The sequence below is a fragment of the Xenopus laevis genome, chromosome 2S, assembly GCF_017654675.1.
Source record: "Xenopus laevis strain J_2021 chromosome 2S, Xenopus_laevis_v10.1, whole genome shotgun sequence".
Taxonomy (NCBI): Eukaryota; Metazoa; Chordata; class Amphibia; order Anura; family Pipidae; genus Xenopus; species Xenopus laevis.
Window position 1 is genome coordinate 104,470,461 of NC_054374.1, and position 144,179 is coordinate 104,614,639.

The window sequence follows — 144,179 nt, forward strand, 5'->3', positions numbered from 1 at the left end:
TGTTTATTAACATAAATCTATGATGGCAAAACAAGTGTGTCCATATTGTTATATTTTTAGGTTTCAGGCCTGGTGCACCAGACTTTTCAAAGATGGTTTATTTGGAAAAATCCCAGGTCCCCAATATTCTAGACCAGGGATCCCCAACCTTTTTTGTACCTGTACATTTAAATGTAAAAAGAAGTTGCAGAACAACACAAAATGTATTTGTACAGAAAATTTTAATCTAATTCATATATTTAACTATATAAAAATTCCCCTGGATATGTAAGTGGCAGTTTATAAAGAAGTCCAATACCAATTGCAAGGTTTGCTTTCTTGTAGGGGTCCCAGTGGGATATTGCTGCTTCTCCTGTTTTGAATAAAATGCAATGGTTTTCATTAACCTGTATGAATTTTAGCAAATTGAGAGAAAGGCAAGCACAATAATAATTGGAACAATCATTATAAAAGTGCTTTATTAACATATGCACTGAATTTTTTTTAATTAATATTTTTACTTATTTAATCAACATTTTTCCCAGTATATTATTTATTTGTTTTATTAGGTCTATGTTGCAGTTTATGTTTATAAAAAAAATCCAGATATTATTTAGTAAAAGATAACTACCATCTAATGAAAAATTTATTTGCAGTTGGAGCACACCTTTTAAGACATAACTTTACTGAATTCAGCCTAATCTAGTAATTCAACATAAATTTATTTTTCACTTTTACAACAGAGAACATCATTTGTACTGGAAGGAAGTCATATAAAGGTGACATACCAAAAATATATTATCTATTTCTCTTAAGAAATTGCTAGTTTAGATAAAAAGTAAATAATATTAATGGTTCAGAAATTGATGCAGCTTCATTTGTAATCACCAGTTTTTAGTTTGATAAATGTGGAATTTAATGAGGGAATAAAGTATGTTTCGATTTAAACAATAATTATTTAAAGTTAGAAATCTTTGCATATTAAACATTTTCATGTTTAAAGTAGATATATTGTGCTCTAGGGTATGACAAAGTCGTGCTAAATATTTGGGGATTTGCTAGTATATATGCATAAAGCAGTACATTAGTGAATATATGTCTAAATATTGTATCAGTAAAGTCTGTGACACATTAATAAACAGTGTTAATGTTACAGAAATAAAATTATAACAAGGCATGCTGTCACAATATCAAGCAAAAAAAAGAATCCCCTTAATTATACGTATATCTGCATACGTATATGCAAATATATCCACATAAACATGCAGTTTAAGAATCATAATAATAATAATGTGTAGAAGGATGAGTTAAAATGAGATGTGCTTGTGTAAGTAGCAAATATCCTGAGATGGGTGTTATTAAGGTTTTACTTTCACCTACAGGCTAAAAGTGCACCATTAAAGGTTAGACTACTTTGAGAGATTTAAATGAAGTTACCTTGTATTTGTGGGGAGATGTAAATTGTAAATATTCTTTCTGTTTAGAGAACTAATCCCATTCCCATCAATAAAAAAACTGAAGAAATGTAATCCTCCCTGTTTTTATCATCCCTACTAAATAGTGGCAATATTAATTGGTTGTGTGCCAAAAGCCACAGATTTTCTAAATGGTCAGAAGTACTTTATATTTTTAAATTGTCTCAGTTAGTGGTTTCTGTGTTCAAACAGTTAACATTCGAGTATGTGCTTTACATTTTGGATTTCAGCTTGAAGTAGAAGAAATAAAATCAAAGGTATTCCTGGAGTATTTGGAATGCCTCTTTAATATTCAAGTGCCAGATATGTATGTAATGACATGGCTAATCTGCATGCTGTATGACCTTGGGTTTACAATCTGAACCCCACAAGCAGTGACTAGATCTCATGTAGAGGTATATCAAATCACACCTCTGGTAAATGCTGTTAGCTCCATAGACACATGGACTTAACTTAACTAATAGGTGAAAGGTCCCATTTAGCATCATTTTTATAGTTTAGGCATTTATAGCCAGATTACACTGGCATGCTCAAATACTCAGTGCATTTAAAATGGGTAAAGGTGTTTTTTTTCACAAGTTATCTTAACTGGTGTAAAAATATACTGTACAATATTTGTAGGACATAAAAAGTGGAATCCATCAGTTTGTAAATATTCAGTGCATTTAGATGGACCCCTAAACACTGTTAAAATAATGCATTTTGTGCCATAACAGAACTATATAGTATGCAATTGCAATTGGTCAGCACTCACCAAACATTCATGGAAGAAAATCAATAGGCTGCACGTGTAGAGTTGTTCACTTCAACCCGTTGATACAGTATCAATAGATGTCACAGCACCTTCTGTAGAGTCAATTATAAAGCCTTTATTGCTTTACATGGCTGGGATCTCCAACAAGCAACAACATTTCAGGCCCAAACACAGCCCTTTCTCAAGACAACAGCCATGTAAACCAAGAAAGGCTTTTTAATTGACTCTACGGAAGGTGCTGTGACATCTATTGATACAGTACCAAACTTGTAAAATAACTTATTACAGGCTTTAAGGAATACACAGAATAAAAGAAGGAGCTAGAAAGAGTATACATACTCTAAACAAGAATATTATAGTTGCTATTGTGCGCTAGTAGATGATACTAGCTATCTTAGTGGTAGCTTCTAATGTTCAAAGTAAACAATGAAATGATGGCAGTAGTCCAGTTTTTGAAATCAGAACTTATTATATGTATATCACAAACAGTATTCAGAAAATTGAAAGGCATGTAGTTCTTTCTAAAAAGAGCTGCATTGTCCAAAGCTTAAAAATAGTTCTTGTGGTTTCTTGAAAAATTGTCCACAGTCACAGAATATACATGCTTACATGAATGAGTGAGCACAGATAGTGCACATACATTCATATCAGGACCACGTATGCATAAAAAAATGTTTCTTATTTGCATACAATCAAAAACTCCATTTGTTCTTTGACTAATGATTATCCATAGGCATAGTTTGTCAGTTAATATAGTATAACCAGTAGATTAAATTGAAGAGAGAAAATGTTATAGGGAAGACTAATCTTGACCACCTATCAATGGCATTCACGTCAGTTAAATCAGGTATTTTAATTTTTAGCTGGGAAGACCTCCTCCGCAAATAGGTTTTCCTTTGAGGATTATTTCTGTCTGCAGTACGCTGCCCAAGACTATCCCGAGCTGTACTCTGTTTTCTGTACTGGATTCCTGAGTTATCAAAAGATGTTGTTGAGTTTCTTGCATCGCTTACACTTGTGGTTATTTCATTGCCGGATACTTCATTGTGGATTTCAAGTGTTGTAAGTAATATATTTCCATGGGCATCCATCTGAAAAACAAATACAGTGTTTTATGAAGGCTTCATTGCATATTTGGAGGTAACTTGATATGGAATTTCTCTTATTTTAATTTCTCTGTCCATAAAAGAGGAAACAAAAACTCTAGCATATCCTGCAGAAAGAATAGAACATCTATAGTTACTTCAAAGTGTACAAAAAAAATGAGTTTCTCATGTTCTACTCAATATAAAGTATAGTAGTTCTTACATTATTTTCTATTTAGTAGTGTATAAAGGGTGACTGTCAATAAAGTTAGCAGCAACTCGATGATCTGTAATATGAACAATTAAAAACTATAGAAAATGGTATAAAATGAAATATATCTGACAGTAGTAATCATCAGACTTAGTAGCATCTGGAAACTAACCTAGACTCTAAATATGTCCATAGACTCTGCTAAGCTTCTAAATATGTAACAATTCAACTTAATAGGAAGATGGTCGAGTCTAGTTTGCTATTGCTCATTAACCTACCATCATGGATGCTTTAACAGCTCATAATAATTGTTATGAAACATTGTACAAATATTGCTGCATACCCTAAAATTGCAGGTTATCTCAGTGTATATACTGGTTTAAAAATGTACACTCATACCCTATTGCTTTCATATTTGGAGCGATCCTTGTTTGATTTTGCACTCTTTTCTGCAAGCCTCTTTTGCATTTGGGGGCCTCTTCCAAAGAAGATGTAGTTTACAAAGGCATATTCCAGTAAGGCCAAGAATACAAAAACAAAACATCCCATCAAATACATATCAATGGCTTTAACGTAGGGGATTTTCGGTAATGTTTCTCGGAGATGAGTGTTGATAGTTGTCATCGTCAGCACCGTTGTAATTCCTAAACAATAAATATATTTTATATTAGTCTTCAATTAAGAATGGCTTATGTTCATCCTATTAGGATGAAGGTGTTTTTACTAGAGCGGGGTTCTCCAACTTATTTTACCCATGAGCCACGTTCAAATGTACAATGAGTTTGGGAGAAGCACAAGCATCCAAAACATTCCTTGGGGTACTAAATAAGTGATTGGCAATTTGGTAGCCCCTATGTGGACTGGCAGCCTATAGGGGGCTCTATTTTACAGTACACCCGGTTTTTATGCCACCAAACCTTGCTTCCAAACATGTTGCTCACAAGCCACTGGTTGGGAATCACTGCACTAGAGGGTAATTAGAAGGAAGGTTTGGGAAGAGAATAAATTTGATTAGCACTTCACTTCATTGCAGCAGAAATCTGTTAATGCTGGCAACATATACTGTATATATTGTGAGGAACAGGTTGGTAATGCTGGGGAAATCTGGTTCCTGGCTGTAGAGAGAGGAGACCCCCACAGGAGTGAGAGATAGAGAATGTGCAACTAGCCTAATGTCTACTTTAACTATGGTAATCTATTGTTTACTAAATGAGGTTCTACATAAAGAAATATAATACTCATACTATTCTGGAATACTGTATTATAGTGTATATGACTGGAGAAGTACAATATGAGTCTTCATTAATTATGTGGTGTAACAGTAAATGCTAAGCATATTACTGAAGAAAGTTAGAGCTATATTTTGACCAATGTTCACTTCACTGTTGCGACTTACAGTATATGTGACTTACATGCTACTATTACTTTTGATTAGCCTTTTCAAACCAGAGTCGCCATGTGTCTTATGATATTGACTAAAACAGCCTTAACACTTTCGAGGAGTGATTAAATGCGTGTTACTTTCTTTTCTGGAGACAAAGCTGGTAGTGTGAGATTGGGAGGACATGCTAAAAGGTCTCTTAATGTTACTAGAATTTCATAAGGCCAGGTGTTCTCACTGCAGTAATAGGAAAAGAGCTAAGGAAACAAATGCAACATTCTTACCTCTTATCTTATCTCTTATTTACAGCAGCCCCTTTAATAGACTTTGTTGCCTGGGAGTAGCTGAAGGATGGCCTTCGCCAATGTAACAACTATAAAAATGGTTGATAATGTTTATAATGCATAGTCTATCATTTAGACTCACAGACCTTTGTTTTAAAGGGCCTCATCTGTGGAACCTCAATACCTGTCACTTATAAAGGAAGGTTCCCCCTTTGCTCACAAAAGCTACGTCATGCTAGATGTTTAGTCACAGATACATTGCATATTTGAAATATAAGAAAAAACTTCAGTTTCAGTACAGTGTGTAACTGGACAATAAATAAAACCCAGAATTAGTCATTTTAAATCTGCCAAGCAACATCACAACTATGAGTATATACTGTACAGTATGCATGTGTGCAACAGTTGCTCTACCATTTCTTGCTGTGTAATGAATCCTTTATTGAGCCAGATTTATTGCAAAGATGCAGAACAACATTTCGGGGGGTCTAAATCTCCCTGACGAGGTAGAGAAATGGAAGAGTGCTTTATCCGTTTGTGATTCTGCTATGTGAGGACATGGCTGTGTATATATATCTGTGCAATAGTTGCTGCAATTGCTATGGGTCAACAATAGTGTTTAGCCGCACACCACTTACTTGCTTGCTGGGTGCATCCGTATCCCTGGCAGCCTCCAAGCCAAATATTATACAGATATGTGAAGTGGGAAGGAGCACACCAAAAATGTCCAGGCAATGCCTTAATTCATATGCAGATTTATTGAGTGCACAAGCTTTCGGGGTCAGAACCCCTTCCTCAGGTGCAATACAGAAACAATGAACATAGTGCAATTTAAACATTCCACCCCCCAGTGCACACAGGAAATCAAACCCTGCATGTGACTTGTTAACCCTTCCAGACCTTACAATAACGCATGTATCCCAAGTGATTGTAGTCAATCTGTGTGTATATAACACGAATCAAATATCATAGTCCTCTTTATCTGAAAAATGTGACAATAAATATCTTGTTAAAAACAATGTAACAAAATAGTATATACAATGTAACAAAATAGTATATACAATATATAAAATCTATAGAAAACATCTCAATCCAAAACATTCATTAAGCCCCCTAGGGGAAAGCGAATCTATTTTGTTAATCCAAAAAGTCTCCCTCCTGAGTAACTGCTGATTAATATTACCCCCTCTGGGCATCTTGATCTGCTCCAATATGGTCCACCTCACCTGAGCAGCAGTGTGTTTTGCATGATAAAAATGTTTAGCCACTGATAGTTCAGTTATGAATTTGGCTGCATCTTCATTTTTTAATTTTTCTTTTTCAGGATTCTAATTCCTTATATTACTTTTATGTTCATTTAAACGAATTTTTATACACCTTGATGTTTGCCCAACATAGGGCAAACCACACGGGCACTTAATCAGATATATTACATTAGAGCTGTTACAAGTGAAGTGGCCTCTTATTTTAATTGGAGTTCCTTTGGTGGGGTGCGCTAAACTGTCACCCTTAATAATACCTGTGCAGTGTGCGCATTTAATACACTCAAAGGTGCCCATTCTCAGAGGTGCTAGCAGTCCTGTCGTTTTTGGTTTTTCCAGAATCTTTTTGGAGACTGTCTGGCCAATTGTTTTCCCTCGTCTGTAAGAAAATTGTGGGGTGTCCCTAAAGATTTTCCCTACTTCCTTATCATTTCTTAGAATTTTCCAATTTTTTAATATGCTTCTTTTTACAAATGGAGTTAGAATGCCAAAAGTTGTGACAAATGTTATTCTATTATTTCTAGGTTTTTTCATTGTTTGTTTCCCTTTTCTGGCGAGTAAATCTTCACGTTTGATTTTTTTGATTTCCTGATTAACCATTTGTAAATTTTCTTTATTATAGCCCCGTTCTGCAAATTTTTTAACCATTCCCTCGGATTCCAGGTCATATAATTTTTCATTAGAGGTAATTCTCCTAACCCTCTTTAGTTGGCCATGGGGTAGACTCTTAAATACTCCTGGGGGATGGCAACTGCTGGGCAATAGAGTTGTGTTACAGTCAGTTGGTTTGTAATGCATTGTAGTGGTTAGGCTATTGTCCACAATTGAAATATTGACATCCAAGAAGGCCAGTGGAGCAAACACTGGCCTTCTTGGATGTCAATATTTCAATTGTGGACAATAGCCTAACCACTACAATGCATTACAAACCAACTGACTGTAACACAACTCTATTGCCCAGCAGTTGCCATCCCCCAGGAGTATTTAAGAGTCTACCCCATGGCCAACTAAAGAGGGTTAGGAGAATTACCTCTAATGACAAATTATATGACCTGGAATCCGAGGGAATGGTTAAAAAATTTGCAGAACGGGGCTATAATAAAGAAAATTTACAAATGGTTAATCAGGAAATCAAAAAAATCAAACGTGAAGATTTACTCGCCAGAAAAGGGAAACAAACAATGAAAAAACCTAGAAATAATAGAATAACATTTGTCACAACTTTTGGCATTCTAACTCCATTTGTAAAAAGAAGCATATTAAAAAAATTGGAAAATTCTAAGAAATGATAAGGAAGTAGGGAAAATCTTTAGGGACACCCCACAATTTTCTTACAGACGAGGGAAAACAATTGGCCAGACAGTCTCCAAAAAGATTCTGGAAAAACCAAAAACGACAGGACTGCTAGCACCTCTGAGAATGGGCACCTTTGAGTGTATTAAATGCGCACACTGCACAGGTATTATTAAGGGTGACAGTTTAGCGCACCCCACCAAAGGAACTCCAATTAAAATAAGAGGCCACTTCACTTGTAACAGCTCTAATGTAATATATCTGATTAAGTGCCCGTGTGGTTTGCCCTATGTTGGGCAAACATCAAGGTGTATAAAAATTCGTTTAAATGAACATAAAAGTAATATAAGGAATTAGAATCCTGAAAAAGAAAAATTAAAAAATGAAGATGCAGCCAAATTCATAACTGAACTATCAGTGGCTAAACATTTTTATCATGCAAAACACACTGCTGCTCAGGTGAGGTGGACCATATTGGAGCAGATCAAGATGCCCAGAGGGGGTAATATTAATCAGCAGTTACTCAGGAGGGAGACTTTTTGGATTAACAAAATAGATTCGCTTTCCCCTAGGGGGCTTAATGAATGTTTTGGATTGAGATGTTTTCTATAGATTTTATATATTGTATATACTATTTTGTTACATTGTATATACTATTTTGTTACATTGTTTTTAACAAGATATTTATTGTCACATTTTTCAGATAAAGAGGACTATGATATTTGATTCGTGTTATATACACACAGATTGACTACAATCACTTGGGATACATGCGTTATTGTAAGGTCTGGAAGGGTTAACAAGTCACATGCAGGGTTTGATTTCCTGTGTGCACTGGGGGGTGGAATGTTTAAATTGCACTATGTTCATTGTTTCTGTATTGCACCTGAGGAAGGGGTTCTGACCCCGAAAGCTTGTGCACTCAATAAATCTGCATATGAATTAAGGCATTGCCTGGACATTTTTGGTGTGCTCCTTCCCACTTCACATATCTGCAATTGCTATGGGTACATAATGTATATAATATATAGTGCTTTTCTCTATGCTGAGACACAATGAGGTTAAGGTCGCAAGAAGTTGTCACAGTGAATCAAAATAGTCTTTAGCATGAGGTCCCACATCACGTAACCTCTAAGCCAACTCCTAGGAGTAAGGTAGTACCAATTGTTTGGGTTTCGCATTTGCCAGTGGCATTGCTGTTTTCTTCCAAACATCCTTGTAGAGCTACCTGGCAAGAATTTATGTAGCCCAGAAACCAGCATGGCATATAAAATATGGTACCTTGTGTTGAAGTATTCACACTAAGCGCTCTCTCTCTCTCTCTCTCTCTCTCTCTCTCTCTCTCTCTCTCTCTCTCTCTCTATGTATAAAAGTACCTACAGTATAAATAACCATTTAAATATAGGTAGTTCTAATAAAGTTGTAATTACACAGTGAAAAAAACAAAAAATCCATACCCAAGGCAACACGTGCCGCTGAGGCATCGTAATTAATCCAAAAAGATACCCAGGATAAGATTGTGATCAGTATGGATGGCATGTAAGTTTGAAGAATGAAGTATCCAATGTTCCGTTTCAACTTAAAGCTTAGTGAAAGTCTGGGATATGACCCTGTGAAAAGGAAATAAAAAAAATATACAAATGTAGAAAATACTACATTTTATATGAAAAACTCAAACATGTAACAAGTCTTATCATGCAAATACAGTATATGTTAATACATTGATAAACAAATTATAAAGCAGTGATGACAGCACAATCTGATGTACACCACATACAATATGGACTTAACAAAATAGTCACTGATAAACAGTGCTTAAAGTCAAACATTAGAGGATATGCCAACCATAAGAATAACATTTACAGAGTTAAGGAATTTGAATCATATTAAAGATATCTGTAATACAGAAAGCATAATCCCTTTGTCTTCTCTACACTGATTGTCCTGTTTATTTATATTGTTGTATAGATTTACCTCAACGCCAACTCGGGCTGGAACTCTGGGTAGGAAGGAGAAGCTTTAGGCTTGTGTGTTGGACCACTTGGGGTGAGGTCACATTTTATTGACTTCAAGAGCCAAAATTCACCAGCATGACATCATTTCGTTACTATGCCGATTTTACTAACGGGCGCAGGTGTAACTTTGCTAGCGAAGGAGATAGGGGCAAATTCACTAAGCAGCGAAAATTCGCTAGCGACTCCTTCGCCACACTTCGCCAGGCAAATTTTCGCCAGGGCGCCGCTAATTCACTAAAATCCAACTTGCACTCAGGGAGGCGAACGGTAGCGAATTTGCGCAAGCGTTAATTCGTCAAGCAAAGCGAAGTTACGATAGCGATGCCTAATTTGCATAGTGCGCCAAGTTAAAGTTGAATGGACATATATGTAGCAGCAAATACATTACACAAGCCTGGGAAACTATCATAAAATAAAATAGATTTGTTATTTTGCCCTACACATGTGCCACTGTATAGTTTAGGTGCCATATGTTACGAAATGTAGGAGGGAAGGAGGGTACCCCCAAAAAAAGATCTTTTTCAGCCTATCACCCTTAAAAAAGGAAAAAACGCCAGCGTTTTTGGGACTTAGAAAAAATTTCAACTATTTTTGAAGCAATCCCTATCTACTCTATTGTACTTCGCCTGGTCTGAGGTGGTGAAGGCAAGTCTGGCGCAAGAGGTAACGTTCAGTAAAATGCGCAAGTTAGTGAATTAGCGTAGTTACGTCCCATTCGCCATAGCGCAACTTTGCCTGGTGTAAGGGTGCGAAGTAGCTCTAGAGTAGGTCTACTTCGCTAGCGAATTTACGCCAGTGCCCGTTAGTGAATTCGCAAAGTTACGAAATGACGTCACACTGGCGAATTTGCGCCAACGTTAGTCACTTCGCCCTTTAGTGAATCTGCCCCATAGACTCTAGCGATACTTTGCACTCTTACACCAGGCGAAGTTTCGCTCTGGCGAAAGAACATTACTTTGCAAATTCACAAAGATGCGCATTTTACTGAACGTTACGTGTTCCGCCAGACTTGCCTTCGCCACCTCAGACCAGGCGAAGTGCAATAGAGTATATAGGACTTCCTCAAAAAATAGTTGAACACGCTGGCGACTTTTCATTTTTCAGGGTGATAGGCTGCAAAAGAGCGTAAATTTTTTCGGGGGTACCCGGATTCCCCCCTACATTTCCTAACTTATGGTACATAAACTATACACTGGGATCATGTTTAGGGCAATATAACAACTCTATTTTATGAAGGTTTCCAGGGCTTGTGTAATGTAATGTATTTGCTGCAACATATACGTCCATTCAACTTTGACTTCCCGCCGTATGCAAATTAGCCAACGCTAGCACAACTTCGCTACGCTTGCCGCATTAACACTAGCACTACTTTGCCAGCGTTCTGCGCCCTGGACACAACTTCGGATTTTAGTAAATTAGCGTTGTCCTGGCGAATCTACGCCTGGCGAAGTGTTGTGCTGTGAGTGAAGCCGTCGCTGGAAAATCTTGCTGTTAAGTATTTCCACAGTCAGAAATCTTTGCACGATCTCCTGCCCCGGTGCACTGTTCTGTGGCAAAGCAGGAGAACCTGTTTTGATAATTGCAGAGCAGTGTCCTTGCAGACAATATGTGAAATAACCACAATAGTGTTGGGCCAGGAGATCAATGTTAAGGTTTCTGGCTGTGGTCATACAGTACTTAGTGGTGCTCTTTGGGCTTTGTAGTTAAATGGGACCTGTCACCCTAAGAAATAATTGCTAATCCTATTTCATCATGTTAGTCAAGCAAAACAAATGTTACTTACACTATATAAATTGTTTAAATCTTGTTGCCTTCATTCTGGGAATTTGTAATTAAAACAAGCAGGCAGGTGCCATTTTGTGGACACTATCATAAGGCAAACCTTGCATCATCTCAAAACTTGTTTGTGTTCCAGAATTGATGCCCATCCATATGCACTGGATACACTTAAATAGTGAACAAGATGGAGGGGGAAAGGAAATGCCTGCCCCAGAGGGAAGGGAGTGAGGCAATATATGATTGTCAGATGAGATTTACAACAGATATTTACAGTAATCACACCAAGACTATGATGTTTCTACATGCAAACCTTGTTTCTGGCCCTTTGAGATCTGTAGCAAAATGATTTCATGTAGAGAAGAAATACATGCTTGAAAAAGTAACAACAGCAACAAAATGAAAAATGATATGGCTACAAAGGAAATATACTGATACAAAGAAAGTTGTACCTTAATGAATGGCCCTTTTTTCACTCATAAATCAGAACAAAGCAAGAGTTTTGACACAACAATCGGGCTGTTACATACTTCTGTACTTACTGTTTAAGTAACACCAAGCTATTTATTTGTGATTTCCCTTTAAATAATAATTGTGAGTGAATATTTCAGAATTAGTTATCTGTACAGAGTATCTGTCATCTCAAAAACTTGTTTGTGCTCCAGAATGGGGGACCAGATGCCCATCCACATGCACTGAATACACAATTAAATAGTCAAGGGCAATGTGAGGAGTGCAGTGATATCTAGGAAGTGCTGAATAGAAAGTGAAAGTAATTGCCTGCCATGCCTCTAAGCCTAAGGCATGGGGGGGGGGAGAGGCAATATATTATTGGCAGCTGAGAATTTTACATGAGTTTACAACAGGTATAAACAGAATGTTTTAATAAAAAAAAATTGGGATTTCATGTTTAATTTGAAAAGGACTTTTATTATACAGCTTTTTATATCTGAGTGACAGGTCCCCTTTAATGGGGTGCACTACAGCTGTTGTATAAAAGATTTAAAGGGACTGGAGAAGAGGATACATCTGGTAAAGTGGCACTAGACAGAATGGAAAAAGTTCAAGTAAACATGTTGAGTGAAACTACAAATGGCTCATGAGAAGGGGGGTAGGGTGGAAAAAGAGTCTATAATACGCAAGGTAAGAAAAGGAGGCAAAAATTAAAGGACACCTGTTGGGTAAAAATGTTATACCAAGCAAAGGTGCGGGCTAACAGAGCCCACATTCCATTTTTGTAATAAAAGTAGTTTCTTTTTAAAAAAAAAAAAAAGCCGCCCGCCAGCGCTAGGCTACCTGCATCGTGAGGGAGCTCCCGGTGCGAGCAGCCATGTCTGGTCACTTGCATGCACATAATGAAAATGTGCCACGAATTGCTCATTATGCACATGCGTATGACTGGACATGGCTGCTCATACTGGGAGCTCCCAGGGGGGCATTTTTGTTAATAAAAAACTACTGTTATGTCCATTCTGAATGTGGGATCTATTAGCCCGCACCTTTGGTTGGGGATAACATTTTTACCCAACAGGTGCCCTTTAAGCATTTTGAGTTACATGGAGAGAAAGAGGTTGAAAAATTAGGAAAGGAACATAAAGACAGAAAGGCAGAGAGGTAAAGTTAAATTTAATGAAAACATTTAGAGAAGGATACTACATAGAAATTTTATAAAAGGAGAATTTAAAACGTAAGGTGTCTCCAAAAGATAACTTATAAAACAAAGACAAATAATAAATTGGGTGGATATCATCTTTAAATAAAATGCTAATGGCTAAATCAAGTCATGAGAAGAAATCATCTGGATACTAGAAAGACCTGCAGCTCCAGTATGTAGGGATGAACATTTTTTTGCTTTTAACAAAATTCGTGTTTTCGTGAGTAGTGAATTTTTTTGTGAATCTGTGCTAAAATTTTAGCATGCATTTTGTTTTGCCAGCAAAAAAATAGTTTTTTCACAGAGGAAAACATGAGAAAAAAATACCCATGACCCAGTGCATGTGGTGTGAGAAAAACCATTGGCTCCAATGCATTTGGTGAAATAAAAACAGCTATTGATTCTAAAGCATTGGGAGCTGGAAAAAACAAGGGGAAAACCATAAATTTGCCATTTTGTGAATTTTGCCTTGGTTTCATTGATTTTGCAGCAAAGTGAAACAGGGCAGTTTTGTTAATCACTATTAGTATAATAGTGTGTTTTATTAGAATGCCACGACTTGAGACAGGCTTCTCTAGCCACTGGCACCAAAACCTAAATCTATTAATACAAAGTGGCATAAGGGGTTTTGCTCAGTGTAAAAATTAGGGATGCACCGAATCGGGCAGGAATCTGCCTTTTTCAGCAGGATTCCAATTCAGCCGAATCCTTCTGTCCAGCCGAACCGAATCTGAATGCTAATTTACGTATGCAAATTAATGGCAGGGATGTATGCAATAAATGACATGACTTTTTGTCACAAAACAAGGAAGTAAAATTTTTCCCCATTCCCACCCTAATTTGCACAATTTTTGAAGTGATAATCAATTTTTATATGGGCGACTATTTTGTCCAAATGCATTAAAGTTAATGGGCATTGGAATATTTTTGACGCGCATAAATTTTTTTGTCACAGCGGATTTTTTTAGTAGTTCCACAAAAACATTTGCGGGCGGCCGAAACGCGGAAATTTGCCGCAAATCCATGCCTGTGGAATGTATTCGTCCATCACTACAGATGAATAAAGTGACTACTAGTCCACTGAGAAGCCCCTGATAATTAGTCATTCAAAGGCCGAAGCTTAGGGGACTGAGAAGTTTGTTTTTTCAATGGTAGATAAGAACTCAGTTACCTCAGTGAAAATAACCCAGTTTTTTCAAAATGTGCTCATTTTTAGTAAAGGTGTTTTCATGTGTCTATTGTCTCTTATGGGGTCATTAACAAAGTGAAAAAAGCAAACTGCCATGTTTGTTTTGCATATTTGCACCCTGTCAGGGATGGAACACATCGATGTATTTATGAGGGGCTGCCTGTGGGATGAATGTATTTGTCCCCTATATAACTAGTCTTTCACACAAGTTTGGATCTGTTTATCCATTGCAAGGTACAGAGTGCACCAGGACCCAGGCACAAGTAGTTGAGCATTAAAAGAAGCAATAGTGTGACCCTTTGTGCTCTTTGTAAATTTTGCATCAAGTCCAGCTATTGAGTGGAATTTTCAGTAATTACACCAGGGCTTTATAAAAGTAAAAATATGATGTTTCTGCATGCTAACGTTGTTTCTGGCCCTTTCAGATTTGTAGCAAAAATATTTAATGTAGAGGTAGAAATAAATGATTAACAACAGCATCAAAATGAAAACTGTATTTTATGATATGGCTACAAAGGAGATATGCTGATACAGAGAAAGTTGTGCGTAAATGAATGGCTTTTTTCACTCATAAATCAGAAAAAACACAAAGGTTTTGACACAACAATCAGGCTGTTACATACTTCTGCACTTACTGTTTAAGTAACACCAAGCTATTTATTTGGGATTCTTTCCCTTTAAATAGTTTGTGAGCAAATATTTCAGAATTACTTAAATGTACAGGGTATCTGTCGCGCCAACTGATCTTGTAACATTTTTCAAGTTAACAGCACTTAAGAAGATGATGAATGTGTGCAGTGTACTTGTACTTTATTTCATTACATTTTGTGCCAGTGTGCTCTCAAAAGGAAATGTTGGAGATTCAGCCAAAAAAAAAAAAAAAAAATCAAAAGGGTGCTTCTGAAACATTAATCCAAAGTAGAACTTACTTTATGGACAGTCTACTCATAACTTACAGGGGGTAATCTTATATAATGCTGTCACAATAACAAATGAGATACAGTAAATGTTATTTCTGGTGTATTACTATTTTTTCAAAACAACTTTTTTCCCCTAATGAGACGTTTACCTATAAAAATGAAAGTTTTGGAATGAAAGTAAAGAAATGAAAGTCACAGAGTTTTCACCTGTTAGTAATGCAGAACAGCGTGTTTGCTTGTACACAGGTAACTGCCACATATTACCTGGTGATTGTGCAAGGTTTAGTAACACATAACCCAATCAAACTGAAACTTTTACAACATTTCCCCACACACAGACTTACATTAGCTGCTAGAATGGGGCAGTAGCATGTAAGCCCATTTTTGACTGATATCTCCCTGGGAATCAGTTATTTTTATATCTTCAAACCATGTAAATGTATATTTGAGACTAAACACTTGCTCTACCCATCCTGCTCCCTGCTGCTGTTTGTTCTACTTCCCCCTCAACCAGTTGTTCATACTCTTTGTTTTACAGCAGCTTTCTTGCAAAAGAAAGGGTAGAGTAGATTCAAAATATTTCTGAACCAGAATGCTCAACAGGACTTGAAACAAAACAAAAGCATCTGCTGTAAAGGTCATGACTGCTGTATATTGTGCATTCCAAATATTCATTGATTAATAAGACATTAAAGGGGTGGTTCACCTTTATGGTAACCTTTAGTATGATATAGAATATCCAATTCTAAGCAACTTTTCAATTGGTCTTCATTATTTATTGTTTTATAGTTATTTGCATTTTTCTTCTGAATCTTTCCAGCTTTTAAATGGGCGTCACTGACCCCATATATAAAAAGCAAATACTCTGTAAGGCTACAAATGTATTGTTATTGCTACTTTTTATTACTGATAGTTTTATACAGGCCCTCTTCTATTCATATCCCAGTCTCTTAATCAAATCAGTGCATGGTTGCTAGGGGAAATTGAACCCTAGCAACCAGATTACTAAAACTGCTGAATAAAAAGCTAAATAACTCAAAAACCTTAAATAATAAAAAAACAAAAACAATTGCAAATTGTCTCAGAATATCCCTCTCTATAGCATACTAAAAAGTAATTAGAGATGAACAACCCCTTCAGGGTTATTTAAAAACAATTGAATTTATATTTTTTCCACAAACCTGTAAAAAGTGTATAAACCACAAGAAGTTTTAATACAAAAATTTGCCAGGTAAAAGTAGTTTGAGGTCCTACAGAAATCAATGGGAGCTGTGCTGATCTTACTGGACCATTTTTAATAGTTTGAACTTTGAGTTTTGTTTGTAGTAATTGTCTGAAAAACTAGAATGTTTAGAGGTTTTAGAGTCAGCTTTTTTTAGAGCTGTGTTTCATTTGCACTTTTTATATTTGGATCTTTTAATACATTCAATGACATGTGTGGTTTAAGATAATGTGAGTTTGGTCATGGTTTCAAAAACCTCAAAACCCACTAAAATAAGAATGCTGATAAATAAGCCTCTATGAGTAATTTTTTTATTGCCTTCAAGAGAGAATAATATTCTGTGTATGCAGATTCCTTTGTGAGCCCCTGATGAATTCTGTTCTCAAGCTAGCCTTGGTTATTAGTACCCTGGCCTTAAGGGGCAGAGTCACCTGCTTGGCTGTAAGGCCAGTTCTTTGTTTTTCTGTGCTGTGGAGCAATATCTCTTTACTCTTCCACCAGTAACTCCCATTTACTCCTGTACTCTGTGATTCTTTGTTCAGGGTTCTGACTCTTTGTGAGTTCAGAATCCACAGGGCATGTGTCAAATAAACTTTGTCTTCCATCTCAAGGCATTTCCAGTTCCTGAATATCCACAACACCATCAACACAAGTGCTGTAAGAAGTGCACAAGTTCAAGGTGGACAGTGTAGCATTGTAAGGAGCTCTGCCATTGTGTAGGCTCAAAAGATATACGGTACATCATAACAAAATAATCTTTTCAGGTTTGCTTTGAATATTTCTGCCACAAACACAATGTACTGATTGATGATGCAACGGTATAAGCTTTTTAATTATTCCAGTTAGACTAGAGCAGAAGAAGCTGGTGTCAATGAGTAGATGCAGGACAGCTGCTGTCTGTATATAACTTAGTTTTAACAGTATGCCATACTTGAAAATTAATAATTGTTTTTAATAGTTTTCCGTGGATAAGAATAGTTCATAGCAGTCCTTGTGAGGACCAGATATGAGATTACAGCTCAGTTGCATATATCACAGCCTCATTTCACCCCCGCCTAATGGTTTTAAAAATTAGTGGTGAGCATAACTTTCCCTTGTTTGTTACAGTTTAATTTACAGGAGCAGTGACCAGCTCCATGTTGTAGCTCCCATCGTTCCCAGCAATAGTCAGGTGATCCCAGTGGTGGCTAATAAAAGGGCAGCCAAGTTTGGGAGTTTTACTTTGAAAGCAGCAAGGAAGTTGCAGGTAAAACTTGGGGGTATATTTATCAAAGAGTGAAGTTAGAGATCGCCACAGTCCACTCTGCCACTCTCCATTCATTTCATGGGATTTTAAAAAGAGTTTTTATCAATGGGTGAAAGTGAAAATTCACCCTTTGATAAATATTTCTTGCAAAATCCCATAGAACTGAACGGAGAGTGGCAGAATTTCACTGTAGCGGAATCTCTAAGTTCACTCTGATAATTATACCTCTTAGTCCCTTTTGTAAAATGTATAATGAAGCAATAGAATTCTTAATGAATCAGATGAAAATTGAGCATAGGACTGGCCAGATATGGGATGACTTTGACGTAGTTGGCCAGCTTAAATATATTGCAATTTATGGACAAACAGTTCCTGTTTTGCTTAAAGGGTACGACATTTTTTAGTAGCAGTATGCACAAAATGTCTAAAAGTCTTGCCATTGATAATGGGTTGAGTGCAGAGGACTCTTGTATTTGTCTATATGTATTTTGTGGTCACAGCCTCATTGCACCCCTGCTTAATGGTTTTAAAATTAGTGGTGAGCAAGACTTTCCCTTGTTTGTTATAATATGGTACCAGTACACTCTAGGAGTGTAAGTCAGCAAGGGTTGAGTTCAAAAGAGCAGTTCTGAGCACTAACATAACTTGCAGTTTTGGAATTATCTCTGCTAGGCCATAGGTGTAGGGATTACAGTGGAGAGGGAATTAGAATACAGGATTTCCCTGAGGTGATCCAGAACACTACGGGGTGTGTCACCGAGGAGAACTGAGATTCCTGCCAAGTCTGTCCACAGGGGAGTGTGAGCCTGTGTTATTCTCTGTATGTGGTGTTGCCTGTACCACTGGCCTCTGATGAACTTACTGTTTTGTTATCTAGTATAGTATAGGTTATCTAGTATAGGTTTTTAGATTGACCTATACTAGATATACCATGACCTGGATGAATGAAAATCTTCATAGTCTTACTGTTTTGTTGTTTGGAATAACCTCTGGTGCCCTCTGTCTTTATTTTTCTATATAGCAGCAAGAGAGAAGTCCCTCACCTTCATCTTCCACTTTGTGAGGGCCCACTCTGGGTGAGAGAGTCCAGTATAACCAGTGTTCTACTGGTACTAGTCCAGTTATTGAGCCGAAATCGAGGTTACATATATATATATATATATATATATATATATATATATATATATATATTGCACAATTTAACCCCAGCACTCCAATATATAGCCCCCTGGGAAAAACTATTTTTATACAACTTAACTGTAACATCTAGTAAAAAAGACACTTTTAGTTACAAAGTTTGTACAAAGTATGCATAAGCTGACGCGCCCCATCAAGGCAGTGTCCATGCGTCAGTCCGAACTAAGTGAACAGTATATATATATATATATATATATATTTATATATATATTCCCTGCAAAGCACTATGGAACCCTGGCAGTTTCACTACACAAATAATATGATCCATATAAGCACATGACTAATTTAGCATGCAGAATATGATGCAATAGTTAACTTAAGTTACTTTTCCTTTCCTTCCAAATATGTGCAACGCTCAGCTTGCCTGTAAAATATAGGACATTTTGCAGAGATGGTTAAATTTAATGATGCAGTAACAAAAATGAAAACAGATTCAGTTGCTGTTCAGTAAAGAAATAAAATCCAGAGACTTCTATATACGGTAGCATTAGAAAAGTTAGTTATGATTTCCGTAGAGATACAAATCCCCTTCAAAAAAGAATAACTTACTGTATACTGTTTATCACAAAATGAGATCCTGCTGCCTGAGACCATACTTGGAATCTATACTGTGTGTGTAAACAGACTTCACAAAGATAGAGCACGTCTGAGACTCTTGGCAGTGAAAATATCCGACTCTGATACAAAAATGCCTGACATAATTTAGACTTCTATCTCCAATAGGAAATATTTCAGAATGACAAGTAAGAAGTCATTTCTTGTTATGTTTCTCTTACAAGATTTTATTTACTGCCAAAATAGCAAGTACAGCTCTTTTTTTTAATAAACAGCCATGTATTGCCAACTTGTTTTCAGTAAATCAGGGATATGACTGAGTATTTCAGATTAGACTTTATATTTGAATACCATCTTGACCAAGTACTATAAAGATGATCAAAAATGAATTATTTGTTCTTTAAGGGGGACTTCTGCTCCTTCTCTGGTTTAGCACAAGAAGATCTTTTCATGCTAATGTGATCCCTGCACAATGTCTGAAAGGCTTCATTTTTATATGACCAAGACTACTTTCAGAGAAGTGACTAAAAGGAATACAATTCTGGGTGAATACAGTCTGGGTGATTATGCACAGTAGAGTCAAAATCCAATTTTTTTTTTAAAAAAAGCTAGCTTTTCAGCCTACTTTGCATGTACACCCACCCGATAGCTGCAAAGAATACCAAAGAAGCAGCAGGTGTAATCAATGTTCAAGTGTTATTCACACTAACGTTTTCACCCATCCACATACAGGGAGGAAGTTTGAGCTACGTGGTCACTTTACATGTGCCCTTGTGGGCTTGCATACGTTGGGGAGACTGTCCAACCGATACGGGATCGTATCAGTCAACATAAATCCACAATCAGGAAGGAGGTATTGAAACTACCAGTACCAGCCCATTTCCATTTGGCACGACATTCTGTAGCAACCCTCAGATTTCTTGTGTTGGAGTCTATTGCCCCCCCCACGTCGGGGGGGGGGCAATAGACTTCTGCAGCTCCAGAAAAGAGAAAAATTTTGGATACATACATTGCAAACATTGTCCCCGAAAGGGCTTAACAGAGAGTATGATCTATATGCTTTCATGTGATTGAAAAAAAATTGTAACACACTTACATTGGGTTGTTGTTGGGACAATTTAAATATGACATTCCACACATTCCTTATAACTCTTTTTTTTTCTTATCATATTGTTAACTTTGACCAATATGTTTCTTTAATTATTGTATGATACTATTATCATGTACTAATAGACACAGATGTGTTATATTGTTTAAGTGTATGGTTATTGGTCTATATATATTGCATCATAAACCACATCCCACTTATGGGTGTGGCTTATACTTATGGCTTTAAAAGGATGTGATGTCATTTAATACTTTATTGCTTGATAAAGAAGCGGAAGCTTCGAAACGTTGTACTTATTACTTGCTTGATAAAAGATTTTTTCTTGATGAACAAGCAGGTTGTCTGGACTTTTTTGATTGATATATAATTTGTCCTTTGGACTAGGTCACAGACCAGGGTTAATCTCCACTCCATTTTTAGTGCCTAACATTTACCTCCTTTAAGCACTGTTGCTTTTTCATCGATAGGAGTTATGTTGACTTTTTTGTAGTTTTGTAGCATAAAGGACAATGGATTTTCATTATCTAACCAAAAACACACTGTCTACATATTCCAAGCTGATAATGAAAAAGATTTGGAGAACTACAAATGTGCAGGTGAATTTTTACGCAAAATCACATCCTGGAAATTGAATTCTATTGTCCTTGGGAAGATGGTTGAAAGCATATGAAGGGAGAGGATATTGGAGAGAACTTCAAAAGGGCTGAGATACATGAGAAAATGCATGAATTATGGGGTAACCATCTCCCATAGACTAAAGTGTAAACAGATAATTAACATTCTGAAAAAACATTTGCAATCCTATTGGGTTTAATTAATGTTTAAATTATATTTTAGTAGATTTAAAGTATGGAGAACCAAATTATGCAAACACCTCTTATACTGGAAAAGGCCAGGTCCCAAGCATTCTGGATGATTTATAGTAAATATCTACTTTATAATGATCCAAACCTTAAGTTTGAGTAAAGTAAACTCAGCAGATTTTGGAACAGTTATTTGAGCGCAATTTGAGGTATTGCTGGATATAGTTACCCAGCAAATTTCCTTAAGAATGAATATGCACAAAGACAGGACTCAGCAACATACGGAGTCTTTGCTGAAGAGATACAAAGTTCATGCTGATCTGTAATTTCTAACAATATTGTTTAGGTCAGCATTTGGCTTGCAGGTCTCCTCAGCTAAGAATATGGCATAGGTCAGCATTCAGAGTTGGAGGTCTCTTAATATCTTGAGTATAAAAGGATACCCTCAACTTTGGAGAAGTAGCTTTGCCTTGAATGCATGTCAAGAATTTGGATCATTGCTTTTTTACCTGGAATCTGAAGGTCATGCAACAAAGGTTGTGGGGCTCCATGATGTCTGTTGAATTGATGTTGAACTGGCTTTTTCTGTAAACACTTCATATAAAGCTAAGTCAATCTATTTAATTCTAATATTCCTTGTGTGTTTGTATGTATTGCTTACGTACTAGCAGTACTAGCAGAAGGCATAAACGGATTTGTATTAATATGTTTAATAATGTTAATTAATACAAATTATTGATATGTGTAAAGGTTCACTCTCCCATTAAAGTTATCATAGAATAATGTTAGAAGTCTAGATGAAGTCCTCTGGATAGACTTGGCAGACATATGGCAAGTCTAGAGAGTTATCTTTTATGTATGTTTTTATACCACAATTCCATGTGTCGAGGAAGAATCGTGTGAATCTTTGCTTTAGCACTCATTACTACACTTGTAAGGATTTCTCTTTTACACGCAGAAACCACTGCCCTGTATTATTGACTGGAAAGATCTAAACAAAACTATAAGACTTTGAACAGATGTCTGTGGTGGTGCTATTAAAGGGGTTGTTCAACTTTGTGTTAATTTTTAATATGATGTAACGCGTGATATTCTGAGATAATTTGTAATACTGTCGATTTTCCTTTTTTATTATTTATGGTTGTTCAGCTATTCAGCTTTTCATAATACAGTTTGCAATTTCAGCAATCTGGTTGCTAGCGTCCAAATTACCCTAGCAGCCAAGCACTGATTTGAATAAGAGACTGGAATATGATAATAAACAATAAATTTGTAGCCTTACAGAGCATCTGTATTTAGAAAGCTGCATTTCTGCATCTGAAAGCTGGAAAGAGTCCAAAGAAATAATTTAAAAAAACTATTAGAAAAATAAATAACAAAGACCAATTGAAAAGTAGTTTACAATAAGCCATTCATTCCAGAAAATACTATACTAAAGTTAATTAAATGTGAACCACCCCTTTAAATCATCTCTAGGTTAGCTGATGGCATAAACTATTTCTGATTTCATATTTAAACGCTATATGAAAGATAAAAGGGTAACACACTCCAGCCGATGTACTTGGAGTTGTCCTAATAATGCTGGTACCCAGATGTTCCGTCAAGCAGATCATCAAGAATAATTGCAAAAAGGGACAGATGAGTACACAATAAAGAAAAAAAAAAGCATTCACCGTGTCCCTGTTTCCTGCCTTTGGTGATATATGCATTAACAAGAGTTATGTAAATAATTATTTTTGTAATGCTTTAACTATATTTTATAGCACACTGCATAATGGCTTCTTCACTTATATAAGCAGATCCAATGAACTAACATTGTCAGCAAGCTGAGTGCCAAATACGCAGTACAAAAGAAGGAGATTCCCAAAGGTGTGCAAAGCATTGTGGGTCCTGGTTTGGCAGTTGAGTGCAGACTACATTGTTTAATTTAACTAATGTGTGGTGCAGCTTCATTGAAGTTATGTGACATATTGTCCATTCTAACCAACTCATTAAAAAAACAACCTCCCAGATATTAACATGAAACAAAATATACTGTTTGTGGAATATTACAATAAAGAGAAATACCAGTAACAAAGACAGATGATCCCAGAATTCACTAAGGGTCAATTAGATCATGACATTGTATCTCTAGAGATATATACTCATATCAGTCTAACAAAAAGTTTGCATTTAGCTCCAGTGTCTAGACGAATAAGACCACAAAAGGTTAACATCGTCAGCGGAAAATGGCCATTCTAGCACAAGATTAATTACCACCCTTGTAAACTATAAGGTCCTCTTTTCCCTCAGGTTGTTATGATACTATTCCATGTGACCCAGAGACATGCAACTTCTGCAATTTGCTGCCCCAGCATTATCACCACAAAACAACACAGTTTCTTTAAACTTCATTTATGATTCTGGAATGACCTAGCTTTGCACAAAAAAGTTTCAGAATTCAATTCACTTTTTCCCATATGTAATATTAGGCACTAAGTTTGCCCAGGAGCAGTAACCAATAGCAACCAATAAGATGTTAGCATTTGAACAGGTAACCAGTAAATACTACCTGCTGATATACTACATGTATTGGTCATAACAACAACAAAAGTAGTATATACTGTAACTCTGCTATAATCTTGTTCCAGTGCTTTTGGATTTGGCACACATGAACAAGGGACAATGGATATTTTTGCAACCATTTGCCATTTAAATAACCCTTTTACTCCTAGCCTTTAACATCAACATGATAGGTACAGTTATTGAACAATTTCAGGATTTTCAGATTTACCAAGGTCTTTTCATTCCAGCATAGAAACAATTCTTTCTGAATCTCTAATCCACAGATTTGTTTGTATCAGAGATTACCTACTCTATTTGGCGGGGTGTTAGAGCTCAGTGCTGCTGCTCTAATACCCCACTAAAAAAAATGTTGTTTTGACTGCTAAAAGTAGTTTATCACCTTCTGACAAACTGACAAGCCTGTATTTGCCAGGTTGAGATCGTAATAAATACTGGAATTACACTAGTTTTTCTCCAATCTATATGTACCATACCAGGTAAAAGGAAGTCTGAGAAAGTCAGAAAAACTATATAAAATCCCCCTCCACCACCATTTCTCCTTAATATGCCTTAATCATGATCTGCCCTATATTCTGCAGAATTACAGCCCTCCCCCCTTGCCTAGTTTAAATCTTCTCCACCCTTCTAGCAATCCTCTCCTACAAAACAAGCTGAGCTTTCTCTTAACCTTCCAGTGGCTGCTTATCCACTTAGTGCAGTCTCCCTCAGTGCTGAAACCTGCCCCCTTGAATTCAGATTTCAATAGGAAATTTACAAGTGAATGCCCTCTGCTCCAAGACTGCATACATGCAATACGATGCACATTTGTTGTACCTGTACACCACCTTTTTTATTATTTACTATTTTAAAATCTAAAGGCTTCCTAGACCAGTAGAGGCTTTGACAGCACCAAAGAGAAGACCAACTTCATATTAACACACCTGATTTAGGAATATTGTGCAATTTCCACACTGGGTTCTGGTTTTGCAGAATGTCTGCAGGCCTTTGCACTCCATTTCTGAGTACAGGGACTTGAGGCTGGTCTTTTGAATACTGCCTGCTATATCTAAGAGGGGCAAATAAAGGTGGGGGCATGCCTATGTGCCTGCTCCCACCTGCCCTTCCTGGATAAAGTGCTGCTTAACACATAATGTAAATGTGTACAGGCCCGGATTTAGGAAAAGGCCCCCTAGGCCCGGGCCTAGGGCGGCAAGATGTTAGGGGCGGCAAGAAGGCGCCCCCTAACATCTTGTGTAAGTCGGCTGCTCCTGATAGATCCGGCTGGCTTTAGGACCGCTCCTCCAGCCTATCTCCCGCTGTGGCTCCGCCCCCTCCCACTCCTCTCTGTGCTCGTGCTGCTGCTGCCTCTGCTGTGCTGCGTGTGTCCCAGCAAGGTGATCTGTTCCTGGTATGTACATTTAATATTTCCCCTGCAGATCTGCTGTATATCGGCCATGTAGAGAAATATGTCATAGTCAACTTGCAGATTTGCTGGAGGTGCAGAATCACAAGTGTTCTAACTTCTAAACCTGTTACAGATTTTTTTATGTCCCTTTCCTGCTTCCTACAAAATGAAAACCATTTCAGTTCTTGTATTATAAGGGATAATGTACCCCCTACTGTAAATGATAAGGATATTAGAAGTCACTGAGGGGTTCTATGGCCATATAAAGGCACAAGGCTGCAGGCTGAGTTATACAGGGAACTCTGAGTATCACTTATGTATTATAATGGATAATGTACCCCCCACTGTAAATGATAAGGATATTAGAAGTTACTGACGGGGTTGTTCTGTGACCATATAAAGGCACAAGGCTGCAGGCTGAGTTATACAGGGAACTCGGAGTATCATCATGTATTATAAGGGATAATGTACCCCCTACTGTAAATGATAAGGATATTAGAAGTCACTGAGGGGTCCAGTAACCATATAAAGGCACAAGGCTGCAGGCTAAGTTATACAGGGAACTCGGAGTATCACTCATGTATTATAAGGGATAATGTACCCCCTACTGTAAATGATAAGGATATTAGGAGTCACTGAGGGGTTGTTCTGTGACCATATAAAGGCACAAGGCTGCAGGCTGAGTTACACAGGGAACTCGGAGTATCACTCATGTATTATAAGGGATAATGTCTGCTGAGAAATAGGAACTAAAAAGATTATGATGCTGCCAAGATTTGACTTTTTTATTTTATAATGAATATTTAACTGATGCTGCGGCTGCCCACTGTAGCATAATTGACAAACTTATCAAAACAAGGGACACATCTCTCTCTGCATCTATGTATAAAAAGGTGTCTATATATAGAGAATATATATAGATATATCTCAAACAAGCCTAACTGCTAGTTGATCCATCTGATCCACTTTTGCATAAATGTCCTGATTGGAAAAAGATTCACATCCAGAAAATGCGTGCGGGGGGGGGGGGGCACAGTAGCTGGGCCTAGGGGGGCAAGGAGGGTAAATCCGGCCCTGAATGTGTAAGTTCGGGAGTGGCATGAGGCCACTGGGCCTTGTTCTTATCACAAGCCTTCTTGCAAGCAGTAAGGTCAGGGCTTGCCTGTGCCTTATAAAGCTGCACTCTGCTTTTCTAGGTGCAGAATGCAATCTTCCCTGGTATGAAAGTGCTTTTTTGATGAGCATTAAGCAATGTACCCTAGCACTTGCACATTGGGATCTGTAAATGACCCGTATTATGATATGTTACAATAATGTCCTCCGTCTGTGAATGATTGCCAAAAACAAATGTTTCCTGGAGGTCTGCATCCAGTCTTGGGGTTTCAATTAGATATCAATAGGCAATATTAAACATACAGGATATACATTTAATAATAGAAACTGTTCCTTTACAATAAATTCATAAAAACTGGTTTGCAGAATATTGACATTACCTATTCACTGGCATATACTCATAAGAGAGTTGGTAGTTTGAAAAAGCAGTAAAGAAAAAATGGAAAAGGACTGAGCTAAAAAAAATCACTGACCCTAAGTTAAGAATACAAAAATAGCCAGATTATTCTATTCAGTATTTAAGGCCTCCATCTCCAGTGCTGCAGGGCTGGAAGAAAGCTCAGGTGGCTCTGGTTTTGAAGAAAAGAGTGAAAAAAGAAATGAACCTGGTAGTTGTAGACCCAAGAGTTTTGCTTCAATGGTGGGGAAATGTTTGAAAGTTTAATAAGGGTTATTATTCAGCATGATATTGTTTATAAAAATTCATAAGACTACATGGTTTCAGGAAAAAAAATATATATTAAAATATCTGTAAGGGCGATAGCATAAATGTATATTAAGAGCAGTACAGTATATCATGTACATTTGAATTTCATAAACATATTCATAAGGTTACACACATGAAATTGAAAACCATATAAACAACAGACTTTTAACAGTGACTTTCAGAATGAACCAAGGTTGTAATAAAATTTGCACATGTGGCAGTGTGGAAAAACAGAGAGCCATGGAAGCATGGAGGAAGTACTGAATTTACATGAAGATTTCCTAAGCTCGATTGAACTTGTACTCAGCAAAAATCTGGTCCTCTCAACGTGAAATCATGTTGATTTCTCACTATCTAATAAAGCTAAGTATCTTGTACTCAGTGACGGACTGGGCCAACGGGAAAAAGCCTGGCGGGCCCCACCAACCCAGTCCCGATTCTTGCACAGAAACGGCTTCCAACTTCCCTCCCTGGCCCCTAGTATGGCTGAACGAAAAAGAAGGTAGGCCAGGGGGCTGCGGCTCTGGGAGGGGGCCAGATGATGCTTTGTTTGGGGTGGGTGGCCTGGGGGTTGGAGTTGGGTGCAAAGCAGCAGCCCCAGTGGGCCCGAGGCCCCCCTAGTCCGAAGCTGCTTGTACTTGATGATAGATAGAAAAATTTGTATTGATAAATAGGGGAGAAAAGTCTGTGCGAATTTGTTCAGAGTAGTTTTCAGAAAGTGAAAATTGTCTGGATTTTGATAAATAACCCTCTAAATGTTATGTTTAACCTATTCAATATGCAAGTGATCTAGTAAAAAAATACCAAACCAACACAATGAAAAAAGTTGAAACAAGTTTTATTCCAATTATTCAAAATCCAAAATGTTCTCAGTATTTTCTGAAAACCGCTCTGACCAAATCCTCACTGAATCTCCCCCCCTATTTATCAATAAATTTTGACGAAAATTTCTTGTGGGGGAAAAGGCTCAATAAAATTGTAAAAAATCAAAATTGCAAAAACCACTTTTAAAATTTCACAAATTTTTCAGAATTTCGGAAAATCCAGCATCTCAGACCTGTCCAGGTTGCATATGAGTCAATGGGAGAAGTCCCAGTGATTTTTTGATGTGTGCTGGGTTTCAGACAATACCCGGAAGTTTTCAGGCAAAAATCAGAGTATAAGCGTGAAAAATCAAAAAAAAAAAATAGTGAAAATCAAATGAAAATTCTGAAGAAATTGTGAAAATCTGATTTTTTTTCCCACAAAGTAAATTTTCAGGAAAATTTAATAATAAATATGCGCAGAAAACTGGAGTTTGTAGCAGAAAATATTGAGATAAATTCGGACTTCGATAAATAACCCCCTAAATCTTCGAATTATTGAACAATACCCAGCGTTGACATTTTGATAAAGTTCAAAATGTCAACGGGAAATCTGCCATTGACTTCTGCATGAACTCGGCAAGTTTGAGTTGGAGTACTTTTTGTATTTCGACTTTAATACCATCTGAGTCAATAAATCTTGAAAAATACAAGGTTTTTATTCTACGAAAATACTTTTTTTCCCTTTAAAAGTCTGACCAGGAAAAAACAGGCTTTAATAAATAACCCCCTAAACTTAGATTCTCAACAACTGCTCAGTACAAACTGACCATGTTCTTGCCACTGAGATACAAAAATTCATAATGAGAAACCCTGGTGATGATTTTGAAGGCCTGGTCATTACTATTATAGAAATGCTGAATCTTTAGGCTGGTTCAATAAGGTCAGTATAAAATATAGCCTTTCTAGCCATATTCATTTGAGGGATTAGTTCTTCAACATCTGGCGCTTCTTTGTATCTTTGTAACTGTGAATATTTATACTAATTATTATTTTTGCTTCCAAGCTGTAATACTGCTGAACTGTAAAAATGTACAGCATAGCATATACAAATATATAAATGTACTATATACAGATATAGATAAAGTTTATATATATATATATATACAAGTATCAAGAAAGAAAGAAAGAAAGAAAGAAACCTCTCACCTGTTGCAAACACAACATTCTTTGATACCAGCTTGTGATCCATTATGGAAAACTGTGGAAGTTCAATCCTTTCCACACCAGTGACAGCATTATCTCCTCCTAGCCAGTAAAATTCAATGTCGTCTGTTGTGTAACCATCTAAAATTACAAAACAGTATGAAAAACCTTTATGCATTGCTTAAGTGAAACAAAATATGCAAGAACTATGCAGACATTTTACCAGATCAAATACATTTAATCATTTATAGGAGAAATCATTATTTACAATGCTATTTTACTTTTTACACTGGTTTTACCGTATTAATGACCACACCCTGTTCTCTGTATTAAATGTACCATCCTGTGGATTAAGAAGGGATTATACTATAAGATGAGAAGGGAAATGTATAGACAAAACAAAATATCTAGTCTAATCCAATATAAATATGAAATTTTAAAAACTCATATTTATGTCCTGTATACGAAAGCACTCCACAAAGCACCTCAATGTTATTCACTTATTCATGAACATCACATTTGGAATATTCATATTCATTTGAGTTTTTACCATGAAAATAATATTTGGGTTTCCATAAAAAAGAAAAAAGAATACAAATGATCTAAAAGCTGGCAAGTTAATTGAAGTTGTATTTTAAAATTTAAAATTAATTTCAAATTTGGTTTATTGAAAAGGTAGGATGTCATTTAAGTTGCTTTTACACAATTTAAGCAATTTAGTCTTCAAGTTTTTTCATAAATAAGCACACATTGGAGATTTTTGCTTTACGGAAAAACTCAAAAACGGAAATCTGAATTTTGATAAATCTTGACTCCAAGGTGCCTATATATTAAAGTTTTCAAATGGGTATTATGTTCTATTAGAGAAAATAAAATCAAAATTTTTTTCTTCAGATTTGAGTTTCCTAACCTTGTACTTGATCCCAACTATGCTATAATTATTAACAATAAATGATTACAACCAGCTCTAATCCTTGCACTATAAATGACTGATAAAATAATAATTAGCACGGAAACATACCGTATATACTCGAGTATAAGCCGAGTTTTTCAGCCCCCAAAATATGCTGAAAAACTCTACCTCGGCTTATACTCGGGTTAAGCGCAAAAACAGTCGCCAGCGTCTAAGAATAGTCACCGGTGCCTAAGAATAGTCGCCGGCGTCCAAGATTGGTCAACGGCATCCAAAAACGAGACGCCGGCACCTCCAATGGGAGCAGAAACCCTCAATTTTTTGATTGAAACTTACCAGAAGCTGCTGCATTTCTCACCCTAGGCTTATACTCGAGTCAATAAGCTTTCCCAATTTTTTGGAGGTAAAATTAGGTACCTCGGCTTATACTCGAGTATATATCTTCGAGCAATGCAGTAGGCTGCAAAGTAAAGTTGAACTGCAGCTCAGCAGATGGAAAAGATGACCTGAGTGTAAAACCCCAGGTCCGTCGCATTCGGACTCAATCTATGCCATGTATGTGATGAAACTAAAATAATATCAGCTTCTATCGCACTCACCAAGGACGGCAGTTGGCTCGGGTGCTGTGCCCCAAACCCGTAGCTGGAGGTGAGGAAACAACCAAACAAACAAGCCGATGAAGTAAAAACTAAGTTTATTCCATATTAATAAAAGTTACACGTCCTAACGCATTTCATATCCACCGATACTTAATCATAGGCACATGTGTGCTCGTTTGTTTGGTTATAATTATTAAAGGCAAAATGATTCTACTGGGTTTAATGAACGTTTAAAATATTTTGCAAGCATGTTAAAAACCATTGCAAGCATGTTTTTTTGCGAATGTTTAGCGCTGCTCGCAATTTTAACTTTGAGAGGAAGTCGTTGAGGTCTGTAATCAGTCAAAAAGGATGCAAACATGGTTTGTAACATTCGCAATGGTCTTTGAGAAAGTTTTTTGCCCTAATGAAACTTATTTTAGAGGTTTTTGAAACCAAAACTGAACTCACAAACACTAAAATAACAAGTTTAGTGTAATAGATCCGAAAAAAGCACTGAACGACGTGGTAAAGAATTCGAAAACCTCTGAAAAATCTAAGTTTTTTGGACAAATCCTGGAGAAAAAAATCCAAATCCAAAAACCTATAAAATTGATTTAAAGCAGTCCAATGAGATCAGCGCAGCTCCTATTGACTTCTATGGCAGCTCGACAACTTTTTGTTGTTTGGTATAAAAGGTTGTGTGTTTTTTTCACTTAAAATAAATCTGAATTTCTAAATCTGAATTTGTAGAAATATAGCACAAAAAAATCAAAACTCGTTTGATAGTAAATGGGCCCCATAAGGTATGCAGATTCAAATTACAGAAATAACCCTTATATTTAAACCCCAGGTCCTGAGCATTCTGGATAATAGTTCCCATACCTGTATTCCATTAATTTTTACAAAATCAAATGTTTTAAACACTGTGGGGCACATTTACTTAGGGCCGAATATCGAGGGTTAATTAACCCTCGATATTCGACTGTCGAAGTAAAATCCTTCGACTTCAAATATCGAAGTCGAAGGATTTACCGCTATTCGTCCATTCGAAGGATTTTAATCCATCGATGGAACGATTTTCCTTCGATCAAAAACAGCTAGGAAAGCCTATGGGGACCTTCCCCATAGGCTAACATTGATGCTCAGTAGGTTTTAGGTGGTGAAGTAGGTGGTTGAAGTTTTTTTTAAAGAGACAGTACTTCGACTATCGAATGGTCGAATGGTCGAATAGTCAAACGATTTTTAATTCGAATCGTTCGATTCAAAGTCAGAGTCGTAGTCGAAGGTCGAAGTAGCCAATTCGATGGTCCGAGTAGCCAAACAAAACGTTCGAAATTCTAAGTATTTTTTATTCTATTCCTTCACTCGAGCTAAGTAAATGTGCCCCTGTGACTTAATACAAATGAAAAATGCTATTGAGATTTTCAGATTTTTTTCCATAATCATACTAGCTTAACAAAAAATCAATATTGACAAACAAAAAAAAGCCTTAACCACAATTCTTTTCATGCCTGAGCTTTGAAAAAGCTAGAGTTAAAAAATTAATAAAATATACCATCCCAGGTCTGATTTAACAACTTTATTGAATTGAATTTATTGAAAACCAGCACCAAACAGCCCAAAACTATTGAGAAACCTGAGGGTAAAAAATATGTTCCAAAAGGGACCATTTATCATTGACTTCTACATGATTCTGACAGGTTTTAGCTGGAATATATTTAAAATTTTTAAACAGCTTCAGAGCAAAATAAATCTAAATTTATTTTTTAGATTTTCCGTTATAGAATAAGAAATGCTAGAAATGCTGTATTATGTATACTAAACATGAACTTGAATATGAACTTACTGCACCAGAAGCCTCATTAAACAAATGATTTATGATTTCAAAGTTGGCCACCAGGGGTCACCATCCCTGTAACTTTTTTAAACCTCTTTGCAAGACCAAGACCATGCTCATGCTCAGTGTGGTCTGGGCTGCTGCTTAGGGATCGACATAAATTATCAAAACAGCACAAGTCAAATAATATCTTCCATAGAAACAGATACAGCAAGATTAAGATTCTGATTAATAATCAGAATATGCAGACTGCACTGGGTCCTGTGTTGTTATGTAATCTAATGAAGATTTTATAGTTTTTGCATTGTTTAATACAATCTTTCTCCAACTCCTCAGAACCTGTGGCTACAGCAAAAAAAAAAAAAAAAAGAATTCCAGTTTATCTGTTTAAATCTGGCTCCATGATATTTGTCCCTGCAGCTAGAGCTGGAAACATTAAAGAGCATATAAAGCCAAAAATAAAATACTATTCAATTTAAAAATCTGTACAGTACAGAAACTTGACTGTATGCAGTGAACCCCCCCCCCCTTCATTTACTTGCTCTGACTGCTGTGGATATGAATCTCTACAAGGTCACCGATTGTTCTACAAGGAAACAAACAAAGCTGCTTGAGTTCTGGGAAGTCCCTCCCCCTGCTGTTAGAAAGTATCCTTTCCCTGCAGAGCAGTTAGGGACCATTTAAAGTTTCCTATCTGCAACAGTCAGAGCAAGTATATGAAGTGGGAATTTCACTGCATACAGTCAGGTTTCTTATACAAACAGTAGACATTTTTAAATTAAAGTATATTGGAGATAGATTTATTTTTTATTAAAGAAAGTAAAAATGGGATTTTTTTTTTTTGCCTTTATATCCCCTTTAAGTTGCAATAACACCCAAATCACTCTATAATGCCTTGTAAAGTTGTATTTAAAGTATAATTTGTATAGGTATTTGCTTTTTTAAAGATTGTATAACCTTGCATTTATCAACATCAAGCCAATTAATGGAAATTTCTCCCACAAGCACATTTTATATTATCCATTATTCTGGTTGACCTTATTTATGTCTTAACTACCATCAAAGCAATCTCAGACAGTTATTTTGCATATAAACAAACAAATATAGAGATCCTGAGCAATACCAATAAGTGGCACTAATTGTAGGTAAAATGCACCTAACAGGAAATGACCCAAGGCGAAAACACTAATTTCCATTTGAAAGGCCCCACTAATCATAATTAGTTCTTCAGCGTTATTTCTGTCCAAGCACAAATACAGTAATTGGCTTCTCTAACCTTTAGTTTTAACCCTTCCGATGCTAAGGGTTTTCATACCCCAGTACTAAACATTGTTTATTATTATTGTCATGTCACAATATATTTAGCTTTTAGAGAAGAAAATGTAAAAGAGAACTATACTCTATATTTTGTTATGATGTATGTGTTCTAATAGGGGTCTTCTGATACATATCACACAGTGTTCGTGGTCAGCCTAAATCATTCAGGCCTCAAAATTCAAATTTGTGAATGTTCTTAATAAAAATCAAATGCAAATGTGTACTTGTTTATTAAATTACAGCAGAGTGCATGGCTGGTGCTGGGAATATTTTCTATACTGTACACAAGGTACAAAAGGGTTACTTTAATCCTATCTGTGTCTGCCATGATATTGTACAGCCGTGTAAGGTTGCCATCTTTTGGGGTAGCAAAGTCCGGGCAGGTGACGTCACAGAGCTGATGATGTCATGGTGCAAGGCAATTGCCCAATCGCCACATCCATCTAAGAGAACCCTGCCCAGTTTTCCTAATTTTTTTCCCTAAACCTGGGCACCCTTTCAAAAAGTGGGCTGTCCGGGTCAAACCTGGGCTAGTGGCAACCCTGCAGCCATGTGTTTAATTTTATCATTCTACAAAAAAAGTCATGCAAACATATTGTCATATAACAAAACATTTATTTGATAGCATATTATTCATTTTACAAGGAACAATCATCTACAGTGTAAAACTGCTGTGTAGTTTAATTCATAACAAAAAAATCTTTCAGTCTTTGTTTATACTAAGCACAGTACACATGCCCTGTTCTACAGAGCTCAATGGCAACTAGCATGAAGCTCTTTTCTACTGAGCAGCAGTGCAGTATCTATGCTGGTACAATTTGTTTGATGTTCTAGATGCATTTGGGAGAACAATTGGTTACTCAGGACAAACAGATGAAAAGGCTGTTCTGTATATGCAAGAAATGCTCCGAATAACATAAAATACTGCTCTTCAAGATCCACAACTCCATGGCTTATTTAAAAGGGAAAAAAAGTGTTTCCGTGGCATTTTTTTTATAAGGCAGCATGCTGTAACTACCACACATTTTATGCAGGATGAATGTTTTCCTATAACTGGAGCCACTCCTATAACATTACTGTAATGAGCCGTGTAACACGCTGCCAATCTATTTATAACTAAATAATGACAAATGAAGACTACAACTCCCAGAGTTTCTCTTCCAACTCAAATGATCTAGGAATTCTGGGACATATTCTGGTGCAAAGACACCCTTTTCTATTTCACAAGCTGACTACTATGCAGCATATGTGTGTAAAAGAGGGTAAATGTTTGATAGCAACATTTTAATATTCTCATGCAGCTATAACATTTCGAGATATGCCTGAAAATTAGTCAAGTAAGCTTGCCAGATATAATTAAGACTTGGGCCAGGGAGCAACATATTTTTGGCCATGTGAAGTTTCCAAGGTAAGGCAGAATCCTGCCCTTTCCTTATTTTTCAGGTACAGGTGCTGCTGAGAATTCTGGCTAAACAACAGCTAAATCATAAGCTATCAACATCTAGAGGGCAGTGCAGCTTAATCCTTTCTTGTTAGGATTGCTGTGGGTGACCCTCCTGTTGCAGTTGCACAGCAGTTCTCAGAAAACCTTGACAACCTAATAAAAGTGTAATAAAAGCAGAAGAATATGTTTATGAAATAAATATAGTGCTACACTAAATTTGGAATAATCTGAATATTTTTGCACTTTGCATATAGACATTCACCTTCAAATTAACTTTGAGTAAGATATGTTTTTAGTTCAAGTCCCACTTGGATGTCCAAGCTATTGTTAGGCACCCCATTAGTTTATAAAATAGTTATGAACAATAGTTAGAAAAACATTGATGTATCAGCCATTGAGGCATTAGTTAAAAATTTAAATAGTCATGAAAAATAATGTAAATAATGTAAAAAATAATGTAAATGTAAATAATGAAAGTACATTTTCTTCCCAAATCCGACCTTAGCTTTGAAATTAAGCTTTCATGCATCTCTAGGAAGGTAAAGATGCCTTCTTCCCAACTCTGTTCCAAGTTAGCCAATGCTCCAATGCTATATTACAAATTAGCCAATGCTCCCCTCCCCAGGGTGGTCCGACCCCCATATTGGCAACTGCTGATAAAGACTTTTTTATTTGAATGCAATCTGAAATCATTTAAAAATCACAAAAAAAGATTGAACATTTTGTTCAGCAGCTCTCAAGTTTGGTCCTAATTATTCAAGCAACTAGGCAATGGACTGTGAATATGAAATTACATCTATAGAAGGATAATCTTTAAAAATGAATAGCAACAATAAGAATGCAGCCTCAGATGGAATTGGTTATATGGGGCACTGACCCCCGACAACCAGACAGCATTTTACATTTTAAGATCTTAGAAGCACATGATTAATGGTTTTAACTCTTTATTGTGTTCTCCTTTCAGAGGACATACTTGCACCTGCTAACATAGGGGCAAATTCACTATGCGCCGAAGCGCCTAACGCTAGTGTCAATTCGCTAGCGTTGGGCATTTTCGTTACTTCGCAAATTCACTAACGAACGCTGGCGTAAATTCGCTAGTGTTACTTCGCACCCTTACGCAAATTCACTAATGCGCGCATTGTTCTTTTACGCTAGACTTCCTTCGCCACCTCAGACCAGGTGAAAAATTTTTCTAAGTCCCAAAAAACGCTGGCGTATTTTCTATATTATGGTTGATAGGCTGAAAAAGATCGAATTTTTTTTTGGGGCTCCCCTCCTTCCCCCCTACATTTCCTAACTCATGGCAACTTAACTATACAGTGGGCACATGTGTAGGGCAAAATAAAAATTTTATTTGATGTTTTGAAGGTTTCCCAGGCATTTGTAGTGATTCTAGGTATTCCTCCATTGAAATTTGAATTTGGTGCCGTATGCAAATTAACCATCGCTAACGTAACTTTGCTTCGCTTAGCGAATCAACGCTAGCGCAACTTCGCAACCTTACGCTACCCCTGAGCGCAACTTCGGATTTTAGTGAATTTGCGGAGCGCTGGCGAAAATACGCCTTGCGAAGTGCGGCGAAGTTACGCCTGGCGCAACTACGAATCTTAGTGAATGTCCCACATAGTGTTTTTATGAAATGCTTACTTACATTGGAATATGAATTTCCTTCAATGTATTCTTTCTCCCAGAATTCCTGCATAATAGCTGGTACTCGCAAAATTGAGAGTGCCACAACTTACAAGTGATAATACTTTTGGATTACTGTGAGTGTATCTGTGTTTATTTCATGAATCTCTTGATCAAATCTCTTGAGCAAATTCAAACTGGAATACTAATGGTCTGGCCATAAACAAAAGATTTGTTTTATGATAAAGTTGCAAATCTAGAGATCATAATAGGGCCCTATGCATACACATACAGGCAGAGGATCAAATAAACAGCCAATTCAGTAACAGGCAGACACATATCTTTCAGGTGGCAACTGGTTTGGCCCATATCTGCTCTGATAAACTACAGACTCAGTCCAGAGTGGCCAAGTCAGCAGCAAAAATCAGACTGTGTAAGAAACAGCTATATTGTAGCTAGGGGGCTTATTGTCTTCTACTATTTTTTTTTTTTTATAACTCTTTATTTAAGTTGTTTTATGAGTTTTACACAAATAATAAGTAAGACATAATAAGAAGCATAAGAAAACAGAAAAAATAAACATAAAGGAAAAAAGAAAAAATTACACAGTTGAGAAACTGAAGTATGCAAAGTTGTGGATATGATTGACTAAATACAATGCAATGTCTTAGCTTTATAAGGTTTCACAAGGTGCAGACCCACCCTACAGCAGAGTTTGGAGTGTGGTATCTGGGCAAACCAGGCCTACAGCAGCACAGAATAAATGGAACTGGGAGGAATTAGCCGCAGAGAAGCCCTACTCGAGGAACGCAATTGTGTCCATTCTCTGTAGCCACAAACTACATATGTAGTGTGGGCGCTCTGGGCCCCAAAATTCCGAAAGGTTGTAGCGACTATGTCGTGGTGTAAACGTTGGGAAAGTGGTATATCCAGTTCGTCCATATCTTATCATAAGCCGATTTGCTGTGACTATGTATAGCCGACATACATTCCATTCTACGTATATCTTCCACCTTATCTTATCAGTCATCGTAGGGGCTAATCTTTGTTTCCATTTTGAACATATAAGTCTCCGAGCCGCTGTGAGTATGTGGTTCATTAACCTTTGGTCTGCTTTAGAATTCTCCTCAAGGGGTTTACCCAGTATATACATCCAGGGATCAAGTGGTATGGTCCGGAAAAGCACTCTACTCAAAAGTGTTGATACTCTTTCCCAGTACGGGACGATTATAGGACAGAACCACATTATATGTGCTAATGTGCCTCGTTGTTTACATCCTCTCCAACATCTGTCCATTGCGGTTGGGTAGTCTTCTACTATTTTAATCATGCAAGTATCACAAAAATAACACTATTTTTCTCCACTGCCCCCCCTTTCCCAATTTACAGAACTGTAATACATTCTCTGTCACCCCAACAGCTTAACTGTACAGTTCCCTGAGGGTAATCAGTCACACTAGGTTAAGTGATTACAATGTAAGTGTTCACGTACATGATCAGTTATCTGCAAACCCATTATCCAGAAAGCTCAGAATTATCTCATAGGGGCAGATTCCCTAAAGGGCAAAGCAACTAACGCTAGTGAAAATTTGCATAAATCCACATTTGAAGTAAAACCAGGCTATTGGGTCTATTTTTTTAGTAGACTTAAAGGAGAATTCAACCTCCCCATATAATAAAACCTACTACCCCATACCCTACATAGTCCCCCCTCCCTGCTCCCACCTGCACATGTGATAACTCTAGTAATTGCCCCTAATCCTGTAATTACCCCTCATTGCAGAGTAAGCGCAGTGAAGCTCACAGACGCCATCTTCTTTTCTTCGGTAATCTTCGGAAAGTAAGCACCGTATCGGCGCATGTGCAGTAGAAGCAATCTTCCAGTTCCGGACAACTGCACATACGCCGAAAGTGACGGAAATAGCCAAAGGGAAGGAAGAAGACCCGAAGATTACCGAAGAGAAGATTTCAGAAACAGTATTAGTACATGTCATCCCTATCTAGGGTTAAGAAGACCATCTATTTAAAGTATCACAAATCTTGAAGAAAAAGACAACTATACACACAAAATTGCTTGCTCATACACAGATGAGTTCACAATGATAATTAGAGGGTTTTCCATGTGCCCTGGGGAGGATTAGCAAAATGGGTGCTGATGCATACCGTATTAAACCACAGTAAAAGTAAATTGCTTCTCACTGTTTTCCCTATTCAAACAGAATCTGATTAAAATGTGAACATTAGTTCTTTTGCATTGGCGGCAAGCATCCAAGCAATGGCTAATCAGTGTGGCGACAGACAGTGCTGTCTAATTCTGTCTAATTCAGTGATCTCTGATCACTACATAATGCAAAGGAGAAATTAAACATTCTTTAAAAGGTTCATTTAATATTAATCATGTATGCCACATTGGTGGAGTACTGCATAAAAATACTTGTCTTCTAAACATTTGTATTCTACTTACAGCTTTCTATCTCAAGAGTGCAATTCTGCTCATCCAGTGGGTACCTCCTTAAATCCATCATGCACGCAGCTGTTGTTGTTATTCTGATGTAAACAAACAAAACACAAACCGTTAGATCACAGGCAACTGTCACAAATAAATGCAGAATTAACAGTTAAAAATAAAGGCTGAAACTAGGTGTTTAGTCTCTTTATTTTAGTGGAGAAACACTAAATGCTGATAAACAGGTCAATGCATCATGTAGAAGAAGAAATACTATTTATGGTGTAAACACAATTCCAGGTGAGGTGCAGGAAATACAAGATGTCAAAATTACATGGAAATTAGAGAACAGATTAAACAGGTCAGATGCAGGTAACCAGTTTTATGTGTTTTACACATTTATATTTGCTCCACCCTCCAGTTATTACAGGGCCTATTAACTAACATTTTAGTTTTCCATTCTTTTCAGAAATTGTATCTTTAATCTAAAACTGTGTGGGTCTTTTAATTTCTTCAAAAAGTTTGAGATTTATTAAAGGACCAGTAACCAGGGTGCAGAAATCGAGCGTCGCAAGATGGATCGTCGCTCTGTCGCCGTTTCTGAAGAGGAGTGCATGCAGAGAATCGGTAAGTAATTTCTTAATAAAAGTTTTGCGAATTAAAAGTTTAAACTGTCTTGGTGGTTTTTTTTTTTCATTAAAAAGAAACACATTTTTTTTAAAAAAATGTTGTTACTGGTCCTTTAAGTTTAAAAACCAAAAAAACACAAGACCAAGTAAAAGTAGTTGAGGTCCCATAGAAGTCAGTTGCACTAATCAAATTGAACCTTTCTTTTAGCCTTTCAGATGTTTTTGGGGTTTTTTTTTTTTTTGCTAGCAACTGTCCAAAAAACTGAGGGTTTTGTATTTTTTAGCACATCGTTCAGTGTTTTGTTTTCATTTGTACTTCTTTTAATCTTTAAAATAACTTTCATGGCATTTGTGATTTTAGAGAAAATGAGTGTAATCATGGTTAAAAAAAACTCATAAAACAAATTCCTCCCCATTAAGTATAGCCCTGCACTCTATGACGCCCATTGATTAAAGGTCGAATTTTAGTTCCAAAGTGTGGTGTGAAGGTAGGGTGACTTGGCTTGAAGGCCAGTTAAGTTGAAAACTGGGAGGAATGGCCATTTGCTCTTGAGGATACCCTTGTCTGAAGATCAGTTAAGATGAATACTGTATGTATTTTCTGTCCTGGACATAATTGAAATATGACTGATTCACTAACAAAGGGGCCACTGACCAAAGGTTGGACATGGTCAAGTAAGGCTTTCACTGAAAAAGCTTAGCAACCACTGGCTTACAGGAACAAATATGGCAGCTGTACACTCCTATCTGTTCCACTTAGCAGATACCATTTTCTATCAAATAAGCTGCAATTGAATTATACCTTCAAGTCAATGACCTGTGGGTGGGACTAATTCAACATGACTAATGGTTTTTATGTTGGAGATGTGCATCATCCACAATTTAATTCACAAAGATTTATCAATTGCATCACACATTTCATATTGATCCAGCTCAAACAGTAATTTATGTACTGATCACAAATCTTTATAAACAAGTAGTGATTCAATTATACATAATGAATCACTATTTTCTGTACCAAATCATGATTTATTGGAACAATTGTACTCTCATTTTGGGGTTAGTCCCCTCCAGCAACTGATTATTGCTCATAGTGATGGAAAATTGCATTTTTGGTTTTCTATTACATTTATTAATTGTGTTTCTGAAATTGTGTTGATATTTACTTGGTATTGATGTCATGAAAGCACAGAAAGAATAAAAATGACATGTAATTCACATCACCTCCTAAAATCTTTTAAATGTGTAAAACTACTTAGGTGACCTTCCAACTAAAAATATCATATTGAATCAACATAATGCCTAAGTATAAACCACAGAAACAGAATATAAATTCAATTAGATTTGCCTTTTTTAAAGGAAAACTATATCCCCCAAACAATGTAGGTCTCAATAAAAATACAGTATATTGCACAAAACAGCTCATATGTAAAACCCTGCTTTTTCATGTTTCATAATAATATACTTTTTTAGTAGTAGAGTATGTGCAATTGGGTAATCATAAATAAAAAACCATACATGTTAAGTCACATGAGCCAATTAACAGACAGAGTTCTGTCTTTTGCTTCCCACACTTCTTCCAGTTACAGTTAGAGTTGCAGTATTTCTGGTCAGGTGATCTCTGAGGCAACACACAGACCGTCACAAAATGGTGGTTCAAGGCAAGAGATGTAAAAGGGCAATATTTACTTAAATATATATTCAAGTTTGGTAAGATTCTTTAATATGGCACTTAATATGATATAAACTATCTATTGCTTAAGTATTCATTTTGGGGGTATAGTTTTCCTTTTTTTTTTTTTTAAATTCGGTTAGTTTATTGATTGAATAAAGTAAGCAGTTTACAGTTTAAAGTCAAAAGAAGGAAAAACATAGCATCACATGTGACATGTCTTATACAAAACAAAGTGTATAAAGCATATTATGCAGCAAATACAGCGTCATAGGAACAACAGTTTACAACCTTATCAGGGTCTTCCTCCAACTAAGGATTCAGACCTAGTTGGACGAGTAAAGCTAATGCACCATTCACCTTCCCTGAACCCTGTTAACCTAAACTGCTGGAAGTTGTCTTGGATGTTGGGGGTAAAGGTCGGTCCAGGGTCCCCAAATTTTTTGGAATTTGGCGGGGACTCCCCTTTTTAGGTACATTAAGTATTCAGTATTACAGGTATCCTGCATAATTGCTTTCCAGGTAGAGAAGGTAGGAGGGGCCACAGCTCTCCAATTCTGGGTGATCAATCTCTTAGCAAGCAGTAATGCCTCAAGAAGGAGAAGTGACTGACAATGATTCAGCTTTAAGTCTTGAATTATGGCCAGGACGCATACTTTGGGTGTTCTGGTAATAGTCACCTGGAGCACCGCATCTAAGGCGTCCAGTACTTCCCTCCAGTATGCGGAAAGCTTAGTGCAGCTCCATAACATGTGTAACAAAGTTCCCCGTTCTAAAGCACACCTAGTGCAAACATCCGGGGTGCTGGCGTTAATATAGTGAAGACGGACAGGGGTGTAGTAAGCCCTATGAAGAATATATAATTGAATTAGCCGTAGTCTATGAGGGGATTCCTGTGCTTCCTGCCATTCCTCGTCTAGGATTGTGCCCACATCCACCTCCCATTTAGACCGTAACCCATCCAGACTATTTCCATGTACTTCATGCAGCAATTTAGCATATAACATAGTGACCAGACCTTTTGTATGGCCCCTCTTAATGTATAGCAAAAAGGGGTGCGTGGACAGTGAAAAATCATGGTGCTTGAATGTGGTATTAAGAGCGCGGTTGAACTTATGAAAGGTCAGCCATTGGTTATGTGGGATTTGGAATTGGTCTTTTAATTGTGCAAAAGAGATTAGATTGCCATCACGCCATACATCACCAAGGGTATTCACCCCACATCCCGACCAAAGACACATAGGACCCAGTTTTACCAACAAGGGGTAATCTCGGTTGTTCCATAATGGTGTGAGAGGGTCAGTGGTAGGAGATTTTAGAAGTGCATTTGCCATTTTCCACACCTTACGTAGGGAGCTGATGGGGGGGGGGGAAAGCAGTGACTGAGACATATTGACAGATTTCCCTAGGATCCAGCTGATTGGGTTATCAGTGAAGCCAGTTAAGTGAGCCCAAAGCGAATGTAGCGTCTTGTGATGCGAGCCTTCCACCCATGTAGTGAGGTGGGACAGTTGTGCTGCAAAATAATATAGATACATATCTGGAAGGGCCAAACCAGCTTTGTCTTTAGCACACATTAGTGTTTCAAGCTTTAGTCTTGGCCTGGAATGAGCCCACACCAGTTGCCTAAATATAGCATTAAGTTTAAGGAAATAGGATTTGGGTATCCATATGGGGGCTTTCTGCAGTACATAGAGTAGCTTGGGCAAAATAATCATTTTTATAAGATGGACCCGCCCTGTGGGGCCTACCGGGAGGTTAGCCCACGGCTTAAGCTTTTGGGATAACCAATCATTTAACGGGTCTAAGTTAAGGGCCAAGTAGTGTTGAGGGAGGGCTGTGACCTTTACTCCTAGGTAAGTAAATTCGGGGACTACTTTAAAAGGAAAGGTAGTCATCCTTTCTTCCTCTGTAAGTGGGTCTAGCATAAGGGCAGTGGATTTGGATTTGTTGACTACCAGCCCGGAAACAGCGCCGAACTCAGCCAAGACCTTTAGGACATTGGCCAGTGAGTCCCGCCTGTCCCCTAGATACAAGAGCGTATCATCCGCGTATAACTGAATACGATCCTCCCTGTTACCCAGAACGAATGCAGTTATATTGTTATGAGATCTGATGAGGCAGGCAAGGGGTTCAATAGCCAATGCGAATAGCAGAGGGGAGAGTGGACAGCCCTGCCTGGTACCGCGATAGAGGCGGAAAGAAGGGGTAGACATGTTACTTGTTTTAATAGATGCAGTGGGAGCGTTATATAGTAGTTTAACTAGATTGATGTAGACTGGGCCAAATCCGAATTCTTTTAGCAATTGCCAAAGATATGGCCACTCAACAGTGTCAAACGCCTTGGCAATGTCCAGCGCAACCACAGTCCTCTGACCCTGGTTGTCATGAGGGAGGGAAAGGTTAGTGTAGAGTCTACGGATATTCAGTGCGGTGGATTTGCCTGGCATAAAACCAGTCTGGTCTTCATGGACCAGGTGATGAATTACTTCCCCCAATCTCATGGCTAAGACCTTTGCTAAGATTTTTACATCGGTTGTAAGTAGCGAGATTGGGCGATATGCGTCACAGTGCTTGGGGTCTTTACCGGGCTTGTTGAGTAGCACAATAGTAGCATTGTACATAGATGGAGGTAGGGATTGGCGTTGTATCGCATCCTTAAGGGTCTCACATAGTTTTGGGGCAATTTCTTTTTTGAATCGTTTATATATTTCAATTGGTAAGCCATCAGGACCAGATACCCTACCATTAGGGAAGGCATCAATAGCTTCAGAAATTTCCTGCACCGAAATCTCAGCATCCAGGGTTCTGACCTGCTCTACCGTTAGAGTGGGCAGGCGGATGTTGGTAAAATATGCTGCCATTTCCTCTGCGGAGGCTGTAGTTTTAGATGTATAGAGACGGGTATAGAAGTCTTGTAAAATCCCTATTACCTCCTTGGGTTGGTTACATAACACTCCTTGTGAGTTGTAAAGATCAGTAATTACCGGGGGGGCGGTTTGTACCCTGGCCATGTAAGCCAATAGTTTTCCGGCCCGTTCACCGTGCTCATAGAGATTAGTCTTAGAGAAAAGCAGTTTCCTTTTAGTTTTGTCATGCATATGTGCCGCATATACCTGTTCAGCTTGGCGCAATGCTATAAGTGTGGATGGGGAGGGGTTTGCTTGCATACTAGCAGTAAGGGTGTCAACCTCTTGGCTTAACTGTAATTCGAGGCGGCGTGAGGATTTTTTAACTGCTGTAATCTCAGTGTGGAGAATAGACCTGAGAGTGGCCTTGAAGGCCTCCCAAACTGTTGGGGTGTCAACAGGGGTGTGATCTAATGAGAAGTATTCCTTAATGGAGCTGGCAAGTGCGGCATCGTTGTTTATGATATTAAGCCAGACTGGGTTAAAGGACCATTGCCTATTACCTTGAGAGGTGGGGCCAGTATGCCAGGTTAACTTAAGCGGGGCGTGATCTGAGATACCTCGTGTTTGATAGTGGGCGCTTTGTATATTTGAAAGCAGGCCTTTGGAGAGAAATATCATATCTAACCTCGATAAGGACATGTGAGTAGTGGAAATTTTCATTTAGAACAGTATTAAAATCACCTCCACAAATTATTTGAGCATATGGGAAATCCGCTACATATTTTACAAAGTGGACAATACATTCATCTGTATACGGGGGTGGAATGTACACATTGGCCAGAACAGTGTCCACAGAGTTAATCTTACAATTCAGAAAAATAAATCTGCCCTTGGGGTCAGACCTCAGAGATAATAATTGGAAGTTTACAGATTTTTTAACCAAGATTGAAACCCCTCCAGTGTACGGAGAGTACGTGGCGTGAAAGGCCCATCCCACCCAAGGACGCCTAAGGGATAGAATCTTACTCCCTGTAAGGTGGGTTTCTTGCAGTAATATAACTTCCGCATCAAGCGACTTGACATGATCTAGTACCAACTTCCTTTTAATTCGGTCATTTAAGCCCCTCACATTCCAGGAGAGTAGGCAAAATCTCAAATTAGATGCCATGAGGAGGTGATGTATATATTGTGATCTTGGGAACAGGGCAAAAAAAAAAACACTGAGACCTGTGACATTCAAAGACATGCAAACATTTCAGTAATGCCAGTAACGTGAACCTGTAAAAAAGGTATAAAGACCACTTGGGCGTGTAAGTAGTATAGACATGTAAACATTTTAGTGCTACCCGTTTAACTTTCAAACTTATGAACTGGTAAATACCCGTCCCTCGCACATCAGTGTGGGGATAGTTTTCCTTTAAAGCAAAGACAACTGTTCTGTACCAGTGAAAAGTAAAATAGCTGGAAATATCAAAATGGAATTGAGATTTTAGATAAAGATAATATGCCAGTAAAAGACAACATAAACAATGTTTTCATGACTATTGATTTGTGAATCCTGTAGAAAATGATTATAAATACTGTAAGTAGAACTTATGGTTGACAACAGATATTTGGTCCATTTTCAACATGAAAGGGTTGACAATTCAACCAAAAATGTTCCTATTTCAAGCAAGCTCCAAATTACGGGAAGGTCATCTCCCTTAGACTCCATTGTAAATCAAATAATTCAGAATTTTAAAACATATTTCCTTTTTCTCTGTAATTCCAGTACCTTGTACAGGTATAGGATCTGTTATTCAGAAATTTGTTATACAAAACGCTCAGAATTACGGATAGGAAGTCTCCCATAGACTCCATTTTATCCAATAATGCAAAGAATGATCACCCTTTTCTCTGTAATAATAAAACAGTACCTTGTACTTGATCCAAAAATAAGATATAATTAATATTCCAGGCAGTGGTAAACACAACATGTTTCGGGTTCGTATGGAACCCGAAACATGTTGTGTTTACCACTGCTTGGAATAAAAAGTTGTTTGCAGTAACAATGCTGGAGTTCCTCTTCCTTCTCTTATACTTGGATCATTTGCAGCAGTTGCAGCACAGAGCAACTATTAAGGAATTGGGGCATACCATTTGGAAAAGCTGTGCTAACCACCATCCCCCTCTTCTATTTGGATAACAGTTCCCATACATTTACTATAATTGTGTTTAAAGGTATTTGATTGTAAATAAAATGAAGATCTAATCCAGGCACCCTACCAAGCTAGCAAAGGACAACATTCTTGCACGGCCTAGAGGTTATGGAATCACAGCAAATGTTAAATTAATCTGTGGTGGTGTTTGGCCTTACTGCAACAGGAGACTCTAGGTCAAGTGGGAACTTTCATGCTGCCCTCGTCCCTTTTTTCATCCAGGAAGCTGTACTGTTAGTTATTTGTCGTAATAATAGAGTAGCTTAATAGTTAAGGACATGCAGCAGCTCTATGTTGGTCCTTTCAGGGGTCATGAAAACTTGTAATTAAAAGTGACATGCTCATGCCCCAACTATTGCATCTTATTTTGCCTAACTAACTATATAAATGTAGGGACCCGTAGGGTTAATTCCCCTACGGTTTGAAACCACATGGTGGAAATGCCCTGCTTCTCCAGCTACAGGGTCTACCTAGAGTCTTGAGAGGGGCAGGAGCCCTGTCCCTGTGCAGTGTGTCTGGCAGATACCGGAGGTTGCCAGAAGGTGTTGCTGCTGTAACAGTAACTGTTTTGATATAGGCAGAGCCATGTGCATAGCCATTGCTGCTTTCACTGAGAGAGGGTGGACAGAAACTGCTAGTAGGGGCTAAAAGGAATTTGCTAGCCCTGCGGGGCTTATGCAGGGTACTCCAGAGTCTGGTAAGCTCAACCATGCGGGTTTAGAGCCTATGCCTATGCCTATGGGCACAGGCTACCCTGTCCTCCAGGCCCCCCACTACCATGATTTGAGAAAATTTTGAATATATTTGCATAGTAAAACCCAAATATCAGCCGTTTGTTTTTATAGAAAAAAGTTATTATTAAAGCATGTGATTAAAAAGATATAATGAAATGAAATTATAGAACAAGCAGGTCTTCTGTGGTTCACATGCAATTTGTTATGGTCAAGAAGATATAGAAAATAATATAATAGGTGGTGGCTAGTGATGGGCAAATAAATTCGCCAGACACAAATTTGCGGCAAATTTCCACATTTTGCCGCATGTGAATGAATTTGCGAAACTGCGGTGACAATTCGCCAGCGAAAAATCTGCCTTGTCATAGAAAAAAAATTGGCGCACATCAAAATCCACACGCATTAAAATTGTGGCGCGTCAGAATTATTCGGATACCCATTGACTTTCGCAAATTTTCCTCCATTTCAATAATTCCGCTGTAAATTCACAAATTTTTCAGCGAAGCAAAACTGCACAGATTCACCCATCACTAGTGGTGGCAAGAATTAAACATCAATGCCAAGCACTTCAGGCAACTCTGCTGTACATCGTACTGTACATACATACAGACCTCTGTTGTTTTCCAGCTTATTACATACAATCTTACTCACAGCCTAAATGTTTAAAGCAAAGTACAACACTTTCTGAGATTCCAGGGGATCGCTACATGCCATCTGGTGTGTAGGAGTTGAGATCTTATGTACTAAAAATGCATATTTTACAACAAATTTGTAGGCTGACAGAATGATTTTACATAATGTATTCTGAACTAAAGAGAAGATCTTACCCTGCTTTCTTAGACATTGTCATGCTTTCTAAGAAATACATTTGACACAAGCGTGATATTCATACAATACTCCTGCATGCTTATGTGAGTCTGAATACTACTGAATTTCTCTAAATGTATGTTGAAGTCTGTATAATCCTGGTGGTAAAACACTGTAAATCTTATCAGAGATACAGTCGTATGAAAAAGCTTGGGAACCCCTCTCAGCCTACATAATAATTTACTCCACTTGTAACAAAAAAGATAACAATGGTATGTCTTTCATTTCCCAGGAACATCTAGTACTGGGGTGTTTTCTGAACAAAATTTTTTAGTGAAGCAGTATTCAGTTGTATGAAATTAAATCAAATGTGAAAACTGGCTGTGCAAAAATTTGGATACCCTTGTAATTTTGCTAATTTCAATGCATGTAACTGCTCAATACTGATTACTGGCAACACCAAATTGGTTGGATTTGCTTGTTAAGCCTTGAACTTCATAGGTAGGTGTGTTCGATCATGGGAAAGGGTATTTAAGGTGGCCAATTGCAAGTTGTGCTTCTGTTTGACTCTCCTCTGAAGAGTGACAGCATGGGATCCTCAAAGCAACGCTCAAAAGATCTGAAAACAAAGACTGTTCAGTGTCATGGTTTAGGGGAAAGCTACAAAAAGCTATCTCAGTGGTTTAAACTGTCAGTTTCAACTGTAAGGAATGTAATCAGGAAATGGAAGGCCACAGGCACAGTTGCTATAAAACCCAAATCTGGCAGGCCAAGAAAAATACAGGAGCGGCATATGTGGAGGATTGTGAGAATGGTTACAGACAATCCAAAGATCACCTCTAAAGACCTGCAAGAACATCTTGCTGCAGATGGTGTATCTGTACATCGTTCTACAATTCAGCACAATTTGCACAAAGAACATCTGTATGGCAGGGTGATGAGAAAGAAACCCTTTCTGCACTCATGCAAATACAAACAGAGTAACTTGTATGTAAAAGCTCATTTAGACAAGCCACAGTCATTTTGGAACAAAGTGCTTTGGACTGATGAAACAATTATGATGAGTTATTTGGTCATAACAAAAAGCGCTTTTCATGGTGGAAAAAGTACACTGAATTCCAAGAAAAATACCTGTTACCTACTGTAAAATTTGGAGGGGCTGTGTGGCTAGTTCAGGGACTGGGGCCCTTGTTAAAGTCGAGGGTCAGATGAATTCAACCCAATATCAACAAATTCTTTAGGATAATGTTCAAGCATCTGTCACAAAGGTGAAGTTACACGGGGGTTGGATATTCCAACAAGATAATGACCCTAAACACACTTTGAAATCTACAAAGACATTTATGCAGAGGGAGAAGTACAATATTCTGGAATGGCCGTCGACTTGAATATCATGGAAAATCTATGGGATGATTTGAAGCAGACTGTACATGCTCGCCAGCCATCAAATTTAACTGAACTGGAGAGATTTTGTATGGACGAATGGTCAAAAATACCGCCATCCAGAATCCAGACACTCATCAAAGGCTATAGGAGGCGTCTAGAGGCTGTTACATTTGCAAAAGGAGGCTCAACTAAGTATTGATTTAATATCTCTGTTGTTTGTGTCCAAATTTATGCACCTGTCTAATTTTGTTATGATGCATATTGCATATTTTCTGTTAATCCAATAAACTTTATGTCACTGCTGAAATACTACTGTTTCTATAAGACATGTTATATATTAAAAGGAAGTTGCTGCTTTGAAAGCTCAGCCAATGATAAACAAAACTCCAAAGAATTAAGAGGGGTTTCCAAACTTTTTCTTATGACTGTATGTTGTATAAATGTTTAAGTACTGAAAGTGTTGTCTTAATCTGTGGTTGATGTCACTAAGGGGTTTTGTGTTCCACAAATAAATGGTTAAGCACCCTTCATTTTAATATGTGAGTGGTTCCTGTTTTAGTTTAGGCTAGACTTCTGGAAATCTTGGCAGAAGGGGGAGAACAAATTACATTTAAGGTATCTTTGGTATTGGCTTATATGAGGAGCTGAATAAGGCCACGTTTATGATCAAATAACCCTAGATATTGCCAAAGGAGAAGGCCCTCCATTCATCAGATTTCTTTACATGACATGAGCATCTAGCCCTCAGCCTTTCTACTCTGAACAAGTGCTTTCTTTAAGCCTTTAAGTCAAGTATTAATATCATTTTCAGGGTACTTTTCAGGAAATGTATTACTTCCAATTATTGTATAAACTTGCCATCTAGAAACAGTTGAATTACAATTTAAATAAGATGAATAGTCAGAGCATCCACAAATCTGCACAAGCATGCACACGAAAATCATTTGGTTTCATTTTCTTCTGTCTATAAATAAAACTGAATTGGCATTTGCATGAAATTACACAGAAGATCTTGTATGGTGAATATCTCCACAGCAATCTCTGTTATGTTGGATCTCTTCAACTATAGGGAACTGCCGAAACATTTTCCTGAAATTTTCTGAATATAATCTGCAATGTTTTTAGTAAAAGACTAGATTTAAGGGAATACAAAATGTATATGAAATTAAACAAACCTTAAATAATTTTTTATGTTTCACATGTTTACATCAATGACACCAGAAGAAATAAAGGGTAGAAAGGTTTTATATATAACTGTTGGAAACAGTTATGTACTGTTTTTACCTAAGATGGATGGAAGCACTTGAAAGACCTGACTTATGGATCCTCAATCCCCCAGGCCCTTCACCCCCAATAATTGACAGTGACACCACAACTGGGTGGAAAGGCCGCAGCTTAATTTATTATACATGTTACCGTAAATATCTTCAACATCCAAATAATTAACCACCCATAACGATATCCATAACCATGCATAAACATATACATCAACATATACATAAATCATTGCTGGTTGCATCATTACATATACTTAAACAATCTTACAGTTACCAAACCTGAGACTAGTTCCCAACACACCCTTACTTTGGCACCTAACTGGACCTGGCCCCAAAATGCTCCTGCTTAAACTACCCCTTCCATTTTATTTCCCCTTTTTGGCTGCCCATAGTGCAGCCCACCACGCCCCCCGTTGCTGTGACAAATAAAACACATTATACCCTTACTACCCTCAGTCATTAAACTAACAGGGAGGGAGGGTGGGAAGCTGTCTCCACTCCAGATAAAAAATGTCCGATTCTTCTCGACGCCCAGACAACGTATACCCTCTGTTACTCCTCACCTCACTCTGCCAACTACAATCCCCACAATTCCACAACCCCGTGAAGTCCCTGATTCACCCCTCAGTCATGTCCCTGTCCCTTAACCCTTCGGCTATGCTCCCAGGGGTCCTGGAACACAATGCTCAGCAAACACCTGGATTTCTAGATTGGTGAATTTGTTAAAAAGTGGGGAACTCAGTAGTTCACACTGTCTATTTCACAACTGCTAAAGTGTACTATAACATAAGCTACAGTACCCTCCACTATTTGAGGCCCTCATTCATGGTGGCCATTTCCCTTAACTTAGGCCTACCTTTGAGTGGTGGCTTCTCCTAGCTAAGGCCTCAGGCCATCCAGTATATCCATACCCAGCTTCTGGGCACAGGATGTCTGGAACTTTTTTATTACAAAAAAGCTTATGAAAGTTTGAATACATTTCTGGGGATTTTAGGGCCATGTTTTATGTGTTATAACAGTTTTGCTAATGAAGGTACTGTAAATTGCCCTTTAAGCTGTGAGTCACAGTTCTCCCAAGAGCCTTGTTTATCTTAAATAGTTACAATTGTATCTTTGCTCATCTTAAATTGTTACAATTGTATCCAAGTGCAGGCTTTGAGAATTCTGGGCCAAAAAAGCCTCTTATTTTAATTAAGATTCAGAAACTGGCATCAGTGTAGGAGATCAGAGAAAATTGGGCATTTTTAATAAAAATCTGGGACTGTGGGCTGAGCTGTCAAATGTGTATTCAGAGCATTGCAATCTATGGAGAAGGAAGGGTCAAGTAGGCAGTAGGTGTGCGTTTTAAGCTTCAGACCAGATAAGAATTTTGAGGAGGCAGGATAGGAGGTGCACAGTCCTCTCTGAAAAAGAAAGGTCTTGGATTCCCAGGATTCCCCAGCTTTTACTTGGAATAAGGTCAGAGTGAGGGTGTTATTTTCCCTTTAAGTGCTGCTATATCCCAGGTACCTGCCATTTATATACATGGCTTCATCTAACTTCTAATTCATCTGTGGACAGTGACTGGTTCTATCACAATCTGCCACAATGACTCTTACCAGCCTACCACTGTGGCAATTGTTTGAAGAACAATCTAAAGCTGGCCATAGATGTAAAGATTTTTAAAAGATCCGATTGTCATTGTGAGATCACGATTATCTCGAAATGATCGTACGATACTACAAATTGTCCATCAACTAAAAAGACCATTTCAGGCGATATTGCCAGGAAAACAAAGGGGAGCTGCCTGCTTGGCCCTGCAAACATAGATAGATTGCACTGGGACCGATAAAGATGTTTTAACCTGGCCGATCAATTTTCTTACAGAAGTCGGGCGAAAAATTGTAAGATGTTCGATCGTTCGAATCCCACTAACAGCACGATAATTTCGAAGGATTGGTGGGACTTCGCTAAGAGAGAAATCTTTGCGTCTATCGGCGTCAATTCTGACACTTGCATCAATTTTGATGCCAGCGTTAAAGTCAATGGGTGTCAGAATAATGTTGACGCAATGGATTTGGCACAATTGGAATTTCCATCACACGGCAACATTTTTTGACGCCTGAGAATTTTCGCAGCAGTTTCATTCAAATACTTATCGCTGAAATACTCAACCGGAGAGCTGCTGAGCAAATATCTTTAGAACTGAAAAATCACACAAAATAAAAAATGAAAACCAATTACAAATTGTCTGTGTCTATGTCATACTAAAAGTTTAAAGGTGAACAACCACTGTAATGAGAATAATTTATACTGTATGCCAATTGAATCTTTTTGCCATTACATTTTTTGTTGCATGCCCCAATGGGGCAGGTTTTGGGAAAAGTGGATGGAAATGAGTGGGACACGCGAATATGCAAAGATCCTTTTAATCAGAACTTTGTAGCGGTACAGATAAGGGTCCTTCCATTGCTCTGATAGATGGCTTTGTTTAACAACAACCACTTTTAGATCAGTTAGGACAGGTGCCATTCAGTTACTCTCATTCATATTTGTGGAAGATTGCTGATGATTGATTTTGCTAAGTTTGAAAATATTTAGTCACCGAGAGACACAATAAATTATTAGGCCAAATATCAAATTTACTGATAAAATTAATGATCCCAGATATGGAATGCTGAATTCTTTACCCATGTAGCTATTTCAAAAAGTAAAAGCTGTACTGTAGGTACAAAGATACAAATAACAGCCACACAGAATTCAGTGAAGTGATAAATTTAAATAAGGCACTATGGATATGTAACTAGCGCCTGGCGGCACGTCCTTACCCGACGAAGGATCCAAGATGTCGGCGCCCATCCATCCCATGTGGGTTGCGACGTCGGCGCAAAGACGCCAGCGTGATGATGTCACCGGCGCCAAATTCAAAATAAAAGGACACCCAAGATGCCGGTTCTATGCCAGTGTATAGGATTTGTTTGTTTAACGTTTCTGTGTGATATTATTCCTGACTTATTGATTATTGGACTTTGACCTCTGCCTGGACCTGGATTTTGCATTCTTTCTGCCTGCCTTTGAATTCTATCTTGAATTTGGATTTCGTCTTTGCCTGAACCCTCCTGTACTGCGATCTTGAACTTTTAACCCTAAAGCTTCCTCCTTGGTCCTGACTACTCCAGGCTGGGAGCCGATAGGCCCCCTGACAGGATGGACTCAAACAAATATTGTTCAGATATGATTAAAATATAATATTAGATATGATCACACTGTAATGCCAACATTATTACGATTTTATGAGTTTTTTTTACCTGAGACCATATAAAACTGTCCCATCTGGATGAAGTCGTATCATACGATTTTTCACTGTAACTCCATGTACAAAAGACTTTTTGTCATTAAGAAAATAAGTGTCAGGAACCCAGAGCTGATCGGCCACTCGGTTGTCAAGAGTGAGGTTGAGGGGGATCCCAGTATAAGCTAGTCTCTTGTCTCTCCAGTACTGTTGAAAATACATTGTCAGGGTGTAATCCTGCAAAAAAAGCATATACATCAATAAATGCTGATACAGGATATACAAATATGAATTGTTGGTTGATTTTGTTCATTATAATGTCATCTTAGCATTATTCTAATAAACTGATTATGGGGGTTATTAACCTTAACCATATTTTCAGTGGGGATTATTTTTTAAAAATTGAGTTCAAGGGCTACTCTGCCAGAATCTTTTTTCTCCTCTTGACACGTGGAATTAAGCATCATTTTAATGGTCAGGCTGGTAAAATACGAACCAGATGGCAACCCTAACCCCATTTCTTCCCCATAGCTTTTCTCTTCTACATCAGTAAGAGTCAAAAATTTTCAACTCATTAGAAGAAGACATTTTCTAAAAGGGCATTAAAGCAAATAGCTTCTGCCAGTCTGCCCTTTCTACTTAATGACTGGCCATATCAAGGAGCCATTTCCAAGTTTCCAGTTTGAATGGCTTATACCAGTGACCGCATACTATAAGGCACATTTATCATGTCAGGTTTTTTGCTAAGGTAACAATGGCTTCCACTTGATTAAACAAACTACTGATCGGTTTAAATCTACCGATCTTTTTTTTTTTAATGCTGGAACAATTAATCCAACATGGAAAAGATTTGTCAAAAGCCTTTATGCCTGTTTGCCTTTGGGATTATAGATTCAAAGTGTGTTAGGCACTATTGCTGAGCTCTAACACTCCATAGAACAGAATGATGTTTGATTGATCAAAGCAGTTAAACACATTTGGATGACCTGACATGTATCTGCATGTGTCAATACGTAAACAGCTTGACTGTCGAAAAAAATATACTTGATTTCTGCTTTACATGCTCTACAGTTGCTAATATATTTGCAAAATTACTTAAAGGGGTAGTTCACATTTGAGTTAACTTTTTTTTTTACATTTTGTGCATTCTTCTTCTGACTCTTAAATAACTTAAACAACTTTCTAATGGGGGGGGGGGGGGTCACAGACCCCATCTAAAAAAACAAATGCTCTGCAAGGCTACAAGTACTTTATATTGTTATTGGTACATTTTATTACTCTTCTGCTGAATAAAAAGCTAAATAACTCAAAAACCAGTGCCAGCAGTGCAGAAAAGGTTGGATGGATACTGCTTACAGTTGCTAATAAAACATATAACTCGCAAATAAGCATATAATACGCAAATAAGCATACTGGGTTTATTTAATGTATACATTATTTTCTAGTAGATTTAAAGGGGTTGTCCACCTTTAAATTAACTTTTAGTATGATGTAGAGAGCGATATTCTGAGACAATTTGCAATTGGTTGTTATATTTTACTATTTCTGTTTTTGAGTTTAGCTTTTTATTCAGCCACTCTCTAGTTTGCCATTCAGTGATCTGCTTGCTAGATTCCAATTTACCCTAGCAATCATTCATTAATTTAAATAAGAGACCAGAATAGGAATAGGAGAGCGTCTGAATAGAAAGATCAGTAATAAAAAGCAGTGATAACAATATATTTGTAGCTTTATAGAGCATTTGTTTTTTTCAGATGGGGTCAGTGACCCCCCATTTGAAAAATGGAATGAGTCAGAAGAAGCAGGCAAATATTTAAAAAACTATATCAAAAAAGAAATAATTAAGACCAATTTAAAAGTTGCTTAGAATTAGCCTTTCCATCACATACTAAAAGTTAACCTTAAGGTGAACAACCCCTTTAAAACCCAAACTTTATACACTGGATCTCAATTAAATCAACAGGAGAAAGGTAAGCAGAAACCCAAGGAGTTGGTTGTCAGCCACAGTTCACAGTGACCCTGCCTTAGGCATCCAATTGTCTGCAATTGCTCTTGTCTTACCCATTTCACAGCTGGAAAGCAATAAATCAGGTGTTGTTGTGCAATGCAGCAGCCATAGACACATCCAGCTCTGTATGTACAAGAGTGCACTAATTGCATTTCCTTGTTATTAAGCTATGGTATTGGTGCCTAATGCACTGTAATAAAATGTGTCTTCTGTCAATCATAGCTAAAATTATAATGCTAGCACTGCTTCTGAAAACATGTATATCATAATGGACTTTTTGGCCTGCATGCCCTTTCAACTAATTTAAATGAAGAAAAATTCAGTGCATTTAACTGAAATTCTAGCCTTACAAGAGACCACATCATTAACAGTATAATGCAGGGTTATCATTTATTTATAAAGCAGCAGATTATTTGACAAGTAACAATTTCACTCCAGAATTAAAATATACAGTAGTATTAAAAAATGGTGAAAGGATTTTCTTTTGCACCCAATTTAGATATGGTATAGGACCTGTTATCCAGAATGCTTGGGACCTGGGGTTTTCCAGATAATGGATCTTTGCGTAATTTGGATCTTCATACCTTAAGTCTACTAGAAAATCATGTAAACATTAAATAAACCCAATAGGCTGGTTTTGCTTCCAATAAAGAATAATTATAGCTTAGTTTGTTAGTTTGGATTAAGGTACTGTTTTATTATTACAGCGAAAAAGGAAATCTTTTTTAAAAAATTTGGATTATTTGGATAAAATAGAGTCTATGGGAGATGGCCATTCCGTAATTCAGAGCTTTCTGGATAAGGGGTTTCCGGATAAGGGATCCCATACCTGTATTAGCTTGATTTTCCCCAAAACTGTCACTAGATCAGTTAAGATTAAGGTGGCAACTAAGATGGTTTTCTTGGTCCACACAACATCACATCTCTGCCAGCACGAGGGTACAAACCTCAAAATAATGATGTTAGTCTCACACCATCAAATAATAATAACAGTTTTCTACAGAGGCACAGATGCATAAAAATTACACTGCATAATTAAAGTAGTATCAGTACACTATCAGTATACTATAGTTACACAGTTATAGTTATTTTGGTTTTAAAACAGGCAATTGTCTGTCAAGTTCAACCCATCAGAATAGTTTTGTTGCATAACAAAAATCCAGACCCCAAAAAAGTTGAGGCTTAGTACAGTCTTGTCCAGTTTTGTCAACGTGTTCTACAAAGCCGCAGCATCCTGCATGGAACCTATAGTTTTGCACAATTTAGTATTATTTACAATTCCTAGATTTACGAACTCCAGTTCATAATAAACAAGTTAAAAAAATGAAGGGCCAAGGACAGACCTCTGTGGTGCGCCACTAACAATGCTGGTCCAATCAGACTAGAAGGGATCATTTTCTTTGTAATCTATCCTTCAGCCAGTTCTCTATTTGAGTATAAATATTTTGATTTGCAAAGTATGCCAGTATCTTAGCCCTTATTACCCCTCTAAATGCTTTCCTACCACTGATGTCACACTTATAAGCCTATAGTTTTCAGGCTGACAATGGTATCCTTGAATAGCGGTACCATGTTAGTAATTTGCCAACTCTTGGCACCTCGTCACTGTCAAAGAATTCTGATAGATTAAGTAAATCGGTTTGGCCATTACTAGACTAAGCTTTTGAGTACCCTTGGTTAAATACTAATCTGTCCAGAACTTTTGGTCACCCCATTGAAGACCCAAGTGTATTGCAGATGGGTTTTTCTCATCCTTATTTAGAATTCCCTCTATTTTAGTAATTGTATTCCAAATCTGTTATGGTTTTTGTTATGAACATGACATGGGTAATACTGTATATGGGTTGGGACACCCATGTCTTAAAGTGTAAATGACAAAACCGTAAACAGATTGTGAATAATATGATCTAAGATGACACTTTTATACATGGAAATCTCAACCACTATGGTCTCACAGTTAAATTATGTCATTCACCCTGTGCAATTGAACTCTCGTATCTTACATTTAAAATTGTATACATCAATGAGCATACATGCTCAACTTGTATAATGTCCCACTAAAGGGGCAGTATATTCCTTTATTCAACATAAATCCAATGAATAAGTCTTGTGCCGAACATATTTTTAATATTGTTTCAATTAGGAAATAAATCTATTATTAGGAAATACATCTATTATATCTTGAGCTAAATAGGCCAAACAAGGATTGAAGCAACTCTGTGTTTGGTACTTGCACAGAAGATACTGTTAGTGCACAGATAATCTCCCTGCATAAAGGACTCTCATTAACAAAACAGTTACAACAAATGTTGGGGTTGTGTACTGGTGAACGAATTATCTACTTAACAAGGACCAAGTGTGGAGCAGCTTCAATCTCCCAGAACTATACCCAGAACTTTAAAGTTGGGATATTTACTATACTGCACCTACAGTACTTGGCTGTCAGGTACATTAGAAAATTCCATAACATACTGGCACTCCTCCCAGTGAAACTGTGTTGACTTGTCCTTCAAAGCTTTAAGAGGCAGATTTATTAAATTGTGAAATTAGAGCGTCCTTTTTTTTTTTTACGCAGGCGAATATTCACGGCTGTTTCGCGGAACTACGAGTTGAGCTGTCAAAAGTGGGATTGTTCCGCTGAAAACGGGACAGTTGGGAGGTATGTACTATAAATTACTTTTGATTCAATGCAACATGGAAAATCAAAATGCCTTTCTTAGCAGCTCTGTTTGCAAGCCTTTAAAGCAGAAGGAAAGCTACTGAGGCAGATTATTGCCAATAAATGAAAAGCTAGATATTCTGTAGAATGCTTTACCGTACCAGTGAAAACAGCTCTAGAAACTTTCTCTGTTTGTTTAGGATATCAGCTGCCATATTAGCTTGGAGTGACATCACTTCCTGCCTGAGTCTTTCCCTGCTCACTCATAGCTCTGAGTACAGATTACATCAGGGTGGGGAGGAGGGAGGGGGTCATGCGGAGCCCTGGAGGTTCAAGCTCAAAGAAGGAAGTATAATACAGAAGTCCATGTGTACACAATAGAAGGAAATAAATTATGTTTTTATTTTGACAGAGAAATCAGAGCAGCATTACTTTGAGGGTTTACTGGTGTATTTATAAAGACCATCACTCACTTAGTTTTAACCTTTCCTTCTCCTTTAAGGTATTTCAATCTCTATTCGACAAGCTTGTTGAAACAGTCATATAACTAAGGATACATTACCGAATTGTATTCCTTTTAAGGCTGTATTAGAGTGCTGATATTGAAGTGCTGTTTCTTTAAATAGAATAGAATATGTATTTGCCCAACATTTTGGTAAATTGTATGTTTATGTTATTTTGTAATTTGTAGCATTACAGTACTTTGAGTTATTAAATAAAATCATTGGGGTTAAGATAATACATGATTGCAGAAAATAAGACTAAAGACAAATCAAACAGAGTTTTAGCATCAGAGCTACAGTAGCAACATTTATCTCATGTGCTATGACTCACATTTATATACAATCTAAAATAACACTCAATAAACTTTATAAAAATACTATAAGTCACAGAGGAGTTCCAGGGATACTTAAAAAGCTCAAGACTGTCTGCCTCCCAACAGGTTATGTAACTCCAAGCTGACCTATATAGAGATCTTCTATGTTTTTTTTTCCTGTAATTTCTGAAGAACAAATTAACCTATACAGGTATAGGAAACCCGCTATCCAGAAAGCTCCAAATTACGGGGACAGCCATCTCACATAGACTTAATTTTAATCTGCAATAATACATTGGTACCTTGATCCCAACTAAGATATTACTCCTTATTGGAGGCAAAACAATCCTATTGGGTTAATTTATTGTTTAAATTATTTTTTAGTAAGACTTAAGGTATGAGGACCCTAATTATGGAAATACCACTTATCTGGAAAACCCCAGATCCCAAGCTTTCTTGATAATAGGTCCCATACCTGTAATATAAACCTTTCATTACATTTTCCCCTCTTTTGTTACTAAGTGATGTGAAAGAGTTACTGTTCCTCTACTGTGTAAAGTGATGTTTGCCCGGTAAGATGGATATATTCCTACTGGCTCAGTGGTGTTATGGGCAACCCTTTATATAAAAAAAGGAGGAACAGTCATTGTCTTCCTCTTTGGACACAACTCTATGAAGGTGTTTTAAGCTACTGGAGAACCTGAGATTGGAAGACTTAGCGAAGAAGAAGCCGGGACTCAAAGGTATGGAGAGAACAGTAGCAGAGGTTGGTGCCCTAGTCATCCCATCTGACCATCATGCTCCCTGTGTGATAAACTTGTGAGAAATTATGAAACAATCCAGTCTACTAAGTAACGTACTGTATCTTCTTGCCCTACCTTGAGAGCAGCAGGATTTAATTCCTCCTCCCCTTCCAAGGTGCAACATTACATTTGCAGGTTAAATATATTTATTGCTACATTTTTCCGTTACAATTCTCAAATGTATAAGTGTTGCTGCCATACAGAGGAACATAATATAGCTGAAGGTGTGATCTGACAAGTAAGCATATTCTCATCAGATGACTACTTTCTCAGGAAACAATGCTTAAAGGGTTTGCCTGACTCACTGTATGGAAATTTAAGAATGGATTTGTTCCAGTAACCTGTATGATGTGAGGCCAACCCTTTACATGAATTTCATTCTTTCATTATTCCTGTTTCCTTGGCCATTTAACGTTCCAAACAAATGGGCAGGGAAAAAAAGATAATCTATACCTCATTAACTATTAATACGTTATCTGGAATGTTTGCTGCTATTAGTGTTGCAGCATGTAAAGTGCTAGTCTACCTCCAGAATTCTGTGGCTTTGCCATTATTATTGATTACCACTGCTTATTAAAACTGGCCCTTAGGGAGTAGTTATTATTGTAACAGGGTGTGGCACTATTAATCTCAGTTTCTGGGCAATGGGCTGGGACATATGTTCAGCTTCAAAGACTGTTATATGTTTATAATACACAAGAGCCATGAATATCCTGTAAACTACATCCTTATAAACAGTGAGTAATTTCTGTCACATGACTGACACTTGTGTATTATAATTTAAAAAAGTACCCCCTGTTAAAAAATGTGAGGATATTGGGGATGGGCGAATAAATTTGTCAGGTGAATTTGCTGTGAATTTGCATGTTTTGCCGTCAGCGAATAAAGTCGTGAAACTGAGGCAAAAATTTGCCGGCGAAAAATCCGCTGCATCAAAAAATTTTGGGTGCAAGTCAGAAAAATTGCCGCGCTTCAAAATTATTCGGATGCCCATTCTATGACCAGTATAAAACCCGGGAACTCCACTGTGACTTATAATATCTATATTATAAAAAATTTGTGAATTTCCCCCAAAATTCACGAAATTCACGGAACTGCAAAAAATTTGCGGGAAAATTGTGAAATTGTCTGCTTATACATTTATTTTTATTTATAGACAGGCAGTGAATTACAGTATGGTTTTACATGTCTCACTGTTATTATTACAGTCTATAATAAGACTGTTGATCTTGCTGTTCAAAATTAGGGTTTCTTAGGTAGGTAGCTGCAGAATTTTCCCTGCCTTATTCTTCCGCCAAATAAGGATATGAGGAGTCATTTATGACCTGAGAGGCAAGGTGCAAAGCACTCTTCCAGCTAGAGAGCTGTACCTGCCCCAATATATTCATGAGAAGGTGGGTGGGGGGAGTTAGGCATCTCCCCCACCTACTTTTCACCTAATTTGCACATCATCAACCAAGAAAGTACCTGGCTGGCCAGAGTCCACTAACACTCTGTTCTGCACCTCTACAGAGCACTGACAGATCCCAAACCGAAGTCCTTTCTGCATGATCATTGAGGAGTGCACTCTTGAGCCCCTTAGTTTTTTGTCTTTCTGCCTGTGGTCTTAGAGTATTGAAAGATGACATAGGAACACCATAGGTATTATATTCCTATATAGTGACATCTGGTTTTCAATGGGCTCCACTATACTAGATCTGTATCTTCCTCCACCCTTTCTTCTGCAACCTCTTTTGGATCATTTACAATTTCTGATCAGAAACATCTGGCCTCCTCCAATGATATCAGTCCATTTTTTAGTTTCTGTATTACAAAACTATTAGAGGCAGGCCTGGACTGAGATTCAAAATAGGCCCTGGCATTTCAGGTACACAGAGGCCCAAACAGGCCACACAGCAGCCCTAACGGCCTCCCACCAGCCCAATATACAGTGATTCACAATGGAAACTTACAGCAGCCCCTCTGGCATTTGCCAGAACCCACAGATTGCCAGTCCGGGCCTGATTAGAGGCAGGCTATGGGAAGCATTGTGTAATAAAATTACCTGGTGGTCTAGTGGTGCGGCAGCGTGGACGGCCGCCACGCCGCCACGCTCCTGTTCCGGCCTCCAGCGCCGGCGCCATCTTGGTTCTCTAGGGCGCGCGCCTCTTAAAGGTACAGGCGCGCTGGCGCGATTACGTCAGCGCGCATTGGCCACGTTTTGGTGTGAAATTTGGAGGTATTTAAGGCCCATTCTTACTCACAGCCAGTGCCCGTGATAGAATCTTGATTCTGGTGGTTCCTGAAGCCTTGTGCTGTCTGTTCCTGTGAAATTTGTATCTGTTATTCCGGTTTTGATCCCTGCCTGTTCCTGACTGTTCTGATATCCGAATCCTGACCTTTGCCTGCATCTCGACTACTCTTTCTGCCTGACCCCATCTGTTTGATTACCCGGTTTGACCCTTGCCTGCCTGACGATTCTTGATATCTGCCTGCCTCGACCCTGCCTGTCTGACGATTCTCTTGCCTGCTCCATTTGTACCGTGACCTTCGGCCCAAAAGACTATCTACCTGCCGTGCCCCTCTGCTAGCCAGAACATCTCGCCTTGTACCCCTCGTTAAGTCCAGGTGGCACCCAAGTAAGCTGAGGGCTCCTCCCGAAGCCCAACGGTGGTCACACTACTGGTGAAGCCGAGCCGAGACCAGGGTACTTGGCACCTGTTCTGGTATTGGGTGCCGGCCGTGACACATTGTATTAGGTGGAGCCAGACAGTCTATAAATAATTATACTTTTGGCACGAATGCAATGGCAAGTAATAATTTTGAATAATTTTTGAAGTTGGGGAAAACAAAACGACAACATTTTGCAAACCTATTCTTGGAAATCTTATATTGTATACCTTTATGTCGTACAGCCTTGAAAAATATATTGGTGGCTTATAAATAGGTAGTAAAAGTAATACATTGAAATGCTATGATTTGGAGTGGATATTGAGGTTCTCTGGAATGGAATGCATGCAGCTAATACTCAGTGTTACGTAATTGATCAATAATGCATTCATCACCGTGTAAACACTGTTGTGACCTTAACATATTTACTGTAATAAAACTGTTGCCTGTAAAGCACTGTGTGGTGGAAGCTTACAAATTGTTGCCTTTTACATTTATAATCAGCTTTGGAAGATTTTCCAAGAAAAACCATCAGCACTTTGCACAGTGAAACACATTTAATGGGAAAACTTTTTCATAGGATTGCAATGAACTCAGTATTCAGTGTCTGGATGTTTATGTGGGAAAATGAAAACTAAAGCTGACCATACACAGCCAGATCTGCTATTTTGGTAGGATATGGGCCTGATTGATTAAACTACGTGTGCACAGGATGAATTGGACAATGTGATCATTGGCCCTGGAGCCATAAAGGGCCAATAAATTGCAGACTTTGTCCCTAAAAACTAAGTAAGCAGCTTATTGGCCTGTACCACCTTAATAAGGTGATAGATTTATGGTCCTAGATGGAGCAGTTTAATTGATTGTGTTTAAAATTTAAAATCAAATTGTAGATTACAGATTATAAAGGTATTTTGCAACAGGCTAGTAGTTGGGGACACCCAACTGTTCCTTCTTTGCTTTAGGAACAGTAATTAAGCAACCACTTGGAAATGATTGTAAAAATAGACACAAAGCAGCTCTGTTGCTATTTCTGCTGCATGATCTTTAAATAGAGGCAAATAACCAATTTATATAAGCTCAGCAAGATTTCTACTGCATTACAGATCGTGCAGAGCCAAATGCAAATAGTTGTTTTTATATTCATTCCCATGATTAACAAATGAAGGATACAGGTTCTCTTTATAAAGAGAGGTATGCTTTTCTTTTCCAACAAATCAAAGTCCTATGCAGATTTCAAGTTAGCAAATTTAAACAGAACTTTGCTTGATTTACATACCTAGCTGATATTTCCCAATTACACATTGTTACAAACTCTCAGATTATGAATACTATTAAGGGGTTATTAATATTAAGGGGGTTATTTACAAATTTCTAATTTTTTTTTAAAAACTCAAATTTTTTTAAAGCCCTATGCAGCAAGAAGCCAGAATCTGAAAATCTGCCATCTCAGACCTAATGAGGTTGCGTATAAGTCAATGGCAGAGGTCCCTATCCTATTTTGAAGATTCTATGGTCTGTGCTGGAATTATCCCGAAAATCTGACCTTTTTGGGCTATCCGTGCAAAAATCCCAAAAATTTGGGCTTTTTGTGAAAAAAACTCCAAAAAAATTATACGATAAGGAATTTTGCTTGATTTTATCTGCATGCGCCTCCACGCTAATCTCATTCCGAAGATTTCTGAAGAGAAGAAGATGGTGCCCGTGAACCCCAAAGCCTGAATCTGCACTGAGGGGTAAGTAAAACGTTAGGGGCATTTGCCCGGGGTAACACTTAGGCTGGGGGGAGGAGGGAGGGGGGTCTATGTAAGGTAGGGTTTTTTTACTGTTAGGGTTGAATTCTCCTTTAAATGCTGTCTCTACTACACCTTTGAATGTACTTGGAGATGTACTTTGACTACCTCATGTGTGCGTTTGATAACCCTGTGGTGCTTTATGCCTGAAGAAAGCCTGTTCTACTGCAAAGAATCCCTGGTGTCCAACACTGTTCTTTATATTTTTGGCATCAGTAAGTTGTAGTTCAACATCAGCACATGTTCTTTCCATTTAGCGAAAGCCCATCCTGGTGAAAGAGGGTCGTGTGTAGCCCATGCTCTATCACACTAGTTAGTATTTGCTAATTTAGCCAAACTGATTATATTCACCTTGTGAGTCTATGATGAAAAATATGCCAGTAAAAAAAAATCAAGTAAATAGACTATCATACCCTTCCTTGTAATATTAAAAGCCAGCAAGGGAGTAGCAATACGGTCTGCTTGCTTAATGAGAGCAAAGTGGCTGATCGTCAGAATGTAAAACTCGTAAAAAAAAGGCATGTTCTCTAGTTAAGTAAATAGCTGATATAGAGAAGCAAGCTGCTATTATGTTAAAGGAGGAACTATATGCTTTGCTGACTTTATATCTTGCAGTTCTGCTATGAGGGTGAATTATTTAACCACTACCTCCTAGACTAATTGATGAACACCCACCATGGGAATCCTGGCCTCCCTGCAGCTGAAATCAGCATTCACATTTTAAGAGAAAGTGAAATGTTTTTTGTTTTTGCTCTAGAAGTGTTTATTCAGCAAGGCAACGCCACCTACAATCTAATTTCTGCATATTCGGTTTTATTCTCTTTAGAACTTGTATTTTCTCTGATGAAAACATTTACAGTGAAGTGTCTGTCTAGTGGTGTACATTTAAAAAAGAAAGAATAAATTAGAGCTAGATTTCCATACAAATGGTAATCAAAGCTTTTTAACTGATTAAACTGAATGTAAATCAGTAATAATATTTTTTAAAATATAAGACATGCCTGCTGCTGCTGTAAGAATACGAAAAGTTGCAATACTATGCATCAAAGCATATCATGCTGTTGCCCATCTGAATATAAATCAGGCACATGCTATTATAATATGAAATAGGTGTGGACACCAGTAAGGATAGGTACCGTATCAAACATAAGAAGGCTATAAGGTATAAATATCACTGAATTGATACTGTGAGAAAACCCCTGAATAAATACCTTTTGTGGTATCAAGTGCTGTACTGGGAGACCCATACATGCCTTAAAGGAGAAGTAAATCCTAACTAAAGTTGCACTGTATGTGTTTGGCTTCTCTACCAGCCCATGGTAACCACAGCCCTTTAGCAGTAAAGATGTGTGTCTCCAAAGATGCCCCAGTAGCTTCCTACCTTCTTTTCTGTTGATTCACTGCACATGCTCTCTGCTTATGTCAGGTCCTGAGTTTAGGCACTGATGTAAAATATACAGTATAAATAGAATATAAATGCCACAATATAAAGCTGATTAGTCATTAATACATGGCAGCTCAGAAACCAGTGCAATAAGCACCAGAATTGAATAATCATCCTTGAAGCATCAGCTTATATTACAGGCCAAACCTCATTTTCTGCTTGATAATTTGCGACAACCCTTAAGCTTAGCTTCTCAACGGCTGCTCAGAGCACACTGAGCATGTGAGTGTCACAGACACTTTCCAAGATGGTGACCCCCTGTGACAAGTTTGAAGTCCTGGATCATTGCTGCTATTGATATGCTGAAACTTTAGGCTGGTGCAATAAGTTCAGTGTGTAAAATATGGCAGTTAATAAAATTCATTTTTAGGGTTTAGCTTTCCTTTGAAGGAAATACCTGCAGCACACTGAAAATTGAAGTAGTGCAAGTTTTAAATATCAAATTAGCTTTTTCATTCATCAGAGCCATAAGTGTTGTACCTTTACTGTTCATAGAATAAAGTCTGTCTTTGCAGAAATAAAGGTTAACTCTCTAGATAAGAGCAGAACGCCATTCCACAGCTATTTGAATTTCCAGTCATTAGTGGAGAAACAGGAGCTACTCAGTAAGTGGGGTCAGCCCCTAGAAATGAGCAGTATTAGAAAACAACGCATTGATCAGTGATGTTCACCCCTTGCAATGGCTCTAGTTCTTTATTGATCTAAGCCTGTCAAATTATGCCTGACAACAAGTAATATTTCTAGCTATTGCCCATAGCAAATACAGTACTGTTACCAGAAAGTTTAACCTTATGAATGAACATTATTACAGTCATAATACAGTCATTGCCCCTGGCAGAATTCTGAGTAATTTCCCCTGGCAAAAAACATTATTACCAGTAATAGCCCCTGGCAAAAACAGTGCCCTCCAATATAAATATGCAACTTCTGTGTCTGAAGCAAGTGCAATTCAAGTATCAACTATCTGAAATCCATTTTGCTGAACCCTTGTATGCAAGGCAATTTGTTATTTGGTAAATCAACTTCTTTGTTAAATAATGATTTTAATAATTTGTTAATCAGAGGTCCACATGTCTTTGCAGATGCAACGTTTCCACAAAGGGCCTGGCAGTCAAAGGCAAAGTACAGGTTGTTCCTTTGTTAAGGGAAACCATTTCCCCAGGGGCTTGCATTCAGTAAGAAGAACTTTCTGGTTTAATTATTCACAGTGTTGTGAAGACATAATGTATTCTTTGACAATTTCCATATTTTCCCTTCTTGAAACTGTAATTATTAATCCCTTATGATGAGTAACAGACTTGTGTGCATTAGCTAAATTACTGTTTCTGCACTGATTTGAGGGTAAAAAAATATATCCATCAAAACAGGTATTTTACAAAATTCTTCCAGAAAATGACATCAAATAAAAAACAATGCTATGCCATTTATTAGAGATGCTTTGGTCAATTACATTTGGATGACACTAGATACGCAATTAATGCACATAGTATGGAATAACTTTTTAGGTGTTAATGGAGGCCCTTTATTTAATCATCTGTTTTCAGTTTTGATTCGTACACAAAGCCATTATATTATTTGCTTTAAAACTCATAGATACAGTTTTATACTCCCACTAGACATTAAGTCAGTTAAATGAACGGGCGCTAGAACATATGTAGTCAAACATTTCTAAAAAAAATTCGCCAGAGACGGTCACATGCGCAGTAGCGCAATCCCACGGACACAGGGACTGGACCCAGAGACACTTCAACTTTATTATATAGGATAGGATGTACAACACCCATTGCTTTATGTTATTTAAGTGACAACTCCTTTGCAAGTCAGTTGCATGTGTTTGCCAAAAATACCCAAATGAGTAGCAATCTGTCACTCTGGCTGCTAGTGGATTATTCAACTATGGTACTAATCCATGCATGCTTATTGGTAAAGAAAAAGCTACTTAAAAAATTGCAGCGATACAGAAGCTCTAACCCTGGCTAATGCAGATTCACAAAATCCCCTTGCCAAGGCTTGTGTTACTTTATTCTTCTGAATGCCTCACTGTGAGAAAGATGTTGACTATTTCCTTTCCTCTTATACTCCCTGCGGAGGGGGGGGGGTGTCCACTCACATATCTGTACAAACGGGTGTCTAATCCACCCACAGAGCATTATATACAGTAAATGCCAGCCCTCTCCTACTAAGATTTTCAAAAGAGACAATAAGAACCTCCAATACGTGCAAAAAATTGTAATATTGTGAGTTAAAGTTGATAAAACCTATGGTGTGTCACAGCAAGAAAATGTTATGTTCCCATTTAATGCCAGTTTACTCATTTCTAATGATACATTCTAAAATCCAGCAAGCACATATGATTTGCTAATATTGTCTTTCATAACATTTTGATTGCTCTGTTGTTACAATTCAGCTTTGTACCATGGACCGATATTGGTCCGTCTTCTGAAGTTCTGAAGTATAACGTACTGCATAAAAAACTGTTGCAGCCAAAGAGATATTTCTGTCAGGTATTGCTGGGATTCAAGCCAGGGACCTTTGGGTTTCTGGCTCAATACCTTAAGCATTTGGCCAGGTGAGCAGTCTGTAGGGTTGTTTGCTATGTGTAGCCTGGCCTCTGCAGCCCCAGCCCAGCTGCAGCCTGTTTGGCCTCTACAGCTCCAGCCAAGCTGCTGTCTGATTAGTTGCAGACTTTGCCCTATTTAAGGCCAGCCCTTAGAACACTCCTTGCCGGAGCATTACATAGTCTCCATAGTACTGTGGCGGTGCCCCTAACTAGGTTGTTTAAGCTCTTGCCCTTTTCCTTGTTATTCCTCCTTACCTTGGTCTGCCTGTCCTTGTCTATCTTGTCTATCTTGTCATTTCCTATTCCACCTTGTACCTTTCCTTACCGACCTTGCTTACCTGTTCCTGCTTCCTTTCCTGTTCTGCCTTGAACCCTGTCTTATAGCTTCCCTTGTCTCTCTCTCTCACTCGCCAGTGCTATCCGCTCCTCTTGCTATTCTGCTCCAGTCTACTCTTGATATTTAGTCCTGTCCGCCCACTGTCCTGTCCCCCAAATCTACGCCCACACCGTCCAGTCTTATCCTCTTGGTCTGCCCCCGATCTACGCCCTCATTGGCCTGACCTTTGCCCGCTCCATCCTGCTTCACTCTGCACCTGTTCCAGTCCGACTACACCCTCGTCTCCCTGTTCATGCCTTTCCCTTTGTGTTCTGTGGACACAGCCAGTCCCTGCCTAAAGGACTTTCCTTCTCCCTTCAGTCTCTGCAGCGCTCCTTACCTAATTCTTGACAATGTCGCAGTACTAGCGTCAGTAAATAAAATTTGAGAAATAGATAACATTTGAAGGGTGTTATTCTATTCTTCCAAACCACACTTGGAAGGCAGATCTTTTGCTGCATATCCCATCTACACTTAAACTTGTAATTTGTTAGACTCACACCTTAAAAATCATGAATTCTATTATTAGATGCAACAATGCTTACCCAATTATTACAAAATGTCATGTTTTGTAGAAATTAGCTGTTTTGTGTGTTTAACTTCAGAATTCTTAAACTGTTTAAAAAATAATTTCCCCTGATCTTAATTATCATTAAAAATATACTGTAAGTTACTGTGGGCAATCACTTTGCCAAAGATAATTCAAGAATATGTCTGCATTTCCATCTTTTATTATGTTGAGCGATATCCATGCTCATTTAATTCTTCTAACATCTGCTCCTGGCAATTGTAAGCAGATGTTTCTAATTATTACCTTTCAGTGCTTCCTTTGGCAGGGGAACAGAAATGTAGCTCTGCTGTAAATTCTACTCAACGGTCAACTGTTTTGTTATGTCACATGGTGCCATTGTTCTCTTTAGGTTGCACAACCGGCTCCAAAAAACATGCTTTTTAATAAATCATGTACTACTATAGTTTAAAGGGTACCTGTTGGGCAAAAACCTTATCCCTAACCAAAGGTGTGGACTAATTCATTGCACTCTGACTGACATGTAGAGATGTCGCGAACTGTTCGCCGGCGAACTTGTTCGCGCGAACATCGGGTGTTCGCGCTCGCCGGAAGTTCGCGAACGTCGCGCGACGTTCGCCATTTTGGGTTCGCCATTGTTGGCGCTTTTTTTTGCCCTCTCACCCCAGACCAGCAGGTACATGGCAGCCAATCAGGAAGCTCTCCCCTGGACCACTCCCCTTCCCTATAAAAACCGAAGCCCTGCAGCGTTTTTTCACTCTGCCTGTGTGTGCTGAAGAGATAGTGTAGGGAGAGAGCTGCTGCCTGTTAGTGATTTCAGGGACAGTTGAAAGTTTGCTGGCTAGTAATCGTTTTGATACTGCTCTGTTATTGGAGGGACAGAAGTCTGCAGGGGTTTGAGGGACATTTAAGCTTAGGTAGCTTTGCTGGCTAGTAATCTACCTTCTACTGCAGTGCTCTGTATGTAGCTGCAGTGGGCAGCTGTCCTGCTTCTGATCTCATCTGCTGACTGCTGCAATAACAGTAGTCCTTGTAAGGACTGCTTTTATTTATTTTTTTGTTGTTTTACTACTACTACTACTACTACTATAAGAGCCCAGTGCTATTAGTCTAGCAGTGTTGGGGAGTGGGACTGGTGTGCTAATCTGCTGCTCCTAGTAGTTCAGCAGCACCAACTTTAATTTTTTTTTTTTAATATTCATTTTTTTTTTATTTTACTACCGCTGTAGTAGTGTATAAGTTGACCTTTTAGGCATTATTTGCCCTGTAGGCATTATTTGCACACTGTTTTCTTCAACCCGCCATCTAGCTGTGTGACCTTGTTCACATTCTGTCTAAATATCCATAATATTACCGTCTCCAGAAAAAACACCGGAGTGACTTTTTTCAAGCAGCCATAATATATTTTACGTAATCCGTATCCACCGCTGTAGTAGTGTATACGTTGACCTTGTAGGCATTATTTGCACACTGTTTTCTTCAACCCGCCATCTAGCTGTGTGACCTTGTTCACATTCTGTCTAAATATCCATAATATTACCGTCTCCAGAAAAAACACCGGAGTGACTTTTTTCAAGCAGCCATAATATATTTTACGTAATCCGTATCCACCGCTGTAGTAGTGTATACGTTGACCTTGTAGGCATTATTTGCACACTGTTTTCTTCAACCCGCCATCTAGCTGTGTGAGCTTGTTCACATTTTGTCTAAATATTGATAATATTATCGTCTCTAGAAAAACCACTTGAGTTACTTTTTTTCAAGCAGCATTCATATATTTTACGTAATCCGTATCCACCGCTGTAGTAGTGTATACGTTGACCTTGTAGGCATTGTTTGCCCAGTTTTTTTGGCCGCACCACTGAAGCACAGAGGCCAGAAAAAATATGCCATATAAATGCTGAAAATAGTCATTTTTTGCCATACGTTGACTCAACGTATATGGCAAAAAATGACTATTTTCAGCATTTATATGGCATATTTTTTCTGGCAACTGTGCTTCAGTGGCTGCGACCAAAAAAACTGGGCAAACAATGCCTACAAGGTCAACGTATGGCAAAAAATGACTATTTTCAGCATTTATATGGCATATTTTTTCTGGCAACTGTGCTTCAGTGGCTGCAACCAAAAAAACTGGGCAAACAATGTCTACAAGGTCAACGTATGGCGAAAAATTACTATTTTCAGCATTTATATGGCATATTTTTTCTGGCAACTGTGCTTCAGTGGCTGCGTCCAAAAAAACTGGGCAAACAATGCCTACAAGGTCAACGTATGGCAGTTGTTTAAAGAGAACAGTAGATTACTAGCCAGCAAAGCTACCTAAGCTAAAATGTCCCTCAAATCCCTGCAGACTTCTGTCCCTCCAATACAGAGCAGTATCAAGCAGATTACTAGCCAGCAAACTTACTATCATCTGTCCCTGAAATCACTAACAGCTCTCCCCCTACACTATCTCTTCCAAGCACACACAGGCAGATTTTTCAGATACATTTTTGCCCTTGATCCCCCTCTGGCATGCCACTGTCCAGGTCGTTGCACCCTTTAAACAACTTTAAAATCATTTTTCTGGCCAGAAATGTCTTTTCTAGATGTTAAAGTTCGCCTTCCCATTGAAGTCTATGGGGTTCGCGAACCGTTCGCGAACCGCTCGCGTTTTTGCGCAAGTTCGCGAATATGTTCGCGAACTTTTTTTCCGACGTTCGCTACATCCCTACTGACATGGACACTCCCTCCTGATGTGAGTGTCCTAGATCTGGCAGGGGGTCATTTTTTTAAGAAAAAACTACTGTTACCCCCAACCGCACCTTTGGTTGGGGATAATGTTGTTGCCCAATAGGTGCCTTTTAAGGTAACGGTTATGTATCACCCAGACATTTTCAGTAAATAAATTCAACAGCTTGGAGTACCCAAAATAGTTGTTGTGAATTTGGATTTGAAAGCCAAACATTCCAGAAACCAAAACTGCCCACTGTATTTTATACAAGAGTAGTCACCAAACATGAAACAAAATGCTAATTATGTTATCTAAGTATTTTATGTTTATAGTGGAATCTCGGGAACCACTCTGGAAATCTACAAATAGGTCATCGGAGAAGATGTACACGCCCAGTACTTATTTTTTCTTTTGCAACAGTCTACTCACTGAAGCTGTGGGTCAAGGCAGTAATGTAACTATGTAGTGTCGGGCCCCCTCCACCCCCCTCCGGAAGCGATTTTGTTAGCGCCTACGCTCTCGCGTGAACTGCTGGCGGGCCTGAAGGGGGTGTGGGCCCTGGTACAATTGCACCCCCCCTGTCTGGGGCTGGAGCACCTGGAACATCTTATTAGGTGTTGAGTTTTTCAACTATAGATGATGATTTAGTGTCCCTTGTTTTTTTGTTTAAATGAATGATTACATGATTTTATGGTGTAGTTTTTGTTTCTAAATGACACTTTCACTGAAAACAATTCACCATATAAAATTTCATTTCTGAACCAGCAAGTGAATTTTTTTAATTGTAATATTGATGTCTAAGCAGCCATCTCGGGTCATTTTGCCTGGTCACGTGCTTTCAGAAAGAGCCAGCACTTCATGATGGAACTGCTTTCAGGCAGCCCACTGCTTCTCCTACTCAATGTAATAGAAGGAGTCGTAGTGGAGCTGTTACCCTATTACTTCCCATTGTTCTGCTAAAGGGCCGCTGGGGGGGTGGCAAAACTCCAACTTACAATGCAGCAGTAAAGAGTGACTGAAGTTTATCAGAGCACAAATCACATGACTGAGGGTACCTGGGAATGTCTAGACCCATTTCAGAATTTTAAATAAAGATATAAAAAAATCTGTTTGCTCTTTTGAAAAATGGATTTCAGTGCAGATGTCTGCTGGAGCATAACTATTAACTGATGCTTTTTGAAGACCATATCCCTTTAATGACTTATGTTTTATATTTTGAATGCTTCATGTCATTTGAGGACAACAAACAAGGGCCTCACTTAAATAAGATACAAAGCAAGGGATACGTGGCTCAGTGCTATAGTATAGACATTTAAGTGGCCCTAAATATTTAATACTGTCACCACATAATTACCCTTTTTGTTACATTATCATTTACATAAGCTTTAATAATGTCATGTATGAGGTTTTGATACCATGTACTTACAGTATATGTTTTTCAAATTTGATACATCTGTTTAACTTTCTTATCTCTTTCATTATCACTGCCACATGCACCTTCAAGAAGCAGTGTTGAACATGTTCACATGTTCATAAGCCTTTATAATAAAAACTATCTGCTAGGCAGAGCTTTTTCCAGAATGTTTATTCTAATATTTTTAAGGACAATCTAATTCTCCAAATGACAATACAACTGAGACTTACATGAGACACCTGATAAATATTCCTTTCTTATTACATCAAGAACAAAGAAACCTCTGGAGCAGCACTGCACCTGGCTTTCTCCTTACTATCTACATTGAGTTTAAGCAACATACAGGCTCCATAATTGGCTCCTGATGAAACTATGTGATAGGGACCTTAGATTGTAAGATTAGCTATGGCAATAACTGGTATGAAAGGTATATACTGTAACCGCTCTGCACTATGGAATATATAAGCACTATATAAGCAAAACAATAATAACAATAATAAAATAATATGAAGTTTGCTCTTTTATTTACATTTTCACCTCCCTCAAACCATATCTTGAATGCTGTGGAGGAGGGGGTCATAGTGATGCCTTTGTTGCAATTACCTAACACTGGGCAAGAGTATACCCCGTTGAAATAACCAAAAGGATTTTTTCTTTGAGTCACTGCTCTTTATAAATATTGATAAAAGTTCCAGTAAAATTAACTACTTGAACCCCCCCATCAAGACTCAATTTATAGCAGTATTAAAAAGGAATGTGATTATTCTCAGTAATGTCAGCATTTCTGTACCACTTAAAATCAATATATTTCATACTAAGTAATATTGCTTAAATTTCCCTTTTGTTTGAATACAAATAGAATATGAAGTTAAATTATGATAATGAAAAGTGCAGAAGGCTGCTTGGCTGTTCTATAATTAATGTTTAGATTATTTCCAATAAATAAAAGTGCTGAAATAGCTGGAATAGTGGGCATTATTTATTTGTTCATTGGAAGGCAGTGAAAGATTTCACACTGAGCTGATGTAAAGTTTATTTCATCTGCCGTCAGAGCGGTAAAATTGAATTTCTAATTCATGACAGTGTCAGATTTGCACCATTAACCAAATGGTAAAGCTTCCAACAATTTCCTGTGAATTAAAATAATATACTATGACATTTGGAGAAGATGAGTGCCTGCACGTTATGGCTGTCCTGTAGAAAGCTTTTCAAAATACAGGTCACATAGTTGTTCCTCAATTTCACATTTGCTCCATCCAAATTTGCCTTGTTTTGCTGTTGAGCACTTTTATTTCATTCCTTTGTAAAGGCTGCATATGTATTAAAAAGTGAAACAGAAGTTGCCAAAGGTTGACACAGGGAATTACCACTGCTGTCTATTCACTTCAATGGGATTATTAGGAACATATTTATTAAAGTAAGAACCTTAATATAAATTAAAGTTCTTGCTTTAGATAAATATGCCCTTTAAATTCCATGGAAATGAACATAGAGTAGAGGGATAGGAGTATAATGAGTGACTGCTTTGACTCCAACACTAAAACAGTCTTTTGTAAGAGAAAGGATGATAAAGTGTTGAATGCTCAGGAACCTGATGATTTGGTGGGCTTTTTCAAAGATGAGAGTCACGGGCTCAAAAAAGCTACAGTAATATGTACTGGATAAGTTATCAATAAGGATCTTTAAATGAATGGTTCTGATGCTATACTGAACTATTTCAAATGTAGCAATTTCTTTTTCATGCTGAAATTATTCATTCTGTTGGAAAAATTATAACCATGATTGTCAAGTAATTGATTAAAGAATTCTAATATGAAAAGCACAAATGGGAAAAAAACATGAAAAGAATGTGAATAAGAATACGAAAACCTCAAAATTTTCATTTTCGTAAAAATTAACATTCTAATTAACAGCATCAAAAAAAGTGGAAAACCTCTAAAACCATGAAGCAAAGAAAGATTTTACAAATCGGAAAAAGGACAGCTCCCATTGACTTCTACATGACCGTGGCAGCTTTTAGATGGCAACATTTTGTAATAGTGTTTTTTGTGGTTTTTGGTGTTAAGAAATATTTTTTTGTGGTTTAAGTAATTAGTATTCTCCACAATTTTTATTGATAAAAAATAAGATTCAGAGAAATGGAAAACAAAACATATGAACATTAGAAATCGTCTTCTTAAACAATCAAGGCCTCATTCCCAAAACTAGCTCCACAATATGTGCCATTAAATATCTGTACAAATTATCCTTACCAGTCAATTACTCCCAAACATTAATGACATTCAAGTTTATATGACACAATCCCATCAGTTTATAGCAAACGTCAAACTACATGTTCACTACAACTGGCTGCAAACTACAATTCTTTTCCTAACTAGAGTTTAACAGGAATAATTACACATTCCCTACACCAGTTTGGGATTTATTGAAGACTGTCTCTCATCCAATGCATACCCACACTTAGAACAAATGATTCAACATCATGTAATAAACAATTATTTGTTAAAATACCTTTTTTTATTATCCTGTCCCCGCTAAGCCAATGAACTCCTTGCTCCAGGGCATTCCATAATTATATATAATTATATATAATTAAATATGAACTTTACTACAAAAATTTCCGCATGATTCCACCCCATGTGGCCATGCCCGTCCCTTGAATGTCCATGTCCACTTTTTTTGGAGAAAGAAATCATGGTTTCTTATTAGGCTCGCCAGTGATACTCTGCATCTCTTACGATTACATTAAAATGAATCACCACTGTCCTCATGCAATCAGTGTCAGGCAAGGTTCTAATTTATATATTTTACAAACCTTTTCAAATGAATTCTGAGAATACAGCAAAAGGCTAAAATGAATAGTAATAGTAAAATGGGCATGGATTAGTAAAATGGGCATGGATTAACAGAAGTCCATGTATACAATGTAATAAGGTTTTAAAAACCAATAGTTTTAAAGTTAATTATAACTGCAATTGATTTTTCTCCATTATGCTTCCCAAGTTAAAGCAACAATATTACTTTTTGATTAAGTTATGTGATCAGCTCTGTCAGTAGACCTTCTCAATATAAAAATAAGCTCTGCAAATATAATTTAACTGATTAATATTCCACCTTCCAGAGCTAAGACAGCTTAATATCTGTTAGCTTACTCTAAGAAACACTAATTTTTTTCATTAGGGCTGATAAAAAGCTGAAATGGCTACTTTGTCATTACCTCAGTGTAAAAAAGAAATATTTATGGTATAGTTCAAGCTGTTTTTCAATTCTGAGCATCTGCCAGTAGCACAAAATGGGACCTTTTGGCAGAAAGAGTATTACTTAATAAAACTGCAATAATCATTTATGTTCTTTCAACAATATTATAGTTCCTATATCTAAAATGCCTTTGTCTGAAAAAGTGCTGAGGTTTCACTGAATAAGCAGAATGCTTTCAGTGATAAAGGACCAGTTATTTGTCTGCTTGGTAAAATGCACGTTTGCTTTTAACTTGGTTTACGAAGATTACATAAACTTGCAATAAAAACATTATATGCTTTGCAAAATATTTGATATACAGTATAAGCAAAGCAATCTCGTTCAGCAATGTTTGACTGAAATAATTCCTAAAGCTGGCAACGCGCACAGATACCAGTACAGCTGTTGTATTTGTATCATTCCATCCAAACGACTTGTTCTAGACAAAATCCTTGTAAGAAACAAAACCATTTTTGTATTAAAGGAGAAGTGTCATAGCTATAAAAGGCACTGTGGTAGATGAATAATTGATATTACACAAATGGATTTTACAATACAATACAACACTATAACATAGTATGTCTGGTTGATCAGTTGAAAAGATGGAGAGTGAAGCAAAGGGAGCTCCCAGCAGGCCATCTACCAATTCATTTATAAAAGGGCAATATACTGTAAATATCCTGACCCCAAAGTAACTTTTACATTGTTCCTGCCATTACCACAAATGAACAGATAATGTTCTATTCTTATAATATGATCATCTTCAATGATAGAATTGCTTAAAGTGGTAGCTTTCAAACAATCCTGGTTGGTACTACAGACTAGCTTGCATAACTTTACATTTATCCAAATTGATCTGCAATTTATCTGCCTGCCCATCTCCACCATAGTGTCCAAGTGTTTTTGCAGTGAACAAACATCAAACTATGGTCTGTGTCATCAAAATATATGCACAGTGACACCTTACTTGCAAACCAGCAATGCTGCATCCATTTAAACTCTGCTACTATTTTAGACTGTTGTAACTAATGCACTTTTTTTTTACAAGTGCTTCATGTGCACAGGAGCCGTTTTTTAACAGAAAGCTTGCGAGGAACAAAAGCTATAAAAAACACATTTATACATTAATGTTGTTAGCAGTTTGTTTTTATCAAGGCCTCTCCTGGTTACCATTAGTTGACACCAATGCCTTTCTAACTTTAGACTTAACTAATAAAATACAATTTCAGGTTGCTAATGGGAAAACATTGGCTGTGGGTGTCCGGCAATGAAATATTTACAGAGGGTCTGGTGGTACTTAAATCCGGTGCTTGGAAGGTGCAGAAAAGCCCTGCCCTGTCATAAATCTGGTGTATATCTAAAGCTATTATTTATTTAAACCAGTACTACCCAATTCATTTTAACCAGTACTACCCAATAGTTCACACCTACCCAATAGTTCACACTGTCCCACTGTGCTAGATTAAAAGTCTACATAGAGACACTGCAATGGGAAATCAGCAAGACACATTGATATCTAGCACAACAGGAATGTCTGTTACAAGGTTCCTTATTGCCCCTGTTTCTTTAATATGAAAAATATATATAATGCAGGTATCTGCAGGTATCTTTAGCTACAGCATAAGCTGCAGCACACATCATTTACTGACTCAAGTATTGAAATGGTTGATAAAGATAATAACATTTTTATTACAATTGAAATAAGCACAAAATAAAAAATAATAAATTATTAATTATTGTGGTGTTATGCTAATGGGATGCAATAAACTTCAGGAAATCAATAGAATTTGACTTCCTTCTTTTTCTCTTCATGGGATGTTGTATATCTTTTTCAAAAGATGGACAGTTGCCCTTTCTTTTCCAGCTTCAATTGATATTTCCTCTAAATTGGTTTTGTGGCAATGCAGCACCCATGAACATATCCAAGAAATCGGTTCAAGGTCATTCATATGGGAGACTTCTGGTTTCCTTTGTTAATTTTTAGTTTTAAGCCCGCCTTGTTTCTGCAACGCATTAAACTTTTCTTCCTGCTCCTCTTGTTGATGCTATTGATCTTCTCATTCTGTGAACTGTCCATGCTAGAAAATAAATGTGTTTGCAGAGCACTAATCCACAGATGCTAAACTGTGCAAAGCAAACAGCAAATTGACAATCTTCTATAATGAATACAAGCAGCACAGACATGTTTTCTGACAATGTCCCCAATGTCTCTTTCTATTATAGGTCAGTTGGCAAAAGACAGAGGACCTCGGAGTTTAAATGAAGAACAGTGGTGCAATTGCCCCCTGTGTTACTTTGTGTAACTGCACCCAATGAAAGTTTTATTTAGGCACACAATTTTGTAGCCAAATAAATGTCACCATTGTCACATGTGTAATTACTGTATATAGAGCAGCTACTGAGACTTTTATAAAGGTCATGGCACTTTGAGGTGACTTCTGATATCCTCATATCTTACAACAGGGGTATTATATTTATTATAATACACACATTTGTAAGTCACGTGTGGCTCTCCTTTAAAAGCTTTGATTGCTTACCTTTGTGTAAGCTTCAAAGGGTATGAGAACTAAGATCAAGTGGCCCCTGCATTGTTCATACCACAGATTCAGACTGTAAAAGTCCGGCATTGTTCATACTTGTAATCCTATGTTTTGTTCAAACATGTACTGACCTGCATTGTTCACACCTAATAGGTTTCCCTGTCTTCCACCCTGATCTGTCTGCCCTACCCTGCCTGTGTGTGCCATACTCTTCTGGTGTGTCATACTTTGTGCGCCCTTTGCTAAATATGACAAACTTTTTTCACATATGAGTGATATCCCTGCAGGGAGAACCAACCATTTGTTTTTGTTTTTTTTAGGTGTGCTACCACCATGTTTTTGTTTTTTTTAGGTGTGCTACCACCATTAATGTGGGTATCATCTTGGTATAGTTTAAAGGGGTTGTTCATCTGTGAGTTAACATTTGGTATGATGTAGAGGGGTATATTTTGGGTCAATTTGCAATTGGCTTTCATTTTTCATTATTTGTGTTTTTTAAGGTATTTAGCTTTTTATTCAGTGGCTACCAAGTATCAACAATTTCAGCAATCTGGTTGCTAGGGTCCAAATTACACTAACATGCATGCATTGATTTGAGTAATATACTATTATATGAATAGGGTAGTGTTTGAAAGAAAGATGAGTGATTAAAGAGTAGCAAAAACAATACATGTGTAGCTTTACAGAGCATTTGGTTTTTAGATGGGGTCAGTGACCCCCACCAAATTGGCCATTTTGTAACATGCCAAAAGTTAACTGAAAGATGAAGTACCCCTTTAAATTGGGTGTGGTTTAAAAAGGGAGTGGTCAACACTGGCTTCCAGTTTTGGCCCTCCACTAAGTAGGAAAGAAAAATTCTGTCCCTCAGTACAACAGAAGTTGACAGCACCTCCCTAGCCTAATGCAGATGTCTATATAGTGAAATATTTAATTTGGGTTGAAAAAAGACCAAAGTCCATCAAGTTTACCCCCTCCAAATGAAACACAGCATACATACACGCACACACCCACTGAAACTATATATACCAATATCTATATTAATTGTAGATTTTAGTATCACTATAGCCTTGGATATTATGGTTGTCCAAGAAATCATCCAAGCCACTCTTAAAGGAGTTAACAGAATGAACCATCACAACATCAACCAGCAGTGCATTCCACAACCTCACTGTCCTAACTGTAAAGAACCCCCTACGTTGCTTCAAATCACAGTTCTTTTCCTGTAGTCTAAAGGGTGGCCTCTGGTCTGATGATCCATTTTATGGAAGAATAGATCTACCGCTAGCTGTTTATAATGTGTCTATAATGTGCTTATAAAGAGTAATCATGTCCCCTCACAAGCATCTTTTCCCTGTAGAGAACAACCCCAACCATGACAATCTACCTTCATAATTTAAATCTTCTATCCCCTTAACCAGTTTAGTTGCACGTCTCTGCACTCTTTCCAGCTCATTTATATCCCTCTTAAGGACTGGAGTCCAAAACTGCACTGCATACTCCAGATGAGGCCTTACCAGGGACCTATAAAGAGGCATAATTATGTTTTTATCCCTGGATTTAATGCCTTTTTTATGCATGACAGAACTTTATTTGCTTTAGTGGCCATAGAATGACACTGCCCAGAATTAGACAACTTGTTATCCACAAAAACACCTAGATCTTTCTCAGCTGAGGAAACTCCCAACACACTGCCATGAGGAGGCCCATTTATCAAAGGTCGAATTTCAAATTTGAATATACTCACAATTCAACTGGGAGGTTATTTAAGAGTAAATTTGAATGTCTAATATTTGATTGAATGGTTCAGACGTGAATATTTGAATCGTATTCATATTTGATTCAAACAAATGGAGTTTTTCTTCTTAAAAAAAACTTGAATGTCAGGAAGGCTATTAGCATCTACAAATGAATCAAATGGATCAATGGACCTCTGCCATTGACATGTACATGAACTAGGCAGGTTTTAAGTGGAGAATATTAAAATTTGGGCTGTTTCCATGGTCGAGGTGTGATAAAGCTCACATTCTTATTTACATTATGGGGATTAAAATTTGAATATGTGAATTTTGACACTCGAAAATTAGAATTTGAATGTACTATTTGACCACCTCTTCTTACCTGCCTCTTATTTTCTCTATGATAATGTTCCTGTTCAAGGAAATTAATTACAGTACAACACTCTTTATAGATGTGAGCTTAGTCTTTTAGTAACAGCCTTGTTACAGTGGCATTAATGAAAAATGATGAGTGTTCTATAGTGTGTGTGTGTGTGTGTGTATCATTGTTTTACAGTATGTGGCCTGTATTAGTGCAATGTCATTATACTAATGTATAAAACCATACATTCCTATATCAATAAAGTAATGATTCTAATATTTGATATTAGTGCGCAAGTAGAATTCTTAGCATGCATTTTCTTCTAACTAAATACTTGTGCTGCTATTTTATGTTATTCACAGAATCCTTAGTATGCATTTTCTACTAATTAAATACCCACGCTACTATTTTAAGAAAACTGCAAATAATATTTTTAGCATGCATTTGCTTTTAATCACTCAGAAATAAATGAAGTCAGAAGTATTTTCCGCCTTAAAATAGCCAGAAGCAAAAATGTAACTGAATATATTTGTGAGCTTGTAAAAAAAGAGGGATATGTGTATGATGTGTGGGAACCTCTAGATTGAAACTCTACCATTTTGCATCATAATGTTGTTCAAAACCAGATAAGAGTAGCTGAGAAGAGAATACTCAATACTCTTTGCATCATATAAGAGTATCCATATTTCAGATTATCTATCCTATTATTACCTTTGGCTAAAAGTGTGACACTGTGTCTCCTAGGGCCCACCAAAGAACCTTGGCAATTTCCTTGGCAATTAGGAAAAGATAGTGCCAAGTAGTACAAGTATAGGATTCATTATCCGGAAACATTATCCAGAAAGGTCAGGATTACAGAAAAGCAATCTCTCATAGACACAATTATATCCAACTAATCAAAATGCTTTAAAGTCATTTTCATTTCTCTTTAATTATAAAACAATACCTTGTACTTGATCAAAACCACATACCTCCCAACTGCCCCATTTTCTGCGGGACAGTCCTGATTTTGACAGCTTAGCCTGCAGTTCCAGAGATTCTCTTTGAAAATACAAAGTTTCTGAAACTTAATTAAATCAGGGGCTTTTGAAAGGCATTTTGATACAAATATAACTATTTAAGAAAAACAAGTCCATAGGGAGAACTGAGACTCATGGGTTAAAGGGCAATTTCACCTGTATTAGCAAAACTGTTATAACACATAAAACATATATCTAAAACTCCCAGAAATGTGTTCAAACTTTCCACGACCTGTCAAATTTTGTAAAATGGGCATGGTCCTTTAGGGCTGAGGCCATAAAATGGGCGTGGTCAAAACATTTTCACAATCTTTTTATCCCTCTCAATTTTCCAAAAACTAAGATATAATTAATCCTTATTGGAAACAAACCCAGCCTGTTGGGTTTATTAATGTTTACATGATTTTCTAGTAGACTTAAAGTATGAAGAGCCAAATTACGGAACAATCCATTATGCAAAAAACTCCAGGTCCCGAGCATTCTGGATAACTGATCCCATACCTTTATAAGTAGTTTAGGTTTTATGTAGGTCCACTGTGGAAATAATGATGGACAGGTAAAAATTCCTATAGATTAGGCACACAAAGAGATTCTTGAGGTACTCTGGTAAAATAAACCAAACCTGCCTAAAATTACACTGAGACCTGAGAACACAGATTAACTGTTTTGCAATATTAAAGTTTGTGTGGATGTTGCCATCAAGAGAAAAGTTGGTTTGTGTGTTTTGTTTTTATTATTTCCACACTACTCAACTGAGCTGGTAGTAGTATTATTCACTCACCCTAAAATAGTATATACTTGACTCAGATGATTATAACCTGGCATGTGTATAATATACAACCTACAATATGTATAGAGCATAATGTTTGAACAGGCTTCTATTATGTATAGCTTAGCCATCCATACAACTCCAGAAAAGAGCAAAGCTTTGGATACACCCATTACAAACAATGTAGCCCAAAGGGTTAAATCATATAATGTGATTCAATTGTTGATCTGGTAGTAGTATTATCTGCTCAACCTAAAATGGTTTATATTTATACAGCAGGGGAGATAAGTATTGAACACGTCAATGGTAAAAACCCAAGTAATCCACACATACAAAGAACTCAAAACAATAATATATATATATATATATATATATATATATATATATATATATATATATATATATATATATATTATTGTTTTGAGTAATATATATATATATATATATATATATATATATACACACACATATAATATTACATTTAAAGAACTTCTAGTGCCCTGTGAGTTGTGTGATTTCCACCTATGCTGACATGGTAGACAATCTTTTGTCACCCCCATTGATTTAGCAAGGCCTTTCTGAATCTAGCAATTACTATAATTCTCGCTTAATGTACTGCATACTGTGTGGGTTGAGTTGGAGAGAGGCCGACATTTTTAGAAACTCATTGACAAAACAAAATTAATAATTTTGATTAATAATATTGATTTCAGTGTCTCAGTCAGAGAAACCTATATGCTACTTATTACCACTGACATCTTCCAAAAGCTACAATAATTTCTCACGAAGTCATTATTTACACACACACACTCACACACACACACAATCACACACACACAATCACACAAACATATTTTCACATATTACACATATTTCATTTTAACTTCTTTTAAAAACATAATTTCTCATCTTATGTGCTAGACTTTTTGCATAGTCCAAAAACAAAAGGGCTCCAGCACTACTAGCAGTCTTTTCACCCCTTTATCTATTCATTATTCAATTCCCAAAATCACATTTCTTTAAAACATGCCCTATTACATAGTGTTGCTCACGCATTTGCAATCTCCTGGTGCAAAAATAAGTTAACAGAAATCAATATGATACCTGATTAAAAGAGGTTGAAATACCACCCCAGGTGGATATATGTGCTTGTATCTATGCGCAGTAAATGGGATAAACAATCCATCCCTTTCTATTATCTGGTCAGAGAACTTGCTCCAACAACATACCCTTACAAATCATACTGAGGGTCATGTATCAGCCACACTACATGATTTAGTGGGACAGATAATATTACAAAGTGGAATTTTATATAGTCTTTATATGGACCCCATGATCAGGCAGCAGTAAATAAAAATAAGTTGAAGGGTGGAATCTGGCAATTGGTTATCCAGTTGCAAAGTTCTGCTACATGCCTATTTTGTCTCTCCATGTGAAAAGGTAGTATATAGATGGTATCTCACATTTAAATATGCCAAAAGTTGGATGCTTAAAGTTGAATGCTTAATTAGCCACCACTCAATATACATTCCAACATCATGTCCTAAAAGTTCCAATATCAGTCCACTTAGAAATGACAAAATTGTTACCCTTGAAACGATGTCTAAAAAAGGAAACCTGAGTGCTTTTTGCAGAAGTTTCCAAACCATTGGCATATATTGCCTAGATGTCAAAGCCTCATCATAAAATGAGTTGCTCTCATTTGGGAAACAATTTTGCTAGTCTGAGCTAACAGCTAGTCATTTTATTCTGAATGCAGCAGCAATTTTAAATCCCTTATGTGTACACAGAAATGTGGAATGCTGCCTCTCCTAAACTAGAGTTTACTTGGCTTTCAAATTCAAATTCACTGCCATCATTTACTCATAATTGTCCAAACCAGAAGTTCTGAAATGTCTCCCTAGAGGCACATTGGCCACACAATCTTTTAACGTTTTGTGACTTGTCTGCATCTAATCTGCATACAAATAAAATTGTGGATAATAATCCTAAAACTTTGTTTCAGAACGTACAGTACATGTAGAAATAATTCTTACAAAGAAAGTGTAACATACCTTGCTGGTCCAGTGGTGTGGCAGGGGACACCCACCACGCCTCTCCAATCTTGCGCCAGCACCGGTTCCTTAGGGCACGCGCGCCGCACCCTTGCGTATTTTATAGGCGCAGGCGCGCTGGCGTGTTGATGCCAGCACGCATTGGCGCAAAATGCTTGGATATTTAAAGCCACAGTGCACAAATCACACTGCCCATTATAGGATTTGTTTCCTGGTGCTTTCTGAGCTTTGTGCTGTTTGTTATTCTGATCTTGCTTTCCTGTTGTGACTCCTGCCTGGCTTTTGACGACTCTACATTCTGTATCCTGACCCCTGCCTGAAATTCTACCTTGATTCTGCCTCATCCCTCTGAATGACTTCCTGGTTTGACCCTTGCCTGCCTGACTTCGTTTGTACCCTTGCCTGTCCCGACCCGGCCTATTCTGACTACGAATCTGTCTTACTTCTTGTACCGCGACTTTCTGCCTAAAGACTTTGCTTTCCGGTTGTGCCCCTCTGCTTGTCCAGAACCCCTTGCCTTGCACCTCTCGCTATCAGACCTGGCGGCATCTGAGTAGCTGAGGGCTCCTCCCGAGGCCAAAGGCGGCTGCTACAGGCAGAAGCACGAGCCAAGACCAGGGTACTTGGCATCATTTCTGGATTTAGGGTGCCAACCGTGACTATTATTATTATTTTTAAAATCAGTTCTAATAGACAAGTTTAGATAAAGGACTTAATTAAATTAAATCCTCAACTTACTTTAATGAATACATTTTAGCTCCCCCCAGCTGCATCACTCACAATGTATAAACGTTCCTTTCCCCCAGTTCTGGTTCTCTAACTGCAGAGTTGTGCAGTGGTGGACTTTATTTTTGGGTGAGTCACATCTAGAATCTGGCTCTCTGGCGTCATTGCATAACATGAGCACGTGAAATGGAAAGCACAGTAGCACTTTTCTGCACTAGCAATGCCTCCCCAACACACATATCAGGGTCCAGAGGAGGAGAACATTAGAATGACCCAAACAGAGACCCTATGCAATTGTACAGACCAAACAGCCAAAAGTGTTTTGCACTTTAATTTCCATTTAAAGGGGTTGTTAAACTTTGAGTTAATTTTAATGATGTAGAGGGTGATATTCTGAGACAATTTGAAGTTGGTTTTCATTTTTTATCTGTGTTTTTGCATGCAAAATTAAAATAGCTTTTAATATAGTCACCTAGCCAAAAATGTAATCTATTAAAGCTGGAGTGAGCAAATGTCTAACAGAACAGAACACAACTTCCTTTTCAGCTCTCTAACTCTTTGTTCGTCAGCATGCAGCTCAGATTCAAAAGCAAACGGTTATGACCCAACTAACTAACTATTTTGAAAAGTTTTTTATTTTGCACAGCCTATCTATTTACCCAGTTTTTATTTGTATACCGAACAATTCATTAAGACAGCCCTGTAATTTCGGAGCTTTCTGGATAACGGGTTTCCAGATAACAGATCCCATACCTGTAGTATTCAGTCTCTTTAATGAAACTAAATCTATTTCATATTTATGCAACTCGTATTTTGTTGATGACTTTTTGTATTCTAGAAGCCAGCAATATGCAAATGAGTAAAACAAATGAGTAAAACAAGACTGAAGTGTTGGCGGCTAAGGGCTACGTTAAATTACAAACTTGCATCTTCTGATGCATTGCAACATTATAACCATTTTGCTTACAGGCTGAAACAATCTGCATACTGATAAGGCCACTTCATCTCATCTGCACCTGCATTAAAGAGCTCCATGCTTCATTGCTAGAGATGTCGCGAACTGTTCGCCGGCGAACTTGTTCGCGCGAACATCGGGTGTTCGCGCTCGCCGGAAGTTCGCGAACGTCGCGCGACGTTCGCCATTTTGGGTTCGCCATTGTTGGCGCTTTTTTTTGCCCTCTCACCCCAGACCAGCAGGTACATGGCAGCCAATCAGGAAGCTCTCCCCTGGACCACTCCCCTTCCCTATAAAAACCGAAGCCCTGCAGCGTTTTTTCACTCTGCCTGTGTGTGCTGAAGAGATAGTGTAGGGAGAGAGCTGCTGCCTGTTAGTGATTTCAGGGACAGTTGAAAGTTTGCTGGCTAGTAATCGTTTTGATACTGCTCTGTTATTGGAGGGACAGAAGTCTGCAGGGGTTTGAGGGACATTTAAGCTTAGGTAGCTTTGCTGGCTAGTAATCTACCTTCTACTGCAGTGCTCTGTATGTAGCTGCAGTGGGCAGCTGTCCTGCTTCTGATCTCATCTGCTGACTGCTGCAATAACAGTAGTCCTTGTAAGGACTGCTTTTATTTATTTTTTTGTTGTTTTACTACTACTACTACTACTACTACTATAAGAGCCCAGTGCTATTAGTCTAGCAGTGTTGGGGAGTGGGACTGGTGTGCTAATCTGCTGCTCCTAGTAGTTCAGCAGCACCAACTTTAATTTTTTTTTTTTAATATTCATTTTTTTTTATTTTACTTTTTTTTTATTTTACTACCGCTGTAGTAGTGTATAAGTTGACCTTTTAGGCATTATTTGCCCTGTAGGCATTATTTGCACAGTGTTTTCTTCAACCCGCCATCTAGCTGTGTGACCTTGTTCACATTCTGTCTAAATATCCATAATATTACCGTCTCCAGAAAAAACACCGGAGTGACTTTTTTCAAGCAGCCATAATATATTTTACGTAATCCGTATCCACCGCTGTAGTAGTGTATACGTTGACCTTGTAGGCATTATTTGCACAGTGTTTTCTTCAACCCGCCACCTAGCTGTGTGACCTTGTTCACATTCTGTCTAAATATCCATAATATTACCGTCTCCAGAAAAAACACCGGAGTGACTTTTTTCAAGCAGCCATAATATATTTTACGTAATCCGTATCCACCGCTGTAGTAGTGTATACGTTGACCTTGTAGGCATTATTTGCACAGTGTTTTCTTCAACCCGCCACCTAGCTGTGTGACCTTGTTCACATTCTGTCTAAATATCCATAATATTACCGTCTCCAGAAAAAACACCGGAGTGACTTTTTTCAAGCAGCCATAATATATTTTACGTAATCCGTATCCACCGCTGTAGTAGTGTATACGTTGACCTTGTAGGCATTATTTGCACAGTGTTTTCTTCAACCCGCCATCTAGCTGTGTGACCTTGTTCACATTCTGTCTAAATATCCATAATATTACCGTCTCCAGAAAAAACACCGGAGTCACTTTTTTCAAGCAGCATTCATATATTTTACGTAATCCGTATCCACCGCTGTAGTAGTGTATACGTTGGCCTTGTAGGCATTATTTGCACACTGTTTTCTTCAACCCGCCATCGAGCTGTGTGACCTTGTTCCCATTCTGTCTAAATATCCATAATATTACCGTCTCCAGAAAAAACACCGGAGTCACTTTTTTCAAGCAGCATTCATATATTTTACGTAATCCGTATCCACCGCTGTAGTAGTGTATACGTTGGCCTTGTAGGCATTATTTGCACAGTGTTTTCTTCAACCCGCCATCGAGCTGTGTGAGCTTGTTCACATTTTGTCTAAATATTGATAATATTATCGTCTCTAGAAAAACCACTTGAGTTACTTTTTTTCAAGCAGCATTCATATATTTTACGTAATCCGTATCCACCGCTGTAGTAGTGTATACGTTGACCTTGTAGGCATTATTTGCACACTGTTTTCTTCAACCCGCCATCGAGCTGTGTGACCTTGTTCCCATTCTGTCTAAATATCCATAATATTACCGTCTCCAGAAAAAACACCGGAGTCACTTTTTTCAAGCAGCATTCATATATTTTACGTAATCCGTATCCACCGCTGTAGTAGTGTATACGTTGGCCTTGTAGGCATTATTTGCACACTGTTTTCTTCAACCCGCCATCGAGCTGTGTGAGCTTGTTCACATTTTGTCTAAATATTGATAATATTATCGTCTCTAGAAAAACCACTTGAGTTACTTTTTTCAAGCAGCATTCATATATTTTACGTAATCCGTATCCACCGCTGTAGTAGTGTATACGTTGACCTTGTAGGCATTATTTGCACACTGTTTTCTTCAACCCGCCATCGAGCTGTGTGACCTTGTTCCCATTCTGTCTAAATATCCATAATATTACCGTCTCCAGAAAAAACACCGGAGTCACTTTTTTCAAGCAGCATTCATATATTTTACGTAATCCGTATCCACCGCTGTAGTAGTGTATACGTTGGCCTTGTAGGCATTATTTGCACACTGTTTTCTTCAACCCGCCATCGAGCTGTGTGACCTTGTTCCCATTCTGTCTAAATATCCATAATATTACCGTCTCCAGAAAAAACACCGGAGTCACTTTTTTCAAGCAGCATTCATATATTTTACGTAATCCGTATCCACCGCTGTAGTAGTGTATACGTTGACCTTGTAGGCATTATTTGCACACTGTTTTCTTCAACCCGCCATCGAGCTGTGTGAGCTTGTTCACATTTTGTCTAAATATTGATAATATTATCGTCTCTAGAAAAACCACTTGAGTTACTTTTTTTCAAGCAGCATTCATATATTTTACGTAATCCGTATCCACCGCTGTAGTAGTGTATACGTTGACTTTGTAGGCATTATTTGCACAGTGTTTTCTTCAACCCGCCATCTAGCTGTGTGTATTATCGTTTCCAGAAAAACCAACTGAGTTTTTGTTGTTGTTGTTGTTTTTTTAAAAATAATGCCAGGCAAAGGCAGGCCGCCACGCAGAGGCCGTGCTAGGGGCCGTGCTGCTATGCAATCCTGTGGCCCTAGCAAATTGCCCAGTTTTAAAAAGCCAATGACCCTGAACTCCCAAAATGCTGAAGAGGTAGTTGACTGGCTTACACAGCACACCCCATCCTCTACCGTTTCTAACTTTACCACAACATCCTCCTCATCCTCCACTGCTATGGCCACCCACGTAACACTTCCTCCACCACCGGTGCCCCTTCTTCACTGGGGTCAGAGGAGTTATTTTCCAATGAGTTTCTTGAACTGAGTAATGCGCAACCATTATTGCCAGAAGAAGATGAAGGAGATGAGGACCTTACACCAGATTTAATTCTGGCAGAGAACACGATAGAGATGGACATAATGAGTGATGAGGAGGAGGTCCCCGCTGCTGCTTCCTTCTGTGATGTGTCAGAAGAAATTGATGCATCTGAGGAGAATGATGATGAGGAGATTGATGTTTTGTGGGTGCCTAGTAGAAGAGAGCAAGAGGAGGGTAGTTCAGATGGAGAGACGGAGAGTCAGAGAGGCAGTAGGAGAATAAGACTTAGAAGAAGCAGGGAGGACAGCCCGCAGGGATCAGCAGGGCAACAACATGTATCGGCACCTGTGTTCAGCCGGCCAACGCACCCGCCATTGCCGCCAATACCGCCAACTCCGCCAACTTCTACTGTTACCGCCAGATCGCACACTTCCAAAAAGTCAGCAGTGTGGGATTTTTTTAATGTGTGTGCCTCTGACAAAAGCATTGTAATTTGCAATGAGTGCAGTCAGAAACTGAGCCTTGGTAAGCCCAACAGCCACATAGGTACAACTTCTATGCGAAGGCACATGAGCGGCAAGCACAAAGCACTTTGGGAGCAACACCTCAAAGGCAACAGGCAAACTAAAAGCCACACTCCTTCTGGTCCAGCATCTTACTGCTCTACCTCTGCTCTCCTTGACCCGTCTGAACCACCCTCCACTCCGCCTTCCACCTTGACCACCTGTTCCCATTCCCAGTCATCTGCCACCAGCCAAGTTTCTGTGAAGGCCATGTTTGAGCGTAAGAAGCCAATGTCTGACTGTCACCCCCTTGCCCGGCGTCTGACAGCTGGCTTGTCTGCACTCTTAGCCCGCCAGCTTTTACCATACCAGCTGGTGGACTCTGAGGCCTTCCGCAAATTTGTAGCAATTGGGACACCGCAGTGGAAGGTACCCAGCCGCAATTTTTTTTCTAAAAAGGGAATACCACACCTGTACCAACATGTGCAGAGCCAAGTTACCGCATCTCTGTCACTTAGTGTTGGGCCAAAGGTCCATATGACTACTGACGCATGGTCCTCCAAGCATGGTCAGGGCAGGTATGTCACCTACACTGCCCACTGGGTGAACTTGGTAATGGCTGGGAAGCAGGGAATGGGTAGCTCAACAACAACAGTGGAGTTGGTGTCACCGCCACGGATTGCACGCGGTTCTGCCACCACCTCTACTCCTCCATCGCTCTCTACCTCGTCTTCTTCTTCTTCTTACTCTGCTGCTGGGTCCTCCTTCTCCTCCTCCACACCTGTGCACCCCCAGCTCCCCCTAGGCTATTCGACGTGCCAGGTACGCCGTTGTCACGCTGTCTTGGGGATGACGTGCCTGGAAAGCAAAAACCATACCGGATCTGTACTCCTGTCATCTCTGCAGTCACAGGCCGATCGGTGGCTGACCCCACACCAACTGCAGATCGGAAAAGTGGTGTGTGACAATGGAAGCAATCTGTTGGCAGCGTTGAGACTAGGCAATTTAACACATGTGCCCTGCATGGCACATGTGTTAAATTTAATAGTCCAACGTTTTGTCTCCAAGTACCCAGGATTCCAGGACGTTCTCACCCAGTCCAGAAAGGTGTCGGCCCATTTCAGACGTTCCTACACAGCCATGGCACGCCTTGCTGACATTCAGCAGCGCTACAACATGCCAGTCAGGCGTTTGATTTCTGACAGCCAGACTCGCTGGAATTCAACGCTCCTTATGTTGGAACGTCTGCTGCAACAACAAAGGGCCGTCAACGAGTACCTTTTTGAACTGGGTGGTAGGACTGGATCTGCACAGCTGGGGATTTTTTTCCCCCGTTACTGGGTGCTTATGCGCGATGCCTGCAGGCTCATGCGACCTTTTGAAGAGGTGACAAATATGGTCAGTCGCACCGAAGGCACCATCAGCGACCTAATACCCTTCGCTTTCTTCCTGGAGCGTGCCGTGCGACGAGTGACAGATGAGGCTGTAGACCAGCGTGACGAGGAGCTGGAAGCGCACGATTTCTGGTCGGAATCACCAGAACGAACCCAGGCACCTGCTGCAACGCAGGGAGAGGTGCCAGAAGTGGAGTCAGAGGAGGAAGGTGGCTTTGTGGAGGAGGAGGAGGAGGACCAACAGGAGCAGGCTTCCCAGGGGGCTAGTGGTGACCTTTTGGGGACCCCTGGTCTTGTACGTGGCTGGGGGGAGGAGACCGTGGATGATGCAGTCCTTGATAATGAGGAAGCGGAGATGGATAGCTCTGCATCCAACCTTGTGAGAATGGGGTCTTTCATGCTGTCATGCCTGTTGAAGGACCCCCGTATCAAGAGGCTTAAGGAGAAGGACCTGTACTGGGTCGCAACGCTACTAGACCCTCGGTACAAGCATAAAGTGTCAGAAATGTTACCAACATACCACAAGTCCGAAAAGATGCGGCATTTACAAACCAGCCTGCAAAACATGTTGTACAATGCTTTTAAGGGTGATGTCACTTCAGGAACTCATCAACATTCCAGGGGCAGAGGTGCCAGTAATCCTGCCACGAGCACACCTGCAAGGACAAAGCCCTTTGGCCAGTCTGTAACGTCAGACATGCAAATGTTTTTCTGTCCAAGGCAGCGCCACAACCCTTCTGGATCCACCCTCAAAGAACGCCTCGACCGGCAGGTAGCGGACTACCTGGCATTAACTGCAGATATCGACACTCTGAGGAGCGATGAACCCCTGGACTACTGGGTGCGCAGGCTTGATCTGTGGCCAGAGCTGTCACAATTTGCCATGAACCTCTTGTCTTGCCCAGCCTCAAGTGTGCTCTCAGAAAGGACCTTCAGTGCAGCAGGAGGGATTGTAACTGAGAAGAGAACTCGCCTAGGTCACAAAAGTGTCGATTACCTGACCTTTATTAAAATGAATGAGGGGTGGATCTCGGAGGGTTACTGCACGCCGGAAGACTTGTTCTGACTTCTATGCAGCTGTCCTTCTCTTCAAGCCTCATGACTCCACACACAGCTGTCCTTTAGCGTCCTCCTCCTCCCTCCGCCACCGTTACAAACTAGGGTGCAAACCCTACTGGTTTAATTTTTTCTGGCCTCTGTGCTTCAGTGGCTGCAACCAAAAAAACTGGGCAAACAATGTCTACAAGGTCAACGTATGGCAAAAAATGCATATTTTCAGCATTTATATGGCATATTTTTTCTGGCAACTGTGCTTCAGTGGCTGCATCCAAAAAAATGCATATTTTCTGCATTTATATGGCATAATTTTTCTGGCCTCTGTGCTTCAGTGGCTGCAACCAAAAAAATGCATATTTTCTGCATTTATATGGCATAATTTTTCTGGCCTCTGTGCTTCAGTGGCTGCAACCAAAAAAATTTATATTTTCAGCATTTATATGGCATAATTTTTCTGGCAACTGTGCTTCAGTGGCTGCGACCAAAAAAATGACTATTTTCAGCATTTATATGGCATATTTTTTCTGGCCTCTGTGCTTCAGTGGCTGCGGCCAAAAAAACTGGGCAAACAATGCCTACAAGGTCAACGACGTTGACCTTGTAGGCATTGTTTGCCCAGTTTTTTTGGCCGCAGCCACTGAAGCACAGAGGCCAGAAAAAATATGCCATATAAATGCTGAAAATAGTCATTTTTTGCCATACGTTGACTCAACGTATATGGCAAAAAATGACTATTTTCAGCATTTATATGGCATATTTTTTCTGGCAACTGTGCTTCAGTGGCTGCGACCAAAAAAATGCATATTTTCTGCATTTATATGGCATAATTTTTCTGGCCTCTGTGCTTCAGTGGCTGCAACCAAAAAAATTTATATTTTCAGCATTTATATGGCATAATTTTTCTGTCAACTGTGCTTCAGTGGCTGCGACCAAAAAAATGCATGTTTTCTGCATTTATATGGCATAATTTTTCTGGCCTCTGTGCTTCAGTGGCTGCAACCAAAAAAGTTTATATTTTCAGCATTTATATGGCATAATTTTTCTGTCAACTGTGCTTCAGTGGCTGCGACCAAAAAAATGCATATTTTCTGCATTTATATGGCATAATTTTTCTGGCCTCTGTGCTTCAGTGGCTGCAACCAAAAAAATTTATATTTTCAGCATTTATATGGCATAATTTTTCTGGCAACTGTGCTTCAGTGGCTGCGTCCAAAAAAACTGGGCAAACAATGTCTACAAGGTCAACGTATGGCGAAAAATGACTATTTTCAGCATTTATATGGCATATTTTTTCTGGCAACTGTGCTTCAGTGGCTGCGTCCAAAAAAACTGGGCAAACAATGCATACAAGGTCAACGTATGGCAGTTGTTTAAAGAGAACAGCAGATTACTAGCCAGCAAAGCTACCTAAGCTAAAATGTCCCTCAAATCCCTGCAGACTTCTGTCCCTCCAATACAGAGCAGTATCAAGCAGATTACTAGCCAGCAAACTTACTATCATCTGTCCCTGAAATCACTAACAGCTCTCCCCCTACACTATCTCTTCCAAGCACACACAGGCAGATTTTTCAGATACATTTTTGCCCTTGATCCCCCTCTGGCATGCCACTGTCCAGGTCGTTGCACCCTTTAAACAACTTTAAAATCATTTTTCTGGCCAGAAATGTCTTTTCTAGATGTTAAAGTTCGCCTTCCCATTGAAGTCTATGGGGTTCGCGAACCGTTCGCGAACCGCTCGCGTTTTTGCGCAAGTTCGCGAATATGTTCGCGAACTTTTTTTCCGACGTTCGCTACATCCCTATTCATTGCATATAACATAGTACACACATAGAAACACTCTGAGTGGGCTTAAAAGAAATTATATTAGATATAGGCATAGTTTTTTATCACAAATTGTGCAGGTCACAGAAAATAATACCTCAATCTGTAATAAGAAATATAGGAGTTATGGCACAGCTTATTGTTTGGCAGTGAATACAATATATAATTAGAAACCATGACCTGGCATACACCACTCTCGCTTGATCCCATGTTAGGTGCTGCATTATTTAAATCTACATGCTGTTATCATAATCTGCCTTTCTAATGAGATGACATCTACTTGCATGTTTTGCCTGAAGTCTCTTTTGAGGACTAGCAGTAACCATGACAGCAAGCTCTCGGCACAGTAAGAAACAGTAACATGTTATTCTAAACCTCTGAAAAGCTGTTTTTTTGTCTCATTTGTCAAGGATTATCAAGCCTGCGACTCTACAATACCAAAGCAGATGCCGGCAGGCAGGCACATTGTCTCCCATATCTGCATCACCTTTGTCAGTAGGAAAAGAAATGTGCTCTTGAAGGCCACACAATTAGAACCTTGAATACACATGGAGGTCTTCATTAGAGCTAGAAGAGCCGGCTTTAACTGTTTTGCCTTGCACTCCCCCCACTGAGTTCAATTAATGAACAAGTCCCACTCGTCACTATTCATTGAATGCTGCTGCGCTTTGAGACACCACAGGCCAGACTATGCATGTCTGTTGCTCTACTGGCTGGGTGGGTTACTTTACATTATTGAAAAGAATTTATGATATTAAAATTAAATTCCATATTTAATATTAATGATCCTGCTTTACATCCCAGTCAAGGCAACTAATGTAAATGCAGATTTTAAGGGTTAGGTTTATAAAGGGTTGAATTTAAAATTCAAATTAGAATTTTCATATTTTTTTTAATGGTCAAAACTGTCAAATTCAACTCGGGTATTAAAAAAAATTTGAATTTGATTTTCGAGATTTATCATACTCTGGCCCTTTATGAATTCAAATTCGACTATTCTCCACCTAAAACCTGCCAAATTACTGTATAAGTCAATGGGAGAGGTACAGTGAAAAATTTGGAGTTGTAGCCTTTTTGACATTCGAGTTTTCTTAGCAGAAAAAACTTGAATTGAGTTTGGTCAAATTTGATTTGAATTTGATTCGAGTTTTCGAGTCGGAGAAATTAATCTGACTTTTACATATGAGATTTTTTTTAATAAATAATCAAATAATCTAATTTCGAGTAATAACTCACATGGATTCGAAATTCAACCCTTAATAAATGAGCCTCTAATTATGTAAACATTAAGGGGCAGATTTATCTTGCATCGAATTGAAAATTTGAACTTTTGAATTCGAATTTCTCATTTATTTTAATGTACTTCAACTAGGGAATAGTCCAATTTTTTTTGTTTAAAATAATAATTGAAATTCAAATTTCTAAATGTACTGTCCCTTTAAAAATTTGAATTCAAATATTCGCCATATAAAACCTGCTGAATTGGTGTTTTAGCCTATGGAGGACCTCCTACAATCAATTTGGAATCGTTTGGTAGACTTTTGAAAAAACATTTTTTCGTGAAAAAAAACTCGAATCAAATTCGATCAAATTCGATTCAAGTTAACTGCACCCTTGGTACACAGAAAGTTTCCCCAAACAATGTTTCAGCCTTTCCAGCAGCACTCGTCCTGGTCCTTGCACGTGTGATGCTTCTGCAAATATTTACGGAAAATACAAAAACGAACAAACTCTGTCAAATAATATTGTTTTACTCCTATTACACGTATTGCCTTAGAGGAATAGTTCAGTGTGAAAATAAAAACAGTGTAAATAGATAGACTGTGCAAAATAAAAAATGTTTCTAATATAGTTAGTTAGACAAAAATGTAATGTATAAAGACTGGAGTGAACAGATGTCTAATAAAACAGCCAGGATCCAACTTCCTGCTTTTCAGCTCTATAACTCTTTAGTCAGTTAGTCAGTGACTTGAAGGGGGGCCACATGGTACATTTCTGTTCAGTGAGTTTGCTATTGATCCTCAGCATTCAGCTCAGATTCAAAAGCAACAGATATGACCCATGTGCCCCCCCTAAAGTCTCTGATTGGTTTCTGCCTGGTAGCCAGGGTAACCAGTCAGTGTAAACCAAGAGAGCTGAAAAGCAGGAAGTAGTGTTCTGACTGACATGTTATACATCAAATCACTTCAGCCTTTATACATTACATTTTTGGCTAACTAACTATATCAGAAACATTTTTTATGTTGCACTGACTATCTATTTACCCAGTTTTTATTTTTACCCTGAACAATTCCTTTAACCAATTGCTTTACTTTAGTGGGCATAAAGACAACGGATTAATACCTGTATGGCTTTTTCTTGCAGGACAGCAAGTTCTGAGGAAATAGTGCTAAGGAAATCAACATTATAAACCATTAAAAATAACTAAAAAGGGCACATAGGGTTAGCAAATATTTGAAACTGTGTGCCATGCCTTACAATCAATGGGGGGGGGGTGTTCTGTTGCAATACAGGCGTTTAGGACTTTCTAAGAAATTAAATGACCCACTGGTGAATAATCACAAAGAAGGTTGTTTGCAAAGAACCAGGATGAAAGTTAGAAAGGATTTTAAAAAAAAGAAAAAAGTAAATCGTAATGCACTATTACCATGCACTGGTGTGTTTGCTTTACAAACACAACTATAGTTTATGACGATGAAGATTTTCATTCATCCAGGTCATGGTATATTTAATACAAATAATTCAAAAATAAACAACTGGAACTTTACCATTGAAGTCCTTAAGCAGGAAATTGAACATCTGAAACAAAGTCTGGCAAAACAACTACCTGATGTAACTCTGGAAAAGGTGGTTGTTTTTGTTGAACATGCACAGATGGCCCAACACATAAAGAGTAAGGAGAGACAAATAAGCAAAGTCACCACCTTACTGTCACGAAACAGCAGTTGGAAAAGGACAGAAGAACTAACCTGGAGGCAGAAAGATGGGACACCAAAGAACACCAAAGACACGTGGGTTAAGAACAGATAGGGTACTAACTCAGCCAGAAATGGACATGATAGCCAAGGGGTTGAACTATGCAGTGACACCAAAACACATCCCAGTAGTTGAACTCATCACAGCCACAGAATCTGCCATCAGTAATAATCACATAAAAAAGGAAGAAGTGGAACAACTCAGACTAAAAGTGTCAGCTGCTTTGCCAAGTGCACAAGAGAGGAGAGCTCTCAGTTCTCTGAGTAAGGACATCACTATCCTGCCAGCAGATAAAGGGCGATGCACAGTTGTGCTCAACACAACTGACTATCATTGCAAAATATCCACACTACTCAGTGATAGCAATACATTTGAACCTGTAAGGAAAGACCCAACCAGCTGTTACAAGAAAAAGGCAAAAAGGCCTTGAAAAGGAGAAAGCCATTGATCGAGTTTTATACCACCGCCTGTACCCCAGAGAAGCCACGCCATGCTTATACGGACTCCCCAAGATACACAAAGAAGGAGCCCCACTAAGGCCCATTGTCAGCAGCATAAATTCAGTGACATGCAGCATTGCAAAATTCTTGGCTAACATCTTAGCCCCATTGGTAGGCAATACAGTGCATCTTATCCAGAATGCCAAAGACTTTGTAACCAAGATTCATGGCGTTACACTAGAGGCAGAGGAAACAATGGTATCAAATGATGTCACTTCATTTTTTACATGTATACCTATGACTGAGGCGATTGAGACTATAATAAATCGACTGCAGCAAGATAACACCCTCAGCAGCAGAACAAAGCTCAATCCTAACCAAATATGTTTGTTGCTACATTTGTGCATTAACACCACATACTTCAAGTACAAGAACCTTTTTTTATAGTCAAAAACATGGCTGTGCAATGGGTTCTCCAGTCTCTCCCATTGTAGCAAACTTGTACATTCCAGGGAACTTTACCAAGTCACTGGTTCAGATATGTGGATGACACTTGGGTTAAAATCAGATCCAATGAAGTGGCGGCCTTTACAGAACACATTAACTCAGTGGACAATAACATCAAGTTCACAAGTGAAGATGTCCACGGGAACAAACATGCCTTTTTGGACTGTTTGATATGCATCCAAGAGGGGGTGAATTTGAAGACAGAAGTATACAGGAACCCCACTCATGCAGATCAATATCTGTTGTCCGATTCCCACCATCCACTGGAACACAAACTGGGTGTCATTAGAACTCTGCACCACAGGGTGGAATGTGTGTGTCACGGCCGGCACCCGATACCAGAACAAATGCCAAGCACCCTGGTCTCGGCTCGGCTTCACCAGTAGTGTGACCACCGTTGGGCTTCGGGAGGAGCCCTCAGCTTACTTGGGTGCCACCTGGACTTAACGAGGGGTGCAAGGCAAGATGTTCTGGCTGGCAAAGGGGCACGGCTGTTAGCAGAGTCTTTAGGCCGAAGGTCACGGTACAAAAGGACAAGGCAAGCGGATGGTCAGACAGGCTGGATCGAGGCAGGCGGATAACAGAATCGTCAGGAAGGCAAAGGGTCAAAACCAGGGGATCAATCAGATGGGTTGAGGCAGAATCGGAGTCAATAACAGGCAGAGGTCAAACCGGAATGTCAAACAGGAGGATTTAGCAGAGTCAAGATCGATTTCAGGCAAGGGTCAGGTTCCAGAGATCAGAATAGTCAAACAGGCAGGCAAGGGTCAAAACAGATAATCAGGAACAGATTCACACAGAATAGCAACAGCTAAAGCACCAGGAACAAATCCTATCACGGGCAATGGTAACCTGTGGGAATGCCCTTTAAATACTATTTGAATTTGGCGCCTCTCGCGCTGACGTCATTACGTCAGCGCGCCTGCGCCTTTAAATCGGAGTGCGCATGCGCGCGTGCGCTAGGAAGCCGGCACCGGAGCAGCGCGGCGTGACGGGCGTCCCTGTCGAGGGGGCGGCAGGCGTCCCTGCCGTCCCCCCACACCATGCCCAGGTAATTTTATTACAGTGTGGCAACTGAGTCCAAGGACAAGGAGCATAAACATATCAGAGGAACTTTGAAAGTGTGTGGCTACCCAGACTGGGCCTTTGTGAAAACAGCAGCAACCAAGCCCAACAAGAACATCAAAAGAAACAACCACCCGGAGACTCATAGTAGGCAAAACAGTCATCCCATATGTAGCTGGAGTGTCGGAGAAACTCAGGAGGATTTTCAACAAACACCAATTCCCTGTGTTTTTCAAACCTAGCAACACACTCTGGTACATCCTAAGGATCCAAACCTAAAGAAAAACAAAGTAATGTGGTATATGGAGTTCAGTGTAGCGAGGAGTGCACAGATCTATACATTGCAGAGACAAAACAACTGCTCACCAAGCGAGTGGCTCAGCATAGGAGGGCAAACTCTACAGGGCAAGACTCGGCTGTCTTTCTACACCTAAAAGACAAGGGACACTACTTTGAAGATAGCAATGTCCAAATCTTGGATAAAGAAGATCTCTGGTTTGAAAGAGGCATGAAAAAGGCGAGTTGGAGAAACCATCCCTGAACAGAGGCGGGGGCCTTCGACACCACCTGTCTGCTACAAACATTTTTTGTTCTGACATCTTTACCTTGACGATTTCAGAACACTTCACACATCCATTCATACAACTCTCACAAGTAACACCTGTTTCTAGAAGTTGCATGCCGCATTGGTAATCCTATCATAGTAACTATACAGAATCTACACCTCTGTGAATTTCAGATTTCACCTCTCTGGACAGTTGCAGTGTGCCATTGTGATTGGATTGGTGGAAGAGTTTATATGCTGAGAACTTCCCACACCAGTCAGTTGAACTGAAGAAGCTGCTCGGATGAGCAGTGAAACGTCTTCAATAATTACTCAGCAAGTTCAGTTGATTTTTTTTGAATTACTTGTATTAGCTACAACTACAGTTTATACCACAAGCTGCTGTGCAGCCATAGATGCAGTCATTCAAGCCCAGGATACACAATAGATAACAGATAAGTGTTGAATTCCATTGTATACTACAGATTTTATCTGTTATCTGCTGTGTATACTGTGTAAAAGTACATTACATTATCATTCCTTTAAAACACTTTCATCTTTTGGTGTTACTGTTCCTTTAATGACAGAACTGTTTGTGCCAAATGGCTAATTCCCAATTGCTCTGTAGCAGAGTGAGGTGCTACAGGCTGACCAGCTGAGTCTGATTAGCCCTAGGTGTCTAATCAGTAGCCCCAGGCTGGTCAGGCTCTCAAGGAGCTCTGCCTGAGAGAGACACAGAGAGGTCTGGCGACCGAACCTATAAAAGTCTATGTACTGTATATGTAGACACACAGTTTCTTGCTCAGACGTCTGTACTTTTGCTTCCATTGTCTTTTTGCTGTATTGTTATTACTGCTGGAAGCTATTTTTGTTGTTTTTGGAAGAAAACTGCCTTTATTTTGCAACCTGTTGCTGCTAGCTGAAATAAAAGCTATTTTCTTTAAGAGAATGCTGCAGTCCTGACACTTACTTTGTGGGTAGCTGCCATAGGCTCCTTTTTTATACATGTTATAGAAAACAACGCTGTGCATAAAGCAATTCTTTCAAATGTTCCCCATGTTCTTGGGTTTGTTAATAGCTCCAGAGTCAAGTTGGTCTCGCAGAAACACAAGGAGCTTCAAAACTCTTACAGATTAACCCAGGTATGTGCTACAAATTAAAATATTACAGACCAACATGTGCTCCTTGTCACTTCTACAATATTCATTCATTATTAGAAAGGGATGTGTAAATTGACACATCATTGGGGGTCAGGCCTTTTTTATTGTTCCTGGGATGCTTTCAACCTTTTGCTCTCAACCTTACTACATTGTAGCACTATGTTGGATATTAGCTTTGGAGAAATGGTAAATCAGGTGAGCCATCCATTTTCATTGCTACCATTAATGCTAACATTAGCATTAAATATGGACAACATGGTCCAATGGCAAATCAGTAAAACTGGTGTAAAACTGCTATTCTGACCTTCTCAACACAAGATGACAACATATAACAAAGTATACGTGTTGTGTGGCAATAAACACTTTTGAGCAATTAATCTGTGGTGGAGTGCCATATTCTTGTAAACTCTATTTTTTGATCATATTTTTGCATCCACAGTGGAGTTGCACACAAGAATACAGGCACATTATTATTAACCAAAATGTTCTGGGACTAACAGTCTCCTATCTCTTAATTCATATACCAAGAACAGCCATTAAGAACATAAATTATGTATAGCAGGAATAAACCTGGGGATCCCATTGTAGTAACATGGTAAGAGAAAATAATTATTTCCAAAGGATATAGTTCTATTATTTTTTATTTTGCTCTCAACCTATGTGTGTTAGGACTCAATATGGGGAACCCATGCTGTTCAGGGTGAGTCTGAAGTTCAAGGAAGATTGGTGAACGCTGACTGCATGAGAAACTCTGATGCCCAAGTGGCTATAGTAAAAAAGGGTGCCACCTGGTATGAATTGTAGGGATGGGCGAATAAATTTGCCTGGCACGAATCCACGTTTCACCGCAAATTCGCAAATCTCCAGCGGAAAAATTTGGACGCGTGTCCGGAAAGTTGCTTGTGTCAAAATCGGTGCGCGTCAACACTACTCGGACACCCATTGACCTTAAAGCCAGCGTCAAAATTTATGCAAGTGACTTTTCAGACACATGTCCAAAACTAGATGCGGGCGTAAATTTTCTTGTTTCACTATTTTTTTTGCAAATTTTTCGCCGTTTTGCTTTTGTGGGAGAAATTCGCCCATCACTAATGAATTGTTGTATTAAAGAGGTAAAAGAAAATATCTGATGAAACAGAGCTGTCTGTGAGATCTCATTAATAATATATTGCTGCATTTATTTATATCATATCTACAACTGATAATATATAAAAATACAAATACATACACTCCTAGAGAAATTGCCAAACTGTAAAGGAAGGAGATTAATTACTAACATTATCACAGCTACTCATACAATGCAATGCTTTCAACAATATGCTATGATTTCTTGGCAATGGGATATAGTTCTAAAGCTCGCAGGAGTATTGCACTTAGGATTGTATCAATCAAACTATAAATGTGAGACAGTGCTGAGTCATACTATGAAGGGCTCTTCATTAAACTGGTAAGAGGACTGCATTGTGCGTAAAGTTGTTTAATATAGAAAACTGACTGCCAGCACCCTGGTTTCAGAAGACATGTTCAGTACGTGCATGTCACATAAATCAACAACATAAAAATGAAAGGAATTTACATAAATATAGCTCATAATACGCCTAGAGGCTCATATATACAAGGACTATCCCTAAAATTGGTACCATAACTAAAAGGTCAAATCTACATCTGCTTTGACACAATGTATATGTATAGGGGCAGGTTTTCTATCCTTCAAAAAAATATCATGTAGTGTTACACTTGTAAAAGTGATCTATTTGCTCCAGAAACACTACTACAGTTTATATAAACAAGCTGCTGTCTAGCAATGGTGGAAATTGAAAAAAAGGCTATATGGCACAGGATAAATAGTGGATAACAGATAACATTATGTTCTACAGAGCTTATCTACTATCTGCTGTGTAACTTGAGCCTTTTCTCCTTTGAAGAGCAGCCCCCATTGCTACACAGCAGCTTATTTATATAAACAATAGTAGTGTTTAGGGCAACACTGCATTATATTTGTATTACTTTAAAGCAATTTTTTTATTTTACTGTTCCTTCAAGCTGACTTTGGTTTCCTTGCACTGTTTTTTTTTAATTTTAAGGAATAAAAAGCTCACCAGGTTTTAGTTGGCAAGATTTGTTTTACTTGCAAATAAACATGGTTCAATATCTCTCTTGGGTTTTCGTACAATGATTACTACAAACCAAAGAAACAAAGACTACTACAGTAAGAGGGCTATTTAGAAAAAAATCGACTTTTTCTCAAAAAAAATTGTTAAAACAAATTCAACCAAACCCCAAAACTTAAATCCCCTTAATTTACCAAAAAATCTGTTTGAAAAAGTTTGTGTGGGAAAAAGTTCTGTCTTCATTAAATTCCTAGAGTACAGATCTGTTCTGGGAGTGTCTATATTAGTAGAATGCAACTATAACAATCTAACGGCGGTGTTTACAGATATGGACTGGTAGCTAGATTTGTGCCAGGCTCATCCCTCCCCACTAAAACAAAGAAAAATATAGCTTTTCAATCATGAGAATTCTATTATAGTACAGTGTATGTATACTTTTTATATTTAAATATAAATATGACTTTAAATACTTAAATGCAATTTATAGGTCATCCACAAATACAGTACAGACATACCAAGCCATTATATAGTGAATAAAGTACCCCCTCTTGTAAAATATAAGGATATTATAAGTTACCGAGGAGTCTCATGACCATATAAAAACACGAGGCTGACACAGGTCATGGAACTCCGAGGTAACTTCTACTATCCTCATATTTTGCAACGGGGGGTACTTTATTTATTATAATACACAAATTTCAGTGAGTCATGTGACAGAAATGACATCAGAACTCACCATTTATAACTGATGACAACAGAACTCACCATTTATAAGTATATGATTTATAAGATATTCATGGCTTTTGTGTATTAAATTGATTTACAGTATTTGCTTTTTATCAGTATAAGGTAAACATCAATTTAGAGGCAATATATGCTCAGTGAAAACATGCAATGATCATTATTATATAGCACCAGCGCCCATTATATATATATCTATTGATAGCCTTCATTGCTAATGCATTATATGCATTACAGGGCAAAAAGAAATGACATTATTTGAAATGCTTATTTTATGAGTACGCTCAACTTCATTAACTCTTATGCAGTTTGTTTATTTAAAGGAACAAAACAATGTATAAGTTGAAAAAAGATATGTTCATAAAATTCAAATGTCACATTTTCTATTTTTATTTTTACTAGATAGGCAACAGAGTACATTTGAAATAAAATATCCCTTAAAGGAACAGTAACCCCAGAAAAATGAAAGTGGTTTAAAGTAATTAAAATATAATACGGTGACTAGTGATGTCATCAGTTATATACAGAGTGGTGATGTCATTTCTGTCACTTCAGAGAAATAACAGAAATGTCGGAGTTCCATGACTTCGGCCTCGTGTTTTTTTATGGTCATGGAACTCCTCAGTGACTTATAATATCCTTATACTGTATTTTACAATAGGGGGTACTTTATTCACTATATGACATACTGTTGTCCAGCACTGCTAAAAGTTGTGTGTTTGCGTCAGAAATTTGTGGTGTTGTATTATATAAATCCATGGTTTAAATGTGTAAATACTATATGACTAAGGCGTTTACTAAACGTTGTTAAAATTGTCTGTAATTCATTGTCCATTAATGATGACCCTCGTTTGCATAAACATTTTTGTACAAAGAAAAACCACATAAAGCAGTAATTCATGAACCACAAAAAGATTTTCCAACTGAAAAAGGACAGTGCCCATTGACTTCTACATGCAGTTTTTAGACCCAAAGTTTTCTATTAGTGTTTTTTTGTGGGGTTTTTTTTTTGTTTCACAAATTACTAATGTTTCATGGTAATTTTATATCAGTGGGGTGAACCAGGGAAGGATTCCTATACATAGATGTGCTGTATATGTTCACAATACCAATGGGTTATGAAGTCTAGGATCATTTTTATTAACAAAAGATGTTTATCAAAAATCATGTGGCCTTTGTCGTTTTCTAACACATGTATGTGTGCAATATAATCTGTAATTGGACGGGTCAGTTTAGTACTCTGGCTGTGATAATCCTTCTGTTATTATGTTTGGCACAAGTTATTATCAAGAGGATAGAAAGGCGGCACTCCAGTTAAATAGAAGGTGCTTTATTGCAACAGGTTACAGACCAACATCACCTGATGCATTTCGGGAGCAACTCCCTTAATCATAGGCTTACAGGTACAAGTCATTATCACACTCAATTGCTGCATTAGTAAACACTAATAATGTCTATTTTTCAAAACAATTTCACTCTGGTTGGTAAATGAGATGGAAATCTCCTACATAATTATAAGTGGCACTTCTTTTCCTTAGTTAAGACAATTAGCTAATATGCTCCCAGATTTGCTTTTGAAAGAAGCATTATTTCTATATATACCTAAAAAAAGCTATATGTCTGCTTTAATTAAACCATTTATTTGAATATTGTATGTAGAGCTTACAGCCAATCTCTAAATGCTCTCATTTTCAGTTATTATATTTTTTTCTGAATGGGCACACAACAGGGTTCTTATATTTTTATTTTTCAAGTTATAAAAAGAATGATACCTTCGGAAAAAGCTACATTAATTTTTGTTTGCTCTTGCTCATATATATTTGTATATTAATAACAAAGTTCATTTACTGCAAATTCTATGCTAATATTTAGACCCTGAATGAATATAAGCGGCACTCCAATAAACTATAATCTACCAATGAGATTGGATGGGTGGGGAGTTACTAGCCATGATAACTCTTGCACTGCCACAAGGATATTACCTGAAAATGATAAGCAAGACTCCATCTTCCCCTTTATAGGAAGATCAGAGATCAATTTTTATTTTGCTTACGGCTTTGCCAGCCACATGCCAGCACTGCTGATTATGTTATGAAAGTAATGGCTCATATATGTCTATCGCAATTTGTCTCATGAGCGACAGCTATGGTGTCATGAGGCTCCCTATGATGTCATCCTCTACATGAATCCTGGATCTCATAGAACAAAACTGGACAGATTAGTTACCCAAACTATATTATACCCTATTCTGTTTTTAAATACTGGTAATAACTACTGTGTGTTCATAATCATACAGCACACACAACAACTAAATCAACTGTTCTGATTTGCTGATAACAGCAGAACAAAAGGCACAAGGGTGCAGTTGCATGGCATTTCTCTCACTCTGGCATACTAAGAGTTAATTAATTACATTGCCACAGTCTAGTGAATTATCCATCAAAGTTTAAAAGGTTAAAATAATATGCATCTTTTCTTGTCTCTAGTGTTTGGAGAATAATGCCGTGGTGCATTCTTAAATTTCCAGGGAATTACCCTCTTTTATAATTATTTCTAGCTCAGTAAATTTATACATACATAGGGGACCTGAATGTAATTAAATTGAAAGGTCCTGATTAATTTTTCACTAGCTGATTTATTTTTTGTCACCTATTATGTCTGTAGGCTGGCAAAATTAAGTTACACAAGATTTTTTAATAATGATGCATTTCCACTAGTGTCTATCATGCTTACAGTTTGATGTGATAGATTAGATTTTCCCTATGCAAATCCTCTTGATTTCTAGAAAACCTTAAACATGATTTGGGAATCGACCAGTGACAACAAAGTATATCATATGGTGTGCCTTAAAAACTATAAATGGGGATCAAGAGAAGGTTTAGCAAATTGTTGCTTTATACATGCAAGCAATTATATTAGTCTAAGAAAATATTCCAGAAGTAAATATCTGCTTAAGAGATCTGGAAAACAGACCAGTGGTGATCAGTCTTTCCTGCCTTCAGTCCCAAATTGAATGCTGCTGTGGCTATTGGCACATGGAACCTGGAGCTACCATCACCTCCTGACCAGGCAGTACCTCTAGGATTCCCTTAGTATTCTGCGTCAACAGAAGTAGCACACTTGCTTTTAAAGAATCAGGAGCAGATGTCATTTGCACACCAAACACTGGAACTGATGCCAGACAGAGTAAAAAAATACTCAAGGCAACTTTGTCCGAATTGTGGCTAAGCACACACAGAGTTGCACATATTTTGACTATCAGACATATTTGCACTGAACAGGGTCGGATTTATCTTCAGGGTGCCCAGAGGCCCATATTCTGCTCCCTTAACTGATTTTTTTCCAATGACATCTCTAACCTGGTGACTGCAATATGATCCTTCTCTTCTGCCTCCTCCATGTCTGCATTGTTTACTCAGTATCCAATCCATAATCAATTGCTAGATTTTAAATCTATTACTGCAGTACTCTGACATGGAAAGTTCCCATCTTAATATAAGGTTTTATGAAACTGTACCACAGTGTGGCTGCATACATTTTTGCACAAACCTATCCAATGCATTTTTGCTACTATTCAAAGGAACATTCTGGGCCATATTTTTTTCTATGGGCAGCTGATAGAACTTTATACAGTATTTCCCAGGCCAACTTGATACTGCCCAAGAAGAGGTATGGGTCTTGTGAATTCTCAGGTGGAGATGGCAAAGAGACAACTCTATGCCAACCATATGATCAAGACAATTTGGTGTCAGCCTTAATGAGATGTCAAAGTTATGGAGAATATTGCAAGTAACATTTTGACTTATATTCTTAATATTGATCTTATTAATTATTTACTCAGACACTAGGGGGCAGATTTATCAAAGGTCGAGGTGAATTTTTAAATGAATTTTTTTTTATTTTTAAGCTATTTTTGTGTACTTCGAATAGGGAATAGTCCAAATTTGATTTGAATTTGAAAAAAAATTGAAAATCCGAATATTGAAATTTATCATGTACTGTCTCTTTAAAAATTTGACCATTTGCCGTCTAAAAACTGCCAAATTGCTGTTTTAGCCTATGGGGGACCTCCTAGAACCTATTTGGAGTCAATTGGTGGACTTTGAAAAATCAAAGATTTTTTGGGGAAAATTTTTGAATCGAATTCGATTGAATGTGCTATTCCTTTGATTCGGCCGGATACAGACCTAAATTCGATCGAAAACTGACCTATTCGACAAAAAAACGTAATTTTGATTGATCTTTTTGAATTCGAACTTCAAAGTTTTTTCAATCTGAAATTCGACTCTTGATAAATATGTACCTAGGTGAATCAAAAGATAAAACATATCCACCTGTGCTGTAAAGAAACATCAATTAAGTGAGAAACAATGCCATTGGTCATCTTATGAAACATCTGTACTATGTGTCATATTTGCAACTGAAGCAACTGTATATCAAACCCACCATTAGCACAGTGCATTTTCTTTCTTCCAGTTATTCATTAATTTGGGTCAAAAGGTTTGCCAGAAAGCCAAAAAACATACAGTATTTTGCATTGTTAATTACCAATAAATTCATATGCAGACTACAGAAATCAATGTAGTCTTCAGCATAATTTTTTTACAATGACATTTTATTAAGATTTTATTATGGAATTATTTGGAATATATCTTTATTTAGTCATGGAGAGGTGAATTTGTATATATACGTAGTCACAGCAGAGCTAAGACAGTGATATCAAAAGAAAGAGAAATCCAATGGGTAAAAATGCAAAACAAACTAATAACCTCATTTCAGAAACAAAAAAGTGGAGTGGCAAAAAAAAATACATTCTGTTTATGTGAGCAATTGTTTTTCAAGTACAACTCACAATTTAGTTCATACCGAAACAAATGATAATTGAACAGAACAGAAAGCATATTATTCGAGCAAAAGGTTTTACACTAAATTAGCCTTTGTCAGTTCCGCCTTGAAATAATTACTCTGATTATGCCACACACTGTCAATCACAAAACCCAACTACAGGATTTAGTAGAAGTTGCTCATCTTGTTACTATAAAAAATTCAAAAATGACAACATAATCTAAAATAACATCTGCACAACAGCAGCTAACAAGTGCAAGCACTGCTTCCTAATGATCAACGGCTTAACTACTTTGGTAGAAATAAAAGTGTATTGAGTTGCAGTGCTAATAATAACCAAAACAAATGTTCAAATTTGATTAAAAAGATTGATTACCTTCTTTTTCAATGTTGGAAAAAATATAGATTTGTTCCGCAATGCCTCTAATCTGTTGGAACTGTAAATCCTGGGAACTAAACTAATGATCAAATGCCAAGCCCAATTTAAGAAACCACCATTCTAATTTAAAAACTTTCGATTTTGTTTTTACACATTCTTAAATTAAAAGATGTGTTTGAAGTGTTGCAGGTATTACTTTTCATTATTTCCATACAAAAACAAATGGGCACTTAATGCAGTGATATAGGACAATACATAAATGTACGTAATTTAAACTGGAAGTTGTTTGGAAAGTAACTTTCTCGTATGATGTTGAGTGTAACTGATCATTAATGTATTTACATGACGTTATATTAATTAAAATTACTGGTACCAGGAGCAGGTTGAAGCTTTCAGTGATGAAGGAACCCTGGAGAAGAAGGCATACCTCAGTAGAGGTCAAGGTAGAGACCCAACCAAGAATAAGGATTAGGTATTGGTTGCATGGCCACCTTGTAACATCATCCCTCAGCATTAAAACACACTTGTGATGTCTTTGCACCATGTTTTTGAGCTAAAATTCAATATAAAAGGACGCCAGAAACCTGGGTTTAATGCCTGAATATAGGTTCAACTCCTGAGTGCTCTTGTGTGTGCTACAATTCTTTATTGATTGATTCTTGGATCTTGACTCTTGCTTTGGCTCCTGACTTTGCTAATTGCTACCTGCCCTTTTTGCCTGACACAACTACAAGCTTCTTTAACCCTTTAACCCAGGTTCCTTATTGGTCCCAACTACAAACTTATAAGAGCCGATAGGCCCTGACAAAGAGGAAATCATGACCCCTAAAGCTGGCCATAGACTCAATGTCTATGATGTTGCCGAACGAGCGGATCTTTCCCCGATATGCCACTAACGGCATGCCTATATCAGGGGTTACGATGCGCTAAGGGGCTCCGATGGGTCGGTTGGTTAAAAATCAAACCTTCCTGCTCGATATCGTGGCCAGATATCGATCTGGAAGACCCGTCGGAAGCCCCCATACATGGGCAGATAAACTGTCAAATTGGTCCAAACGACCGATATCGGCAGCTTTATCTGCCCGTGTATGGCCAACTTAAGGGTTTCAAAATGCCTGAAAAAACATTTGTATGACTGCCCATGTGAATTGCCTCATGTAAAACAGTTCTATCATATAATCGAGTGAAAATGTAAATGGGAGCAGAGCAATGGAGACAAAATGCCCGTGTACTATTGCCAATAGAATAAATCCTACAGTTTAAAGTCAAATGTTTGGCCACTTTTTGTGGACACTTGTATCTATTTTGTAAATGTGCTCTCCTATCTAATTGGGATAGCAATTTATATAATAAATGGTGGATTTTAGATTGTCATAACACTATAATGCTAGAGTTTTTTAATTGTTTTCCTTTGCAGTTGGGAGGAGTATTTTAAGCTTAATTATTTATTTAAATTATACAGTTTAATATGTTGCCCATTGTTTTAATCACAAAAAACTATACAGAGCAAATGGGGATATTAAAGCTACTGCATGATTGGTCCTTGTGAGGTAGATTATTAGATTCACAGTGCACAGATAATCTCCCTGCATAACAGACTCCTGCAAACAAAACAGTCACAACAAAGGGGGAAGAAGGGAGAGGATTATGTATTATTATCTACCTCACAAGGACCAAGTGTGGCGTAGCTTCAGTTTCCCAGTTTGCCCTGTTTTGCTCAAGAAATAACACACACCATTGATTTTATTGTGATTAAAACAATAAGTAAAAAGTATGTTCACTACAAGCCCTATTTATTAAACTCATGCTGCATGGTTGTTCTGATGTACAGTAAGATTAATGCTGCATTTTTAAATCCCAAAAACTATAAAACAGTTTAACCCTATGGCTGGGCTTGCATGAATGCGTGCAATCTGATCATCAATGCAAGCTGTAATTTGTGTCACTATCTGAAGATATTGTCAGCTGAAGCCCCATCTGCCCTGTTCAAAATGATGCTGCTAGGCAAATGTTTACCCAGGTGAATTAACATGCTCTTAGCCTCATTGTAATGACCAACTGCTTGGAAGCCTTTCTGCCCATGTGTCAAACTACTAATACTGGGGTTTTAGCTCAGTTACAATTGTAGGTTTGTAGACTAAACACACACATATACACTTTCGTAATTAATGTATTCTTTGTGCAGTGTTTCCACTTTCTAAGTGGCAAGACGCAGTTTTCTTTGGTTCCAGCTGCCTCAAAGGGGTGGAAGGAAGGGACGCTGCCTTCCCTGAGTTTGTAAGTGGCCAAGAAGAGAAATGTTAGGAGTGGGTAACTACTGTTATCCCATTACCAGGCAGACAATATGCTTTAACCTTAACAGAACCACAAGTTTAGCCCAGGAGTCATGGCCCACCCCCATACACTGAAGAATAGTGTTGGGTGAGCTTTCTACAGAATATGTTATTAATAAATGTCTTTATGTATGTGACTTCTTCAAAAAGTAAATGTCATCACGCCACTAGCTATTAAACATACATATTTCTGTGCTCTTCTATGTACTGAATCGCAATCATAGAGATAATGTGTTCTACTAACTGCTCATACACAATCAATTTTTATGTTGATAATACACAGAATAACTTAATGAAGCTTAGAAGAGTGATAAAGCTATATATGCTAATATGTTGCATATGCTACAATAAAACACAGTTGCTGTTATTTGGACACATTTTAGAGACCGAACAGCAGATAGTATATAGCTATTTCTTTAATATATTCAGTGGTAGGCCTTTGTCTGCACTTTTGTAAACATTCTAATGAGCCAGTAATTCATATTTACACATATATTATTGATGTGTTAGTATGCAGTCTTAGATCACAACCTATTCCATTCACCCTTTAACACACAGAACAAGCTTCTGTAACCAGTAATGGCTTTTCAGTTCTGTATCTAATCCCTGTCCCTTCCCGATAATAGTAAAAAGAGTAAAAAAAAGTACAGTATATTACATTTTTATTTGAGGTGACATTCTAATTTCTTAAAAGCTGTTGTGAGGCATGAGAACCATTCTGTAAATGATAGAAAATTCTACACTGTCTTGGATAAAAAGTATCCATCTCAACATTTTTCCATGGTTTTCTGGAAGGGGCATCATGCATAATGCAATCATACGTATACCCGTGACATTAATGTATCTGTTTTATATTGCTACAACAACTAGAGCAACACAATTTCAGTAGACTACATATCCCTAGATTTCTGTCATACTGTATATAAGTCATATTGTAAATTTTATATTTATATATTTTATATATATATATATTATATTTTGTATATAATATATACTTTCTATCCTTAAGGTCTTCCTTGTGTTCCTGCGGGGTCTGATTGACATATGTCCTACCTGTCCTGTATAGAGCAACACTGCAGAAGGAGTTGCACCTATGGATGCTAGGTGCATATTACATAAGGGAAGCATGGTACAAAGTACAAAAACTCTTGTCTTTGTTGCATTTTTGCCTCCTATTCATAAATGTGTGCACACATGTTTATTTCTCTGTTAAAAATACAATATATAGCACAATGCTAGGCACTAAAGATGAATTCTATAAAACTGATATTTTACTCCATTTACTAAATATGTATTTTCTAGCAGGTTAATCTGGATCACCAACCTAAAATGCAAAGATTTAAATTAAGAGGAATCCTGTCATCAGAAAACATGTTTTTTTCAAAATGCACCAGTTAATTGTGCTACTCCAGTAGAATTCTGCACTGAAATCCATTTCTCAAAAGAGCAAACAGATTTTTTTATATTCAATTTTGAAATATGACATGGGGCTAGACATGTTGTCAATTTCCCAGCTGCCCCTGGTCATGTGACTTGTGCCTGCACTTTAGGAGAGAAATGCTTTCTGGCAGGCTGCTGTTTTGTCTTCTCAATGTAACTGAAGGAGTCTCAGTGGGACATGGGTTTTTACTATTGTTGTTCTTAGATCTACGAGGCAGCTGTAATCTTGTGTTAGGGAGCTGTTATCTGGTTACCTTCCCATTGTTCTTTTGTTTGGCTGCTGAGGGAAAAAGGGAAGGGGGTGATATCACTCTAACTTGCAGTACAGCAGTAAAGAGTGATTGAAGTTTATGAGATCACAAGTCACATGACTTGGGGCAGCTGGGAAATTGACAATATTTCTAGCCCCATGTCAGATTTCAAAATTGAATATAAAAAAATCTGTTTGCTCTTTTGAGAAATGGATTTCAGTGCAGAATTTTGCTGGATCAGCACTATTAACTGATTCATTTTGGAAAAAAATTTTTTTCCCATGACAGCATCCCTTTAACTTTTTACAGAATTTTCAGATATATGCGTTACCATTTCATCGGTGAAAGGAATTCACCAGGTAACACACGCCTTGCTGAGAGACTATGAAACATTATATATCTTTATATATATATCGAAAATATTAGAAATAAACTTTAAAATGAAATGGCACTCTAACCAATAACAGTGATCATATAAACAAACGTGGCCCAGCAGCTTTCCCTCAAAGTAAAGATGAAACAGTTGCTTACCATATTAACTTCCGAAACCATGTCAATGCTAGCAATGTCTATATTCATTCCAACAGCAACTGGAGAACCTGAAAGGAATTAGACAATGAGCTTATAGGTTTGAGTCTTGGTTTGAAGAAACCAACACAGAATGAGCTATAACATGCTGAAGTTAAACTATTTACATTAATGGTTTTAGGGAGACAAAAACCATTTCTATTACATATTACATATTACTATTATTGTCATTTCTTTATATATATTATTCCGGGTGTGGGGGGGTATTTCTGGCTTCAATAAATAGCTACATAATTGTGGAGCAGTGAGCATTGTAAATAATAATTTAATAACATTTACCTCCAAAATCTGGTCTTAGGCGAATGTCATAACCTTTCAACAACTTATCCACTGTTTCTTTCACAAAGGACATGTTACCCGGATCATTGACACTGTGGAAAATACAGAAAGAACTGAGGTGATACTACACAAAACAGGGAGCATTCTTATTACCAATGCTGGGACTAAGTGCTCTGGTGCCCAAGATAAAACTTTCAAATATTACCCCACAGTTTTAACAGTACGTGCTTGGCCGGCAGGGGCTCTATCTGTCTAGGACATATTATGTATGTGATTGCGCAGATGAGCAGTTTTTGTCATTGACAGCCCCCTGGGCAATGCAGGGCCAACCTCAAAGCAGCAGACACAATAGGATTGTGCGTCTGCTGCACTGCCTGATTTCCTCCTTTTCCTGCGCCGCTCATGCACTTCCAGCTGCGCGAGAATCTGCAGGCATGACTCCAGCAACCAGATCATCCCTCCTGCTCCAGGAATAAGTGACCTTTATTAACACACTTACACACATTTACACATACTTTCATACACTCTTGCACACACATTTTAGTAAAGATTACTTTTTTTTGCTTTTTTATTTTGCACATTTTTATACACTTATACACTGTCACACAACTTTTAGAAGTGTACACACATCTATACACAAAAATATATATTCATTTTACCATTTTGTTTAACCATAAAAACTGTTTATTTAGGTTGTCGGATCAGTTATTTTATTATTTCACTGACTTGACAATTTTTGTGGTTTTATTGCAACTGTATGCATTTTTGTTCCTTATGTATTTTTAGAATAGCTTTGCTGTTTGGTGCTTTGGTATAGAAAGGTGTATTTTCCCTTGCTTGATTCATCAGAATAAAAATATTCATCACCAAAAAAATGTAGTCTACAGGCACCTATATGTCACATACTTAGGTAAACTGATACATATTGGACATAAAACTGTTCAGTGGGCTCCAGGCTTTCATATTTATGGTATTTTATCTTGGTATCTAACAGTATGTGGGAGATAAGATGCTGCAAATTTGAAGTTTTGAGGTGATTTTTGGAAAAGTCACCAAAATCTCCAAATTTAGGAATTGTTTGCGGCTTTGTGCTTTAGAGTAGAAAGACATGCATACCCAATTTGGATTTAGGGGAATGATTACTTTCATTAAATATATGGTTTTCTGTGAACATACTTCTTTCTATCTTTGACCCTGAAAAAATGCTGTAAATGTGTTGATTTTGCAGTATCTGTAATTACAGAACTGATAGCTCAAATGGGGTGTCTTCATTTTGGGGCCCCTGTATGCCACATGCTTAGGTAAACCAAAACACATTGGCCATCAAACTATTCAGAGGACTCCTAGGGGCAAATATATCAAGGGTTGAATTTCGAAGTACAACAAACTTTGAAATTCGACCATCGAATTAAAAAACTTGGAATTCGAATATTGAATTCGAAGTTTTTTCAGCAAATTTGGCAATCCTGCGGTCGATTAAAAATCATTCTATCGAACGATTAAATCATTTGAATCGAACGATTTGACCGATTTTAGTGTACTATCGAAGGATTTTTATTCCATGTGTAAATACTTAGAAAAATGTTGCAGAAGGTCCCCATAGGCTAACATAGCACTTTGGCAGGTTTAATTTGGCGTAAGTATTGAAGTCGAAGTTTTTTTAAAGAGACAGTACTTCGATTATCGAATGGTCGAATATTCTAACGATTTTTACTTCAAATCGAATTCGAAGTCGAAGTCTTAGTAGCCTATTCGATGGTCGAAGTATCCAAAAATGACTTCAAATTTTTTTATTTCGAAAAATTCCCTCGAATTCACTTTGACCCTTGATAAATCTGCCCCCTAGTGTTCATATTTAGGATGTTTTAAATTGGTACCTAATGATGTATGGGGGATAAAATGCGTCAAAATGTTAGTTTTGAGATGATATTCGGAAATGTCACCACAATCGCCGAATTCAGGAAAGCTTTGTGACTTGGTACTTTGGAGTAGAAAGACATGCATACCCAATTTGGATTTAAAGGAATGTGTACTTTCCAAAAATATATGGGTTTCTGGGGTGAATGTACTTTTAGGGTGTTTTACCTTGGTAGCTAATGATATGTGGGAGATTTGATGCTATAGATTGGAAGCCTTGAGGTCATTTTAAAAAAAAAAATCACAATTTGTTATACAAATTGTAAAAATTTGAAAAAGAAGTACAACTTGGTAGTTTGGAGTACATAGATATGTTTATAATCCATTTTGGATTCACCAGAATCTGTTCTTTCTTATAATGCATAGTTTTATCGGGTAAATGTACTGTTAGTGGAGTGTTTGGCCTGGAAATCAGAAGTTTGCTGTTTTGTGCAGTGGTGTTTTGAATATTTGATAGTGTACTGCTTTAAGTTTTTGATCAATACAAGTGAGAAATCTCCATAAACTATACATATTTGGTATTGGTGCATTCAGGAGACATAGGACTTTCCAAATATGATGTGTTCTCATACTTAAAATAAATAATTTTTCTGATATATGTGTTTGTATTATGGGAAACAAGATTTTTTTTCATTTTGTAGACACTTAAAAGTCTATATCTTCTTACAAATTTTGAAAGCTTAGGTTGTCCTGAAAAAAACAACCAATATATTGTTTTCCTTCATAAACTAAAAGACCCTCCCAGGACAGGCCCCTAAAGTGAGTGCAAAAAGTGCAAAATGTTCATAAAATGGTCTGGGAATAAAAGTACCAAATCAGCTGGCAGTGAAAGGGTTAAACTTTTGTTAGAAAAACGTGTTCATAACAATTAAATATAATAATAATTAACATATAACATATATGTTAATAATGTTTAACATATAACATAAATTAGAAGGTTATTTTTTTCTTTTGACTTCACTTTTCTTCTCAATATAGGTGATATTTTCTTATGTTTCCCTTTTTGTCATCTATTTTTCCATGTCCTTTTTCTACCCTCTTGAACTTTCTTCATGTTCTTCTATATTCTCCCTTTCCCCATGTGCCTTCTGTCCTCCTTGCCTCTCTCTCCTGGTATGACATTTATCCTTAGAGTCTTATCCTATCCTCTCCTCCTTGTCCCATGTTAAATAGCCAAGTTGGCTGGGTGGATTAGCACCCGGCACTTTCACTACTCTCCATTCTCTTACAAAGAACAAAGTTCATCAAGTTCACACTCCCTTCCTTTTACTCATTTTCCATCTTTCCACAGGATATTACTTCTAATAATGACAATTTACCCATATGCATATCTCTTCCATTCATCCGCTGCCAAGTTTATAATTCCCACCCTGTCCCTTTCCTCTAAAGCAATCATTTTATTTTCCTTACCCATCAATGTACCAACCATGTGCCATTTTAAACTTTTTTTTGGGATACTCTATATTCAGCCCAATAACAATGCCCCTGCTTGCTCCCTGCCACAACCATTCACAAGTCACATTCTCTTCTTTGTACAATAAAATTACAAAAAAAATAAGTGAGCTTGGGCTTTACCGCACCATTTCACTTTAGACATCTGGCAGTTTTAATGCTAAAGGACCCATGTAGTTCATATGTCTGGTGGAAGTGGATGTTTTTGGTCTGAATTAATTATAGATATGTGGTGATGGCTTAAAGTGTTGTACTTTAACAGATATATTTTCAAACATGTGACTCCTTTATGTTTATCCTTTATTCATCTTGATTTAATTTTCTCTTTACCAGGACTGCAAGGTGAACATGTTACATTTTAATAGCAGCTTCAGTGGCCCTACTCTAAATTTACTTCTGCCCAATCATGATCCCTCTACATACATAGTGCTGCCATATACAGCCTTAAGGGTTCATACACAAGACTCTAAAGAAATGACTGAGCTGTTATACTTTGGAATGCAGCCCCACCCTGACTGGGTATACTTTATACAATGTGCTAATTCCTGAGCATAAAATAGCACTACAGCGGTCATTTAGCAGCAGTTTGTGTGTGTTTGGGATGGGGGGTTGGACAGAGAAACTAATAGCAGGGTCTGTGAAGCAGCCTAGAAAATGTAACTTGTGTTACCTGCATGAGGGTCTGTGACTACCCAAAGATCAGCAGGGCAAGGGAGACAGATCCTTGAACAACCTTTAAAGATTAAATACTCTCAACTAAGCTATCAGTATGTTTTATTTATTGTGTTGAGAAACGTGAAATACTTTAAAAGTTTGTCTGCTTTAATGATTTTATAAGACTGCTTACAGGTTATGTACCTGGTTAGAGACAGAAACAAGCAGTGCTTCAGGGCAGAGTTGTCAACAAAATATGTGGCCCTGCAACACACAGCACTGAATGTCTCTGCTTTGTCTGCAAGCCCTCAGTCCCACTCCTGCTTATCACTGAATGAATACACTGCTGTTTGTACATTCTTCACAAATGTCACTTAGACGGGTGTATGCTTATGTGAGGCATAACTTTATTTTTATGACAATGAGGAGTTGCCAACTTTACTTTGACTACTGTGTTTCAGATTTCAGTTTCACCAACTTCATTCCAACTCCCTTCTGTAACACTACACTGCACAGAATATAATAGAATATAATAGTATAGAGCGTGCATACAGTCTCTAGTGTAAACAAGGAAATAATAGCAGGGTAGAGAGATAGTTTAAGGAGATGGGCATGTACACTGTATGGCTGGGAAGACATGTGAGGCAGGCAAAGTAGTGAAGACTTGAAGCAGGAAAAGAAAAAGAGACATGTCGCTAATGATCAAACCTACCTTTGGTCACAACACACCAGTGATATTAAGAAAGGGATGAGCCCTAGTAAGTGTCCTCCCGGCGTACCACGCATTCTGGGCACCTCCAGCCCCAGAGGGCCAGTGTCTGCAGAAAACATGAGACGCCTCCCTTTGCTTCAACTCCGCTCCACACGGACACAAACTGAAACTTTCCAGCGCAACATGAGCCGCTGTCCCGGGAACTCCTTTCCTGTAGCTGCTGACGTGACTGGAGGACAGTGTTAATGATGCGCCGCGACAGGCCAGGGAATGCTCCAGTTTGCACCCAAAATGTAAGTAATAAACAAAGTAAAAACCACAGCAGGCCTTCCCCAACTAACCATGACGCAAGCTTTCTGGGTAGTTCATCTCTTAACCATCACTGATGTACCTTCTAAAAGAATCCCCAGAAAATGTGGCCCAGTCTGTGCGCCGGAGGGGGCCAAGTGATCGCCTTTCTTTTCTGCTTCTGCTGCATGCCGGTCCCACTATCCACAAGCGCTGCGCTTTCAATGGGCTGCTGAGCGGCGCCGGCTCTTATAAACGCGGATGCTATCCAGGGTGCTGAAAGCTCGCCCAGTGCTGATGTGGATTGTGGATGAGAGCAGAGCGTGTCCCAAGTTTTACTCATCTTTAACCACTCCTCCTCCCCAGTGCTTAGCCTGCAGATTGTATTCCTCCACCCCCACATCCCAATCTACATGTTGGAAATGCTCCCTTTTTCACACGGTGAGATCCTGCTGCATCCAGAAGAGATAGCTTGCAATGTTTCCCAAGGAGCTCACAGACATTAGCTGGGTCCTAAAACATTGCCATCAAACGCTGCGTTGAGAGGGAGCTCACTGAATGACTTCTAAAAAGTCTGTGCTCATTTGCTATGCTGCTGATTACGCCCACATTCCTTCTCCTCTTTGCCTTACAGAGATACTGACACCAGAAAATAACCCTTTTCTTTATATCCATCAGAACATTATCTTTGAATGCTATTTATAACTTTTGGCATAAAAATATTTGCCTTTTACATTACCTTAATGATGGGCAAATCTCTCCCGTTTCGGTTCGCCGAAAAATGTGCGAATTTTCCACAAAATTCGCGAAATGACAAAAAATCGTCAAATCGGACCGTTCACAAAGAAATCATGAAAATTCGAAAGTTTTCACATAAAAATCATGAAATTCAACAGTTTTCACTAAAAAATTTAGCAAATCGAATGTTTTCACTAAAAAATCGAGCAATTCGAACCTTTTCACGTAAAAATTGAACAATTCGAACCTTTTCACGAAAAAATTGTGAAAATCGGAAATTGACGCCGGCGAATTTGTACCAGGTGAATTTATTCGCCATCACTAATTACCTTTCTTACCCCCATATTCCTCTATGAGGGGGCTGCCATATTTGTGCAGCGGAAGTCCGTTAGCATTGGAAACTCTAACTGACAGACTGAGATCAGGTTGGCAAAACAGTCAGGTTTAATAACTTTAAGTAATAATTACTTACAAAAGCAGAACTGTTAGCAAAAAACGATCAGCGTGACCTATATGTAGCTTTTAATGTAGATTAATATTCGAAAGTACACTTTTTTAGTGTCACTATCACTTTAAGTCATAATTAAACTGAATAGTCTCTAAACCATGTTCCAAGTCTGTTTACTCACCCGCCTAGAGTGCTGGCTTTGATGTTACACTTACCACACTTTGCACTCTTTCAGATGTAACATTTTTTTCTATGATTTCTCCATATTTCTGTTTAATACCATGATCAGATTTTTATCTGACAAATAAACCACACCTTTTAAATTCCATTTTAACGAATTCCTCTCTGGTGCTTGGTACTAAAGGATTCATCAAATACACGTTTTACTTCAAACCTGACTGGCCCCATGCTTTGCAATCATTTTATTGAAACAAATTAGTGCTGTTCCAACACCCACATACACTGATGTGTCCAATATACAACTACTCTCTGCAGTTACTTCACTGATATTTCCCTTTCAATCTTTCAGTGCCAGAGCCACAATCCATCATTTTCCATTTTGACCTTCCTACTGTCATGGGCTAACCCTGAAATCCTTTAACTCTTTCTCTGCCTGCTCGATTCATGCTCTAAACCTCAATGGCATTTTGTTTTAAATGTGTGCATTTATTAGACTTTATGCACACAATTCCACTTCTCTTCATTTTCAAAACTGTCTGCGCGGTCATATTTCTTTTAAGATAAATAACTGTTATCTCTTTCAAATCTTGTTAAATAACTGTGTGTCAGAACACACCCCTGGGAAATAAACATAATAGAAACTAATCAAAACCATCAGGGCTTAAGAGAAAGATTAGAAATGGCCAGAAAAAAATAGATGAGTTTAAAGTGTAAACATGATAATTTAATAATTACAAGGACAGTAACTGAACCATGGGAAAATGCATTTGGGTGAGCAATACCAGTAATAGAAATATATATATATATTACCAAAGAGAATAAACTTGAGTTCCTGCTAATAATATAAGTAATAAAATAAAGGAGAAAGACAGATGGATCCATGGATAAATTAAAGCCGCTATTGGTATTAGAAATAAACCAAAGCAGTCAATACCTTCAATAAAGGTTAAAGAAAATAGGCCACCTTTGTTTTAAAATTTCCCGGTTGAATTGGGTCAGCAGGATACCTTATCTACAGACAATTTTAAGGATGTGCCTGATAATGCAATGTCTTTATATTGCTAGCTGAGTTTGCAGGAATGTTATGGGCTGACCGCTATCAAAGGACAATTGCAGAATATACAGTATTCTGTAGGGTCTTGTTTATTAATGAGCCAAAGTGCAAAAGACATGCACATTTTAGAACAGTTGTTTCCCACAATATAGCACATTTCCCAAGAAACACTGCAAAAAATAAAGAGATGTACTAACTCTTGAGCTGAGACTGCCATCACAGAGTAAACGCATCCATCAGGTCCACTCTTTGAATGGCTTAGCAGTCCATATCAGGTTTCCAACTTTGCAGCAGAGGGCGATAATAAGCATTTTACTAAAGTGAGGATAGAGGACTCTTTAATGAAATAACCAGTAACTGTAAGACTTGTCAAGTACAGTGGTATATTGATTTCAATGCCATGGCCCAGATGTTAGCATAGGATATCAGCAATAAAAGGTTAAAAAAAGTGTTTGTAAAGGAAAGCAGGTTCCCATAGTAGGCAATCCTTGTACACAAATAGGGTTCCCATAGCCTTTAGGAAAGTTGGGGTCATCATCCAGTTATGTGGAATCTGGATGGAAAAATATGAAGCATAATTGTTCCTCAAAGGTAATTGGAGGCAATTGTGAAGAACCAGTATAGGCCTATCTTATTGGACACTGCATTTCATTGGTACACAGAGAGACAATATTAAGCCCTGTTCAGTGTAAACTAAGCAAGCACCAAAACTAGGTATTGTCTGTAACAACACATCAATACAACAGTAGAGGCACAGACCTGATTAGTCATACTCTGCTAATGCAGTGCAAAAGTAATAAACTAGTACAAGAAGAACAGACAGTTACTATTAGATTCTTCCAGATGTGGTTTCCTAAGTGTGAGAGAACAAAAACAGTGGAGTATGTTTAATATGCAGGCACTCCGAAATACAATAAGATGTTAAACAATGTTGACATACAAATAGAGGAGGATTAATGATGCTTTCAGTCCAACAAAGTGCAAGGGGACATGACATTTTTCCATGTAGTAAATGGTATTTCTATGCAAGCCTGGTGTCCTGTGTGAGATATGCTCACACTAAAAGCCTGCTACACATGTAAATAAGGGTGGGTATATACTAATGCTTTTTATTCATGCTTATGGCTGTTTTGCAAAGCTAATTTTGATTTGTATTGCTAGGAGTGCCTAACATCCATAATATTAAATAGCCCAGGTGCTGTTGTGATGCTGTCAATTAGAACTATAGCAATATTAAATTAGATTCAGTTCACAGGGTACTGATCAAAATGAACTTGCATGTAGAACAACAGTAAGGACTACTTTAGCACCAAGGTATGGAAAAATGTATTTAGTCAAGAGAATTAACCCAGGAAATACATAAAAATAATGTGGAATTCTGTAGACATGGACTGATTATACATTCCTAAAGGGCAAAAGGGCCCTGTGTTTCAGATTACTTCCTTTTAACATGTTCACTGCCCAAGAAGTGGAGGATTAGCAGAAGGTAATTGATTACTGCAATTACATTGCTTGTGGGTTTATTCTTTTCTGTGCTAAGCTCTTCGGTTACAGCACTAATGTTCTGACTACATTTTTCCAGAATCAGGTGCAACATAATAAAAAAAAAAAAAGAAGAGTGAAAGGTGTGTGTGTATATATATATATATATATATATATATATATATATATATATATATATATATATATATACACAGTTATGGTGTAATTTTTTATACTATATTACTCTGGGCACTATCCCACTATTTAAATATTATACTTAAAACAATAAATGCAAATCCTTGCAGGCACCTATTATTTTACCTATTCAATCTTATGTGTGAGTTGTGCTTCTATTTCCCTTGCCTCTAAAAAGATGCCTGAAACATGAAAAAGATGCCAGAAAAACATGTTGTGTGTGGATCGCAATAAAGTTGCACTTCAGCAGTGATCATGCATTTGTCCTTCAGTCCCTTCATTGTGTTCATTACCAGTTGGATTATTGGTGTTAAAGACGGAGCACCACTGGGACTAACTATAGGACATAACATCCCCCTGTCTTCAGTGTATAAATCTTGTGTGAATAATTTCTGACTTGATTTTGATCTATACTGAAAGCTTCTCTATCCTTCAGGTAAGGGCAATGTATTTGGGACTACAATTCCACTGCCTCTCACTGTATGTAATGTACTTGGTGCAAAAGTTTCACTGCTTCTTCATTTATTATTGTTTGCGCTGGCTTTTGTACGAAAATCCAAACATTTCGGATTTTCTGCAGATTTCCCAAAAAATTCTGACTTTTAGGGGAAAATTCCGATTTTTCTCACGACAGTCCATCAATGGTTTTTTATTGTTAAATAGGTGTAAATTGTGGATTTTAGTTTGGCCATACTTCTTTTATTTTTAAAAAAATGTGGTTAACACAGCTAGTACATGTGGTTATTAAAATGTCATTTAAAAAAAAATGTATACATATATACAGAAGCAGCGACAGGCAGACAGGACTGTTTTAACCCCAGATGGCTTTCCGTGACAGCAGTGGTAGTCAAACCTCATAAATATTGATCCCTATGCAAAATCACTGTGGGTAAAACTGACCTTGCATAACTGCATGAAAATGCTCCCTTCTGCATTTTAGCACAATTAAATGAGAAGTCAGTTTACCTGCAGTAATTTACATAGAGAGAATTTTAAAGGTATTTTCAAGTATATCTATTGAAATAAGTCAAATCAACTGGACTGGGCTGTGTTTTTTTTTTTTTCTTGAAGACATTTCACCAGTCATCCAACTGGCTTTCTCAATTCAGAATAACTTGTAAATACAATCTTTCAGAAATATATCCTCTGGAATGTTGCTCCAATCAGCATAATCTGTTTATCATGATCAGCAAGGATGTCATGAAGTTAGGTGTTGATTGTATTAGCATGATGTGTTATTAAAACTTCCAGCGAGAGGTGCCAAAACAGCATTGTATGTGGCAGACCCCCCGCCTCTATTCAGACTTGGTTTTTCAGCTTTTACATATATGGCTTCTTTAACTCCTCTTTTGAACCAGTCACTCTCCCATTCTAGAATCTGGACTTGCCAGTCTTCAAACGTGAGTCCTGACCATACCCTGGTGTAACTGTTGTTTGGTTTCTCCCACATACAAATCAGAGCATTCCTCACTGCACTGTACTCAGTGTTACTCTTCTTGTGTTTTGGTGTTTTTTGGGTGACCCAGTTGCTGCCTCAGTGTGTTGCTGGGTTTAAAGTAGAACGGGATATGGTGTTTATTAAAAATCCTTCTAAGTTTTTCCGACACCGCTTCTACATATGCAGTTCTTTCTCTTGTCCTGTTTTCCACCTTCACCAGTAGTGTTGGTGTTATTGCTTCTCTTTCTACCAGTTTTCACAAAGGCCCAATCTGGATACCCACACGTCTTCAGGGCCCCTCTGAGATGTTCCATATCTTTTAGCCGCTGTGCTGGTGGAGATCTTGTCTGCTCTGATTGGAGCAACATTCCAGAGGATATATTTCCGAAAGATTGTATTTACAAGTTATTCTGACTGGTGAAATGTCTTAAAAAAAAAAATAAAACAGCAAGTCCAGTTGATTTTACCTGGATGAATTAGAATCTACACAAACGTAGTTTCATGTACTTAATTGCCTATGGAGCAAGATTTCTTGTGATAAAGTGCCCCATCTGCCAGTGCCCTTAAAATAAATGGGAGGCAGTATGGACAGTTCACTTATTTCCCTACTTACTAAAATACAGGACAGTTTCTCAACCAGCAGTATGATTTGCTCAACGCAGGTCAGTGGCAGCAGCATAGATACAGATCCTATCAGTTCAGGCAGCTAAAGTGTCAGGGGGGAACATATCTTTTTTACCTACCCATTGTTTTGTGCTGCTTTGGGGGGGGGGGGGAGATCAACATCTCTCCAGCAATAAAGAGAGGCTGAAATATATCAGAGCACAAGCCACATGGCTGGGAGCATTCAGGAAAGTTAAGGTCCTCATAGACGCAAAGATTTTTCTTGCCGAACGACCGATTTTAGTGAAGTCCGACCAATCCTTCAAAATTATCGTGCGGTTAGTGGGATTCAATTGCAATTCTTCAGCCTAAATCTGTCAGAAAATTGATCGGCCAGGTTAAAAAATCTTTTATCGGTCCCAGTGCAATCTATCTATTTCTGCAGGGACAAGCAGGCAGCTCCCCCTTGTTTTCCTGGCAAATGGTCTTTTTAGTTGATGGACAATTCATACGAATTTTCGAAATAATCGTGGTCTCACGATGAGGATCTGATATTTTAAAAATCTTTACATCTGTGGCAAGCTTAAGATAATGTCTTGCACAACATTTCGAAATAAATATAAAAAAAATCTTATTTGCGCTTTTGAAAAATTAATTTCAGTAAACAATATCATTATTAGCATGTTTGTGTTGTTAAAAAATACATGTCCTCCTGTGACAGTTTCTCTTTAATATCCTATTTCCAAGCACATGAAACTTTTGACCCTCAGTTTTCATGTGTGGGTTAAATTGAATGGTTGGCGTTAAATGCTTGACATGCTGACTGTTATTATGTTATTTAAGAAAGAAAAAGGATAAGGGATTCCCCAAGGTTTTTCGAATGACAACAAACACTTACGGATTAGGTTCCAGGCAATACCATATGTTCAAACAGGGATGCACACATCAAGAAGATTTTTACTAATTGAGGATGTCTAATCTTCCTATATTCAGAATAACAGCTGACCGCAGCACAGGCTACCTGGAGCATATTACTGTTAAAATGGTGCATATAACGAGGGGGGGGGGTTATTAGACTTGTCTTAAGTGATAATTGATGTTGAGATTGTAACATTTTATCTGTATGACATGCTGTAATATGACTTTTACTGTACAATCTATTATATATTTGATTGCTGAAGGGTGTTCAGCAGGTCCCAGATATATTATTATATTTTAAATAAGTACCACCTTGATAATGACGGTTTCTCTTGATTCCTCCCTAATACACCTTGTGTTGGGATAACCAGTGAATTTAATAAACACATCAAGTCAGTAACAGTAGTTGGTACGAGTATCATTAAGTTTCTTTCTAAAATAAGTTACTGAAAATAAGAGGAGGGCTGGATAATGTAGTCAGTGCCATTGCAGAAAGCTGACATACAGTGCTCTGCACCATATTTAAAATGTACTTCGGACTCCATTCTGCACTTGGACATATACTGTAAGGTTATGCTATAAATCAGCTTGAAGTGAATCCATGTACAGTCGTGGGACCTGTTATTCTGAATGCTCGGGACCTTGGATTTTTATGGATAATTCGTAATTTGTGTCTTAATACCTTAAAGGTATCCTGTCATCTGAAAACATGTTTTTTTTCAAAATACATCAGTTAATAGTGCTACTCCAGCAGAATTCTGCACTTAAATCAATTTCTCAAAAGAGCAAACAGATTTTATTATATTCAATTTTGAAATCTGACATGGGGCTAGACATTTTGTCAATTTCCCAGCTGCCCCTGGTCATTTGACTTGTGCCTGCACTTTAGGAGAGAAATGCTTTCTGGCAGGCTGCTGCTTTTCCTTCTCAATGTAACAGAATGTGTCTCAGTGAGACATGGGTTTTTACTATTGAGTGTTGTTCTTAGATCTACCAGGCAGCTGTTATCTTGTGTTAGGGAGCTGTTATCTGGTTACCTTCCCATTGTTCTTTTGTTTGGCTGCTGGGGGGGAAAGAGAGGGGGGTGATATCACTCCAACTTGCAGTACAGCAGTAAAGAGTGATTGAAGTTTATCAGAGCACAAGTCACATGACCAGGGGCAGCTGGGACATTGACAAAATGTCTAGCCTCATGTCAGATTTCAAAATTGAATATAAAAAAATCTGTTTGCTCTTTTGAGAAATGGATTTCAGTGCAGAATTCTGCTGGAGCAGCACTATTAACCGATTCATTTTGAAATATAATTTTTTTCCCATGACAGTATCCCTTTAAGCAGGGTAGGACTGGGCCAGCAGGACATGGGGAAAAAACCCAGTGCGCTCTGGCCCTCATGTGCCCCACTGTCCCAGACCCAATCCCCACATTTAACCCCTGATTGGCGAAGTCTCTGTACACACGTAGGGGAGCAAGCAGTAAGGGGCTGGTGGGGGCGAGCTGGTGGCGAGGGCCCCTGGGGCAGCAGCCCGGATGAGCCTTGGACACCCAGTCCGACACTGACCTTATGTCTACTAGAAACATTAAAAAAACTCAAATATTGTTTTTTCCAATAAGGATTAATTATATCTTCGTTTGTATCAAGTACAAGGTACTGTTTTAATATTACAAAGAAAAAAGAAATGACTTTTCTAAATTTGGATTATTTGGATAAAATGGAGTGTAATTATTTACCAGATAAAAGATCTCATAAATGTAGTAAGTGCAAACACTAAAATCTAGTCTGTCATATATTATAAGTTATCATTTTTAAATTTGAATAAACGGTATTAATATCTGACTTCATCTGTAATTTGGTTTCTTTTTAATGTGATGTGTGTTATCAGAATGTGTTATCAGTATCTAGCATTTAAAGACAACAGTTCTCAAGTTGCAGGAGTAATAATGGGTTAAAGCAATTATTCACACCCACAACTCAGTCTTTCTATTGAATCAATGCAGGAATCTTAGAGACAGCAAGTTTTCCAAGCACTTGAAAGTGTATCACTTTTCAGAAAAAAAACAGCCTACAATCAATAATGAAATCGAACCTATTATTTTTTTACCACAGCTTCTCCTTACAAAGGAATCAATGGAAGGGAATTTCTGGAAGATGGAAGCATTTCCAAACCATTTTAGAGCTTCAATTCTACTATGAGTCATAATAAAAAGCAGCATGGGATATTTATGACGGAGAAGGAGATTATTATTAGCCGTTATTTAAATAGCAACAACATATTCCTCAGTGCTTTACAGAGATAATTCATCATTCACATCACCCTGCCCCAGAAGAGCTTACGATCTAAGGTCCAGGGCAGCCCTAGACAACCCGGTCAGCTAACCCCCCCCCCCCCCGGTGTGCGTACGTGCACGCACTTCATAACTTAGGTGCAACAAAGGGGAAGCGAAGGGGCAGTTTGGTGCAGGGGAGAGATGGACAGAGAGAGGAGGGAGGGACAGACAGGGGATGGACAGGGAGGGAGGGACAGACAGAGGAGCTAGTGACAGAAGGGGTCGGCGAGACCTGCAGAGGGGAGCAGGTCCAGACTAGAGGTAGGCAGAAGAATCTTGAACAGGAACCTGCCCATCTACCCACAGCATTGCACCCTAGGCAGGTGCCTCTTCTGCCTACCCCTAGTTCTGGCCCGGCTAAGGTCTCTATCACATTCACACACACACACTAGGTCAAGTTTATCAGAAATCAATTAACCTGCATATATGATTTTTGGAATGTAGCAGGAATCTGGAGTACCTGGAGGAAATTCACACATGAACACAGAGAACATACAATGTCAATGCAGATAGTGTTGTGGCTGAAATCCAACCTAGAACAGCAGAACTGGTACTACTAGTTCAGTTACTAAACTTCTGACAGATTAAGCACCCCACGCACATCAACATACCCATAATTTCAAGAACTATACACAAATACCTGTTGGTCCAGAGCCCCAGAATAATGCTTAAAGGAAAAGTGTTTAGCACCATTCCAATGGTAATATTAAAATCAAATACCTCAAAGAATGGACGGGGGCAGTGCACGGACAGGACCTGCTAGAAAAGTATTGCTCTGACCCAAACCGAACTGAATCCAGCATGCAGTACAGGTATGGGATCTGTTATCTAGAGGCCATCCCCATAGGCTACATTTTAATCAAAGAATTTTAAAACATATTTCCCTTTTCTCTGTAATAATAAAATAGTACCTTGTACTTTATCCAAACTAAGATAATTAATCCTTAGTGGAGGCAAAACAATTATTTTGAGTTTATTTAATGTTTACATGATCTTTTGATACACTTGAGGCATGAAGATCCAAATTACAGAAAGATCTTTTATCTGGAATACCCCAGGTCCCAAGCATTCTGGAAAAATAGTTAAGAATTACATTTTTTTTTAGGCATAAAACCTCCAGAAACAAGCATACCAGCTGCATAACCATTTAAAAAAGTATCTGAAATATAGATGGTTACGACGTCCTCTGATGGACGTAACCAAAAGCAAATACTTTAAGGAAGAGCAAAAAAATAAGGGACAACTGTGTTTGAATGTAATGTCCAATTGTGCACTTTGCATGCACTATATTGTGTGAAGTGAAGGGGTACACATGTTTTGCAAATAAAGAAAAAGGTGCAAAAAGCCAGTTTATAGCACTAATGCAATATAATCGGTATAGTAAAGAAATAAAAAAATACTCAGAGTTCACCCCAGTCTGTGGGTGCATATATACAAACCAATAGCAAAAGAGTTTTTTCAAAAACAATAAACCAAATAATGGTTAAAAAAGTTCAAATACATTTATTAGGACAATACAAGTGAAGGCCTAATGTGTTTCGTGCCTATCGGGGCACTTACTCATCAGCTACTGAACACCCCCATATACATTTCTTATATAGGGGCTGTGACCAATCACAACAGTGTAAATCTCAACCAATCACAATTGTGAAGACACCAATTTATCAATTTACATACAAAAAAAAAAAAATAGAAAGGTAAATATTGAGAAATTATTACATGATCAAAACAATTAATAGAGAAATGAAAATTGAAAGTTATAAAAAGAAATTAAGAATAAATAAAGGAATGATATTCAAAAAGGTCTATCTTGCTTAGAAGAAATACTGTCAGGGAGCCGGGAGCCCCCTCTGGGGAGTAGTCCGGATCTAGGAGGAAGCCCCTCAGGAGGGATCAGGGTCGTGGTATCCAAGGGTAAGGCAGGAGAATAAACAAAGTCCAAGCACAGGTCAAAAGACAGGCGGAATACAAACAAAGTCCAGGGCCAGGCAGGGGGTCAAATGGCAGGCAGAGTATCAGCGAAGTCCAAGTCCAGGCAAGGGGTCACAACAAGGAATCAGGCAGATATAAGCAGGGGTAACAGCAAGGGAACCCAGGAATCTCTCAGGGAACAGGATCCTATTTTCGGGCGCCATCTTGGCGCCTCAGGCGTCCTTTTATCTTTGAATTTGTCGCCCTTGCGCCAGCGTCAGCGCGCCTGCGACCGTCGCGCCGTGCTGGCGTCACAACGCCGGCGTCGGAACCCACGTGGGTTCCCTGGGCGCCGCCATCTTGGATTCTTCGCCGCCGGGAGCGGACGCGACTCCTCGCGCTCCCGGCGGTCTTGACAAATACCTAGGGGACAAAGCCAACATATTGGTAACATGAGCCCTAGTATTAGCGATTTATAATTATGGATTATTCATATGTATGATAATGTACTAAATATACAATATTGACATAAATCAAAAAATAACAATCACTACTAATTATATTCAAATTGATTAATATATCATTTGGGTTTAACACTCATACATCAGAGTAGCAACTGGTAAAGTACATAAATTATCTCATATACCTATATTATTTGAAGAAGCATGTGACATCAAAATCATTATTGAGACCATGGGGCTTTCTAGTTAGTAAATAGAAAATCCACTTGGTCTCTAAGCGAAGTAGTTTCGGAATGATATCTCCACCACATTTTCCATCTAGTGCTCTATTTATATCTATAACAACCAATTTGGTTGTATCCCCACCGTTGCATTCACAAAAATGTTTCACTAAATCTATTTGAAAAACTCACCTCTTTTGCTATTGGTTTGTGCACATTTTTTGCCTTAATCCATTTATTACCTCTTGGAGTCTCCTGACTCTTTTCCATATGCCTGCATTGAATTATTTATTGTGACTTTACTTCCATTCATGCTTGTGATCAGTTAAGCTCAATGAAGCCATTTTGTTGGCATTCCTGCATTCCTATAGTATTTGATTCATGCTTCCATGCATTTGTTTTTGCAAAGTTTCTTTATTGCTCTCTCTGCCATTTGGATCAGTTTTGCAGAGTGAAAGAAATAGTCTTGATTCATTAGCATACTTTACAGTCATTGTATTGTGGACAACATTCAAAGTCTTGTACTCAAGAGCATGGCCTACACCTTGCCTTCATTATACTAAGGTCAAAATGCTCTGCAAATTCAGCATCTAAATGCAATAATGTATTGTTTTATTTATTTTATTATTTAAGAAACAAATCCCCATATATAATAAAATGTGTACATGTGCCAAACTAATACAATGTCTGCTTTCAAATAGGTATACAATTAATGGTGCCTGCCAATTGGTTGGTAAAGGTGATTAGACCTGTACCAACTTTGTACCCTTTACTACATAACCGTACAATTCTAAAAGTTTGTGTCTGGACATTTAGCCATGCTGCAGAAGTGACACTATTTAATACTGCCATATAAATTGCCTGCTCCCTCATCTACACTATCACTCTCAGTCAATACCGTATATACTCGAGTATAAGCCGAGTTTTTCAGCACCCAAAATGAGCTGAAAAAGTCTACCTCGGCTTATACTCGAGTCAGACGCAAATGGCTGCGCTTCAGGACATCTTCAGCTGAACACACGCTCCTGCGTGCACTCTGCTAGGGAAGAACTCGCCTCTTACTCACGCTGCCATGTTCCTCTTCCTGGTCTTCGGGTCTGAACTTCCGGGTTGTGACATCACTTCCGGAAGTGATGTCACATAACAACCAATCATTACTGGGATGCGGCTTCAGATTCTTCAGTTGCTACTTCTTTGAACAGGCATGCAAAGGAGCAGACTGTGCAGCACATTGGGATCCTGGCGCTACTGAGGGTGCTGCTAACTCTGTTCAGACCCTGCACGGTGTAATAAAGCCCCCACCTCCTCCAAACGGGGCTGAGGAGGAAGGACCAAGTCATGAGAGGGGAGATTACAACAGCAAGTGTGGACAGCACAGAGGTGTGACTTCGGCCTCTTCAGATCAGTGAGTAGGAGTGTGTGTTCTGCTGAAGATGTCCTAAAATGCATTTCTTACCCTAGGCTTATACTCAAGTCAATAAGCTTTCCCAGTTTTTGGGGGTAAAATTAGGTACCCAGGCTTATACTCAGGTCGGCTTATACTCGAGTATATACGTCAGTCAATCAGAATGTTAACAATTCTGTTTTATGGGGTGTTTCGTTCATGAAGTGAACAAACATTGTGGTATATTTTAAAAAATGCAGAAGGGGGAGCTCAGCAATACAGAAAAGCTCTTTTCTACTGTAGAATAAATAGTTTCCACATGGAAAATACCATATTAAGTCTGAAAGGTTTTGAAAAAATATAAAGGTTATTCTTAAGAAACATAGCTCCATCATGGAAAACAGTGGCACCTTTGTTATCCAAATCCTACATACCACTATTCTGCCAGTAATGTACAAATTCCTGTTGAAGAATGAAAATTTGGATATTTAGGGGCCCATTTACTAAGGATCGAAGTGAATTTTCGAATTCAAAAACTTCGAATTTCGAAGTAATTTTTGGGTACTTCAACCAGTGAATAGGCCAAAATTCGATTTACATTGAAAAAACTTCACAAATTCGACCATTCGAAAATTGAAGTACTGTCTCTTTAAAAAACTTTGATTCCGACACATCACCACCTTAAACCCGCCGAATTGCTGTGGGGAACCTCCTGTTGGCTAACTTTTGAGAAGTCGAATGTTTTTTTTGTAAAATCATGCGATCATATGATAAAATCATACAACCGATCGATTAAATCGTACGAATCGAACGATTCGAAGGATTTTAATTTTAAGGAAAAAACCTTTGACTTCAACTATCGTACTACACATATTCGATGGTCGAATTTCTACATTTTTTCACTTCAAAATTCGACCCTTGACAAATCTGCCCCTAAGGGTGTTATTTACTAAACTCCGAATGCCAAAAACCCGAAAAATATATGTTTTTTTAGTCTGAATTTTTAGTGGGAAAATACCCCACAAGTTTTTGGGGATTTATTATACCCCGAGGATGGAAAAAGTCTGAATCCAAAAATCCAGCATCTCAGACCTGCCGAGGTTGCAAATAAGTCAATGGAAGAAGTCCCAAAGATATTTTGATCTGCGCTGGGTTTCGTACAATGTTCCGAAGATTTCGTGGGTTTCTGCAAAAATCTGAGTTTTCGAGTGGAAAATCTGAAAAATTTGTACAAATCGTTTTTCCCCAACTTTTTCCCGCAAACAAAATTTTCGGGAAAATGTATTGATAATTTAGGAGAAAAAGCCTGCATGGATTTGTCAGAGTTGTTTTCAGAAAATATTGAGAAAAATTCTGACTTTGAAAAATGGGCATCCCTGTAATAAAAATCCTGCAAATTATCTCCCCAAATAATAAGTTCCTTGGTAGCTAACTGGAAAGGGACAGCCTTCCAGGGGGAAGACTTATATTTTTGTCATGGAGTCAAGTCACAGATTATCTTCAAAATCACAACAATCACAAATGTAAATTTAAATAATTGTCAATGATGTTTTCACGCACAACGACCTCACACAGCAGCCACACTCATTCAAACACCCATCTCATTTGTGAGCCATTTGCAAATATTTGTGCGTAATGCAAATTCACAAAAAAAAAAACCTAGAAAGATGGACACAACAGTGCAATATTTCATCATTAAGGAAAAAAACATGGGCAATACAACCATTTGTGAATAAATATGCACTTAGTGAACTTTATAAATGACCCCCCACTTCCTTTAACTTCCTTTAACTGAGAAGTCATTTTGCATTTTAGGATCAATGGAATACTTCTTTACATGAACTTGGATATAGGGATCATTAGCTCAAAATGCCACCTAACAGATGTGTTTCATCTGCTTTTTTAACATACCTTAAAGATTTGCACTTGCCAAGTCTCTGTGCCAGGGTTGTCACATTCAAAGGGCTCCAATTGTAATACATTACATCCCCCAAGGCTCTCAGTCAGCAGTTATTACAATTATTAAACTGTATGTCATTAATTCATACTATTAATTCATACTATTAACCTCCTGTTAAGGATAACCTCTAAAATGTATTTTTGTGATAAATATTTTATGCCCCTTCAGGCTATCTTTTCTGATATGTATGACCTGTACAAAGTGACACTTAGGATAGAGGAACATTTTAATTATCAATACAGGGAATATCATTGAGCATTTAGATAATGACAGTCACAGTTACAGGCAATTGATGTTCATACATTAAGAAAGGAGGAAAGCACCAGTAGGCAGATTGGCTGCCTAGTGAAATTTTATTGCAAACGTGTACAGCAGAACATTTTTGGCTCTTTAATGCCCTTTATTAAATGTTGATGTTGTCAGTGACTATGTTAAATGTAATTATACTACATATTGATACTCAAAACCTACTTACTTAAATGATTGTCTTGTATTTAATGGTAACTAAGCTACATAAATTCACGTTGGTGCCAAAACAATCCTATCAAATTTGTTAAAGGAAATCCATACCCACAAACAATGTAGGTATATATATATATATATATATATATATATATATATATATATATATATATATATATATATATATATATATATATTTATATATATATATATATATATATATATATTTATTTATTTATATATATATAATAATTAAATCAAAAAAATGCAGCTCAATCCCTTTTTATTGGGTGCACGTGGGTACGGCTTGATATACAAATGAAAAGAAATTTACCCCAGCACTCCAACATACAGCCCCCTGGGAAACCTGTTTTTGCACAACTGAACTGTAACTAACACAAAAAGAGACACTTTTAGTTACAAAGTTTGTACAAAGTATGCATAAGCTGATGCGCCCCATCAAGGCAGTGGCCATGCATCAGTCCTAAGTGAACAAAGTATTATTTTTGGGGGGAGAAAGATCATACAGCTTTTCTCTTTGATCTCTTCCAAAGACACCATTAAGCGGGGGTTGGGAGAGCAAGCAATAAGGAATGCGCCACCTCCCCATTCTATACATATCATCATGAGTCTGCATGGTATTATTCATGTTAAATGAATGTCAAATGCTTGATTCAGGAAATGTTTCCGATCGCCACTGGGGTCAGAAAGGAATTCTTTTAGTTTTTAATAATTTTATGCCATTGTATCGATTATAACTTGTCTTTCATCTGCATTAAATTTGCTGTCATACTGTTATCATTTGTTTAACATGAAAATCAAATAAAATATTTTCAAAATAAAGAAAGGAATTCTTTCCCTCTTGAGGCATGATTGGCACTGGCTTCAGGTTGGGTTTTTTGCCTTCCTCTGGATCAAAACAGTGGATATATGATAATGTATTTTAAGTTTTGTCACAGTAGCAGTATGACCTTGCCAGAGTACTGCACAAGAAATTTTAGAAGAGGGAGAAAGGAGGTTCTCTCCTGTGACTGCACGGTGGATTGATTGATACAGACAATACTCCTGCTTGTGCCAAATGCCTGCTTGGATTTCTTATCACTACACTGCAGATTCAGGACCGGCAACAGGACTGTTGAACTTCTCTCATGGTGGGAGATGCAGTGCCTGCTGGTAGCAGAGTTTGGGGATATCCTCTCTGTATGAAGAGGAAGTCGAATACTCAGTGGTGGATATAGTGACATAGTGCTGATCTCAAGTCTTCACTGAGGAATGGCAAAACATAGAAGTAATCTCTTATGGAATTCTGGCTTTAGAATATTGCCTTGTGGTGAGACTGGCAAGGTTCTATTTATTTGATAAAATGTCAATAAATGCTGTTGCCATTTTACCCCATTTCTCGCTCCTGGTGTTTCATTGAGGTATGTAACAACGGGGTTCAGTGGGATGGATATAGGCAAAGGGTCAATTGAGGAGTCCCCTTGTCATGTGCATTGCATATGTCTTATACCCTTATACTCTTTACTTCTTGTCCTCCTTGTTGGAGAGGGGGGTTAACCTTCTCCACCTCTAAACCCTCACACTCCTAACTCACAATTTTCTCATATTCTTTACCCACTACAGGGATAAGTGTGTTATAGAATGGCTATACATTTACATTCTTCTTAAAACTATTTCCAGCTTTTAAATGGGAGTCACTGATCCCATCTAAAAAACAAATGCTCTGTAAGCTACAAATGTATTGTTATTGCTACTTTGTATTACTCATCTTTCTATTCAGGTCCTCTCCTATTCATTATCCAGTCTCTTATTCAAATCAATTCATGGTTGCTAGGGTAATCTAGACCCTAGCAACCAGATTGCTGTAAGTGCAAACTAGAGAGCTGCTGAATGAAAACTTAAATAACTCAAAAAACACAAATAATAAAAAATGAAAACCAAGTGCAAATTGTCTCAATATAATTTTCTACATCATACAAAAAAAATGATTGAAAGGTGAACAACCGCTACTACCAAAGCAAAACATGTTATACAGTTTTTATGGCAATTCCTGCTATAAATACCTATACTGGTCTATTTATCATACTTTGTAACACATTGGAGAAAATCTTCACCGGTGATGATGCCCATATCAACCAATCAGATCTTTGCTTTTGTTTTCTAAATTGTAGGTGACTGTTGAAAATCGAATTGCTGTTTACTATGGACAACATTACTGTTGATGTTCCAGTGTTTTACATAGCATAATGAATAGGCCCCTTGGTGTTGAAACACTACTATATTGGGTGCTGTTCTCTCCCCATACAAGAATCATTTTGACACTTTCATCTTGGAATATATGGCTTTCTAATTTTCTTGTGGCAAATCAATTCCAGAGTAATTGCACTACTGATCATAGAGCTCCTTTAGCTAAATCATAAGCTCTTAACCCTTACCATAGACCTCACCAATGGACAGTGCAATTGCACCCGGGCTGCTCCCCCTTGGGGCCTGCTGGAAACCACATTGCAGCAAACGCAATAAAGAAAATGCTCATCTAGAGGGGTGGGGGCCCGGGTGCACTTCCTGGGGCAAGGAAGATGATAGTTCTGTTACTACCATTTTTGATACTCACACAAGCAAGAGTTCATGTCTGAGAGTTAATGCCCTTGAGATCTTTAATAGGACTCTTTATGTATTCATTATAAGGCTTTCCTTGGAAATACAATTTTATTTGGAAGTATTATGAAAATATTTCAGATTTAATAAATATGTATTTTGATCTATTTAGATAAAAAGTGTTTTACAAATAAAATTGTTTTATTAATATGTTTTGACTTGGTGCCTCCCTATTTTAAATGTAACAATTGCTTGAGGTGCCTTATAAAATGATGAACGACCTGAATCCTTTCATTGTCATTTTGTTACATGAGAGTGTGCTGTTCCTCCATGAACATGTTGACTTGAGTTGATGGAATTCTATGAGCTGAAACATTTGCAAATGAATTATGAAACACATCCTTATAGTGGATACATAATTCACAGAGGGTAAGGTAAGGCCATTCTGTCAACAGATCAGCCTTTTTAGCTTTATATTTAAGCTACTTCAAATTTGGACCATGATGGGTAGCAGCCCTAAAATAGTCATGTTTGCTCACATGGCACGAGGGTCAACTCATTTACCATAAGGTTAAATTGCTTATTTATTTCCCCATATGTAAAATAACATGGACTTATGATATTAAGTGCTTGCTCCTTTTTCTGTTATGTACAACATTGTATGTTCCTTTTTGAATAATTGATGATAGTAATAAAACCACTTAAAGGATTACTTAGAATCCATAGATCTGATTTGCTTGTTGCTCTAAAACTTTGGATGTTTTTTACTCTCTGCTGACTATGTTCATATTTTACTTTTTTCTTGGAATTCAAAAAGAAATAAAACTAATTTCCATAAATCCGATTTCCTTAAAACGCATTTCATTTCTGTAGTTATTGGGATATTTTAGGCTTTTCCATTTCATGAAAGTTTCATATTATGGCTGTAAGTAATGTGTTTTTATTTCATTGTATAAACAGACTTACCACCAATGAGAAAGTACACATGTCCTCATTGCTGTTAAAAAAGTTGTACTGTATATAATCATCTCTATTTTGCAATTTAAAATACTGTAATACTTTTTATAATATACAATACACAGAACACAAAGGATTGTCAACAATGAAATCAACCTTCTGGGTTAAGTTGGGTTAAAATGTGCAAGAAATAAGCAGATGCTCCCAACTAAGCTCCCATATTTAAAAGCCAATAATTCAGTAATTTGCAGAATGAATTGTCAGATTTACACTATCAAGACAGATTACAGCCTGCCTAGGTGATTCACTTCAACTAATATATGCAGGTAACTGGCAGTTTTATTCTGGGTGTCACAGGAGATCACATCCCATGAAGTAAGCAACTCAAGAGTAAGAGGAAATGCAGTTTTCTCCAGGAGCCACATAATACCAGCTGCCGCATATTGGGTTATTGCCTTCAATTGGTTCACCTCTAAACTGTCTCTATTGAACTATACCAGAGACTTAACCACATTCAAAACATTAATTATATAAGCACTTGGCTGGAAGGCACATTGGATATGCATACTTAGTTATGGGTCCCCCAGAGACATATTTTGGAGAAATACTGCAATACCAACAGACTAATATTATGCAAAATGAAAACAATGCTTTTTTAAATTAATTCCAATTTCCCCTTCGCAATATTACAGGTATGGTACCTATTATATAGAATATGCAGGACCTGAGGTTTTCCAGATAACAAGTCTTTCTGTAATTTGTATCTCCATATCTTAAATCTACTAAGAAATCTTTTAATCATTGATTAAACCCAGTGGGATTGTTTTGCCTGCAGTAAGGATCAATTGTATCTCAGTTAGGTACTATTTTATTATTACAGAGGAAAAGGAAATTCGTTTTAAAAATGCAAATTATTTGCTTAAAAAGGAGCCTTTCCATAAAGGAGCATTCTGGATATTGGTTTCCGTATAATGGATCGCATACAGGTACTTACTCACGCCTGTACTTTTGTCTGTGGAAAACTGCGATCAAAAAAACTTTGATTATGCTACTGTATGTTTTTCTTTTAATAAGTTTATTTAGTTTTTGGGGGGTTTCTATTCTTCTTTCTCCTTTTTTCCTTGGATTCATTAATGTAATAATGAAAATCATAATATTAAAATACAGGAATTTCCACACTTGCCACTTAAAGGTATATTTACTCTATTAAGTTGTGTAAATTTTACAACAAAAACATTTTGTATAATTTGTAGTAAGGTAAGTAGAGAATTTATAAAGCTCGCATTGCAATGATAGAAATAGGCCATTATCAGTTAATCTGCATATTATTAATGATGTGTTTTTTTCCAGCTGACTAAAACATACAGGTACGCTATTAATTTAAACCACTTTAATGCAAAGGGAAATATGGCAAATGACTTTTGGTCACAATGCACTTAACACCAGTTTTACACAGTTTTTTCAAGCTTACACCTCCTTTTACAGCTGAATTTACGTACACAATTGCATTACACTATAAACAGCTTTCTAAACAGGTGCTATTGTGATGATTTATAGAAACAGGCTACCCACATGAGGTGCTTGAAAGGAATAAAGAGAAGGTGCAGAGTAAGAGCAGAGAGGAGTTCTTATCTCCTGCTAAAAGGGATGCCCATAGGGGGATAGACTGTTTTTTTCTAGTAAATATTCTATGGCCAACAGACATGTGGGGAACATTATTTGCCGACACTGGCATATACTACAATCATGTCATCCCAATATAACGGCTTACAACGAGGTAATAACCTGAAGGATCAACTAGTGAAAGCTGACATTGGGGGTAAGACTTTATCCAAACAGAATCCTAAATTCTATACTTTCCCATGTCTGCATTGTACTCAAATGTAGTTTTTTCCACCACTCACACAGGGGCAATACATATATAATAAAAAAAATATTACACTTGTGACTTGTGAAATGCCCCTGTTGTTTAATTTTATGTGGGTGAAACTATGCATAAGATACAGGACTGTATCTCCAAGTACAAATCCACTATACGCAGCAAGATTACCACCTGTCCCGGCACATTTTCATGCAGCCCGGCGTTTATTTTCTAGGTATGATTGATTGTCCTGAACATACTTTGATGTTACATGTGTATTGCTGCTGTTATAACTATCACTTGTACTAATACTTTATTATTTTTTTTTTCAAGGTAACTAGATCAGCATAGGACACTCTGCGTGCCGACATCTTTTCTTGCATATCAGAATGTGTCCCAGGAAGGTGCTGAGTGGGGTATGCAGAAGGGGTCTCATTGGCATCTCAGGTTTGCTGGATAATTTTTTGGATTGCAATACTCATTACACAATGTGGTTTTTCATTGTTTATCTTTTCTTGTAAACAAATTTTTTTTTCGGCAATTTAGCATACTTATTTTACAGCATGGACTTATTTTTTTCAAATGGACTTTAAATGGACCTAAAAGAACTTTTTGATTTCCCATTATGATGGTGTATATTCATCACTTTATGTATGTGTATGTTTATCTATGATGTCACGGTAAGGAAGAGGTGGGGCTTGTACCTACACCTCCTCCAGTCACTATAAAAGGAGTTTGGAATGTGAAAACATTAGGCTTGATAAAGTGTCTTGAGGGCCTGAAACGTTGACCGTTTTGTATGTTTTTAGGTTAAATAAATCAATTTTTGCATGATTACAACTTATTCAGTGTGCTGCTGGTAATTTGTTTTGGTATATGTTTATGGCCCCATGGCAGGCTTGGGGCCTCCAGTAAAGCACCTGACACCACCATCTAGGTGTTCTTTGGGAGTTTGAGCTCTTCAGATTCTTTGTCTAGATATTTTTATGAAATGATAAGGCAAAGTGGCAGAAACCAATTTCCTAGATCAAAAGAGGAAAACTAAAATCTGTCTTTAATCTGTAATATTTTTTGTAATGTGTCAGACCCAGGTGTGTAATTTAGTAGAGCCTAGTTGATCAAGGATGAAATGGTAATGCATTAGATCTTCTGTCATGTTTACATATATTTTCCACACACTTCTGTCATTTGATGGTGGTGGTTCTGGGATGAGTGAAAAGCTACAAGGAAAGGTTGATTTTATGGATGAGCCTTCAGCTCTTGGTAAAACATTTCTGTTTTGTGTTGATGCTATAGGGAAATAAAGAAAATGTGTGGTAAAAGTGATAAAATGTGTTTTGTGAATGAAAAACATAAAAGACCAATACTGCATTGGAGTGCAGCAGCCCTAGGTTCTGTTCCAGCTTGGGCGACATTTACAAGGAGTTTGTATGTTTCCCCCGTATCTGTGTGGGGTTCTTCCAGGTACTCTAGTTTCCTCATGCATTCCAAAAGATACAGGCAGGTTAACTGGCTGCTTATTATATTGAGCATAGTATGCGTAAATATGAATGGCACATTCGATTGTAAACTCCACTGGGGCAGTAACTGATGTTAATAGTGTATTATTTGTGTAAAGTTCTGAAGAATATATCTGCAATAATAATAACATGCATTACCAAGAAAGAAATAGGAAAAGGAGATAAGAAAGCCAAGCTGTGGGGAAGGTACAGTAATGAAGGAGATTAACACAAATAAATGACGACAAATGGAATGAAGGAGGTACAAAACAAAACAAAGGGCAACGCATAACTGTCTGGTGGTTGCAAGCACCAAGTACATTAGGTCATCATCATTATCAATATGGTGGATGAAATCTAAGCAGATGCATTGACCTTCCAGCATGAATGACTTAATTAATCATGTGAAATGCTGTGGCTATATATCTCTTGGACCTACTTCTGCCAAGAACTGTGGCTGACCATACCACTATAAGCACAGCTGCTTCTGTTTATCACAGTTTTCTCTCTACACATAAGGTACACAAAAAAATGACTATTGCATAGCTTCAAATAACTATGGTAAGATACAAGCATAGGCTCTGGGGTTTTCAGGATAAAGGATTTATCTTTAAGATTATTTTCCATTATTTATTAATAATTTTTTTGGAAAAATTCCAGTTTGGGAAAAAACTAAAAAAACATGAAAATCATCTGAAAATTCCAATTGTACAAATTTTTTGGATTTTTGCTTGAAAACCACAAAATCGTCGGATTTTTGCTCGAAACCAAGCACAGATCAGGATATCTTCGGGGATTTCTCCCATTGACTTATATACAACCTCGGCAGGTCTTAGGGTATAATAAAAATTTTAGAGAAAATTGTTTTCTCTAAGTTCAGATTGAATTGTTCAGATTGTAGTAAAAAAAACTTGAATTCTTCTAGTTTTCTTTGCATTCTGACTTTAATTTAATTCACTATGTCTGCTAAAAGACAGTTTTGGTCTCTAGTGCTCAAACAGGAAGTTATTGGATCAGAGAGGAAAGACTGGCCAAATTGGGGATGTTCCCGCTGGAGAAGAGGCTCTCAAGGGGTGATATGATAACTATGTATAAATATATAAGGGGATCATATAAGAATCTCTCTAATGCTTTATTTACCAGTAGGTTTTCCAGCTGATACGAGGTCACTCATTCTAGTAGAAGAAAAGAGGTTCTGCCTAAATATTCGGAAGGGATTTTTTACAATGAGAGCTGTGAAGATGTGGAATTCTCTCCCTGAATCAGTTGTACAGGCTGATACATTAGATAGCTTTAAGAAGGGGTTGGATGGCTTTTTATCAAGTGAGGGAATACAGGGTTATGGGAGATAGCTCATAGTACAAGTTGATCCAGGGA

General features: G+C 37.9%; 1 protein-coding gene across 1 annotated transcript; it reads right to left on the reverse strand.

The window, feature by feature from the left end:
• Positions 1 to 607: 607 nt before the first annotated feature.
• Positions 608 to 120,618, reverse strand: gabrb3.S (gamma-aminobutyric acid (GABA) A receptor, beta 3 S homeolog). The gene is made up of 9 exons (XM_018249807.2): positions 119,819 to 120,618; positions 115,084 to 115,175; positions 114,748 to 114,815; positions 54,199 to 54,419; positions 39,375 to 39,457; positions 29,190 to 29,327; positions 9,182 to 9,334; positions 3,904 to 4,148; positions 608 to 3,299 (listed from the first exon to the last, which is right to left on the reverse strand). The coding sequence occupies exons 1-9, from the start codon at positions 119,935 to 119,937 to the stop codon at positions 2,952 to 2,954; spliced, it is 1,467 nt and encodes a 488-aa protein (XP_018105296.1). The 5' UTR covers positions 119,938 to 120,618; the 3' UTR covers positions 608 to 2,951.
• Positions 120,619 to 144,179: the final 23,561 nt, after the last annotated feature.

What these genes read in the sequence shown, in the direction of transcription:
- gabrb3.S (XM_018249807.2), bottom strand. Translation starts at nt 119,937, where the DNA reads ATGTTTTCTGCAGACACTGGCCCTCTGGGGCTGGAGGTGCCCAGAATG. An exon ending in TGGTTTCGGAAGTTAATATG is followed by an intron (nt 54,420 to 114,747) that starts GTAAGCAACTGT and finishes CTTTTTTTGCAG; the next exon opens with GATTACACCCTGACAATGTA. An exon ending in GAATGTTGTGTTTGCAACAG is followed by an intron (nt 9,335 to 29,189) that starts GTGAGAGGTTTC and finishes TCCTTTTCACAG; the next exon opens with GGTCATATCCCAGACTTTCA.